General features: G+C 49.7%; 2 protein-coding genes across 3 annotated transcripts; both read right to left on the bottom strand.

The window, feature by feature from the left end:
- Nucleotides 1–16,306: 16,306 nt before the first annotated feature.
- LOC129125109 (EF-hand and coiled-coil domain-containing protein 1-like) lies at nucleotides 16,307–57,115 on the bottom strand. 2 transcript variants are annotated; one of them, XM_077184595.1, is made up of 8 exons: nucleotides 56,339–57,115; nucleotides 54,652–55,058; nucleotides 29,886–30,034; nucleotides 27,642–27,780; nucleotides 25,746–25,905; nucleotides 23,120–23,278; nucleotides 21,633–21,702; nucleotides 16,307–19,558 (listed from the first exon to the last, which is right to left on the bottom strand). In XM_077184595.1, the coding sequence occupies exons 1-8, from the start codon at nucleotides 56,972–56,974 to the stop codon at nucleotides 19,425–19,427; spliced, it is 1,854 nt and encodes a 617-aa protein (XP_077040710.1). In that variant the 5' UTR covers nucleotides 56,975–57,115; the 3' UTR covers nucleotides 16,307–19,424. The 2 variants fall into 2 exon arrangements, with proteins under 2 accessions (XP_077040710.1, XP_054496336.2); XM_054640361.2 differs by having other exon boundaries at nucleotides 27,642–27,783; nucleotides 56,339–57,114.
- Nucleotides 57,116–58,719: 1,604 nt separating this feature from the next.
- Nucleotides 58,720–95,985, bottom strand: LOC143695044 (uncharacterized). Its single transcript, XM_077184778.1, has 7 exons — nucleotides 95,210–95,985; nucleotides 85,393–85,765; nucleotides 85,158–85,265; nucleotides 83,410–83,481; nucleotides 60,310–60,414; nucleotides 59,494–59,668; nucleotides 58,720–58,963 (listed from the first exon to the last, which is right to left on the bottom strand). Exons 1-7 carry the CDS (start codon nucleotides 95,843–95,845, stop codon nucleotides 58,720–58,722), a joined length of 1,713 nt encoding a protein of 570 aa, XP_077040893.1. The 5' UTR covers nucleotides 95,846–95,985.
- Between the last annotated feature and the right edge of the window lie 16,416 nt (nucleotides 95,986–112,401).

Below are 112,401 nucleotides of genomic sequence, written 5' to 3'. Positions count from 1 at the left end.
AAATTATCCTGGCAGCAATCCTTGTTGTCTAATTTTTACTTATTTTTAAAGGACTTTTCTTCATTAGGGTCTAATGAGTTACTGGAACTTCCTTAGGAACTTCCTGAAGAAAATGCTTTACTGTGTATCTCTGCTCTTTAGCATTTGAAAAGGCAATTCAGACAGTGCCAGGGGGAAAAGACAAAAATACTTCAAAGCCCTTTAGAATTCTGATATTTTCAATGAGATGAGGAGAAGATTCCTCCCGTGCTGAAGTGAGCAGTTCATCACTGCCTGTCAGGTGGGGATGGCTGTGAGTGCACTGCTCATGGTGCTCCCATCCTCGGGTGCTTCCCCTGCCTTTGGGGAGCACATCCATGATTCCATGGATGTCTGTGTGCCCTGTGCCTGCACAGTCTGTGCCTCTGTGCCTTCAGGAGTGCTGCCACACGATCAAAACCTTCCTGTCACACAGTGAAATCAAATGCTGTGTCCTTCTGCACTGACAACATCTGGATGGCCAGACTCCACACTCCCATATTGTGCTATCCAGTCCTGGATAGCAAATTGTATTCTATTTACCCTCTGTATGGCAGTTGTCTTCTGTTAAGTGGGCAGTTTTCCTTATCTCTTCCACAACTGGGGAGACATCTGCTGATAACAGCTATTGAATGTCCCTGCATGGCTGATAAGAACTACAGCATCCCAGTGTGAGATGCTCTGCCCAGAGGGAGGAGCCAAGCATTCCTACCCAGATAGAATCTGGAGATTCTGGAACACCAGCACCGCTTCTCCACTGGCTTTCCCAGAGGAACAGCAGCTGCCTCTTCTTCCCCTGGATCTTCAGAGGAGGACTACACCCTTTTCTACAGGATTCCTGCTCCAGCAGAACAACACCTGACACTCCAGGAGGACTGCAGCCACAATTCCAATTGAACTGCTACCAACACCCTGACCCACAGGGTGTCAGGTTGTGTTCTGACTCTGGCAGTGTTGTTTTAGTTTACTGTGTTGTTTATTTTATCCTTTTATTTTCTTCCCTATTAAAGAACTGTTATTTCCTGCTCCCATATTTTTTGTCTGAGAGCCCCTTAATTTAAAATTTATAGCAATTCAGAGGTGGGGGGGGGGGTTACATTCTCCATTTCAGGGGAGGCTCCTGCCTTCCTTAGTAGGCTCCTGTCTCTCCAAACCAAGACATATCCTCAGTTAGTCCTGTGTTCCTCCAGGTGTCCTGGTGTGGCAGAGGTGCCCAGATGTGCCCAGCTGTTCCTGCTGAGTCCCCAGCCCTGTCCCCTGGCCAGGGAGCTCAGGGTGTGCAGGGAGTGGCTGCCAGAAGCACCAGGCATTTGCATTTCTGATTTTAGGGCTTTTTGTAGGCCAAATGAGGATTCTTCATTTAAGAAGATTTATTAAGAGCCATTTTGAAAAAAAAATAGTTATAATCTGCTATAATCTTGTTAGGGTATGAAAGTAATTTTTTTCCACAGAGAGAATCCATGTGAAGTTTTTGTGAATGAGAGAGGCTCTGCCTCCTCTCAGTGGAGAGGGATTTCTGGACACCCTCATGTCCCAAACAACCCCTCTCTCCTCACCTGTCCCCTGAATGCCCTTTTCTCTGGATCAGCTCTCCCTGGAGGCCTTGACTCCTGCAGTGAGCTCTGTGGGGGCTGTGTGTGCTCATTGAGGGAGGAGAAGGGCTGAGGGAGATTACTGCTCTCCTCCTGGTTCAGAATAAAAGCTGCAAGCTGGAGATAAATGAGCAGATCAAACGTGTGACCTGCTGAGAGCAAACTCAGCCACAAGATGCCATTACCTTTTCTAGTCCCTTTAAGGAGTTCCAGGCATTTATTGCTGACAGTGACCTGTTCTTGACCAAGGAAGGCAGAAGTTTTCTCAAGCACTGTTTCCATTCCCAGGGCTGAAAAAAGTGCCCACCTCACACTGCCAGCTCCTCATTTAAAATCTCTCACCTTGATTAATTCTGTTCTTCTGTACTTTCAAATAGGTTTTGGTGAGAGCAGACTAACCAAAATAGATCTTTGTAATTGGATGCGAGTCACTGGTAATTAATGAATTCTACAAATAAGCAAGAAGAAGGATAAAAAAAAATCAATCACAAAATTCATTCTCACATCAAGGAATATTGCTGGCAGAAATGATTTAAAGAAAAACTGTGGTTTCTCTCAAAGCAGGAGCTATTATTGCCTGAAGGCCAAAATTTTCCTCTTAGCTCCTTCACTCTGCAGAACTGGCTGTCAAAGCTTTCTGAGTATTTCCACTTAGGAGGGCTCAGAGTTTCCTCCTGTCCACATTTTTTCCTGCTGCACATTTATTGTGGTTCTGCTAATGGGGTTTTCCCTCTGTCAAATCCAAAATCTCATTTCCTCAGATTATTCCACAGGCAGATAAAGTCTTGTCATTTAGGAAATTCTTCTCCTAAATTGTACTCCAGCTATTTTATCAAGAAATTCTCTCTCTTCGTGCCTGTTTTCATTGAGAACCTCCCTCTTTGCTGTTTTCCCCATTCACAATTTCACCCACTGATTGCTTATTTTCCCACTAGATGTCATCCAAGTTATTTGTTCTCAAATTCTGAGCATCTCCCCAGTCGGTCCTTTAGCTATAATTTCTCAGTTCCAAAGAATTGCCTGAAAGAATGAAATCTTGTGTTCCTTTTTAGGATATTGTTTTCCATTGTCTCCAAGATACAAATAAATCTGAGGTACAAAATGTGTGTATTAAGTGATCTGTCTACATCAGAGGGCTAAAAGCACATGTTTGTGTTTTATGGAACTTGGGGGGTTTTGAGCCCATTAATGAAAATATTCATGGTCAATTTGGACTGGGCAACCTGGAGGCTCTGTGCCCCTCTCTGCCTTGCTTGCTTGGCTCTAATGAAAAGCAGTTTTTTTTCTAGCTCTTTATGCACAGTCACTGTCATTAAAAATGCAATGCAGTGTTCCAGGCAGGCACAACACCACACTGTATTTATGGGAATGTTTTATTTAGGATTGGGATTGAGCTGTCAGAGCAGATCTCCTGCTTTCTATTTTCCATGCATACCTTTATATTGAATTAAATTGCAATATTCCCTCTAGAAATCTCTGGGATTGGTGCTAATGGAGGTTCAGTGCATGAACCACACTAAAGGGAGTCCAAAGCAGCCCCTCCTCTCCTGGAATAAATGGTTGCATGTGGTGTCCTCAGTTCCAGATGATTTCACTGCTCTGTTCCAGCTGTTTGGGCCTTTGGTTGCTGAATTCCCAGTGTGACAGAGAGCTATCCATGAATGTACCTTATTCCCACACTCTGCTAACTCTTCAGGCAAGCCTGATAAAGGTGTTTAAGCATCTTTACCAATTTGTTGCATAACAGCTGGAGTAGGGCTGGGAAATGCATGAGATTGTTCAGCACTCTGAGTGTTGTGGTGTGGTCCTTGTTTAAGGAGAGTGGTGACAAACAAAATCAGCTCAATCATCAGCTAAACTGTCCTGGTTTGAAAGGACAGGTGTCTGCTAAGGAGAGCAGGAACCTCCCATGGAACGGAAAATATAAACCCCATCCCTTTGAATTATTATAATTTTGAAATTAAAAGGCTCTCAGGCAGAGATATGGGAATAGGAATAACAGTTCTTTACCAGGAAAATTAAAATGAAATGCAGTGATACAAACCAGCAGTGCCAGAGTCAGCCCATGCCCTGCCCCCTGTGTGTCAGGGGGTGGCACAGCCCCATCCCATGGGGGCTCAGCCCTCCTGCAGTGCCAGCTGTGGCTCTGCTGGAGCAGGGATCCTGCACAAGGGGGGAGTTTTCCTCTGCAGCTCCAGGGCTGCTGCAGATGGGCCTGGGCTCCCTCTGGCAATGCAGGGCAGCAGAAGCTGCTCCTCTGGCAATGCACTGGGCAAAGGCTGCTGGGCTGTCCCAAAGCTCAGATTGGATCCAGGTAGGAATGCTTGGCTCCTCCCCTGGGCGGAGCTTATCCCCATGGGATGATGGGATTGGATCAGCCATGCAGGGACACTCAGTGGCCATGGACAGAAAATACCTCCTGAAGGAGGATGGGTTTGTGGAAGAGATAAAGAAAACTGCCCATGAACAGCAGATACCTGCCCCACCTCTGACAGATGGTGATAGAATAAACACCCCCAGCACATCTTGCATTTTCCAACTAAACCCTGCTATTTTCTACTTGAAGAGTTGGAAATGTAGAAGGCAGGGCATTGAACTTTATGGCCACACTGAGCAATTGTTCTTGGTGAGATCAATTAGATATTAATTAGTGTCTGATATAAAAGACTACATTGGGAAAGCCCAGGTGATGGGTTTGGGAACTGACTGTGGAATTTCATTCACTGCCCATAACTGATAAAATGGTTATTTTTATAATGTCCTTTACAAAGCTATGGCTTCCTGGGTTTTGAAACAACCCAGTCAGCTCTGGTTTATGAACTACTGATGAATAATTACTTTTCCCCAGTGAGAGCAGCTCCAGTCCCATTGCTGCTGCCCCACACTGACTGTGGGCCCACCCCTGCACATGTGCCCAGCTGTTTGCTGTGCAAAGAACTGCAGGAGAGTTTGCCCAGACTCCTGAGCACTCATGGAGAGCCCCAGAAAGTCACTGCAGACAGATCTGAGCCCGTTCTGCTGAATTCCTGCTGCCAGCAGCTGGGTTGTTGGGAATGTTTCACCCACGAGGATATGTCAGAGTGCAGAGCTGTCCTGGGCTTGGGAGCACAGTCCTGAGCAATCCCCAACTCTGCAACCACAGTGTTTGCTGCAGGATGTGAGATAACTTTATTGCCAGCCCCCATTTCCAGTTCTAGCATTGCATTCTCAAACCCTGATATTTGCATTTCAAAGCCATGTAGAATATTTAATTTTTTTTTTAATGGGTTTGATATTTTGAGCCATAAGAGTGCACATTTTGCAAGTCCTGCTCCTTCAGGTCCTTCAGGCTGTAGGTTGCTAATGAAAGCTGATCAAGTGCCTTGGGTTCTGAAAGAAAACCTTTATATAGTGTGACCTGTGATAAAATCTCAAGAGCTGAAAATGCTGCTGTGCTAATCCTATTATTTCCTATCACAGAATGCTGATATACAAACAATTTGGAGAGTCAGTTTGATCAAGCTGGCAGCTGAATTAATCACATGGTCACTTATAGCAGGGTATAAATAAGCAGCAGATCCTCTGAGGAGAACTGTACATTCATTAAAAGATGCTGCAAGCCTCTTCCTGCATTATGTAATTATCTCTTTGCCCTCATTTGGTGTCTCCAGCCCAGTGTTGATGATGTATCCAGTGAAACTTCCTGCATTTAATGGAGCTGGTTGGAGGTTATTTACAATTTATTTCCTCATCAGTTTTGATAAATGCTGGTGGTTTGATGCCATCCTGCAGTGCCACTCGTGGTGTCATCCTCCCCAGGCTGACCCTAACCCTAACCCTAACCCAGCTCAGCCACAGCCCCTCTGCCTCTCATGGGGAAACAGAGCCTGGAATGGGAGCAGAGCTCCTGTCCTCTCTGATCAGCAGCTCTGAAATCCCTCAGGGTTTGCCTCGTGCCTTGGCTGTTTGTGCACCTGCAGCTGCTCCAGCTAAAGGGCACTGCTCAGGTTCTGTGGCTACAGAAGATCTGCCAGCTTTACTTTACTTTCCTTTTATTTTTTTTGTAATGAGGAGTCATGCCATGAACTGCTCTGAATTATGAGGTGTCTTCAGCTGAAAGGATGAGGAAGGAGAAATCCCTGGGATTCCCATAAGTGCTGCTCACTGCCCCCTTCAGTGGCACTGGATGCTGTTTTAAGGCCCTTTCACTGTGATCTAAGCATGTTTGTGAGAGCAGAGTGCTTGGCCTGGGGTTTTGTTTTTTGCCTTTACTCACCATCTCCATTCTTTTGGAGGTTCCAGTTTGTTTCCTACTGAACACAATTATTTTTCCCTTTCTTGCCCTTCAAACTCTGTGACATTTCTGATTAATCTCTGTGAATAAAGCCAGACGTGGAGCAGGGTATTTCCAGAGCACAGGGCCAGTTCCCTGTGCTGCCTCCAGTTCCAGCACTGCAGCTGAACAGAGTTTTACAAACCTCAGCTTCTGCTCAGCTTGCAGCTCTGGCACATGGGAAAAACACATCCAAATCCCATCAATTCTTCCTTAAGCTCGCTCTGAAATTCAAAAGGATGAAAAAGAGTGTTCCACTGCTGTGAATGCAGCTTTGCTGGAGGGCTTCACTGGCACAGGGACTGTTTGAGATGCTCATTTTGGGGATGTTTCTGCTATTAAACTAAGTGCAGGCAGCACAGCTCTCTGAGCATGAGTGTGTTTGGCACTGGACTTTTGAAGTAGGAATAAATCTTGTGGCCTCTGGTATTTCACTGACCAGACTGCTGAAATAAGTGCACAGAATATGAGCAGGAACAACATCATCTGTCTGAAAAGCAAACAAAATTAACTCTCCCCCACACTTTGATTTTGGCAATACTTCTGCCAAAAAACACCAACAAACCAACTTAAGTTTATCACCCATCTCTTCAGGCAAAAATCCTCTGTGACAAGGGCTCATTCCCTTTTGCTGTTTTAAACCATTGGTGTTGATGTTCCAAGCCTCAAGCAAGTTCCTTTCAACTCCTTAAATATCTCACATACTATTGGTTTCAGGCTAGAGGTGATTCTTCCTTATGTGTAAGCAGCCAGGTAAAAAAATAAAGGAAATAAAGATAAAAATAATTTCCAGGTCCTGGGGTAAAACTGGAGAAAGAGGGAAGAAAATTCAGCCTGGAAGAGAATAATATCAAACCCAGTGACACAATAACTGCAGTGCAGGCAATGGATAAAGAAGGAAAACTCTGTTTAATCAGATTGTGCTAGCAGGGGAAATTTGTTCATCTGAAAATTCTCAGGGATCTTTTTTATGGATCTGTAGTTCTGTGTTATTTTTTTTTTCACTGAAAACCAGATTATTTGGGTGAGAAGACCCTTCCCCTACACCTCTTTTTTCCCCCATTACTTCCTTAGTGACCCAAGACTTTGACAATTTTGGTGTTTCTTGGTGCCTTGCATTGTGCCTGGCTGAGTTTACCTACTTGGCTTTTCCTTTTTGCTCAAGGTATTTAGAATCACATTCCCAAAGAACACCCACATTGTTGATGCTTTTTTCCAAAGCCATTTTCAGTAAAGTAGCAGAGAAAAGGGGAGGTTTTACTGCTTTGGAGCTGTAGAATATAAATTCTCAAATGTTTCATCATAGGGATGCTTGTACTGGCATTGGCTGACATCTCTCTCAAAAATTATTCAGAACACTCTTTTCAAAAAGAAAAACTTTCATGTCTAAAATGAGAAATTTCTACCAGCCCTAATTTGCAGGAAATTCTGCCTGAACCCCCTTTCAACTCAAGGTCAGCTTAAGCTCTCTCTGGGTGAGAATATATTAGAAAAAAATAGAATTATATATACAAGTATATGTAACTATATAACACTGATTGTGCTTCCTTTGGTTAGAAAGGCAAACTAAAGATTTTGAATCTTTCATTAACCCTGTGGAAAGTTCCTTAAGTTGATTTTAAATTACAGCTTCTCTGCTACTTTTTTTTTTTACTATATATATGTTAATATATAAGAATCTATCCAACTTTCTTTGATCAGAACTGCTGGAGATTTGCATTTATTTAATGAGGTGAAGGTCAATGTTCTTACTGGGAGACTGCATTTAAAGCCAAAGGGAAATACTAAATATTAGGAATTTTTAAATTATTGTAGGATTTATTATAATTCTGTAGGTATGGAGTTCTTGATGAGAAGGAAAAACCTGTCTAAATAAATTGCTTTTCTTTATGGATAGGTACTTAAAAGGATGTTTACTGTGCTTTAACCCTGAAGCACCCCATGTAAACCATAGGTAAAAGGAAATCTAAACCAGACTGGCAGTGATGAGTGACAGGTAGAAGTATCTGAAACAATAGAGGGATCATTTTAACCATCTGATTATTTCAGATTTGAGTTGTTTGATCTGATATAGATCACTTATTCTTTATTCAAAAGCAGCTTTAATCTGCTGGCTGCAAAGCTGAGGTGGCCCCATAGGTCAGGGTTTCACCCAGGATGTGGCAGCACTGGCTTTAATTCCATAAAATGCAGTTATTGATGCAGAGTGGAGCAGCTCCAGTGGGGATGACTGAAGAGAGTCAGGAGGTGAGCAGTGCAGGGGAGGGAATTTGGGATGGGGTGGGAGGCCAGAGTCCCTCCTCAGTGCTGCCCAATGTTCCCCTCTGTTGGGGAAGGGGAAACAGGAAAGCCTTACAAATATGATTGGCTGGCAAAAGCTTTTGAGAATATGGAAACTATAAGTGAGATTGAAATGAAAGCAAGCTTTGAGATACTTTAGTTACTGAACACCTGGAAAACAATGGCATGGCCAGCTGAAGTTAATCCCCTTTTGATCAAACAATCCCCTCTGCTTGCAGACAGGCCCAAGGGTCAGAGCAGACCCTACAGCTTGGCAGAAGGGGTCCAAAGAGGAGTTTTTAGGGTTTAAAATGTAACACAGTATGGTAATGTAATGATTCTTATAGGCTGTATGTAAATGCTATAGGATTTGTATCTTGTATTGGACTGGTTAGTGAGAATTAGATTATTCAACAAAGAAGATTTATGGTATTGGAACGGGAACCTCACACTTCTTACCTCCTGTCTCTTAGCTCTTGCCTTTTACACTCTTACCCCTTTTGCTCTCTTACCCTTTTACTCTCTCACCCTCTCATCCTCTCCACCCCTCTCTTCTCTCAGTCCTGCTCCAGCTGTGCCTGGCAGCTCCCAGCAGGGCCCTGCACCCAGGCCCTTTGCAATGAACCCCAAATTCCTGTCCTGGCTGCAGAGATCTCTGCTCTCCATCCATCCCCACCTCCTGCACCCCTCCTGGGTGAGCCCCAGGCCCTGGGGTGCTGCTTGGGCTGCACAGCTCCTGGAGCAATTTACAGCCACAAAACCAACTTCACTTTGATGAATTGCACTTTTTTCTGGCCAAAGGGTTTCACTGCAGGAAAATTCCTGTTCTGCTTGCCAAGTTTGTCCCTGCTCCAGCTGTGAGGAGGGATTGATGCATCACCTGCTCTCCTCTGCCCCCAGGACCTGCCCTGCCAGGTCCCTGGCACTGTCTGGGAGGCAGAGCCACAGCCCAGGCTCTGACAAACCCAGCACTGCTCTTCTTCTCTGTGCTGCTGCTGCTTTCCTTGGTCTCCATTTCTCCTCTCAAATCAACAAAAATAGCTTAAATAGCAAAAAAATAGCAAAAATATCTACCTGTGTTAGTGGGTAAATAGCTACCCCCTGACACAGGTAAATAACTCTTGCTTTTATTCCTCAGAACCACGGCCAGGCTGCATTTTGGGGGTGCCAGGTTTAGGGGACAGGGTGGCTGTGCTGTCCTGCTCCCACCGTGTCCCTGGTGCCTCCTGTGCCCCCTGGTGTCCCCACCCATCCCTTGTTCAAGTTCACTCTGCTGGGATCATTCCTCACCCCAGATTGCACTGATTTCATTGATTTCCCACCTTTCCCAGGCTCCCAGTGTCCATCATGATGTTCTTGGCAATGGCTCCATGTGCAGGACTCATTTCACACTTTGGGAAGGGCACACTCCCCTGCCAGACTGGATTCCTGTTGGTGTCAGCTCTCTTGGAATGGTGACATCATTTTCTCCTCTATTGTCTGGCAACTTTGATTTTTTTTCCTCTTCTTGATTTGTTTCTTTTTTTTTTTCTTTAAACTTTCTGAACAGAAATAAAATTTTCCCCTCCTTATTATTCAAGCCAGATTTTTTTTTTAATTGCAAACAAATCATATCTTTCTTCACACAAGCTGAGGCAATTTTTAGGGTGTCCTGGCTTTCTGCTGGCCGTGGTTTGGGGTGCCCCCAAGGCCCCTGGCCCATGTACACACTGTGCACTCACAACCTCACTGCTCTGAGGTGGGCAGGGATTAATCCCTCTGCACTGAGTAATTTCTCTTCTCATAATTGTGGAAAATACTTCCAAGCCTTTTTTGGGGGTTTATTTGGCACCCTTGCACTGTAACATGGTCATAGTGGGTCATGAAGTGACCAATCAGAATTTCTGTGTCCAAACCTGCTGTAACTTGTGTGGAAATTTTTATTTGGCAGTGGCTGGATAAGGAGTGATGGGGAAGAAAGAAAGAAAAATGTGATTTATATTTGCTGTTTGCTTGTGTGACAATTTATGAGTCAGCCATAGCCTAAACTACAATTCCACTGTCCTTCAGAGATCTCCAACTGTTTATTTTCAGCAGGAGTGAGGACCAGGTCTCCAAAATGTTATCATTCAAAAGCAGATGCAGCTTTAAAACTATTTCTGGTGTTTATTCATCTGTGCAGGGATGAAGTGAATCTGCAGTGAGGAATTGCCAGAGATTCCATCCACATTGCTGGAATTAGTTCTTTCCACTTTTAGTCCCAGTAGTCATGGACTGATGTGCTGATTTTTGTCATTAACTCTGTTTCTGATTATAAGGCAATGTCAAATGTCCTATAGGATTTGAAAAGCTTTCCTACTTTTTAGTTTCAGATTCTTTTTTGCTTCAAAAATAGGAGCAGATTGGCAAGTTTGGAGTTGCTGTTTTCTTGCATGAGCAAAGGAATAAAGGAAACCAAGGTTTTAAAGGCATTATAAACCAGGTTAGCTTCTCATGACATTTGGGGTTTTTTCCATCACACAATGGGATTCAATGGAAGTGGAAGAGTTTAGGTGAACTGAAAGAGATGTTTTGTCAAAGGTGGTGTTTCTGGTGATGCAGGGATTCAGATTTCTCCTACTTATTCTGGAGAGTTTTCCCTCTAACAGTCCTTGTCAGTAGAATCTCCTTTCCTGTAGATTCTGAATTGCCAAGTATGATTTATTTTAGAGTCTCAGCCCTGCTGTTTTCCTCTCTCCTGTCCTTTTCAATGGTTTGTGATCTTGGCCATGCTCAGCTCTCAGGAGATTGGGAATCATTTGTGCAGTCCATGAAATAATGGTACAGTCTGCTGAATGAGACTCACTCCTTAAATGACATTATTTCCCAAAATGTTTCTATTTTCCTGAACTGGAATCATTTCAGACTCTGTCTGGAGAATTGCCTGCTCCTAGACTTGATCCCCAACCATTTCCAGACTGTAGAAAAAAAGAAGAGAAAGAAGAGGCTCAGAGGAATTCTAAAATTCCCAAACTGGCATTTTAGACCCAGTCACCAGCTGGACAGCAAATCCAATTCATGGCCATTTTCACTCCTGCCAATACAACTGTAGTTTTGTCTCATGAAGCTCCCAAAGCTCCATCCAACAGCAGAGTGTCAGAATCAGGAGGAAAAGGTCTCCTTAAATGACTTGCAACAATTTCCTTTGATGAAATGGGAGTTGCTGGGTGCACTCTTTATTCCTGGTTGGGGGAAAAGCACACAGCAAACTCTGGAGTTGCAAAAAAGAAAACAAAGGACAGCAATAAAAAATGACACTTGTGGCTGCTGGGATGGAGGATTGTGCCCTGCACACAAACCAGAAGACCTGCAATGAAAATTCAGACTTTAGCCCTTGAGTGCAACTCATTGTGGTTCAAATTATCACCACAGAATGAAAATTTCCAGGTTTATCAATGCAATATGAAAAATTTCTCTTTCTTCCCTATCCAGAGAGTATCTTTTTAAAACACTTCCTTTGCAGATCTGGACATCTGGATTTCATTCTAAAGGTTTAGTGTTCGCTACCAGGTGCTGTGAAAATTAGATTTCTTCTCCCTGCATCAGTTATTCTTTGGTGTTTTCTGAGCCACCCTTGTAGTTATTTACCTCTTATGTCCTGAAATAATTTTGTATTTCAGGATTTGAAATCCTTCCTGTCCCTTTTCTCTCTCCCCTCAATACATTGCTGTTCAGCTCAGTATCTCCCTCAGTGTGAGTTGCTGCCTTGAATTAGAGGCTCTGTCAGTTTTATTTCTCTGTAGCTCCAGTCAGAGGTGTGAAGGCAGCTCCAGCTGCACTTGGTAGCTGCTCTCCAGAGCTGCTGAACTTCCCCACACAATTAGCCTTCTCCTCATGCAGAGTTAATTCTGGTTTATTTCCTGTTATATATTTCCTATTTTCCTATTATTTATTATTGAACTTAAACCCAAACTGCTGTCTGTGCTCTGTGCTGCAGGTTTTGGCAGAGGTGGGAATTTAAGGAGACCTTTTCCTCCTGATTCTGACACTCTGCTATTGAAGTTTTGGGAGCTTCTAACAAAACTACAGTTGTATTGGCAGGAGTAAAAGTGGCCATGAATTGGATTTGCTGTCCAACTGGTGACTGGGTCTAAAATGCCAGTTTGGGAATTTCAGAATTCCTCTGAGTCTCTTCTTTTTTCCTACAGTCTGGAAATGGGTGGGGGATCAATACCAATTCCAAAGTGTTAATTTCCATTGCAATTGGCTGCAGAGGAGCAGGCAGTGGCTGTGCTTCCCTCCTGGATGACTCCAGGTGGGAGAGCAGAGTCTGAGCCTGCCTGGGCTGCTCCTCCCCATCCCCTGGGGCAGAGGCTCCTGCTCTGTCGGTGTCACCCGAGTGACAGAATGAGTGACAGAATGAGTGACATGCCATTTCTGAGTGACAGAAATGTGGAGCTGTTGCTGCAGCCCTCATGAAGACCCTTCCTCATGAAAAAACCCTCATGAAAACAGAGATTCCCCTGCTCTGGGATGTGTAGGTGACCTGGGAATGCTTTCCATGGCAGTGGGATGTGCTCTGTGCTGCCCATGGCAGGGCAGAAGAAAATGATACTGAAAACCTGAGCCCATCTGTGAATGACTTTCAAATGCTCTGCAAAGCTGGGTGTGGGAACCCAGGACATCCCTCTGGCTGCCCTGGAGGACTTGAGACCCTGGCAGGGGGCTCAGAGACCTTGGCACAGAGTCACAGACACCTGTGCCTTTGATTTTAACCCATGGAAAAGTTACCAACTTTGTGTGAAGATTTACAAGCCACAAGGATTTGAGTAGAATGTTAGTGAATTTATCACAGGGTGAAAAAGTAGAATTGTGGGGATTTAGAATGGGGGTTGAAGAGGCAAGATGGAGGAATCTGGGCATGTCCTGTCCTTCTCCTTCTCCTTCTCCTTCTCCTTCTCCTTCTCCTTCTCCTTCTCCTTCTCCTTCTCCTTCTCCTTCTCCTTCTCCTTCTCCTTCTCCTTCTTCTTTTCCTCCATCTTCTGCTGTGTTGGTGACACTTCTGGATTGGTTTAGAGTAGAGACAGACTGTCTAACATAGGTGATAGGTATTGGAAAATTATTGTAAATAAAGTACATGTAGTTCTTAGCATAAAAAGATAACACTGCCCCGAGGGTGGTCAGTGTGATTCAGCCTGACCTGCTGGACAGATCTCAGCAGGTCAGAAGAAGAATGTTATAGATAAGAGAAAATGAACAACCTTGAAAAGCAGAGCTGAGGAATCTCAACTTCTTCTTCAGTCACAGGGCTGGGAAAAAAGAGACTTTCAACACCTCGGGAGCCATTTCAGCAACAACAAACCTGAGAGCTGGGGACGTTTTTGGGGCCCATCAGTCCCTGGGTGGATGAGTTCTGGTGTGTCTGAGCCCTGGGCATGACAGATGTTGGCTCAGAAGCAATCAGAGCCTGTTGTGGCTCCTGCTGTCCCCTGTGCTGCTGGAGCTGCAGAGTCTGACAGGACAGCAGCTCCTCCTGCTGTGTGCTGGGCTGGCACTGCCTGGGCAATGGATTTAACTCCCACAATCAGCCCAGAAACAAAAAAATCCTCCCATGGGTATTGCAGGTTCTTTATTTCAAAATAATGTTTTTAATCTAAATGGTATTTTAAGTCAAATTGTATCAGCCTCCATATATTTTCTCTCTTTTTTTTCTTGATCTGTTTTTGGCAGTCTTAAGAGGTAGAAAATTCCTCACAAAAGACTGGACCTTGCCTTTGTTAGACACCATTTTTCCACTTGTCATTGTGAAAAAAAACCACCAATGAGAAGCAATCAGCAAAACCAAGGCTATCAAACAATAAAACCTTGAAGTACAGAAATTATCTCAAACTCTAACACCCAAACCCTCAGCTCTCATGACCTTTCTGCTTTGCAGGGTGCACGTGGGTGAAACCACTTGAATACTGATAATTTTTCAATGTCATCCCACAGCCCTTGTTTACTCCCTGGCAGAGATAAGTTACCTCACAGCTCTTTGAGGCAGAATCAGAAACCAGTAATTAAGAATGTAATTTGGTTTGTGCACCCCAGGGAACACAGGGAGCTCCCTGGGGTTTGACTCCTGCCCACTGTGAGCCAGGGGAAGCTGCCTGGAGGGAGGAATTTGGGCTGCCCATCCCTGCAGTGAGGATGTGGAGGAGTTACAGCATGAGGAGGAGCAGGGAGGATGAGGAGGAGTAGGAAGAGTGAGGATGAAGAGGAGTCACACCCTGAGGAGGAGCAGGGAGGATGAGGAGGAGCAGTGAGGGAGCAGGAAGAGCAGTGAGGATGAGGAGGAACAGTGAGGATGAGGAGGAGTAGGAAGAGTGAGGATGAAGAGGAGTTACACCCTGAGTAGGAGCAGTGACGGTGAGGAGGAGTCACACCCTGAGGAGGAGCAGGGAGGGTGAGGAGGAGTAGGAAGAGTGAGGATGAGGAGGAGTTACACCCCGAGTAGGAGCAGTGAGGGTGAGGAGGAGTCACACCCTGAGCAGGAGCAGAGCTCACAGGAGCAGTTCAGGACAATTTGTGGGACATTCATGGCATCCCAGGATGGTTTGGGTTACGGGCCCTTAAAGCTCTCCTCGTTCATTCCAGGCCCTGCCATGGCCGGAGCACCTTCCACTAGGCCAGGCTGCTGCAAGCCCAGCCTGGAACATCCCAGGGGAACCCACAGCCTCTCTGGACACTCTGTCCCAGGGCCCCACCATCTGGGAACCCACAGCCTCTCTGGACACTCTGTCCCAGGGCCCCACCATCTGGGAACCCACAGCCTCTCTGGACACTCTGTCCCAGGGCCCCACCATCTGGGAACCCACAGCCTCTCTGGACACTCTGTCCCAGGGCCCCACCATGTGGGAACCCACAGCCTCTCTGGACACTCTGTCCCAGGGCCCCACCATGCTCAGAGTGAAGGATTTCCTCCCATGGTCCCATCCAGCCCCACTCTCAGCTTAAAGCCAGCCCCTTGCCTCTGACCTTCATGGAAAGCCTCTCCAGCCTCCCTGTGAGCCCCTTCAAGGGCTCTCGGCTCTCCCCAGAGCCTTCTCCTCATGCAGAGTCAATTCTGGTTTATCTCTTATTATTTATTTCCTATTTTCCTATTATTTATTTATTATTGAACTTAAACCAAACAGCTGTCTGTGTTCTGTGATGCAGGTTTTGGCAGAGAGAAATGTTGTAGTTAAAACTTATTTATACAGAGTCTTTGCAGATATTTCAGGTACATTTTGGAGGGAGGGGGGCACAGTTCTTGGATCTGCAATTCAAAGACCATTATTTCACCAGATTATTTTCTTGTTGATTAAAATGAAAGGTATGAGTTTTGCTAAATCTCCTTCCCTTTTTTCCTCATGATCTCTCACCTCTTCTTTCCTCATGAAGAGCTGGATTACTTTTATCAAATAAGTATTCTTAAAAACAATTATATCCATTCTATTTGCAGAGGTGGGAATTTAAGGAGACCTTTTCCTCCTGATTCTGACACTCTGCTGTTGGATGGAGCTTTGGGAGTTTCATGAGACAAAACTACAGTTATATTGGCAGGAGTAAAAATGGCCATGGATTGGATTTGCTGTCCAGCTGGTGACTGGGTCTAAAATGCCAGTTTGGGAATTTTAGAATTCCTCTGAGCCTCTTCTTTCTCTTCTTTTGTTCTACAGTCTGGAAATGGTGCAATATCAAGTCTAGGAGCAGGCAATTCTCCAGACAGAGTCTGAAATGATTCCAGTTCAGAAAAATAGAAACATTTTGGGAAATAATGTCATTTAAGGAACGGGTCTCATTTCAGAGAAGTTTGCTGTAATTCAGACAGCCCTTCTGAGTGAAGAAATTAGTGAGCTGCATAAAACAAGGAGGTTTTGTTCTGCTAAGCTGAGCTCTTCTGTGGGTACCTCAGTCCAGGTTTGGGGTGTGATGATTTCAGCCTCGAGGTAATTTGAAAGAAGTTGGGGAGGCAAAATGCAGTTGAGCTATTTTGGCATGCTGAGGCAAAAAGAAGAGACAGAAAAGCAGAATAGAAACCCAAGACCTCTGAAAATCCCAGTCTTTTGAAAGTAAAGTGTAATTAAGGACATAAGGATGATTTTAATTTAATTTCACACTAGGAAACACACTCTGTATCTTTTGTATTTCGGGGAATTATACATAAAATTATTAAGAAAATAAGACAGTGTAAATACCAAAGAATTGTGTCTTAAAGTCCATGAAATTATAAATCTGAGAGAGGCCCTGTGGCTGGTAATGCCACATGTCACAGGCACCCTGTGAAGGTTTAGAGTCACTCTTAACACTGAGCAATTCCATTTTATTCCATTTTTATTTTAAAAGTGCTTCTTTTTTCCTAGTCCCAGCTCCTCCCATCCCCATGTACAGATTAAGGACAATGTCATGGAAGGGAGGAGTTGGAATTCCAGGGTTTTTTCCTCCCAAAGTGTGCACAGATGCACTGAACCCCTCAGAGCAGCTCTGGCTGGACAAGGCCACTCTGATCTGCTGCAGAAATTCTGTGACTCAGAGTAACATCTGGGATGAGTCCTCCCTGCCAAATACTCCAGAGAGAGCTTCAAAAATAAATGGGACAATTATTAAACAACTTTACAGATCAGGTGGGCTTTACTTTACTAATAGTTAATGCCTCCTATAAACAAAAAAAATAATGGGAGGAGGAAACTCTCCTTGAAAAATGCCATTTGTGCTAGAAGTGTGAACCCCTCAGAGGTTACCCAGGGGCAAATTTACCAAATGGGAAGTGAGGAGGGCGTTGGGAGTGGAAGAGACATTGAGGATGAAGTCAAATCATTTGTGGAAAAAACCCAAAAACTTCATGGTGGAGGTCAGGGGAGAAAATACCCAAGCTTCCTTTTAGGGCCAGTTTGCAGGTTTATTAGAAAATTAATAAACTAAAAGTGAGTTTGTGAGAAATAGACTGCCAGGTTTGGGGACACGGGAATAGGAGAAAAGGTCCAGATGGTGACAAATCCAAATGCTGCAAGAACCCTGCAGTAAATGAGGACCCAGAGCCAGGTGTGTGCCTGCATTAGAATCCTGCTCCTGAACACACAGATCAGGCTCATTTCATCATTTCCTGGCATTTCCCCTCTTTACACCTCTGCCATGTTCCTGGGAAAGTCAGAGAGCTGCACACAACAAAAGCTGATACTTGTTGGGATTTTTAGCAAATGAAGCCAAGCAGGGATCTGATTTCTGCTCATTTAAACTTTTGCCTGTGGCACAGCTAGAGGCTGTTTCTGGAGAATATAATCCTAGCATGTACCTCAGTATATACTCACTAACAGTATATTATGCTCTGGTATTTTGTTAGTAATATATTTAGCATTAGAAGACAGTTTTATTTCTTAGAGCATGAATATTTTCTTAGGTATATATATCCTGTCTAATGTATCTTTAAGAAAAATGTACATTAACAATATATATCTATTCTTACAATTTTCCTCTGCTAAACCACAAAAAAACCCCAAAATACAAAAAACAACGAGGTAAAACACCATTGAACAGAGTTTGTTTCATTGCTTGCATAACACCTTTTGTTCTCTCCTTTAAAATGAAATTAAAATAATACAAATTTTTGTTCCCAGTGTGGCTCAAAGGTGCCACAGTTTTCAATGGAGGTGTGTGTGAGCCACACAGTGTGGAAAGGAATGGAAAGGAATGGAAATTTTATTCCCCAGCTTGCATTGTGGACCTTATTCCTGTATGAAAACCTTTTTCCTGGGAAAAATTCATGCATGTACAGTTGAATGATCTTATTTCATCATTATCTCAGGCAAATCACATTCTTCAAAGATCCACAGTGCATCTTTTCAGTAACATCAATTCAGCTGGCTCTTTTAGGAACTCTGCCCCTGTTTGGCAGGTGAATGACACAGCAAAAGCACCTTGGAAGAAACCTAGTTTTTTTTTTTTTTACTTTTGCCCCAGGAGTTACTTTATTGCTGATTAAAACATTCCATGGCACCACGATTAGGCCCAGCTCTTTATATTAATTGGCCTCCAGGTGGGGCCTAATTTTGTGTCTCTGCAGCTGCACTGAGGGAAATTAAAATTTAGAACTCACTTGTGCACTGCATGAGTTGTTTGCTAACACAGAATGACAGCAAAGTGAATTTTTCAGCCCTTCCTTTCCCTGAGAGCCTGGGAACAAGATTGCTTTGGACCTCCTTCAAGCACTTAAATTTAACTTCTTATGTAAAATCTGACTGTTGTCAGGAAAGGCTGCTGCATATTCCTAAGGCATCTCTATAATTGCAAATATAAAATTCAGCAGAGCAGTAAAAAAGTCTAGCTTCAGAGTTAAATAAAGTGAATAATTGAGTGAGAAACACAGAGCCCTTAAAACCTGCACTGCTGGCACACACTCCTGGGTATGTTTATCATTCAGTTTGTCACCTGTAGGGTAAGGGATAACAAATCCAGGGATAACACAGGCTGCCTTGGCTTTGGAGTGGGGCTTCCACAAAGGCTGCAAACTGTGCCCAGCCCCTGCATAGCCAGGACTGTAAATCAGTGTGGGTCAGGTGAGGGTGGTGGGCACAGTTTGGTGCCAGCCCAGTCCCAGTTTTGCAGGGCTGTAAATCAGTGAGGATCAGGTGAGGGTGATGGGCACAGTTTGGTGCCAGTCCAGTCCCAGTTTTGCAGGGCTGTAAATCAGTGAGGATCAGGTGAGGGTGGTGGGCACAGTCTGGTTTGGTGCCAGTCCAGTCCCAGTTTTGCAGGGCTGTAAATCAGTGAGGATCAGGTGAGGGTGATGGGCACAGTTTGGTGCCAGTCCAGTCCCAGTTTTGCAGAGCTGTAAATCCTTGTGGGTCAGGTGAGGGTGGTGGGCACAGTTTGGTTTGGTGCCAGCCCAGTCCCAGTTTTCCAGAGCTGTAAATCCCTGTGGGTCAGGTGAGGGTGGTGGGCACAGTCTGGTTTGATGCCAGCCCAGTCCCAGTTTTGCAGAGTTGTAAATCCCTGTGGGTCAGGTGAGGGTGGTGGGCACAGTCTGGTTTGGTGCCAGTCCAGTCCCAGGGGCACCCCAGGGCTGGGCTCTGCAGTCCAGGTGAGGCAGGGCTGTGCCCAGCCAGGGCTGCTGCTCCTCCCTTGGGTCACTGCTCGCTCCTGGCCAGTCCACGTGTGGCTGAGCTGGACAAATGTCCCTCATTCCTCCTTCCAGCTGGACAAATGTCCCTCATTCCTCCTTCCAGCTGTGCTGGGGCTGCCTGGGCTCAGCAGGAGATCACCAGGGGGTTGGACAGGGACCGTGGGCTCTGTGCCTGCTCCATGGGCTGCTTGTGCAAGAGTTCACAGGCTGACAGCTCCTGCTGAAGGGTGTCCAGCACTTCCAACAGCTGGGCTTTGCCTTGGGAAAGCAAATTGCAAACATGAGCATTTGAACAAAGTCAGGAAGTTGCAGTTTCACAATCATAACAGGCTCTTTTCTTCATAGGTGCCCTTTCAAGTGGTTATCATTAAATGTCTAAATTTTGTGACCAAATAATGAATTCCTGTCCAAAAAAACCATGAGCAAATCTGGGTTCAACTGTCTTCTCTGGTCTCCTCTTGCTTCATTCCCTGCTCACTGAGGTCTCACATACTTGTGTGCACATAGACAATTTCATATCACCATTGCCAACCCAACCCACTTTGGCTTGTCAGAGAAAAATGTTTGATTACAAAGACTTGGGACAGAAAAATGTTTGATTACAAAGACTGGGAAAGCTGCTGAAGCCTCCCCAGGTGCACAGGCAGACAGTGGGAAGCAGAGAAGGTGAGCTGTGTATGGCAGTGGTGATGCAGAATGCACAGAGAGCAGCACTTGGGAATTCTGGGGAGCTGAGCTGTGCTGCTGTCACAAAGGGAGGAGTTTGAGCAGCATCCCTTGGTTTTATTGCCACTGCTAGTAATGAAGGGATGGGACTTCTTTCAGGCTAAAAATGATTTATTGCTCAGACAAACATCAGTCCAGGGGCTGTGAGATTTTAGAGGAGCAAGCATTCAGCCATAGCTCAGGAGCAGTCACAAGTTCTTTGTTACAAGGCAATACAGAACTTTCTAACCCAATGGACAGTTGCCACAGGGTTTATTTTGCTTTTCTAACCCATCACCTTCACTCACTTCTGCTGCACTGTGGATACTTTTATCCAATGGCTTCTGTCTCACATGCACACAAATGCTTCTGTTCTAATTCTGAGCTCTCAGCTCACTCCACACAACCCCAGCCCTACACCACAAACCCTTCACCATCTCAGCAGTGCAGCTGCTCACTTAAGGCATAATCTTACAACTATAGAACCATAAGTTTATGATTTTTCTGCTTAATATCTGTATATTGTATTTTTACATCAATCCAAGCTTCTCCCAAGGCTGCAGATCAAACCCTTCAGTGTCTGTGGAAGTTTCCATTTCTCCAATTCCCACACCTTGGAGTGCCTGTTCCTGTACAGGATAATTGGCAGCACCTTCTGGACTCTGTGCTGTGGATCCAAACAGGCTCCTCTTCGGTTCTCCCAGGAGAACATCAGAGCCATGGCTCAGCTCTGGTTTCTCTCTGTATTGGTGTCCTGGAGCCTACAAAACTCTGTCTTTGCCCTCTTTTCTCTGCTTCCCCTGCAGCTGAAGAGCACAGCTTGGCTCTGGGCTGCCTGTGCCCTGGATTGCTGGGCACAAGGAAAAACAGCCTTTGAAACTGCAAACCCCAAAGGGTTCCCATGCTGTTCTCCCTAAATCCCTGTAAATAATATTCTCCAAAACCCAGCCCCCAGGCCACATCTGGTCTTTTCTAATCTAGTCTTTGCTGCCTGCCTATTAAAGCCCCTCCAAGCCGTGTTCCTGGGACAGGATGTTCATTCCTTGGAGGGAAGTACAAATGCTCTGCTAATAGGAACAAAGTAATCAAAGCAAAGCCCTGGGGCTGTGATCCCTGCACGGCTCCTGCAAAGGCAGCTCCAGACCACTGGCACGGGACAGGAGCTTGCAGGTTTAATTTCCACACCAGGATCATGAAGTGCTGTTATTAGAGGAGTGCAGGTTTGAGCTGGTTTCTGCACAGAACAGTTCTGATGGGTAAATCTTGTGTTGCAGAGAAGAACCCAACACACGGGGGTAGCAAACCTGAAAACAGCTGCATTATATACTTGGTCATTTCTCCACTTTATCCACTCGTATCAATGAAACCCTAAAAACATTTGTAGGATACTGAATTATCCCTCAAAGGCCAACTTTTAATTAAAATTTGACTAAAAAAGTACCTTGGGTGTGGTTTTGATGCATCACAGACTAGAAAGCATCACTTTCTATTGGTATTCTTCTTGCAAGCTACCTCCCTCTCCCCAGCCTGTACCCCAGGATTTGAAATATCCTTTTCCTACCCAGTGTTTGTCCCCAAAGGACATTTTTCAGGCTTCTTGGTCTTTAGATGTGATTTCTTTTCTTACCAGGCTGGGGGTCACGGCAGGATTCCAAAGTGCTCAGCAGGATTTTCCCCAGGGCTCGCTTTGATATGTTCTGTAAAAAACAAACCAAAATGATGGCACCAATGTGTCCTTCACCAGCTTACAGACTTGCAGCAGAACCTGTGTGCAGGCTATTTGCATTTGGAAACTAAACCAAAATGACACTGAATCCTGATTAACACAAGATTTGATGTTTGCTTTATTTTTAAGCATTTGATCTTAAACCCTGCTCAGACAGTTTGTAGGGGGTTGTAATTCCTTACTATGGTTGTGGATAGAGAAATAACAATTATTCAGCAGGAAATACAGAATTTTCTAGAGCTTGTGCCTAAGCAGCTGTAGGTGGCAAGGAGGGTAAGGAGAGCAAAAGCTCTTTGAGTCCTCTGCCAGGTCTGTGGGAAGGTGAACTGGACCTGGTGGTGTTATTTTAGGAAAGGTCTTCTCAGACCCAGCTGAAGAACAGAGCAAATGTCCTGTGGCAGGGCTGGATCTGAGATGTAATAAACATCAGCCAAAGTGAGAGCACTGTAAAAACTACTCAGGATTTGGATGGTCTCTCTCAGTGGTGGTTTTACATATGAAATCTGGTGGGACATTACATAATGTGCCTGGGAAAGCAAACTGTCCTCATTTGCTGTCAAGACACTGGTGTGCTTTCTGGGAGATGGTCTGGCAATCAGTTTAATTAGCACTTAGAGAGCCCTGAGTATCTGCAGGGCCAGGTTGTTCTTGCTAAAACTTCAAGAAGTGGAAGTGGAAGGGAGCAATTCTGGGAGGAAGATGCTGTTACCTCCAGGCAGAGCTGGCCCTGCTCCCTGCCTGGAGCCCCCAGAGGGGACTGGGGCAGAGTGGGAAGCAGTGTGAGGATTTCACATGGCTTCAGCAGCACTGTGTGAGGTTTTATTAGTCCTCTCAGGATGTGTGTGTGCCTTTGGGCAGTCACTGTCTGGTGGCAGGTCCTGTTGGGAATGAGATATTTCAAACATGAAGGTGAATGTGCTGGGGAAGTGACACTGAAACCCACAGGTTCTGGTGGGTCTCTTTTGTCTTGGGTACATCCCATCAGGGATTATGGGGATTCTTGCTAAACTCCCCTGGCAGTTTTATCTCTTTAATGCTGACTCAGATTTACATTAGCATGCAATTAAACAAAGGTCCTGTTCTAGAAGGAACAATACATATTCTGGAATCTTTCTGATTGCTCACTCCTGTTTTCCTTGTTTGCCCTCAATTTTGGTTTAGAGGGTAATGAGCTTGGACATTCAGCTCCAAGGAGACCTCTAGGCTTTCAGAAAGCCAAAGGGGCCAAAAGCTTTCTGCAACCACCAGGCAGCTCCCAGGGCACACACCTGCAAAATCCTGTCCTGCTGTACAGGATTTTGTACTTCCTAGAAGGGATGAACATATTCTCAGTTTGGAAGGGACTCCACAGCCCAGTTTTCAGTCCCTGGACTGCTTTCTCAGCATACCAGATCTCGGAGCTGTTGGAGAAGCTGCAGCACATCCAGGAGCTTCTCCTCCACCAGGGACAGCCGAACCCTCTCTGTCTCCAGCATCTGCAGCTCCATCTTCAGCACTTCTGTCTCCTCCACCTTCTGCTGCAGCTCCCCGAGCCAGGGGCCCTTCATCTGCACAAAACACAGCAAACTGAAGGCACTGGAGCTTCTCCTTTCTTGCCCAAGGATTGCAAAGCTGAGTTTTCCCCCTTTTGTGGTAAATGGGGCTCATTCCAGAAGATTCCCTTGAAGGGAAGTCCATTTCTTTAATGTGCTACATGAAGTGAGGTATCAGGGGCTGTTAGGAAATCAGAGCTTTGCTCTTGTGCACAATGGGAATTCATTCATCACTGGGTGCAAGCAGCTCATTCAGGAATTTTAAATATTACATTTGTTATATATTTTATACTTAAATACTAACATTGCTATGTCAGCCTTCTCCCCGTTTGCATTCCTGTTGTCCTCTATAGAGCAAAACTAATTTGTGTGCCCTCAGCACAATCATTCTTTGTCTTGCAGCTCCTTCCTAGCAATCACCTGTACACTCAGTGAGACAGGAAGATGTCTCTGTCCCTGGTGCAGTGGGGACCAGGTGAGGAACACCAAGAGCAACAACCTCTCCACTGTTTCTCCTTGCTTTTCTCCAGATGTTGGGATGAACTTCTCCTTTGACCCTGCATGGCAGTTCATAAACTAATTGCCTTTTTAATTAAGCCGGCAGCTTGCATGTGAGCTCATATAGAAAATAATTGGCATTTCTTTGTAACACTACACTTGGCAGCATAACACTTTATTTTTAGACTTTAGAACTCATGTTCTCCCCATCTATCACCCCCCAGGTCACCACCCTGTCTTCAGGAGGAGCTATTTATAAGCGTTTGCCTGATGGAAAGCAGAACTTTCTAGACATGACAAATCTCAGAACTCTCTCAAACTCTGGTTTTACAAGCCTCAGGTGGAGCAATTATTAATCAGTATTTGAGAGTGCTGCCCTTCACTTGCCTGCTGAGGCTCTTGCTTGTTAGCCTTGTTGTTTTTTGTCTGATTTTCCACACTGAGCAGGTACAAACAGAAGCAAATACAGCCATGTGTAAGGCACTTTTGTCAGCCTCAGAGAAGGTGTTGGTGGTTTATTTTTTTGCAAGGTGCTTGAGAGAGAGCATTTCTCAGTCTTCCTATTTTGCTTTCTGTTGATTACAAGGAGAGTCACCTTTTTGACAGGAATTTTTTATTACTTGTCTGTTTTGTAGCAGCAAATTCCTCCCCTATAACTGCTGGCTAATATAAAAGGGCTTAAGAATAAATTTCCTAACAGGCTCAACATGATTCATCCTACTGCTATTTAATTCATGTCACAGTGAGTTGGCACTGTCTCTTCTTCACCTCCCTGCTTGCCTCTAAATCAAGAGCAACAGATTCCATTTTTCTTCTGGAATTTTGTATTAATCTGTTGGTAATGGTGCTTTTCCAGACAAGCTGCACAGAACTAATATCCATCAACAGAGATGAAAAAGAGGACAGTATGATGCTGCAGAAGAAGATGAGCATCTCAGAATGGGGAAAAAGGAGAAGAAAACTGGCACTACCTGCAGGTATTTTTTTTCCTGTGGATTGATGCTAAGCAGTAGAGAAGGAAATTTTGTGTTTCTCTAAAGAATATTGCAAGGATAAATTGCCATTGAAAGGTGCAAATTGTGTAAGGCAGAAACAGGATTTTATTCTGGTTTTTTTTTTTTTTTTCCCTAACAAGTAAACTCTTTCATTTAATTTAGTCAAGAAGAAAATTATATGAAACACTGTTAAAACACAAAGGATGGCAACATGTGAAGAAGCTGAATATTTTACCCTCACTTTAAATATTTCACTGATTCACATAATCCTTCCAAAACTACTGGCAACTTTCTGCTTTGTTTAAAGATGGGGTATAAAATACTGAACAAGCACAGGAGAAAGCAGATCAGGGCAATGCACTATTTTTGTTTCACAGAAAGATTGCTGGCACTTCTGTGCCCATCAGGGGCTGAAGTCTGCAGAATTTAAATAGTGAGCTCACACAGGACTGCTGGGATACAGCACTGGGGCTTTAAATAATGTGGTTATAAGCTCTGCTCAAGGGGAGCTGGACATGCTGCAGAACTAATTTTATTCATATTTTATTATATTAGATTTATATATTATATTTATGACATAAATATGTCAGTCTAAACCCAAGAAAAAGAGTAAATGGGATAATTTACTCCAAAACAGGGAGTCTCAGCCAGCCTGAGGGATTTATTGAAAAGCTATCCTGCTCCCAGAGGTGTTGGATGCCTTAGGATATGGGAGTGCTTCATGCACAGCTGGAGAACCTCAGTAAATCAAGGACAGTATTTGAAGGGCCTGGTGTACCTCTCATCCTCCAAAGGCAGTTTTGGGTAGGAACCAGAGTAGAAATGCAGGTGTTGGAGGAAAGCAGGAGATGTCTGAGCTGACAAACTACAGCACAATGAGAGACATCAACAACAGAGGGCAGAATGGCCAGAATAAAATACAAACACACACAGATGCAGGTCCCCAAAGATGCATAAACAGCTCTCACACTCTGCTTGGCACCTGTTACCTCTTCCATGCTTGTTTCCAGTTTTTTCTCTTGGTGGCCCTTGAGTTCTGGCTGCTCTGTGAGGGGGGAGATTGTCCCCAAGAGCTCCACAGGGTCCTTCCCCTCAGTGCTGCTGGTCTCCAGGTAGGACAGCAGCTTTCTCCACGTCTTTTCATCACATCTACACACATCATTAAGAGAAAAGAGTTAGTGAGACCTCACAACAGAGGTCTGTGTTTGTTAAAACCAGTTTTCCTGTGGAATTCTTGGCAGCACGGGTCACAAATGAGTGTCTGACACTGGCTGAATACCATTGGTTTAGGAGATAATGTTTGGGTTTTTGATGGAGCGGCATAGCGTACAACGTGGACTATCCTATATTTCATGGCCTGTCTGATGGGGCAGAGAGCATGATGCATAGTTATACATACCCTGAAAGCATGAAGAAAACATGCTGGGGGGAAAGGGAAGGGTAGAGTTAGGTGTTCCTGTAGTTAAATTTTGTAACAATGGTTTTTCAGGCCATAGATCTCGGAGAGAGGCCGAATAGGAATTTATGATAGAATTTGTTTTATTTTTAGGGTTGTACTTTGTTTTAGGGGGTTGGCAGTTGCATCTAACCCCTCCCCTTATTATGGGGTGCTGGGGCTGATTGGCTGGTAAGCTTGGGGGTTTCCTTTGCGTCTTTGGTGCTTGTTATGGTTTATTTAGGGGGGGGGGGGCATGTTGGTAGTGTTTGTTTATTCAGTGTCGTTGGCAGCAGATCATTACCCAGAAGCCTGGGCCAGTTGGGTTGTTGTTGGTTATGGCCTTGGGATGGGGTTGGTAGTGGTGGTGGGGCTTGCTAGAGGGGGTGTGTTGGGGTTACTAGCGGACATGGAGACGGTGAATAGTGGGGGTCTGTTGTTGGTCCAATCAAATTTTAGTGGGGTGGCTATGCCTCATTCAGAGGGGGTGGGATTGCTTTTGATTGGAGGGTGGGGATTGTTGTTGACGTTGTTTGTGGTGTTGGAGCTTGTGCGGGGGTTGTCTCGGGGGGCGATTCAGGCTGTTTAGTGGAAGGATCAAGAAGTAGTTTAGTTAAAAATGCCAGCTTTGGGAGTTGGAGATGAGGGTTTGAATCCTTTCTTCCTGAGATAGGGTGGTGGGGTAACTCTAAGAAGGGGTTTAGTCTTCAATCTTTGGCTTACAAGACCAATGTTTTTATAAACTATTAGAGTTCATTAGAGTTTGAGTAGTTTATTTTCTAGGGCGGCCACAAGGGGGAATAAAACCAGGATGATTGTGAAGGAAGTGAATGAGGCTAGTTGGCCAATGATGATGAATGGGTGTTCTACTGGTTGGCTGCCTAGTCAGGTTAGAATGAGGACGTTGGTGACTAGGGTTCAGAACAGGATTTGTGATAGAGGGCGGAAGGTTCTCGATGGCAGTTTTGATGTGTGTAGTAATGAAGTGAGGAATAGGAGAGGATTGAGGCGGCTAGGGCTAGCACGCCTCCTAGTTTGTTTGGGATGGATCGGAGAATGGTGTAGGAGAATAGGAAATATCATTTGGGTTTGATGTGAGGAGGGGTGACTAGTGGGTTAGCTGGTGTAAAGTTTTCTGGGTCTCCTAGGAGGTTGGGGGACAATAGGGCCAGGGAGATGAGTAGGGAAAGTATTAGTGCAAGTCCTAGAATGTCTTTGATAGTGTAGCACGGGTGGAAGGGGATTTTGTTGCAGTCTGAGGGGATGCCTAGTGGGTTGTTTGATCCTGTTTCATGGAGGAAGGGGGCTAAGTAGGGCTCGGGGGCAATCTCCAGCTGGCTGCTCCCCATGTGCCACACAGGATGGGCACAAGGCTCCTGACTGAAGCCACAGGTTGTGAAATGATCTTTGCAAAGGGCTCAAATGGCATTAATTAACAAATTAAACTTACCCACTGCCACAGCAAGGGGGCTTGGCCAGGATCCTCCTCGCGTGGCCCAGCTGGGGAGCGTGGTGCCCTGGCCACTGCTCCTCCTCCTCCTCCTCATCCGAGGCAGCCTGGCCCTCCACGGAGCGGCAGAGCTGCTCCTCTGCTGGGAGACAGGCAGCCCTCAGCAGCACCCCAACAACCCAGCTGTTGCACTGTGATGCCATGGTTTGCCTCAGATACCCTGGTTTCTCTCTGTAGATTTCCCCAGGACTGCCAATCACCTCTCCCTTCCCCACCCTGACCCCTGCTGAGTGCTGTCTGTCAGTCCTGGCATTCCAGAAGGGCTTCGAGTGATTGGCAAAGCTCAAAAGATGCCCTTCAGCCCTGGAGGACATTGGCCATCCAGGTGTCATTTGTCCCCTGAGACTTCCCCCCCCCTTACCTGGTTGGTGGGATCCCTACCCCTTCCCTGCCCCTCTCCCTGGGGTTAAAAGACACAGCAACCACTCTTCTCATTGGTTACAGCTGTGGCCTGTAAAAGTCAGGCCCATTCCCAGTCTTTGATAACTGGCCCAGCTGCAACTCCTTAGGGGTAAGATTACTTTCTACATTATCTTTATTTTCACAGTTGGAGGAGTTCTGTTGGAGCAGTTGCTGCATTCAGAGGCCCGTGTGCCAGGAATAAAGCTCTAGATCAAAACCCTCCAGCAGAACCCGACTCCTTTCCTTCCCCTCGCCTTGAAGTCTCTCTGCCAGAGGTAAACCTGAGCTCCTGCAAGCCTGGACTTGTCCCAAGCACCCAGCTGCAACATCCAGCTTAGCCAAAGGTGTCTGTGAGGTGAAACCACCACACACCCAGCCAGCCAAAGGTGTCTGTGAGGTGAAACCACCACACAACCAGCTTAGCCAAAGGTGTCTCTGAAGTGAAACCACTACAGTTGCCACCTCTGGTCAAGCAGCAAGGGCTGGAGGAGCCCAGGCACAACCCATCTGGCAATATTGGTAAATAATTCCATTACCCAGCTACACCCCCAGCCTGAGCCAGAACAAAGTGTGAGCCTGAAACCCCAGGCAGGTCCCCAGCAGCCCTGGGAAGGGGCTGAGGTGGTGTACAGTGTACTGGCTCTGCATGGCAGGCCTTTACAGAAGTGACACAAAAACACTACAGGCAGATGCAGCCAAGATCCTTATTTTGAACTTGGAGCTGTTTATCTCAACTCTCTTCTTTCCTTGAGGTAAGGTAAGGATAAGTGTGAAGGATCAGTTGTTGTGTGGGACAATTACTGTTCAAGGACACAATTTTTTTTTACTTGTTCATCTCTCTGGGTTAGTTTTTCTACCTAACTGATCCTATTTTGCTTGATGGACCATTTCCCCCTATTTTAGAATCTATGACCCCATGATTTATTAGTATGAAAACATTTTGCTAAAAAGCTGCTTGTTCTTGAAATACAGGTAGTGTAATTTTATGTGGAAACTCTGAGCTGGCAAAGTGTGTGATTTGATAAAAAGATTTGTAAAAGCAGGTTTGGTTTCTAAGTCTAGCCAGGTGAAGAACATGCTACAATGTTAATTGTATTTACTTGTCACTATTTTTAACATTCCCAAGCAGCTGCTTGCCAGCTCCACTCAACATACACCTAAAATCCAATTTTTTGTCACAACAAATAGCTCTCCAGCCTGCAGTAAAGGTGCCTTGTAACTCAGAATTATTGTCCAGATAAGTGCTTTTGTGGTCTTTGAACTGGATGTGCCCAAAAATATAAATCACTGCAGGGAAGCCAAAGCATGCAGTGTTATGGTAGCTGTTAGGGCTACATGTGCTAAACAGTTTGGGTTGTCCAGAGTCACAGGACCAGCCAGGATATTTCCAAGGAACATGGCTCTACAGAATATTAACTGAAAATTGTTCCCTTGGAAATTATTTTCGCTGAGGTTCTGCATTTTTATTTACAAAGAAATGAAATCTTTATACTTTTGAAGCCAGGAAAAAAAGTTTTGGTGGGATGATTCATATGGAAAAAATCAGTTTTAAATCATAGCTCTAAGTGATAAGTTCAGTCTTTCATTTAACACAGAATTATGTGGGGAGTGAGGAGCGGAAATCTGGGCTATGAGGTTTTGCATAGGTCTGGGATTTCACGACTCTCTAGGACTGGTTTGTGGTGTGGTGCTTTGACCTCTCTGGTGGTTTTGCTGCTGCTGGCACCAGAGGTGAGAGAGGCCAGGCAGTGTTTGGGGCTGGCTTTGGGCTGGGGTCGGTACCGTGGTCAGCGGTGCCTGGCGGTGCCACGGACGCTCTGCGGGTGCCCCCGGGCACGGCTGCTCCCTCCTGCTCCTGCTGCTCCTCCTGATGTTGCTGCTGCTGCTTGGAGCTGCTCTGCTGGGCCAGCTGGCATCGCTCCAGTTCCGACCTGCAGAAGAGGCCAGAGGGTTGTAGCTGAGACAGAGACAAAACAAAGCAACACACTCCGTTTCCAGAAGGCTTCAAACCCTGTTTTTATTCTACCATGCATGCTTGTTCTACATTCTTACAAAGCTCCTAAGTTTACACTTTACTCACTGGTCACGAGAGACAAGCAAAGTGCTTCTTGGAATAAGCAGTTACAAGTTTCACTTATTTATCCTTCTTTCTTTCTTGGTTTCTATGTCAATGACCTTGGTAGGAAATTCTTTCAGGGTTAAACATGGATCCTCTTGTCAAACTTCTCAATGGCTCACAAAAGTTGCTGTAAAACTTTTTCCACACCAGAGTGAGGTTGGCGTGCAGGAAATTTGGAAAACCAAGATGTGCCCAGCATGGCTTTGGTAGGATGCAGCCGCTGGGACTGGCTGAAGAACGGGGCCATTGTCCCCAAGGGCTGCCTGAGGTGACTTCCCTGACAGCCAAAGGAAGGTGGATTTCAGCTGTCCTGTGATAAGAAGAGCTGAACAGTGCCTGTAACTTTTAGGTCAGGTCAAAGACCTCTAGGAAACATCTATGGAGTGGTCACTGTGGCCACAGGACCTGCACCCAGTCCCGTGGGCTCAGACATGGCACGGAGCTGGATCCATGTCTTGAGAGTGATGGGATGAAGCAGAGTCAGAGCAGTCAAAAAGAATGATCCAGGAATGGTGGCACACCTGGGAACCAGGGACTTGCAGGTGAGGAGTGTCTTGAATGGGTGTCATTGCTGGGATTGTCTTTGTCTGAGGTCAATGACAGGACATCACACTTCTGTGTTTTAAAGGAATGGCTTTCAAGGGATGGGACACAGATCAACTAATGTATCTGAGGAAAAAAAGGAGTCCTCAAAGGTGCCAAATTCCCTCCAAATTCTTCCGTGGGTTAGTTTTGGTCTTGTGAATATTGAGTATTTCCTTTATTTAACACATTAAATAGCAAAAACGAGAGCTAAACCACTTAGCAGCTAGGTCCTGCTGACACAAGTTGTATCATGTAAGCTTTCTGTACAAATCTTGTGCTTCCTGCCAGGAGCTCCAGCTGCAGCTGGGAGGGGACTTTGGCTGCAGGGACAGAGCAGCTGAGGCCATGACCAGAATTGCAGAGCTTTTGTTTAACTCAGCTGCTCCTGAGGAGCCACACCAATGGTAGCTCCCTTATTGCCTGTGAAACCATAAGGAGTAAACAAAATCATGAATTTAACCACAGAAGTCACTATTTAAAAACATCTGTAGGGGAGAAGCTGAGCTCAGCCTTGCTGAGAAGCCAGCACTTGCTTTACCCCCTTGAGTAGGGCTGACTGCATTAAAAACTGACTTACTTCATTTACAATTTATGCTGTTATTCAGCTCAGCAACAACTGGATTTCCTGTAAAGCCAAGGGAAACAGCAATCCCCATGATCAGTTCTTGAAAAAATAATTATGGAGTGGTGCACAAATAAAATGCACTGTAAAGCCTGGACATTCAGAGTGGGGGCTCTGAGAAGCATCACAGAGCTTCAGAGTTCTGGAGAGCAGCTGGGGGATATTCCCCTTCAAAGGGATACTGCATTTTACTTTCCTGCAATGTGCTGATTTTCTGGTACTCTACAGGAATCCTTTACAATTTCTTGAGCACCATAGTTGGTGTCTGAGCAGATTGTTCTCAGTTTTGAGCTGCAGTATAATTCAGATTGCTTGGGTTTCAGATTCTAGAGTTAGTTCACATAACACAGATGAGAATATTTCAGTGAATATTTATTGCAGTGGTTAAGATTTTAATGTATAAAACATTGAGAATTTTCAAGTATCATGAAAATCTTTTCCAGCAGGTGTGGGTGAAAGGGACTCGAGGAGGAGCTGGAAGCAGGAATCCTCACTGCTTCTCAAACACAGGTTTAATTCTTTCCTCATTGCTATTCATACAGCATCAAATGGGTCTCCATCAATGAGAAGCAGAGTGAATAAACAGCACATTTGTTTGGGGCAAAGATCAGAGGGGGAAGGTTTGTGTGGGGTGAGCGTGGCAAGGCTTCCATGGAGACAGGGAAACAGCCCCCATTCATGGCAGAGCCTTTGTCCCCAGCATAATGGGCAGCAGCACTGCAGAGGGGAGAGTTTGCAAAGTACTGGACCTCAAAGTAATGTCCATGACTAATTGGCTTTTAATTGGCTCTGCTGTATTGTTATGGAAACATGGAGCTGCAGGAAAACCCACCTGCTTCTGGTGCTAAGCAAATCTTGGGCTTGAATAATTCCTGACTGTTCAGAAAATAACTCTGAGGAATTATTAACTCGTCATTCACAGACCTTTAACTGGTCTCTTTTAGAGACTTCCTTGGAGCAGATCAAACAGCTGTGTGTGTACATTGCCCTGAGTGTAGTTATACTCAGAGCCACACTTTATTTTCAAAGTGTAGGACTTGTGGTTTTTAGCCAAAATGAGGTGTGATTTTTATTTTTGTGCTATTTTACCTAAGCTGTCAGAGTTCAGGGAACTCAGAATGATTTCAGATTTGGTTTACTCCCTGTGGGAGTTAGAGACTTCAGGCATGCACATTTTGGAATTATTTATGACTTTTCATTTACAGCTGAGATTTTGTTTTCACGCTGGAGCTGAGCATCTGTGTGAGGTTCTGAATTCACCTCTCTCTGGTTGGAGCTGTGAGCTCCTCCCCAACAGAAATCCAATGAATGAACTTTCTGTGATCAATCCAGATGCTTCATCTCAGCTTTTAAATAGCTTGATCTGTCAGGCATTAAAGATAAATGTTTAAAAGCATTAATTTTTAGTGGCTATAATAAAGATCACTAAATATCCTGGCTTTATATGGGCAGTTCTAAAGCATAGTTATAACTTCAGCTATAACGGTTACAGTTCTGGGAGGTTTCCAGTTTCTTGGCTGACGATTTTAATTTTCTTGCCAAAATCACCAGCCTCTAGAAAAAAAATCACTGATGTTTTCTTGCAAACCTTTCCATCTCCCTGCATGTTGGATATGAGCAGGCAAATCCAGGGATGGTGCTGGCACACACAGCAGGACTGTGCCTTGCTGTCCCTCCTGTGGTGGCTTTGAGCACTTTGGAGGCAGCACCAGCCCTTGTGCACCCATGATGGAATGGCATTGTTTGAGGTCTGCTTTTAGCCCAGCCCACAAGGAACAGCAACAGAGGCATGTGGGAGCAAACACAGCCTCACCCCACACGCCCGTGCCAGAATTGCCTGGATACATTCTGTTTGTCCTTCCTGCTTTTCAAACTCACATTTTGAGAATTCTGTCTTTCCTGACTTGGATTTTACAGAAAGATGCTTGAAAGCCTACAATGAAAAAATGAATAACTAAAATCCTGTGGTGTTCTGAGCACTGACAGTTCTAACCAAGGCACTTGACATTAATCATTGAGGCCAGGGAAAGCAGAGCTGTGCTCCTGTGATCATTTCCTTGTGTAACAGCCCTCACCTCGTGTGTTCCTTCACGTAGACCTGTGCTGTTTAATCCCCAGGAATCCTTCCCTTATCTCCTGGGTGCTGCAGTGTATGGCAGTAAAAATCAAATGTCCAGGGAGCCTTTTAGTGTCCTCAGAAGTGTTCTTCCTAACAGACTATTTAACAGCTGGGTGAAGATCCTGCACAATTCCACTCTGAAAGCTTCAAAATGTGCCAGAGCTCTTTCTGATGTCTGTAAAACTGCAGCTATCCCTGAGTGTGGCACAGACTGAGAGCTCCTGCTTACTGGCATGTGAATTCCTTCAGGATTTATTTCAGCACCTCCCAGATTTAGAGCCTCGTGGATCTGGGGTGACAGGAGAGAAGATGGCCCATTTAACAGCAAACACTGTGCCTTCAGCTGGCTGTGAGTTATTTCTGACAGGGTCTTCCTGAGTCTGGGAAAACACAACGGGAATGTGTGAGGGAGGGGCTGTGAGCAGCCCTGCATCCAAGCTGGGTATTTCTGAGGAGCTGTGCAAAGGGGTTTTGGTGCCTGCAGCTCCCCAGGAGAGCTGAGCTGAGGTGTCTAAGCCAGCAGCTTCCACTCCTCAGATCCTGCATCAGGAAGCAACAATTACCTCACCCTGTTTGTGCTTTGCAAAAACATCCTCAGAGCTTCAGAGTGCTGCTCTCCACCAGAGACTCTGGAATTCTGCATGTTCCTTCAGTCCCAGCTCTGTGCCTGCTAGCTTGATGCCTTTAGAAAGTTTTAAGTTTTCTGAGAGCAGCCTGTCCTTTGCCTTCTTGAAATACTGTACTGGTAGGTGACTGAAAAGTAACTCCTGAATTGATTCACAGAACTCAGAATGTTCTGAGTTGAAAGGAACTCCCAAGGCTCAATCTTAAGTGAATAGCCCATGGTTGGATCAAATCCACAATCTTGGCATTATTAAAACCATGCTCTGAGTAACTGAGCCAATCTCAGGGTCAATTACGTTCCTTTGCAAATATTTATAAGTTATGTGCCAGTTCCTAAAGACCAGAAAAGGTTGTCTAATGATTCTGCATTTATTAGGATTTTGCATTTATTAGGATCCTGTGATTTGGCAGCAGTTATAGCAGCTTCTATTTTGTCTTTTGTTGCTGATAGGGTTGAATAAGAAACATTATTGGGAGGTCAAAAGCCACTGGCAGGAGTGTAAGCCACTGGCAGATGTGACCATCTTAGCTGCTCCCTGGGAGTAAGAACTGATTTCTGCCAGTGTTCAGCACTCTGGCTCATTTCCCTTCTCCATGCTGGACCTCTGCCTGTCTCAGCAGCACCTTGCATTTCTTTGATGAGCCCCAGTCCAAGCAGGTTTGCATTGCATTCATCATCAAAGTCACTTAAACTCAGATCTAAGTTTAAATTTACATAGACTCTTTCCTAGCAGAACACTTAAGTAGGTGCATCATTTTAGCCAATTATGACATCTCATTGACATAAACTCAGTTTAATTAGAGTTTAGCCCTAGTTATGTGGCCACCACAGGCTGCAGTGCAGAGCTACTAAATGAGGTGAAGGAGAGAGATGGTCACAGGTACAGGAAAATTCCTCTTGGGGAAGTTGGGGAAACAGGATTCCTGTTTTCCAATGAAATCAATAATATTTTAACAAATGGCTTTGTTTCTTTGCTTCTCCCTCTTAAAAAACAAAAATTAAAAATTAAGCCAATGCTTAATTGCAGTTTTACCCTCATTATTGGAGCCTCTCCATGGGGGGTTCCAGCAGAGTGTGAGGGGTTGGAGCTTTTTTGGGGGGACACATCATGATCCCCATCACGAGCAGCCCCTGCCATCCCCAGGAGCCCCACAGGGGGCAAAGACCCTTCCTTTGGACACTCTCACAGGTATTTAGAAACAGATACTTCCTCTTGTTTTCAGGGAGCTTCCTCAATAGATTTCCACAGGAAGAGAGGGAAATCTGTATGAAAAACAGGAAGCAGTCCTCAGAAGCTTTCTGTGATCAGCACTAGGAGGAAGACTTAAAATAAATGTGGTTGTTTGAAGCAGTAGGTGATACCAGTGGTGTTATCTTATGTAAAAACAGTGATTAATAACATCACAGGGCTGCAGCAGGATTAAAAACTTCAGGTGTTTATATATTTAGCTTTTCATTGTAGTTGACAGTAGGTGACCAGCACTGAAACTTCTGTAACCTGGTTTTTACACCATATTTTCTATTTTCACTTTACTGCCCTGGGCAACCCTTTTGGAAAACTTCCCATCTCTCTCAATCTTGGATGGCATCCCAAACTTTCTCATGCTGATTCTGTTCCTCTTGCCCCCAATACAAGACTTCATCTTTTCCTTTGGCTTTTTGACCTTCTATAATTCAGCTTCAAATCCTGAGATTTATGCATTAGAAGGGAAGACAGGTCAGGATAAAATCTGACAGAATCTGACATACAGAAATATTTGTTAATTAAGACCTTCTAGAGGTTTTGCAGTGATCCTTTCTGATCCATCTTCAAACTCCCACAAAGTTCTAGATGTTATGGAGTTGTTATAGACTTTACTGTGGGCACTGAAAAGAGAGAGGGAATTTGTAACACTCCACCTTAAAAGCAACTCTAGTCACACTAGGAAAATGTTCAAATTTTCTCCCAAATTTGCCCCAAACCATAACATGGCTGCATTGGGAATCTTGGGCTGTGGAGTGTAAGGTAGGTGACACAGGCCCATCAAAAATGGGGATACAGCATGTGGAATGACAATTCTGAGAGGAGAAACTCTTACATTTGTAAATCCTTCAAAGGAAATTTGACTTACTTTTACTGTCACTTGCTTCATTTCATAAAGCCAAACATCAGAAAGGAGAAGATGGATTTGGCCTTCACAGTGTGTTGTTTGCATTTGAGAACTTAGGGATAATACATTCTGTGTTCACTTCTGATACAGAAAATGGCAAAAAATGAAAGCAGAGGATGTTTGAGTTCCACAGCTAGGCTTTAGTAATTAGACACATTGTATTTCAGGAGATACATGAAATAAAAGCTCAAAATCCTCACAATGCAAAAGCATCTGAAACAAAATCTGTTTTATCCACTCCACTCAGCTGGCAAATGCTGCTGGTTGGATTTTTAAAGGCAACACCCCAGAACAAGGAAACATTTCATGTTGTACTTTTGTACTTTTTGAAGTTTCCATCAGAGTGAGCACAGAAGGCTTTGGAGATGTGAGAGGGTCCCTTTGAGGCCAGAGCACAACCAGCAGGGATGTGCTGCTCAGTTCTGGGCTCCTTTCAGCTCAGTGCCACAAGAAAGCCCTGCAGGCTTTGCTTGGCTGCTCCAGCTAGAACTGCTGGAAGCACTGGTGTTTGCCAAGAGATTGTTTCATCTGAGAGAGACTTAACAAAACAGCAGCAGGGCTTTGGAGTGAATGTAGATATTTCCTGGTTTTGGTTTCTGTAGATACCTTAAACAACTAAATGGGGAAAAAAAATCAATATAGTCCGTGCAAAGTGCAATATTGTTGCAGTGCTCAGCCTGAGATTTATCAGCAGAGCACCCTTCTCCCCCCAAACCATCACTGATGGTTCTTCAAAGTGCTCCTGATTGCTGTGGGTGCACTCAGTGCAATCTTTCACTGCAGGAATGAGTGGTTCCTCCCTGTGATGTGCCCTGGGGTTCAGGAACTGAGAGAGGCCCTGGCAGAGCATTTTCAGAGCTGCAGTGACCAGCCTGGCAAGAACAGCTAAAGGTGGCACTGACCATGCCTGCCTTTTGGGCTGGAAATTCCTCCAGCAGGGCAGAGTACATGAACCATGGTATTTCTGGAGGGTTGTTAAAGCAAGCTGCTGGCAGTAAAGGGAGCCAGCTGTAGGTTTGTGTCCTCCAAGGATTAATGACAGCATCCCTGGAGCATGCACGAGGCTGCTTTGCATTAGCAAAGGCTCATTGAACTGCATTGATCCTGCCCAGAGCTGGGGGAGTCAGGATAAATCCTGCTTGTTTCAGGGCTCTCATCCCCCTGGGAGCAGAAAGAACCTTACTTTCAGATGTGAGAGCCACTATTAATGCTGGGTTGAGAAGTAACAGGCTCCAGATCTGATGAAGGGCCAAAGCCAGGGAAAAAACCCAAGTGGTGCATAAATTTGATTTTCTAGCAGAAACGTTTGTTTAAGATACCAGATCATTCCCAGATCTCCAGTTAAAACCCAAACACATGATTTATAACAGAAATCAAGGCTATTCCACATGCAATCTGTTTGAGATGACTTTTCACCACTCATGCCCCAGTGCCTCAGGCAGCCTCCAGGTGTGAGCACCTCGTGCTGAGAGTGCTGGCACCTGCTTCAGGAATTGTCATTCAAACACATTTATCAGAATCAGGGGAATTCAGCCCTTGGATCCACGGCAGAGCAGGAGAGACACTATGTAAGTTCCCAATATTCCAAAATAGTTCCCTTCAAATCTCTGTTTACTTCAGTTCCTGGAAATGCAGGATCAAAGGTGACTCTGGAGTGTATCACTGATGTTTGGGAGAGGGTTTAACAAAACCCTGGCCTGCAGCAGAGCTTCCAGGCCTGCCTTTATTCCAAAGGAGTTCCTTGTATCCAGCCCTTTTGTCAGGCCCAGACAATGGGATTCTGTGGAGATCTCTCAGTGGCTGTGCTTTCCCACCAAGACTGAGCAAGATTCTAGGAAATGTTTTTTTCTGGCCATGTGCAATTTGCCACGGACAGTCTGCTCTTATTCAGTTGAATATTCTAAATTTCCTGATGCAACTGCTGTTAAACAAGAGCTGCTTCTCTCCTGTGTCTGCTCTGTGCTGCTAACCCAAGGCCACAGATGGAGACAATTGCAGGATTGTTCCCTGAGTCTTCCCTCCCTTGGTAACCCAGCAGAGCAGTCACATCTGGGGCCTGTTACTTCTGCAAGAATTGCATTTGTTTCCAAAACCAGGGAAGAGAGTCCACAGTGCTGGTGCTGATCTCGTTGATTCCTCATGTCACTACATTATTGCAGAAGAAAATGTAGAAAAATCTCAACATCCCTGAGATGCCAGCTCCAAAGATATTTACTGTGAAATCACTGCAAGCCTTCCAAGGATCCAGCACCTGCAACTCTTCACAGCTGTTAGGTTTTGCCTGTTTAGTTTTAAATAATAATTACAGTGATTGTAATCATTGTAATTATTATTTAATTGCCTCTGGCAGGTGCATCTTCCATGGACCCTCTGGATTTCCTCACCTTCCAAGGCTGGTGGAGACCTGAGCCCTCTTTGCTCTTGTGCCCGAGGCTGCAGGGGCCAGCAGGACCTGAGGGTGGTGGACACCTCTCCAAACTACCCCTGCTGTTCCCCAGAGATTCCCTCAACTCTATAAAAGCTGCTGAAATCAGAGTAACATCACTTTGAGGCAACACATTTGACTTTCTTTCTACAAGATGAATAAAACCCAAATGAAATGTTACAGTGCAGACCTCAGCCTGCCTTCAGACCCATCTCAGCTGGTGCAGGGGGTCATTTCCTGAGCAATCACTCTGGAATCCACATTTAGGCTGCTTTAATCAAATTCTTTTTCATTCCCTGTGGGTCTGTGACCACTTGGAAAGTGCTCTAAGGATTGATACAAAAAACCACGTACATTTTACTAGAGCAGCATGTGCAGTTATGTATTTGTACTTATTTGCCAGAATAGCATCAATAACAATGGAAAAAAAGTTCCTTAAATTAAAATCTCAAAACAGCCCATAAAGAAAAATTTCTCCTGTCCCCTGGTGAGGATTAGACCTGCAACTTTGAAATCTAATAGAACATGGTTTATTTTTATAAAATGAATTTCCTGAAGAGGAAAACTACAATGCCATGTTTAAAAACCTGATGAATTCTTGTAGAATAGAACAGTGCAGTGGGAAGGGACTGACAGCCATCAGCTAGTCCAAGTGTAGCTCTTCAAAATCAGTGTTTGCTTTTTAAATTGTCTCTATTTGATATTCATGGTGGAGTTCTCTAGAATTCATAGCACTCAGCCTTCCCCAAGTCATGCATTGATGTGAAGAGATTTTAAATGAGATTTTCCTGAATAATCTAACCAGAAAATTTCATCATGCTCCTTTATCATATAGGCATTTCTCTAGCACTAAAATATTCAGGATACAGCCTGTATTTTATATCTCTGGTTCTGGCAAGGACAGTGTAACCTCTATAAAAACAGATTTCTGAAATAACAATTGTGAACGTCAGATTGAACATATTCCTAAATCTCTGGCCTGGGTAGGACAGTACAAAGTAATAAGATCTATTACACAAAGTTACTTTCTCATTTTGCCACTTAAAGCAGCAGTTATTTTTCTGGTGACATGAAACAATGACTGAAATAATCTGATAATGTAGTTTGAGTGGTGATCAATATGTATCAATAAAAGCCATGCTGCTGAAAATCCAGCTGCTTGTAATCCTCAGCAGTGCTGGTGGGGGAAGTTTGGGATGAGTTAGGGATGATTTGCTCCTGTTGTAGTGAATAATGCAGAGTGTGCCCTGCAGTAATAACTCCTTCTGTGCCATCTGCTTAAGCTTTGTGTTTCACAGCACAGCTCCCTTGTCTGGTTCTTCTCCATTTGTGGAGTCAGATTATTCTTATATCCTCAGAGGGGGTTTAAAGGAAGAGAGGGCTCACCATTAATACTTTATTCCTTTTTTCAATGGGATAAAATGTTGTATTTCTATCTCAGGACTAACTGGACTAGAAATAAGAAAAATCCCTCTTTCCAGGGTTATAAAACACCATTTTCACTCCCTGACAGTCCCAACAGGGTGTGAGAAACCAAGTTAGAGCTGCCTTTATGGGCAGAGAGAGGTGAGGCACTGGGATATGAATGATATCACACAGATTATTGAACAGAAGCTTTAATATTGGTTATACATGCACATACCAAGCAGCTTGGAGTGAAGTGAGCAAATGTGCACAGAGAAATACCAGTGCACATTTCTGACACATGTCTGTGCCAGCCAGCTGCAAACAGCACAAAGGCCAAGTGAATGGAAATTTTAAAAAGATAATAAGATTGCAATAAATGTATTAATATATTATAATAAAATTTAAAATATTATATATTTCTGATAAACACACAGTATTCTGACAATACTCTGCTTGCCCCCAGATCCCAGCCTGTGTTGGGAATCCCTGGGCCAACACTCTTCCAAATGATGTTTTTCAATTATGTGGGGAAATATTTGCTGTGCCAGCATGTCACAAACACTAAGCCTAGCTTTTCAGATTAGATTTTGCTGTTGGCACAAAGGGCTGAAAAGGCTCCGTGCAATATTGGTGTGGCTGTCTCTCACACAAAGGCTGACATCTCCATTGAATGGCCCTTGCTGGTTCCCAGCCCAGCAGGAGCTCCTGGGCTCTGAAAGGAGATTAAATCAGTGATTGCAGCCAGGACAATGCCAGAAAGGGAAAGCCTGACCTAAAGGCAGGGACTTGTGCAGGGTTTTGTCACACCAGATTTGGGCTGGGCTCTTCAGCCACCTAATCCTGTATCCTACTCATTATGTCCCACAAGGAGAAGCTTGTGAAGGGTGTGCAAGAAATCTGAGAGAGATTCCTAACGGGGAAGTTTGGGCTAAAGCTGGGAGTCAGAGATTTTCCCAAATTTGAGCTAATATTTATCACTGTAGCTCAGAAACTCTCCTTGCCAGAGGAACGGTTAATCCATTTTAAATCCTGCTAATCTCCTGCTATCAGAGATATTTGTGCACCTGAATGAGAGGGGGGTGTTACAGAAGAATGAAACAGCATCTCTAAGCTTGGAGGTCATCTTAAAGGTGATGGTAGGAGCAGTGGCTGATGTGGGTAATAGCTGCCTTTTCCTGTGGATTAAAATCACTTTTTAGAAGGGGAAATTGATGTGAAGGGACAAGACCCAAAGCTGTGCTCTGGAGGTGAGTCAGGGCTCAGCTCAGAGCATGGGAGCTCTGAGGTGACAGATGGAGATGAGCTTCACTCTCACAGCTGTGACCTTGGACTCCTGCAGATGAAGCCAAGGTGATGTCAGAAACCCAAACTCTTATTTTGTCATTTCATGTGTATTAAAGGCTCAAAGACAATACCTAGAGATGCACTTCCCCTGCTCTTCATGGATCTGGGGCATCCTTAGGTCTCCCCTGGCCTTTCACTGCAGTATTTCAGTAATTCCCATGGTGAGTCAGGTGGAGTCATCTTTCTGTTTAACAGCTGCCAAGTGGTTGGGTTTTTTAAATTGATATTTTAGTTGCTTGTTTAATCTGTGTAACCTGTCCTCAAGCTCAGCACTGTGCAGGAAGGTGCTCCAAGCTTGTGGCACCCACTGGGTGAGAAGAATTTTGTTTTCTGCCTGCTTTGAACCTGCCTCTGCTTTCATGAGCTGACTCACAGCTCCTGTGCTGAGAGACTGAACAATTCTCCCCTGTTCATCTTCTGGACGAAAATGTTACAGACCCATTTCACATCTCTCCAAAGCAATCTCTTTCCCACATCTGCAAGTGGCTAAAATAATTTCCATGTCTTTTTTTCACATTTGTTGCCTTTTCTAGGCCTCTTCTCTTCCAGTTTAATTGATTTCAGTGGAAGATCATGAATTTCCTTGTTCTGGTCCAGGTGTTCTGTGAATGTGCATAATTATTTTCTTTGTACTGTTCTCTGTTCCCTTTGTAATACATTTTAATATCTTATTTGCTTTCTTTCCTGCAGCTTAATAACTGAACAGACACATTCCTGGAGTTATAAAGCTCAAAGCTGTAATTTTTCAGCATCTGTAATAGACTCTGAGTTCATTACTGTATTTGTTTCACTGAAGCTGAGAGTGTTGCTTGGGGTTGGTTTTGTTTTTTCACCCCCAAAATGAATTTGATTTCATTTATTTGGTACCTGCCACCATCCCCTCACTCAGTGTCCTAGGATCATCCTGCAATTCTTCACAGTTGATCCTGGTTTTTCATATCTTGACTAACTGAGCAATTTAAAAATCTTTATTTCCAGTATTATTTCACTTAAAAATCAAATTATAATCACAATATTGTAGCTTTCCTTACCATGGGATATAAAGCAGATTTTTCCAACTAAAATACAGAAATCTCCAAACTAAACACATTTCCAGACTGCCAGTTGTGGTTGAAATTAGGATAAAGCCAAGGTTAGGTATCCATCTCCCTCCCAGTGGATATTCTGATCTGAATCCAAGCTTTGTGATTCAAATGCACTTTTAGTGGAGACTTGAATCAAGTTACTGAGCTGGAACTTCACTGCTTTTAGCTGCAGAGACTGGCTCAGACTCATCTCTGAAGGATGCTCCCTTCTGCAGGGTTTAATGAGAGAGAAGCAATCTGAAATATCCTGGGGTTCAACATCAGGCAGGGTGCAGCTTTTTAGGCACAAAATAATCTTCTAAAATATAAAATCTAGAATGCATTTACAATGCACAACTTCATCCACTAAGTGCATTACCAGTATGTGCAGACGAATTTGTTTAATCAAGAAAGGAGGGGAAGTCCTTTAAATTTAAGGATACACAATCTAAGCCACATAAGCTTTTTTACACCTGTTTTATAGCACTCACCTCTGACCTGGCACTTTATATATTATATTCTGGACCAGATCATGGGTTTACAGTTTCACTTATAGAGTAATGGAAAAAATAAAGCATTTTTGTAAAGCTTGGCATGGCAGCCTATGTTCCCAGAGTCCTGGGAGCACTTTTGTCACTGAAAACTTCCTTCATTCTAAGCTTGGTTAAAATGCAAACCAAAATCCAAAAGCATTGGTTTGCTTAACTTCACTCAAAATAATAAACCACTGAAAGTGAACTCAGGTCTCTGCATGTTGAGCTGATGGATGGTTCACAAACCTGCCTTAAAAACAATGCAGTGCCTGGTTTTCTACTGTACTTCAGCAGCTCTCCCAGCCCACATTCATCTTGCCCATTGTGAGCTGCTACAACACAGAACTCAATTCAAATGAGCCATTTAAATTTTATTTTGAGCCTTTCTGCAGGCTGCCTGAGGAGATTCAGGTGCCCATGACAAGGACAGCCCGGAGCACAGGGGACATGCACACCTGGCTGGTGGCACTCTCCACGCAGGAGCCTCCCCTCCTGGAAAAAGGGGATTTTCTCCCCCTGGAAAAAGGGGATTTCTCTGCCCACCATGCAGCAGCCTGTGCCCCATGAAGTGGAGGAGCCCAGAGAGGAGCTGTGCTGCCTGCCCTGCCCATCCCCACTCATGGGAACTGGAAAAATGGAAACTTCCACAGTCACTGAAGGGTTTGAGCGGCAGCCTTGGGAGAAGCTTGGATTGATGTAAAGATACAATATACAGATATTAGGCAGAAAAATCATAAACTTATGGTTCTATAGTTGTAAGATTATGCCTTAAGTAAGTGAGCAGCTGCACTGCTGAGATGGTGAAGGGTTTGTAGTGTAGGGCTGGGGTTGTGTGGAGTGAGCTGAGAGCTCAGAATTAGAACAGAAGCATTTGTGTGCATGTGAGACAGAAGCCATTGGATAAAAGTATCCACAGTGCAGCAGAAGTGAGTGAAGGTGGTGGGTTAGAAAAGCAAAATAAACCCTGTGGCAGCTGTCCATTGGGTTAGAAAGTTCTGTATTGCCTTGTAACAAAGAACTTGTGACTGCTCTTGAGCTGTGGCCCAATGCTTGCTCCTCTAAAATCTCACAGCCCCTGAGACTGATGTTTGTCTGAGTAATAAATCATTCTTAGTTTGAAAATAATCCCACTCCTTCACATCTAGGGGTGCCAATGACACCCCAGCCCACTGTGTCCCTGCAGCTCCGTCCCTCACCCCAGGCTTTGATTCCAGCTCCATTCCAGGTCAGAAAAAGGCTGTGGAGGGAGGGAGGATGAAAGAAGGAGATGCTTTGACAGCTCCTTTCTCATGGTAACGAGCAGAGCTGCTCCTTCTCCCCCCTGTGCTCTCTTTTCTTTCTTTAGAGAAGGAAGAATCCAGCTCTGCCTTCCAGGCCCTGAGCAGACAAACTGGAGGGCTCAGGCAGCTTTGTGGGCTCTGCCCATGGAGCCATTGCTCTGTTTAGGGGTTATTTGCTGTTTGTTTCCTGGATATAATGACAGGTAAATGTGGATTAATAGAATTAAAGGCTTGGCTGGAGGACATGAGGTAGCAAAGCATCAATGACTTCCTGGTGATTTCTGCTCTGTGAGTCATGTTCCCTCAGGAAACAGAGATCCATTAATTTAGCTGCTCCATGGGAACCTGCCACAGGAAAGCTCCCTCTGCTTGGAAGGGGAAGCAATGAATGCTGCCTTTCCAGCATTAATAATTTTCTGTTCTAAAAACAACATCATTTGATACAGAGGTAATTTGGATTATAAGCAAGGATTATAAGCAAGCACTGGAAATTAAGCAGAGCCATGTACATTCATTAATGGAAACACAGACCTTTCAAACTAAGGACCAGCTTCCCTCCCAGCTTTTCCTTGTAACAATTTGAATATTTTCCTTTATTTTTTTGGTTTGGTTGGATTAGAAATCTGAGGAAAAAATATTTTGCAACTAAGGAAACTGCCTCTTCAACATGAAACCAAAGTGAAGTAGTCAAGCAAGGTGCACCCTATCTAGGAGAAAACACTTGTTTGATGCAAGATGTTGCTGCTTGAAGAAGCAGGGCCTTAACTGGTAAGGCTGGAGAACTGCAATTTAAGTATAAATGACTTTGAATACTTCAGAACAAGTGCCAAGCCTTAGGGATTGACAGTTCCTCAATTTTATAAACAGTACAGGTCTAAACTCTAAGGATCTTAGATCCTTAATGATAGGACTTTGATGTGAAATCAAAGCTTAGATCATTCAAATCCTGCACAGTATTTACCTCAAAAGCTTTGTGCTTATTTAATTTTCAAGTTTCCTATTTTTAAATACATTTGAAGCATCCTTTGGAAACTGTAAATCATGATGAACAAAAACCCCCAAGCCAAAGAGAGCAAAGCAGGCAGGAACAAGGGGAGAGGGAGGAAAGCAGCACAGTGTAAGATTGACACCACAGGAATAAACCTGGTGTATATTCTGCTGTAGAGAGATTAATCACAGCTTTTCTGAGAGATCACAAGCCCTGGCTACACTGAAAGGTCTTTTGTTCCAAGTCAGTGCATTTACCCAGGAACATCCTGCCAGTGGTGGGAATATTTCACAGCTGGAAGGCTTCTGAAAAACCTGTCACATCCCAGCCAGGGCTCCAGAAGCACAGACACAGTTTTACTGACAAAACAAACAGACAACATCCTTATTCTTGGTTTTCTTATTATTTTTTCCCTGCTGAAGGAATTGTCCCTGGGGAACAGCATTGGAAGTTAAGCAGACCCATGTACATTCATTAATGGAAACACAGACCTTTCAGACTGAGGACCAGCTTCTCTTACAACTTTTGCTTATAACAGTTTGAATATTTTTTTTTAAATTTGGCTGAGTTAGAAATCTGAGGAAAAAGTATTTTGCAGCTAAGGAAACTCTCTCTTTGACATGAAACCAAAGTGAAGTATTTAATTTTATTTCTTCTTTGTATCTTAAAGTGGTCCTTTGAAATTTGATTTATTGTCATTCAGATAATAGTGACAGGGATGCTCATGGGTGACAACAGTGGTGCCCCACAAACCACAGGTGTACCCTGGTTGGAAATGCCACCCTTGCCTGTTTGCTGGCACAGAAATGGGTAGCAAAACCTCTCCTCTGCAATTTTCACAAGCATTGGCTTTGCTCTGACTGCTCCTATTTCTGCCTTGTGTAATTCTGTGCCAAGCAGTGCTCCTTAGGTGCACTCAGAGCTTGGCTTAAGCCTGCAAAGCTGTGCTTTAAGCTTGGCTGAGCTGAGCCTGTGCAGCCCCAGATGCTTTGGTGCTGGGTGAGCTCACACCAAGGACAGGGATGGGCTCAGGACAGGGAGTGAAAGCAGAGCAGATGTGCAGGGAGCACCAGATCTGTCAGTGCTGTGATTAATGGGACACCATGAACCCTCCCTGACACGTTCTGCTGTGAGCAGAGGCTCTGCACTGAACAAAGCACAGGGCCTGATTTTGATTCTGGAGATTTATTGGAAGGTTTGGGGTCTTTCCACTGACATGTGACTCCCAACACTCTGCTCCTGCAAGGGGTGATGGCTGCTGTGATGGCAATTAGCACTCCAGGCTCAGGCAGCCTTCAGGGAATAGTTTTCCCCTCAAACAAGGAGGGACTGCAACCCACAGTCAGTCACAGCCTCTGCACCTTATTTTGCAAGTGGTTAAGGAATGATGCTGTGAAGTTGTTCCACAGAAGTAACTTCCTAATGTGTCACTGTGATATTTTCTGAAAAATCCCTTTGCCAGGATTTCTTTTCCTGGCAAGATGAGAAGCCTCAGCTTCTCCACTTGGAATGTGATTTGGAGAATTGTTTACCCAGCATGTGAATTGTTTTTAATTAATGGCAAATCACAGCCAGCTGTGGCAGACTCTCTGAGTCTATCATGGGTTTTTATTATTCATTCTTTTCCAGCCTTCTGTCTGTATCCTTTATCTTTCTTTAGTATAGTTTTAGTATATAATTTCTTTTAATATAATATAGTATCATAAAATAATAAATCAACCTTCTAAAAACCTCGAGTCAAATTCTCATCTCTCACCTCATCCTGGGGACCCCCCAACAACACTACAACACTAATGCTCAAAGATTACATTTGGCACTTATTGGCCAACCATTTCTTTTTTTATAAAGTACATTCCTCTGTGGAATGGAGCAGAGAACACATGCAAATCCTGGATTACAGATATCTGCAATAATGGTTGAGCTTCAGCCCATGCTTTATCTTTTCAATCTCTGACGTTGAGCTTTATCTTTGTGATCCCTAAAGGCCACACATCCCTATTCATTTTTATCAGAATTTGCCAAATTTTCAGATGGGTATTATAAAAAGCTATAAAAATGTATAAAAATTCCTTTTTTCAGAGACTAGGAATGGTCTCTGAGCTAAAGCCAGTCTCTTGATGTATTTTACAACTTTCAGGTTGCTTGACTTGAGCATACAGATCAGGTTTCACATCTGGAATTGTGAAAATAGCATAGAATTAGAGAGTGCTTTGGGTTGGAAGGGGCCTTAAAGTTAATCTTTAGATCTTTAGGTGGTCTTAAAGATTCCCTGCCATAGGGGAGGTGGAATTAGGTATACCTGGATATCTCTTTTCTGTAATAAAGGACTGAAGCAGATACAATGACCAGCTCCTTCTCACCACCACAACCTCAGTCTTTGAATTTCCAGTCTGGGATTATCTCAGGACATGAATCTGTAAGATCCATTGAACCCAAGTTTTACTTATAGTGCAGGACATTCTTTTCTAGTTTTTTTTTCTTTTTTTTTTTCACTTTCCTTGGGATGTGACTGCAGTTTTCTCTAGGTTTTTTCATGGGCTGCAGTTCTGAATAGCTGAGGTTCAGATTCTCAGGCAGGTCCAGGGAAACGTGCTGAGTACCACAAGGAGGATAACCCCAGCCAGGCATGAGAGAGGCAAATATCAGTCTGGATTTTAATCATGCTGCTAAGCAGGCAGATGAGACACTGACAAAGTTGAAAGGATGCCCAGGAGGATGAAGGGAAGGGGACAGCACAGCAAACATGGGCAGTGATTCAGCAGGAGTCCCAAACAGAACAAATATTTGCAGGGCTGCTGAGTAACTGCCTTGTGTCACTGCAGTGCAGGAGTTGCCTGCCCTGTATTTCCTCACATCAGTGCCATTTATTAGCTCAGCCCCAGCCTCCTGGGAGTCCAGGCAGGTTTAAATGCTGCTTGACAGGCTACCCCTGAGTGCCTCTGCTCCTGGCAGTGGGCTGAGGAACACGAGGGGATTTACAGGGTGCCTGGGGGCTGGTTAGGATCCAGGACCATGGCTGGTGCTGGTTCTTGCTGTAACCCCAAACCAGTGACTCTGGACTGGGAGCTCTGCTTTCTGAGGGTCACAGCCTCTCATGGGGACTCCAGGGTTTGGGTTTGAAAGGGGTAGGGGAGGAAGTATTTTCTTTAAAGCAATGATTGTGTGTGAAATCAGTCCTTTTTTGGCAGGGGATAGGACAAGATGGGTAATCTGTTGATCACCCAGGAAGCTGGTGCTGTGAGTGGAGCACTGGGGGGACTGTACAAAGTCAGGGTGGCAAATGGAGGAGGGATATGCACAGCTGTCACCAAACTCTGCCTGAACTTCCAGGCCTAATTCAGGGAAGAAAAGCTGCAGAAACACTGACTGCTCATCCCCTTGGCAAAAACGAATCCCTCAGGTGTAGGAGGGGTGAGCACGATGTAAATCACGCACAGAAGGCTGGGGGAGGCAGCTGTGCAAGGCAGCTGGGGACGGGTGACAGAACCAGCTGGGCTGTGGCTCTGTCCCCGTGCTGCAGCAGGGCTGGCAGGGCACTGCCACCCCTCCATCCCCAGGAAGGGATGAGCAGGGGGACAGCTCCAGCAGGGCCAGCAAACGCAGCCAGGAGGGGATGTCACAGACATCTTTTATGGAAAATCCTTTCCTTAGGATTTTTCCTCCTGAGAAGCTGAGAGGCCTCAGGAACAAAATGCAAACAATGGTTATCTGCTGCTGTGGAATGCAACAGGTGCATCTGGGGTTGGGCTCAGGGGGTTGTTTCTAATTAATGGCCAATCACAGCCCAGCTGGCTCGGACTCTCTGAGCCACAAGCCTTTGTTATCATTCTTCTTTTTCTATTCTTAGCCAGCCTTCTGATGAAATCCTTTCTTCTATTCTTTTAGTATAGTTTTAATAATATATATATTATAATATATATCATAAATAATATATATCATATATAATATATCATATTTTATGATATATATCATAAATAATATATATCATAAAATAATAAATCAGCCTTCTGAAACATGGAGTCAGATCCTCATCTCTTCCCTCATCCTGGGACCCCTGTGAACACAGTCACAAGGGGACAGGCTGGTGTCCCTGTGTGTGGCACTGCCACTGAGCCGCCACCCATTCACTCCCACACAGCAAACACGGCCAGGCAGATAAAAGGAGGATTTAGGGAGAAGCCAGGGAAAGCCTCCCCAGAATAAACACTGTAAACAAGAACCCAGCATGGAAAAAGGCAGGGAAGTGGCTACACTTCCACTGTTGCAGCACACCAGGGGTTAATGTTGCAGCTCCTTCGGGATAAATCAACTTGCAATTATGTGACTGGATTTGAAGTCAAGGCTTTGCTATTATTATTATGGAAAGCTTTGAAAGACTCTTGCATTTGAAATAAAAGTAGCCCTTCCACTGAAAGAGATGCTAAACATTTTCTACACTGCCAAATTAATCTATTTAAATGGCCCTGCACAGTTCTCTCTACCATAAATAACAATACCTTCCATTATCCCCTTTTGTGAAATCAAAATGCTGCTTTAAAGTGTCCCCAATGAGAGTAATCTGGTTTGCTTACTTAGCTTATGATTCTTTTATGACAAGTAGTCTAAGCTTTGTGTGATGGGAATATATTCACCTGCTACAGCTAACTTCTTCCAAACCTTGAAGCTCTGTGGTTTTTGGCAGACTTCTCTGTAATACAAAACTTCTTACTCTTTAGCAGAAAAGAGTATCAGCTCCAGGCAAAGTTAGAAAATAAAATGAGATGACATCAGTTCATCCAGAAGAATCTGAGTGTTTTCGCAGATGAGGCTCTGCAAATTTAACATTTCATTTCACTCTCTGAGCTCAGTGTTCCTGAGTGCCATCAGTCCCTGCTCCCTGCTCCTGTCCAAGGATTTCTTTCTCACCTGCACATCTGTCCAGCACATGCACACCCACAGCCTCCTCTCAAATTTTGTGCCGCCTGGAAAAAATTGCCAAGATGCCCCTCATCTCACAAGAGCAAGGAGCTGGTATTGATGACAATAGTCAGGCAAAAATTGTCCAAATTTTCTTTACATCTAATTTTTTAACTAGAAGAACAGTTCTAGGCTGCCTAAATATAAACCATTATCATTCTGACTGGAAATAACCTACTATACACACCTTTTATTGTGTATGAGTGCTTCCTTCCTAGGGCTTTTTTTCCCCTACACTTAATTGAGCTGATTCTGTAAGGAATATTTCCAGATTTCTCTCCTGTTCTTGGATTATTGATTTGGACTTGTTTGGTCCATCTTGTTATATTTTACAGAGTGAATGATAACCTGAGAAATTACTGAAAAGATCATGGCACTGCCTCCTGAAAGAGAACAAAAACTGAACTGCTTCCAGGATAAAATAACCTAAAGCATAATTTTTAGAAAAATTGACACTGATGAAATAAATAAATGGAGAAAATTATACTAGAGGCCTCAGTCATCATATTTACAGGAAAATATGAGAGGCTGAAACAATCTTCTCTGCATTCCATGCCAAAAGGATTCCTACTCATTAACACATAGAAATGCTGAAGGATAATTAAGTAATTTGGGAGACAGACCATGCATATGGGAAGCATTTTTGGTATTTTATGACCTCCTTCAGTGACCTATGTAATTACTGTGCTGCTGACTAATGCAGCAACATAAACCCTCTGTCAGCATCTCTATTATGAAGTTTATTTCAATTCTAAATGATCTTTCCTTTTATTCCTTACACTGGGATCAGAACCATGCTTGTTAAATCATTCTAATCCCTCCAGTGCTCTTAAAGAGAAAAAGAATATGGACACTTTATTAGGTAATCAATTTCTAAGCCACCTCCAATCTAGTATAGAAAACAAAGCCAACTCATATTTGGCAAGAACAATTTCATGTCAAACCAATCCAATTTCCTTTTCTGACAGAGCAAATGGCTCAATGGCTGAAAGAAGCAGTAGATGTGACATTTTTACTGTAGTAATATTTTAATGTGCGGTATTTTTAGAAATAATGCTTAGAAATCATGAGATTTTATTAGAATACGTGGATGGTGTCACCTTCTGCTGCATCTGAACTTAGTGGGGGAAAAAAGGGAGTTTAGGGAATAGTGGTTAATGATTTGTCCTCTGGGAATAGCTCCCTGGGCACTGCATACAAATGGGACTTGCCTGACTTCCTAAACTCTCCTGTCATCAGGCACTGGCAATTACACCCTTTTGATACAATACCAATGGTAAGTATACAATTTCTTGTGATGGCTTTTTCCTATGAATTGAACTGAACTCAAGCTTTCCAGGAAAGAATTTATTGAGATTTACCCTTAAAGTTGAGCTGACTCACTAACTTGACGGGGATTCAAAAAGAAAAACTGAAAGATAGTCCAGACAGAAACCTGAGACATTCATCAGAGTAGGAAGATCAGGATGGGCACCTGAAGAAAAGAATTATGAACTATTTGGTCAACTAGGCTGGTTTAGGAAGCCAGTGATGTCACAGGGGCAGTTCAAACCCTGGCACAGGAACCTGTGCACGCAGAAAAAGTTCATGTTCAAGTCATACAGATTGCAGGAATATGAATCTGGAATATGAAATCAGGAATAGGTGATTATAATTACACACTCCAGTTTAGGACAACATTTAATCACTTGCAGGTACTTAAACACTTTCTTGACTAAATACAAACTGTTGTTTCCTGCATTAGGGATCATAACTTAAGGTCATGGTTGGGATTTCAGATCTAAGTGATTGCAAGTAGGTTTTAGATGAAGGTCTAGAAGAGGGATTTAGATGCTAAAAGAGCTTTTAAAATCTGAACCTAAAAGAAGAAAGCATTTCCTTGATAAATATGAAACTATAAACAGGAGCAGTGTGCAAAGCTCATAGATTGGACTCGTTCTTGAACATGATCCTCTCTGGAAGAAACTGGACTTTAGCTGGAGGAAACCTGTGGCTCAGCAAGCCAGTTAGGGTGAATTCTCAGGAGAGATATCTGCAATTGTCAGTGCCTTCTGCAAAACACTCAAATTCTCCCCATTCCTCTCTAGCACTACCTTGCAGCATTAGCTCTTGCCAAATCCAGACCCTGCTGACAAACTCTGGGTGGCAGCTGGCAGGGGAGAAAACTGCTCACTGGAAAGGTGACTGAAACACAGGCAGACTTAAACAGTACAGGTAACAGCAACTGAAACACAGCCAGGCTTAAACCAACAGGGCAAGTGACACAAACTGAAACACAACCTGACTTAAGCCACAGGACAAGTGACGCTCTTGCCAAGTGACAGACAGAACCCTGTGGATTCCCAGCTGTCCCTCCCTCTCCACGCCTCAGCCAACCCATCTCTTCCCCTCGCCAAGCACTCCCAGCAGCTCACCCGAGCCACACCCATGGATGGGGGCTCCTGCACGTCAGGAGAAGGTGATTCTCTCGGAGCAGGAGGCCTTTGGGCTGCCTGAGCACCAGTGTGAGCCAGCAGAGGGAGTGGGACAAGCTGGGACAGCCAAGGCTGTGTGGGGCAGAGCTGCTGCTGAACCCTTTCCCCAGCCTAACACACAGCTCTGCACTGCTTATTCACCACCTCTGTGCCACTCTGGGAACACGTGGAGTGATGGGATTCCATGTGTTATGGAATATGAGCCCAGGCATGCAAGTCCCAATTATCATTATGCACCTCTAAGTTAAACTCTTTACACCGAGAGCTGTTTCACTGGATGGGGAGGTGCAGGTGCTTTGTGGCCAACAGAGAATCTCAAAGGGTGGAAGCTGGCCTGGGCCTCTGCTAAATGTGCTACAGGGCTAAAAAAGGGGTGTAGTTCCCAAATGGTCAGTCCAGCACCATTCCTGAGCTTGACACTCACTTTAAATTAGCATGCAACTTAAAAAGAAGTATTACAAATGAACGTTATCTTACAAGGAACATATAATTTACATTTCTAAGCTCACAGTCTTTGTTTTGATGCAACCCATGAAGTTCCTGCTCTGCAAGGCCAGTGGACATTGTTTATTGCCTTTAACCTGTTTCAAGGTGATCTTTTTTATCCTTCATCATACTTTGGAAAAGCAATTCCATAGGACAAAAATCCATCTTAAATCTTTGGGGCTCATGCCAAGGAGAAGGTGACAGCCCTGACAAGCTGTGCGATCCCTTTTAGCACCAGGAGTTGTGTCATTCATCCAGAGACCCCTGACAGTCACCTTGAACGTTACGTGCCCTCGCAGTGCTTTTTATATCCTATAGATGTTTAGAAATGCTTCTATTTTCTTTGATCTTCTGCAACTATGCATGTGTTAACATACACAATGCTGACAGAAAGACACTGGATAAAATGGTTAATTTTAGAATTTCCTCACTTCATAAAACACTACAATAGCTAGGATGCCTCAAATAACTATGAATTTTTCTTAAAAGCAAACAGAGGAAGTGTGAGTTTAGGAAGAGGCAAGGACTTCAGAAGATGCAATTTATTAAAATACTAGATTTAGTAGTCTAAGCAAAAATATGTCTAGAAATACTGGTTTTGCTTTGGGTCAGTGAAAATATAAACTAGATTTTATTCCATAGGTCAGTCTGAAACTTGGGCAGAAATGACTAACACTTAATACCCACCGGTGAGTCCACGTTTGGTCTGAGATAAGAAGCAACAAAAGCAGTGGACTATTAAATTTGTGACCAACTCTCTGACTTCTGGAGGGATTTGTTTATGCTATTACAAAAGTGGGGTTTAGTTGGCTGATGTTTTTTGTTTGAGATTCCCACTCTGTTATTTTGTGGGTTTAGGAATGTTTCAGCTTTTCTCCTCTATTACCTGTTCTCTCAGTGGAGAAGCAATGAAGTCACAGCAAGTTTCAAACCACTGGCCAGAAGTTGTCCTTATGTGCTTTTCCCCAACTCCTAGGACAGGCTGAAGAGCTTTTATATAGAATGGAGAGTCAGCCATCTGATTACAGCTGGCTTGGGATGGGACCTAAGGACCAGGAAAGGCAGCAAAAAAAGTGTGTTGGAAATGGTTTTTGAAGGACTGTCAGCAATTTGTGCTGGGGCTTTCCTGAAGCATTACTATGCTGAGTTCAGCTGTTGTGTGTCTGAGGAGTATCTTCAGCTCTCTGTAGATCAGCACCCAGACTGGCCTGGAAGACTCCCAGATCTCCTAAAGACCCTACCAAGAAAATGGATGAGCAGCTTCTAATTTCCCTCTGGAGACATCTAATAAGCCCCAACCAGAGATTCTCAAACTCACTTGTGCCCCAAGACTGTGATTTTATAGGCACTTTTTGTCAGACTCCAACCTACCTGTAGTGCTGCAGTTGTGATTCCAGCTGCTGGATGTGTATCTGCAGATGTGGCACCTCCTTAGCTCTCACTTCCAGCTCCTTCACTTTGCCAAGACTGTTCAGGACAGCGTGTCTGGCCTCTTCCACCTTCCTCCTCATCTCTGCCTGCTCCCTCTTCAGGTTACGGTTGCAATCTTCCAGGCTGACCAGAGCTTCCTGAGAGCTCTTCAGCTCCTTCTCCAGCTCCTGGCTGAACCTGATGGCTTCTTCAATCTGCCCATCCCTGGAGCTCCGCATGAGCTCCATTTCCTCCAGGACATCTTGGAGGCACTTGGTCTGGGAGTGCTTCTGAGTTAATGGTCTCTTCCTCCCTATGAAGCAGGGTCCTTCTCCTGTATGGCTGGCATGGCTCTTCCGCAGTCCCACCTGTAATGACCAGGAGCACAAAGCAGGGAGAAATTGATGGGTTTTAATGAAGACTGAAAGTGGTTGGATTGTGCTTTGTTGGTTTGGTTTTTTTTCAATCCCATAGAGTTGATCAGCAACTAAAGCTACTTGACCTTTGCCAAATACAGAGAGAAGGAAACAATCTCTGGAAAGTTGTTTTTAATACCTAGCTATGCATTTAATTTTCAAACTACACCCTTCTTATGTTATTGCACAAGTTTCTGTGTAGCTTTCATGTCATTATTATGGGTCTGTATTCAGGAGTCAGACAGTGTGCTGAAAAAGATATTTCCAATGAAGTTGTGTTCAGGGTAAAGAGCAGGGAGCAGCTGGGGGTGTTCTGGAGCTCTACTCCTAGTCATCTTCATTCTTCCTGGGACCTCTGAGTGGTGACTTTGTGTTTGCTGCTGATTTCCTTTGCCTTTTTTAGATGAAAATGGTAAAAATGTCTCTGACCTACCTTGCTGGACATTGTGAAGGCAACAGTCATCTACTGCAGGTGGAAGTGTCACAGGTGGAGCAGAGTTCTGGGAGTGCTGTGTTAGTATCAAATCACACCTGGTGAGCCCTGCCAGCACAATGGGTCCATGCTGCCCTTCCCTGCTCTGCCTGTTCCAAGCTATTTCATGCCAGAGGAATTGAACTGCTGTTAAGTGTGTATGTGTGTCACTCGAGCCAGTACGGCAGAACCAGCAGAATCCAGCCCTGGAATTAATGGGGCTGTGCAGAGGAGCCCCAGACTATTCATCAGCCTGCCTGCAGAACTGGCTCCAACTCTGAACTCTCGTGACCACACTCTGAGGAAAACATCCTTCTAATATTTCCTATAGGCACTTCTGACTGAGACACTGCTTGTGCTTGTGCAGGTGGCAATCCAAAAGTTCTTTCTCACTTCAGGAAAAACCCTGCACTGGTGCACATCCAGCATGTGGTATCAGCACATGCTGACTGCACATGCAGTAGAAGCAGCAGCATTGTACGCGTGGGTTTGTTAAGGTGAACTCCCCTACACTTTTAACAGGAGTGCTCATCACAGCTATATTTAATGGTAGACCGGTGCCATACATTTCTCCTTAAGGCCTCCCTGTAACTAAGCTTTGCTAAAAAGTTAATGCCGAGGATGAAGGAGCAGCTTCGGTCTCAGTCTGGCAGTGGAGGGGTTACAAACACAGACTCTCCGGGAGCAGCATCTCTCCTGAAGCACTCGGGGCAGCCGAGCCGCCCCCGGGAGGCCGGTGCAGAGGCCGGCCCGGACTCACCTGCAGCGCCAGGCACCGCGCATCGCTGCTCTGCAGGGCGGCGCGCATGTCCTCCACCAGCTCCCGCAGGCTGCCGTTCTCCTCCTCCAGCGTGGCGATGCGGTCCTCGGCCCGCTCCAGCGCCACGATCTCCTCGCAGCACTCTCGGGAGCAGGGCCCCGGCGGCCGCCGCTCGGCGCTGCCCGCGGCTCCGCGGCCGGCGGGGTCGGTGCGGCGGCGGCGTCGGGGGCTGCGCAGGCGGATCTGGGTCTCGATGTGCTCGCTCTCCCGGCCCAGCGGCAGCCGCGGCCCCGCGCGGGTGCTGAAGTGGCCGCAGAGCCGCGCGTGGAACTGGCGGAAGGTGAGCTCGGCCGAGAGCCCGTCCCACAGCCCCGTGCACTCCTCGGGCTCCGCCGCCTCCTCCAGCCCCAGCACCTGGCACAGCGTGCGGAAGTCCTCGCCGGGGATGCGGCCCGAACCGTCGCAGTCCAAGTGGTGGAAGATCTCCTGCAGGTACTGGTCCAGGCCGGTGGCCAGCACGACGATCTCGTTCTCCACGCCGCGGTCCAGCCCGTAGTGGTAGGCGAGGGCGCTGACCAGCCACTGCGTGCGCCGGGCCGGCCGCCCGTAGGGGTCCCAGCCCTCAGCCGGCTCCATCGCGCCCGCCCGGCCCGCGGTGCTGCCCGAGCATCCTGAGCTCCCGCCCGGCCGAGCGCTCGGCCCCGGCCCGCGGCGGGGCGGGACGGGCGGGGCGGGGCCGCCGCCGCTCCAGCGCCGCTCGCCGAGCGCCCGGCTCGCCCCGCAGCGGAGCCGCGTCCGCCTTTGTCCCGCACGAAAAGGGATTCCGGCAAAGCGGCCGGGTGCCACCCTGCTCCGTTGGTCTGCCAAGCCTGCGCCCCAAGTGTGTTTCTCATTTCTTAACTCATTTCTCCCTTCCGCTTTCTCTTTAGCACAAGCAACACAATAACATCGTACAATCCACTTTGACAAGTCAGGCTTGTGAACCGAGTCCGTGCCTCCACTAAATTAAAACCCCAATGTGCGTGAAAGCCGACCTTCTGTTCGCTCAGACCCGCTCACCTCTGCAGATGAGGTGACTTTATGGTCTTGCTGGGTGGTTTTTAAGAGATCTGGGATAGAGGTGAGTAAGCGTTAAACTCGTTCACATGAGCTGCCCAAAGCAGTGACTTTAGTCTCTCTTTGGCTGGGGAGTAGGACTGGCGTTGCTGAACGCAGGCAGCAGCACCGAGCAGGGCTCCTCCACCAGCAGGGACATGCCACGAGCCAGGAGGGGACTGTGGCACCCGACGGGACCGTGGCACCAGCCGTGTCCAAGGGCTGAACAGGGTGGCAAAGTCAGGTGCTGCTAACAGGCTGCTTTGAGAGCCCAGGCAAGGCGTGGTGAGCAGCCACCAGTTTGGGAGCCATCCAAGGAATCCTGTCAAGAGCAAATTGTTCTAATGTTCTCTCTAGGACAAAAAAGGAGCAAATCCAACTGATAGGTGAGGAAAGAGAATTCCAGTTGACTTAAAGCGCTGCTCAGTTCAGGGTTGCCTTTCTTTTGAGTGCACTGATGCTAAGAACTATTTTCTCACATATGGTGGGGTTTCTCTGCAAACAGGCTTTGATGAGAAATTTCTGATGAGCACATTTGCTTTTGCTCTTTAAGAGAAGTCAAGAACATGAGTAGCTTTGTTGAGGAATGGAGAATTGTTTGTAGCTCAGGAGGAGCCTTACATTTTAGCACAGGAGGAAGGTAAGGCATAGGTTTAAAGGCTTTCCCCTCCTAGAGTGACACACTTTCAGAGGAGTCTGTGAGGAAAAGTCCCCTCAGCCACTGCCAGGGCTGTCTGCCTCCTCTACAGGCTCAGTATTCTGGGAGGTCCACGAGCCTCAGCTGCCACTGTATTTTCCTCTGAATCTTTCTTGTTGTGCAGTACACAGGGAGAATATTCTGTGCTAGATTCCCCTCTGGGCTTTGAGGTAAATCTCAGTAATTCTGGTGATTTTTATGTCCAGATGAACTTTTTATGGATAGTGAGGAAAAGGGAAGAAGTACTATGGAAAATTAATTGCTCAAAATGTGAGAGGCCAAGCCACACTAAAAAGGAAATCTAAACTGAAGAATTTTTTTTATTTTTTTTTCCCTGACAGGTAAGCTAAAGCATGCAGTGCTGATAAAGTCTTTAAGAGATGCAACCAGCTCCCAACTGTATGAAAATCAAAGTGGTAAAGGATGAGAAAGGGCATGGGAAGGATCTTCAGCCCTTCCTGTTGAAGGCCCAAGAGTATGAAAACTGACTCTGGCTGTTGCCCATAGGTAACACGTGCTAATTGTAGAGCAGAGCAGGTGCCCAAGCTGTTGGTGGGCCAAGCCCTGCGTGGCTGGCCCAGTTGCAGTCCTAGCTGGACCAGGGTGGCGGGCTCGGGAGGGGAGGAGGTGGGGGGATCTCGGAAGGCTTCCGCTTCACGGCCGGGCTGGGGGGCCGTGGGGGAGGCACGGAGGGCTGGTGCTCTGCTTTCTTGGGCAACAGCTGCTGCCGAGGCCTCGCGTGAGAGCTGTCAAAGCTGACGGTCTCTGGGCTCTCTGGGGGCGAGGGAGAGGCACGCCTTCTCGGCCGGGTTGCTGGAGCGGCAGCAGCGCGACTGTGGAGAGAGGAGGTGGCTGAGGCCCGAGCTGCCAGTGGCACACAGGGAGCCTCGTGCACAGCAGGGCCCAGAGCTGGCAAGGCTCCCCAGCACGGCTGGAGCTGCTGGCGCAGCTTGGCCCAGCTGCACAGCTGTCCCTCAAGGCCCCGGCCAGCAGGGGACAGCTCTGGGCAGGCTCCCTGGCCAGGAGCGGGCCCCAGAGCGCCTCTGCCTTTCAAGGGCAATCTCGTCCCTGCTCTTTCTCCTCCCCACCTTGCTTTGCCTCTGCCCTGTGCCCCTGGGGCTGCTCTGGGCCAGGCAGCCTCAGTGGGAGCCAGCACTGGCTGCAGCCCCAGCGGGGCCCCCAGGACAAGGCCCAGCAATTAAGAGGCCAATGAAAGCACTGGGCAGCAGCAGAACCCTCAACAGAGTTCTCTGGACAACCATGGACTGGCCACAAGTCCACTGCAGCCTCTCTGATTCCTGAATGTTGTCTGACTAAGTGCAGCCTTTAAAGAAGCTGGAGGGTAGAGATAAGTACAACTTACCGTTTCTTTCCCTTCCACCACTGGAACCCAACAAAGCACAGCACCATGGAAATTGGCACAGTGAACAGTGTCACTACCGTGCCTATCATGCAGGACCTGCGCACATCCTGGGGGCAGATAATTCTTGGGGTGTTCCGTGGGTTCTGGGCGTTTGTGTCTGACTTGCCAAGCGCTTCTGTGGGAGCAAAGGGGAGTGTGAGCCCGTGCTGTGCTGCACTGCTGAGCTGGCAGCACGGTGCATGCGGGCAGGACGTTCTCCCTTTCCCCCAGAGCTGGGGCCTGCAGGCACCTTGCCGCCCCTTGGCACAGGCTGTGCCACCCAACAAAGCCCAGCAGGCCGGGAGGGGAGCCCGGGGGCAGCACAGCTGCTTGGGCAGTCGCTGCTTGGAGGGACACGGGCCAAACCCATCCCTGAGCAGCCACTGCCAGCCCTGGCCCTCCCTGCCCCATGACAGCTCCCCCAGCCCCAGGGCACAGAGTCAGGCCCTGTCAGGACCCAGTGCAGCCCCTGCCCAGTCGGGAGCCAAGGCTGGCTCTGGCCCTGGGCTCGCGGCAGGGCTCCCACTCGGGGCTGCTCCTGTGCCTTGGGCCTCTGGGCACTCAGGGCCGGCTCCGGAGCAGCTGCAGCGGGAGGGACGTTGGTGCACGAGTCCCCTTTCCCCGGGGCTGTGAACGAGCTCCAGAGGCCTCCAAGCCTCCAGAGGCACCTCCAGCTTTGGCTGCTGCCGGGCCATGCAAGGGCAGGCCATGGGGGAAGAGCTGCTGCCACACAGCCCCGCCAAGGGATGAGAATGGCACAGCAATTGCCTCCTGTACCTGTGCCCATGTCTGGCATCTCTGGCTTTCCTGCATCAGAGTCTGGCACAAAGCCATTGCTTCCTATAGGATATGGCCCCATCTGCATGGATTTTTGCTCCATCGCTTGAGAAAGGAAAAAGGACAAATGCTTCAAATGGAAACACTCCAGGAGGTGGCAACTTCAGGAGACAATACTTGTCAAGTCATGGATAAGGATAAGGATAAGGCCAGGTTATAGGGGCTGGGCCAGGGCCCTCCCTCACCAAAAAAGCCCCTACACCTGATCTGCCTGGAGACTGGGAAATTGCAGGGGATCTCAGGGTGTGCATGGCCTGTGGTGCAGTTTGGGCTGCCTGTCAGCTGATGCCCAATGCCTTCCTGCAGAGGCTGGGGAGAAGCTGCAGCCAGGCCAGGCTGGGAAACAGCCCCGCAGGGCGTGGAAGCAGCAGCGGGGCAGCCAGGCTGCCATGGATCCCTTCCTGCTGTGCCGGGCACGGCGTGTCCAGATGTGCAGCCAAAGCCCCCGGCTGCTGAGCCCCAGGACAAGGCTGAGGGAAATGCACCCACCACGGCGCCTCTCCAGGTCACTCAGCATCTGGTCCAGATGTTTGGCTGCCTCCAAGGATTTCTTCTGTGATCTGTCTTGGCTGTTCCATCTAAAAGGACCTGAATGGAAAGTTCCATTTCTCCTTCAGGGCTGAGTGGCAGTGAGGGCACCTGGGTGATTGGTGCCCTCCAAGGCACTCCCTCGGCTCTGCCTTCCACCCAGGAGCAGGGCCAGGGGGACCTCGTGCCTGCAGTGGCCCCACACTGGGATGGAAGGGGCCCCTTGTGGGGCAGTTGGGGCAGAAAGGACTCCCTGGAGCTGCCAGCAGCTCTAAACCCAGCCCCAGGCAGGGCCAGGGCTTGGCAGTGTCAACAGGAGCAGCTCAGGCTCCCTGGGGCCGGCAAAGGAGCTGAGAAAGGCTCAGCCTCGGGGCACAGCCCTGGGCCCAGCCCCTTCCCTCTCTGCTCTTCTCCGTGGCCGCACAGAGCGGACGGAAGGAGACACGGCCATTGCCCATGGGAGGAGGATGGACAGCTAAATGCTCCTTCCTCCCACTGACAGTGATGCTGTGGGATCACAGAAGGGAGCAGGGCAAGATTTCCAAACCCTGAGATTATGTTAAGGGACAGGCCTCAAGAGTGAGCCCTTGCCACATGGACACTGATTATTCTGGCAGGAAAAGTACACAGAGAACTTGCCTCCACCATGCCCTGGATTCTTCATACTGTCATTCACCAGCTTTTCCATATAAGCCATGTTCTGGTCCCAGTCTAGAAGAGAGCAAAGATCAGAACTTTTCCATGGTGTGCTGGGATCCCCCTCTGCCTATGGGAACTGGGCACTGCAATTGGGGCGGGTAAGGCCGTGGGAGCCAGATGTCAATGGACAAGGCCAAAGCTGTACAGGGGCCTGGGAAGCTCTGGGCTGGCTCCTGGTCACTCTCCACCCTCTTTGCAGGCCCTGTGACACATCCCTGGAGAGGAAACAGGGGCTGCCCAGGGCCCATGGGGGCTCTCTCCCTCCCCCAGAAGAAACCCTCCCTAAAGGCCTGGGGAAAACCATCCCCAGCGCTTCCCAGGGAGCAGGGAGCGCTGTCCCGGCAAAGGGGAGCCAGGCTGCCGGCTCACCTGCTCGCCGCGCTTGCAGCGGAGCAGCCTGGGCAGCCCTGGCAGGCAGGGCCACGGCCAGGAGGAGCAGGAGGAAGAGGTGCAGAGCAAGGGCCATGGTGCCTTGCCCTCTGCCAGTCCCGCAGCTCTTGCTGTCACCGCTGTCCTGACACCGCTGTCCCAATGCCAGCACCACTGCTGCCACCGCCGCTGCTGCCGCAACAGTTGTGCTCAAGGACTGACTGCTCGCTCCTCCTGCTGCTGTGCAACCATGGGGCTCTGGCACTTCTGTGACCTCAGAGCCTGCAGTGACCTCATGGCCAGGGTGGAGTTGTGTGGGGAGTGGGATCTGCCTTCTTTGGGAGGGAGCTCATCCTGCCCAGCTGCTGTGTCCAAGGGCTGTGACACAGTCCCAGCCCCGCTGATCTCACAGGCTGGGCCATGAAGGGATGGAGAGCAGCCCTGCCAAGAAGGACTTGGGGGTGCTGCTAGATGAGAGGCTGCACATGAGCCAGCCATGTGCATCCAAAGGAGAGTGCCCAGCAGCTTGAAGGAGGTGATTCCAGCCCTCTGCTCTGGTGAGACCCCACCTGGAGTACTGTGGAAGAGGTTTTACAGAGACCTCTGGGAGCCATTGAGAAGTTTGACAAGAGGATCCATGTTTACCCCTGAAAGAATTCCCTACCAAGGTTGTTGACATAGAAACCAAGAAGGAAAGCAGAATAAATAAGTGAAACTTGCAACTGCCTATTCCAAGAAGCATTTTGCTTGTCTCTCGTGACCAGTGAGTAAAGTGTAAATTTAGGAGCTTTGTAAGAATGTAGAACAAGCATGCATGCTAGAATAAAAACAGGGTTTGAAGCCTTCTGGAAACGGAGTGTGTTGCTTTGTTTTGTCTCCGTCTCTACCATGACAGAGTACTGCATCCAGCCCTGGGTTCCCCACACAGGAAGGACATGGTCCTGTTGGATCTGGTCCAGAGGAGGGACAAAATGCTCTGAGGGCTGGAGCCCTTCTGCTTTGGAGACAGGCTGGGAGAGCGGGCGGTGTTCAGCCTGGCAGAGAGCAGACTCCAGGGAGACCTGATTGCTGCCTTTAGTACCTTAAGGGGGCTTGTAAAAGAGATGGGACAGAACTTTAATAGAACCTTCTGTGAGCAGAACGAGGGCGAATGGCTTTAATCTAAAAGACGGTTGATTCACACCAGACAAAAGAAACCCATTTTTTTCACTGGAGGTTTTGAAAGCCTGGCACAGGTTGCCCAGAGAGGTGAATATCCATCCCTGCAGACATTCAAGCTCATGCTCTGAGCAGCCTGATCTACTTAAAGGTCTCCCTGCTCACTGCAGGGCATTGGACTAGATGGCCTTTAAATGTCCCTTCCAAGCCAAGCCATTCTGTGCTCCTGTGCATCATCAAAGCAGTGCTGGATTAGTGCTGGGGTGATGATGTGGCACCTGTATTTTGGTAGTTGTGTCATTTAGCAATTGGCCCTGAGAGGATTCATGGGCTGGGCAGTGAAGTCTGCAAATAACAGACAGTGTGCTCTTGAAGAAAGAGGAGAGGAACACGACTTCCAGTTCAGATAAATGCCAGCATTTGGCTGCCCATTCCTGGTTAAGAAATAAAGGAATGTCCTGAAGATCCCTTCATGTGGGTGCATTTTTGGCTGTATCAGTACTTGTGTTCTGTAAAACAGGTAAGTTGTTAACGCTTCTTGCCCCATTTATCACTGGATGAAACCCAAATACTGCATTGCTCCTTTTCTGCTTGCTTCCAAGTCAAGGCAAATTTTGTTCATGGTTGAGTGGGACATATTCATCTGTTCACAAGCAAATTCTTCTTGCTATTCACACAGTGGCAAGATTGCTTTGTGGATTCGCTCTAATCGGACTGGAATTAAGGCCTACCTCTCACTAGAATTAAACCTGATGCATTGAGAGGCAAAGTTTTGAGTAATTTGTCCTGGTGTCTGGCACTGTAGAGAGTTGTTCTGGAATTAAATGACACTTGAAGAGACACGTGTAGTCTACCATACTTCTGTCATACTAGAAGTGACAAAACAGCCTTTGAAACACGATTTTATCCTTTCTTCCTCCTCCTCCTCCTCCCAGGAATTTCAGTCTCTGAGGTCTTAGCTCTTCAGCTGCCTCACAAACATTGTTTTAATTCAGACAGGCATCCATGCCTTGAGCCACAAATCAGGACTGTGGCTGTGAAGCTTGAAGCAATGTAGGTTTATAGCACTAAAAGTAATAATCCATTCGCAAGGTAAACCAAGCATTTCCCAAGTAACTCTACCTATCGTCAGGGATGTTTCAAAAAGGATCACTGTAAAAGCTGGGAAGGGGGAGAAAGAGTGTCATCAAAATTAAAAAGACAGCTTTCTGAGATCTTTCTATTCCTATAAAAAGAGAGTCAAAATTGTTTGTATATGGAACATTGACTAAGATGTGAACGACAGATTGTCAAATAATTGGGGAACAAAAAAAACATAAATAAAAATAAGTTTTCATGTAGATAATAAGTAAACCATCATGCTAAGAAAAAAAACAGACCTGCCAATACTAAAACAAATAAGGCTGTTTCATCTGTCTCAATACAAAAGAATTGCTGAAAAGAATCAGAGATCCTCAAGACCATTACTATATACAGGAACGTCCAGGTATTGGGAAAAAATGGAGGAAACTGCAGTGTGCAATTCACAGAGGAAACCTGGAATTTACTGGTGGATTTGTTGCAAAATTTCTGAGAGCAGACTGGAAAAGCGTAGGGGCTGCTCAGCCCATGTGTGGGCATTTACAGCAGTGTGAGGGATGTTTCTGGGACCAATTGCAGGGAAGAAGAGCATCACACAATCACTGGGACAATGTCTTTGCTGGCTGTAGACTTTTTGTCAGTCAGTTCCCTGGGGCTCGGGGAGCTGTCATGGGGCAGGGAGGGCCAGGGCTGGCAGTGGCTGCTCAGGGATGGGTTTGGCCCATGTCCCTCCAAGCAGCGACTGCCCAAGCAGCTGCGCTGCCCCCGGGCTCCCCTCCCAGCCTGCTGGGCTTTGTTGGGTGGCACAGCCTGTGCCAAGGGGCGGCAAGGTGCCTGCAGGCCCCAGCTCTGGGGGAAAGGGAGAACGTCCTGCCCGCATGCACCATGCTGCCAGCTCAGCAGTGCAGCACAGCACGGGCTCACGCTGCCCATTGCTCCCACAGGTGCAGCTGGAACCACAGCACATGCTCCTGATTCCCAGAAGGGGTGCGAAAAATGGCAATCACTTGTTTTTCATATTTTAAATATTTAAATAGTGAGACCATGGTTATAAAAATAGCGATATCATTAGAGTGATAAAAATTTTGGACAATTTGGATTAGGACAATAGGAGACAGTAGAAAGAAAGAGTTACGGTCATCTGGGTACCTATTTTCTGGGCAGCATGAGCCCGAAAAAGAACATATGTTAACGGAGGATTAACCCTTAAAAACAATAACCAATTGCATATTCATACATCTCATACATGATGCATAAATTCAATTCAAACACAGGATTCTGTCTGGTCATCGTCAACTTCTCCCTCTTAATCCTAACCGGCTTCGTGAGGGCTGAGCGAGGCAGGAAGAAGTTAGTTTCTTCTGATAGGAGAGCAATAAATTCTTTCTCGGTGAAAGACTTTGATGTCCTGTGGCAACTATATTTACAAAAAGCCAATCATAAAATACGCATTTTTCAGAGGAGCTCAGAATGGGTTGCTGTTGGGGAACACTCTGTTTGCTTGTGTGATAAGGGCAAGTTTGGCCTTCTACTGATGCCAGGAAAGGATTTGGAAGTGCTCAAAAGAGCCCTGACTGCGAGCTTCCCGGTTGCGTTGCCTGTTTTTGACTGTGTTTTGGTCCTAATAGTCAGTTTGATAACTCCCCCTTATTTGGTATTGTTATACTATATTTTATTAGAAATGGGTTGCTCCTATCCCCCCTGCATTGTTGGTTTTGCCCTAGTTGTCCATCTCCCCAAAGACCTGCCCTTTTGTTCCCTGTTCCGCCTCCCATTGAATGTCAATCCCTCCCCAAGCCTGCCCCTTTCTCTAGAAACTTCCCTATACATTTGGTATCCTTTGTAACCCTATTGGATTGTTTAAGTTGTCCTCCTCCCCTGTAATCCTCTATTGGTTTAAACATTGTATTCCCCGCCTTGTGTTCCACCCTCAGTTTGTCCCAATTGGCTAAAGACTGTATCCTCCCCAGGGACCTCTTCAGTTTAGGAATCGGTGTATGCCTTTAATTCAGTGTCTTTGTGTCGCTGACTCTGCAGGGACTAAACCTACAGAATACGTCTCCCTATTCCTTGTCCCTACCCCCAAGGCAGTCCACCCGTGCTGTCAAGCAGCTGTGCCCTACAGCCAAAGCCCAGAGCTGACAGTTTGCTGGGGGCGGCCAACTCTGGGTGTTGGTGTTGGCAGCCAGTCGGGCTGAAGAAATCGGCACTGCAGCACTTCCCGAATCAGCTCTTGTGTTGCAATAAAGAGATGGAGCTGGCAGCCCAGTGTCCGGGTGGTAGCAGCAGCAAAGCGCACCCAGCAGCAGCACAGGCTGAGCTCCATGGCCAGGAGCAGCCGTGGATGGGCACGGTGTGGGCAGCCAGGAGCCAGGCAGGGGCTGCTGTGAGCAGCGGCGGGGCCCCGAGGGCTGGGGGAGCCCATGCTGAGCGTGCCTGGGCTGAGGGCACATTCCCTTCCCTGGCATCATCTGGGCCTGGAGCTCATGAGACACACAGGGATATTTTGGGGTCCCTGCTGAGGGGTGCAGGGATCCCACATGAAGCACAAAGGAGCATTGCTGGCCTCTCCTAAGGTGTGCAGGGATCCCTCATGAGGTGTGCAGCGGGGTTACATTTGAGGGGGTGTTTTACTCTTCTCAGCACAGCAAAGGGTCACTCGGTCGAGGTTTTGCAAAGCTGGCAGAAAGCCTCTTGCAAAGCCTTGGGCCCGGTCTGTGGGCACAGTGGGCAGGCGGAGCCCATCCCCTGGGGCCAGGCCGGGCTGCTCAGGCCGGGCCGGGCTGGGCCAGGCTCGGCCCCGGCAGGGAAGGGCCGCGGCCCTGGGCTCTGATGAGGCTGCTGAGCTCCACCCTGGCCCTGTGCTGCAGCCCAAGACATTTACAGCCAGGGCCGTGCAACGGGGCTGGCTCTTGCATGAAATGGGCCCTCAGCAAGGAGCTGCTGGGCCTCCTGGCTGTGTCCCTTTGTGCTCCCAGTGCTTCTGGTCTGCTTGGGCTGGGAAACTTGTCCATCATGCCTCTGTGTCTGTTTCCTGTCATTCCAATGCACAGCCCTTTCCCGCTGCTTGGCATTTAAATACTTGGATTATTTTATTGGATAACTTACATCTTGCACTTCATGATGATATCGGTAATAAATGAAAAGGCCAAATCAATAATAAAAATGTTAATTTTTTATTTTCGGGACCGAAATATGGTCTCAGCCACAATCAAAGGGACAGCGTCAAGCCCGGTATTGGTGATGGGTGAACCCTGATCCAACCTCTATCGCATGGGATCCCCTCCATTCACGAAGGTCATCTCTGTTGGGCAGGTTTTATACAGTTTTTTCCGCCTGAGGCAGAGGTTCCTCTATCCTTTCCCTTGCTTCACATATGCATGCAGTCTCCTTTTTCTGTGCAGGGCTGGTCAATGCTTTTTCTGGGAAGTGATGAATGCTGATACTGAGTTAGGGGTACCTGGATTGCTGTCATGTTTGAAGATACTTACCAAGTATTCATCGCTTTTTGGTGTTTTCTGGATAGTCCAGGGAATGGCTCATCTCCATACTAGCAACATCCTTTCGCTTGCTAAGTAGGTTCTCTTCCCTTGCTGCCATCTGGAGTTTCGCAACTTTGTGTGGCAGTCTATGCCTTAACTGTCTGTTGTTTCAGGATTTAAACATTTTTGTTACAGACACAATTTTATTCACACCTTTTTTTAAATGTATATTTTACATAAGCATGAATTATCTTATACCACATATTACAATGACATTAAATTGTGCTAATTAGACTCTGTCCTATCATGAGTTTCTGGAACACATTTCCAAGCCTTCCAGCTGCAGCCCAAGGGGAGCTGTCTCTGGCTTTCATGACAAAATTGGCAGGTTTTTTGCCACGCCAGCCCTTTAGAAACCACTTTTTGTGTGCATTAACATTCGAGGGGCTGCTTTCAAAGACAGATAAAAAACCCACAAAGAACCAGCAAACCTACCAAACAACATATTAAAAAAAAGTACTTTTTCTTGCAGCTGGGAAAAACTGCAGCCAGGCCAGGCTGGGAAACAGCCCTGCTGGGCGTGGAAGCAGCAGCGGGGCAGCCAGGCTGCCATGGATCCCTTCCCACTGTTTGGGGCACGGCGTGTCCAGATGTGCAGCCAAAGCCCCCGGCTGCTGAGCCCCAGGACAAGGCTGAGGGAAATGCACCCACCACGCTGGCTGTCCACATTATTCCGTTTTCGTTCCAGATGTTGGGATTCCTTCAGGGACTTATTAGCTCCTAAAGGTTTGTTCTTCTTTCCCAGGGGGCCTTAAGAGAAGTGTTATAAATGATCAAATCGAGAGCCAAACTTCTAAGAAAATTTAGCAATGATTTTTTACTTTGTCAGTGAGACCGATTTTCAATAATCAAAAAACACCACAGCCAAGGGTCAGCGTCGAGCCCTGGTTCGGCGCTGGGTGAACACACAGATCTGACCCCCGAATGTCAGTCTCCCCTGTTCAGAAAAGCTTCCTCGAGCAGCAAGTTCATTCGCTTTCTTGGGTAAAACTGCCCATTGCCGAGTGCCCATTGCTATCCTGAGGGAAAGTTTGGAGGGGACCAGCTACTAGGTGGTTCGATGAGTCTTTCGCCCCCAGACCCGGGTGGGACGACCGATTTGCACGTCAGGGCCGCTACGGACCTCCACCAGAGTTTCCTCTGGCTTTGCCCTGCCCAGGCATAGTTCACCATCTTTCGGGTCCCAGCACGGACGCTCACGCTCCACCTGCCCGGCCCCGCGAGGGGTCGGCGGGCGAGACGGGCCGGTGGTGCGCCCGGGGCTGCCAGGCGTGACCCGCGCCCCGGGATCCCACCTCAGCCGGCGCCGCCAGCCCTCACCTTCATTGCGCTGCAGGCTTTCGACAAGGGCCCGACTGGCACACGTGCTAGACTCCTTGGTCTGTGTTTCAAGACGGGTCGGGTGGGTAGCCGACATTGCAGTGGACCTTTGGGCGCCCGGACCTCTAATATTCTGCCCGAGGCAGAGATGACCTGTTGCTGTTTGTTTTGGGTTTGTTCTGTTCTCCCCCATTGTTATGCTAAAGGGTCCTGTCCCGATTCAGGTAAATGTCAATCTCCGAACCCCTCCCCAGTTTCCATAGTTGCGGTATGTATCCTTTTAGTTCTCCACCCTCGGTTGCCTGTCTTTCACTCGTCACCCCTGCCTCTTTTTCCAGAAACTTCTGGCCAGGTTGTCGGGAGATTGGCTTAGGGACCGGGGCCCCTCCCTTAGTTATGTATGATTGGTTTTGTCATTATGTCAATCTTCAATGTATCCTTCCCTTCTCGCTCCTGATTTGTTAGCACCCTCCCCTCCCACTTTCCTTATAAACCGAGGTTTTCCCCTCCTCGGGGCTCTCAGCCTCGGGACTCGTTGGGGATGTTTGGTCCCTCTGGGGCCTAATAAACCCGATTGCACCTAGAGACTGAGAGACGCCTCTTCTTTCTCCTGCGTGTTGGAGTTTCAGCGGCCAACGTCCACAAGGCAGTTTATTGCCTTAGGCGTGGTACCTGACGTCGAGTTGGGGAAGTGCCCCATCGGCTGGAGACGGGCTGGTCACCTAGCCTGGGCGTGCTCTACTGGCCACACCGCTCCAATGACTGAATGTTCCTTTGTGTCTCTTCACATGCAGAACAGGGGTTTTACATGTGCAGAGGTAGACCAAAGTCCAATCCAGGTGTCTAGATGTTGTCAGGGAACTTCATGGAAGCCGGCATTCACATGTAACAGGGTGGCGCCCGCCAATCATCGTGGTAGATATAATCTTCAAAGTGATAATCAATCTTAGGTGGTCCTGGCGACCCAGGGAAGCCGGTGATTATAACTCTGGAAGTGTCCATTCTTACATTAAAGAACCAGATGTTATCTAAATGTTCTCTGGGAACTAGATGAATATTAATGAGACACTGCTCCCTGCCAAAGGGGTCAAAGACATAGTTTGGATCTTAGAATATTTTATACATTAATAGCCTGAATTATCTCTATCATATACTACAGAAGTATTTCTGTTTCCCAGGAATGGATCCCACAGAAGCAGGGCTCAGCCTGTGGGGTCAGCGGGGACACACTACTCACCACTGCGATGGGAGCTGGGCTTGTGAGCAGCAACCAGGAAAGGAGCCTGAAAAGGCCTTCCTGCAGACACTCCTGTAACCCAACAGCCACAGAAGCTTCTGTCACCTGGTTCCTGCCAGGTTGTCAATGATTATTCTCTGAGGGGAACATTGACAACATACCTGCAGGAGGCTTAAGAGGCTGGAAGTCCTCATGGAGCCAAGCTGCTGGAGAAACCTTCCTAGCATGCTCATTTAGAGGGGAGCAAACATCCAAGCCCATTTCCATGGTGTGCTGGGATCCCCCTCTGCCTTTGGAAACTGGGCCCTGCAGGGGAGTCGGGTAAGGCCATGAGAGCCAGATGTGAATGGACAAGGCCAAAGCTGCACAGGGGCCTGGGGAGCTCTGGGCTGGCTCCTGGTCACTCTTCACCCTCCTTCCCTGCCCTGTGCAACACCCCTGGAGAGAAAACAGGGCCAGCCCCAGGGCCCATGGGAGTTCTCCCCCTCTCTGCACGATGCCCTCACCACTCCTGCGGCTCAGTGATGCCCGTGCAGCTGAGCAGAGATGACAGAAGCTTCTGTGGCTGTTGAGTTACAGGAGTGTCTCCAGAGAGGACTTCTCCAGCTCCTTTCCTGGTTGCTGCACACAAGCCCAGCTCCCATCACAGGGGTGAGCAGTGTGTCCCTGCTGACCCCACAGGCTGAGCCCTGCTTTTGTGGCATCCATTCATGGGAAATGGAACTATGTTGCTCTAAGGTCCTCCAATGGGAAAGAACAAAGCTACAGGACACAAGAAACCCCATGAGCCATGCAAAATCATGCAGCGAATACTGAAGAAAATGCTTCAGGCAGGACAAGGTGCATTCCCTCAGCCTTGTCCTGGGGCTCAGCAGCCGGGGCCTTTGGCTGCACATCTGGACACGCCGTGCCCAGCACAGCGGGAAGGGATCCATGGCAGCCTGGCTGCCCCGCTGCTGCTTCCACGCCCTGCAGGGCTGTTTCCCAGCCTGGCCTGGCTGCAGCTTCTGCCCAGCCTCTGCAGGAAGGCATTGGGCATCAGCTCACAGGCAGCCCAAACTGCACCAAGGGCATGAGATGCCCTGCAATTTCCCAGTCTCCAGGCTGATCAGTAACGGTGGGTGTTTTGATGAAAGTGTGCCCTGGCCTCTCCAGAAATTTTGTATGATTTCCTGATACTAAACCATTTCTTTCACAAGTTCTGGGTGCTGAAGACGCCACCTTCCCATTGTGGAACAGTCCCACCTGATCCAGCTGTGCCTCCTCCTTTCTCCAGAAGCAGATGAAGAGGCTGCACTGAAGGAACTATTTCCCAGAGGAAGCAGTGGCTCATTTTCAGCCTCTGCTGCAGGAAGGGAGGTGATGCCAGGCCCAGTCCCAGGAGGTAATTGCTGTGCCTCTGGGCCTGAGCCCTGCTGAGGCTTGGGCTGCCCTCTCTGCTGCTTGGCACTGCAGGCACAGCCCGGACAAGACGGGCACAGCCCAGAGGAATTATCCCGAGCAGGCTCAGGGCACTCGGGTACTGAGCTGTCCTGCTGGGCTCCCTCTGTGGGAGACACGTCCCGAAACCTGGGAGCGGCTGCACGGGGTGCCCATGGTGGGGAAAGGGCAGAGGGGGAGAACAAGGCTCCAGTGAGTCCTGGGAGCGCCTGGCTATGTCCCCGTGGGCTGGTGGAAGTGTCCCAGAAGAAGGAGGCACAGAGGTTGGGAGGAGTGGAGGGAGGGAGTTTGCGTGGAATATTTGCAGCACTGCCTGCTTCAGGTTTCCCCAGGGATGAAAGGAGGGTTTCCTTTGTACAACTGAGAGAACCAAAACGGGCCCTTGGCTGCTCCAGCCACCACACCAGGGATGTTACAAAGGGCCTGCAAAGAGGGTGGAGAGTGACCAGGAACCAGCCCAGAGCTCCCCAGTCCCCTGTGCACTATGGCCTTGTCCATTCACATCTGGATCCCATGGACTTATCTGACCCCATTGCAGTGGCCAGTTCCCTGAGGCAGAAAGGGATCCCAGCACACCATGGAAATGGGGCTTATCTGTGTTAATTTCTAGACTGGGAGCAGGATATGGATTATGTGGAAGCCCTGCTGGATTATGGCTCGAATCCCTTGGGAAATGCTGAAGGCAAGTTCTCAATGTACTTTCCTGACAGAATTTGCAGAGACCAGGTGGCAAGAGCTCATACCTTTGCCCTTTCGCTTAAGACCATCTCAAGGTTGACGGATTCAGGAAAATATGTCCAGCTGCCTTCTGGAGCCCTGAGGGATCCCACAGGATCGCTGTCAGTCGAGGAAGGAGCATGTAGCTGTCCATCCTCCTCCCGTGTGCAATGGCAGTGTCTCCATCCATGCGCTCTGTGCAGCCATGGAGAGGAGCAGAGAGGGCAGGGGCCAGGCCCAGGGCTGTGCCCCGGGGCTGAGCCTTGCCTGCAGCCTCAGGATCTCCTGCAGTGCCACAGGAGCTGTTCTGTCCTGCCTTTCTTTGCAGCTGAACCTGTTGCTGAAGGTGATCTGGCTTCCCAACACACGTCCAGGACTGAGCCTCTGGGAGATGGTGAGGATAGGTCAAGGCCTTTCCCCAGGGAGAGCTGCCAGCTCAGAGCCCAAAGCTGGGCCAGGGGGGCATGGCTGCAGGTGCCAGGACAGCAGACAAAGCTGGAGGCGCCTCTGGAGGCTTGGAGGCCTCTGGAGCTGGTTCACAGCCCCGGGGAAAGGGGACTCGTGCACCAACGTCCCTCCCGCTGCAGCTGCTCCAGAGCCAGCCCTGAGTGCCCAGAGGCCCAAGGCACAGGAGCAGCCCCGAGCGGGAGCCCTGCCACGAGCCCAGGGCCAGAGCCAGCCTTGGCTCCCGACTGGGCAGGGGCTGCACTGGGTCCTGACAGGGCCTGACTCTGTCCCCTGGGGCTGGGGGAGCTGTCATGGGGCAGGGAGGGCCAGGGCTGGCAGTGGCTGCTCAGAGATGGGTTTGGCCCGTGTCCCTCCAAGCAGCGACTGCCCAAGCAGCTGTGCTGGCCCCGGGCTCCCCTCCTGGCCTGCTGGGCTTTGTTGGGTGGCACAGCCTGTGCCCTGGGGCGTCAAGGTGCCTGCAGGCCCCAGCTCTGGGGGAAAGGGAGAACGTCCTGCCCGTACGCACCGTGCTGCCAGCTCAGCAGTGCAGCACAGCACGGGCTCACGCTCCCCTTTGCTCCCACAGGTGCAGCCGGACCCACCACACGTGTTCCTGATTCCCAGAAGGGGTGTGAAAAATGGCAATCACATGTTTTTATATTTCAAAAGCTTAATAGTAATACAATAGTTATAAAAATAGCGATATCATTAGAGTGATAAAAATTTTGGACAATTTGGATTAGGACAATAGGAGACAGTAGAAAGAAAGAGTTACGGTCATCTGGGTACCTATTTTCTGGGCAGCATGAGCCCGAAAAAGGAAACACGTTAATGGAGGATTAACCCTTAAAAACAATAACCAGTTGCATATTGATCCATCTCATTTATGATGCATAAATTCCGTTCAAACTCAGGATTCTGTCTGGACATCGTCAACTTCTCCCTCTTAATCCTAACCGGCTTCGTGAGGGCTGAGCGAGGCAGGAAGAAGTTAGTTTCTTCTGATAGGTCAGCAATAAATTCTTTCTCTGTGAGAGATTTTGGTGTCCTGTGGCAACTATATTTGCAAAAAGCCAATCATAAAATACGCATTTTTCAGAGGAGCTCAGAATGGGTTGCTGTTGGGGAACACTCTGTTTGCTTGTGTGATAAGGGCAAGTTTGGCCTTCTACTGATGCCAGGAAAGGATTTGGAAGTGCTCAAAAGAGCCCTGACTGCGAGCTTCCCGGTTGCGTTGCCTGTTTTTGACTGTGTTTTGGTCCTAATAGTCAGTTTGATAACTCCCCCTTATTTGGTATTGTTATACTATATTTTATTAGAAATGGGTTGCTCCTATTCCCCCTGCATTGTTGGTTTTGCCCCAGTTGTCCATCTCCCCAAAGACATGCCCTTTTGTTCCCTGTTCCGCCTCCCATTGAATGTCAATCCCTCCCCAAGCCTGCCCCTTTCTCTAGAAACTTCCCTATCCATTCGGTATCCTTTGAAACCCTATTGGTTTGTTTAAGTTGACCTCCTCCCCTGTAATCCTCTATTGGTTTAAACATTGTATTCCCCGCCTTGTGTTCCACCCTCAGTTTGTCCCAATTGGCTAAAGATTGTATCCTCCCCAGGGAGGGACCTCTTCAGTTTAGGAATCGATGTATGCCTTTAATTCAGTGTCTTTGTGTCGCTGACTCTGCAGGGACTAAACCTACAGAATATGTCTCCCTGTTCCTTGTCCCTACCCCCAAGGCAGTCCACCCGTGCTGTCAAGCAGCTGTGCCCTACAGCCAAAGCCCAGAGCTGACAGTTTGCTGGGGGCGGCCAACTCTGGGTGTTGGTGTTGGCAGCCAATCGGGCTGAAGAAATCGGCACTGCAGCACTTCCCGAATCAGCTCTTGTGTTGCAATAAAGAGATGGAGCTGGCAGCCCAGTGTCCGGGTGGTAGCAGCAGCAAAGCCCACCCAGCAGCAGCACAGGCTGAGCTCCGTGGCCAGGAGCAGCCGTGGATGGCCACGGTGTGGGCAGGCAGGAGCCAGGCAGGGGCTGCTGTGAGCAGCGGCGGGGCCCCGAGGGCTGGGGGAGCCCATGCTGAGCGTGCCTGGGCTGAGGGCACATTCCCTTCCCTGGCATCATCTGGGCCTGGAGCTCCTCCAGTGTCATGCCCGGGAAAAGAGGGAAGCCATCAGTACGTGCTTGCCTTGAGAGCAATGGAAAGAGGCTGGACTCTGAAGGAATTCCTTCATAGCCTGAGGGATGAGCTCAGAGCCCGACAGAGACTGGGCCTGTGGCAGCCCAGGATCTCTTATGAGCAGCGTGGGGTTTTCCCCCCAGGCCTCATCTGTTCACCCAGGGACACATGGTGAACTCACACACACAGAAGATAGCTCAGCACTGTTGCTGCTCCCTGAATGTTATGTTTGCATCCCTCTAAAGGCATGCAGGGGCCTTGGGTAACCTCTGTGCTGTGCAGGGGACTGGGGACACCAAGAAGTTGTGCAAGGAATTTAATGGATGTCCAAAGGTGTGCAGGGGCATCTGTAAATTGAGCAGGGCTCGGGGGGTCTCTTGTGAGGCACACAGGGGGATTTTAGGGTGGCTGAGGACACCCATATGATGTGCAGTGGGTTTGGGTGTCCCCTAAACCCTGCAGCTATCCTGATGTCCTGTGTTGCATTATTTTTGTAAGTTTTGGAATCAAGGTCTTCACTTTTTAAAAATGGACCAAGGGGCAGCATAGTGCACAGCGGGGACTTGATGTCAGCGTGGCAGGGCAGCTGCTGCCTGCAATAGTGGGAATCACCAACGTGAGTTGAATTTTTAACTTGACATTGCTGTTCTATGTATTACCACGAAAAGTCTCACTTGTCCAATATCGTATAATTCACTTCTTGTGAATAAAAAATACCAAGATTGCAAAGAGGTACAGGGAGGGACATCCTCTCCTCGCTGGAAGGGCAACTCTTGAGATCCATTCCAAAAAATCCTGCCCCAGCCGTGAGGTCACAGCAGGCTCTGAGGTCACAGAGGTGCCAGAGCCCCACGGTTGCACAGCAGCACGAGGAGCGAGCAGTCAGTCCTTGAGCACAACTGTTGCAGCAGCAGCGGCGGTGGCAGCAGTGGTGCTGGCATTGGGACAGCGGTGGCAGGACAGCAGTGACAGCAAGAGCTGCAGGACTGGCAGAGGGCAAGGCACCATGGCCCTTGCTCTGCGCCTCTTCCTCCTGCTCCTCCTGGCCGTGGCCCTGCCTGCCAGGGCTGCCCAGGCTGCTCCGCTGCAAGCGCGGCGAGCAGGTGAGCCGGCAGCCTGGCTCCCCTTTGCCGGGACAGCGCTCCCTGCTCCCCGGGAAGCGCTGGGGATGGTTTTCCCTGGGCCTTTAGGGAGGGTTTTCCTCTGGGGGAGGGAGAGAGTCCCCTTGGGCCCTGGGCAGCCCCTGTTTCCTCTCCAAGGATGTGTCACAGGGCCTGCAAAGAGGGTGGAGAATGGCCAGGAGCCAGCCCAGAGCTCCCCAGGCCCCTGTGCAGCTTTGGCCTTGTCCATTCACATCTGGCTCCCATGGCCTTACCCGACCCCTTGCAGGGCCCAGTTCCCTGAGTCAGAAGGGGATCCCAGCACACCATGGAAATGGGTTTGAGTGTTTGCTTCCCTCTAGATGATCTTACTTGGAAGGTTTCTCCAGCGGCATGGATCCATGAAGATTTGCAGTCCCATAAGCCTCCTGCAGGTATGTTGTCAATGTTGCCCTCAGAGAATAATCATTGACAACCTGGCAGGAACCAGGTGACAGAAGCTTCTGTGGCTGTTGAGTTACAGGAGTGTCTGCAGGGAGGCCTTTTCAGGCTCCTTTCCTGGTTGCTGCTCACAAGCCCAGCTCCCATCGCAGTGGTGAGTAGTGTGTCCTTGCTGACCCCACAGGCTGAGCCCTGCTTCTGTGGGATCCACTCTTCTGACATGCAAACACTTCTCTTAAGGTCCTCCAAGAGGGAGGAACAAGCCTGGGGGAGACAGTAAGTCTCTAGAGGCGTCCAAACCCATGGACAGGATGCTGAGTGACCTGGAGAGACACCATGGTGGGTGCATTCCCTCAGCCTTGTCCTGGGGCTCAGCAGCCGGGGCCTTTGGCTGCACATCTGGACACGCCGTGCCCGGCACAGCGGGAAGGGATCCATGGCAGCCTGGCTGCCCCGCTGCGGCTTCCACGCCCTGCAGGGCTGTTTCCCAGCCTGGCCTGGCTGCAGCTTCTGCCCAGCCTCTGCAGGAAGGCATTGGGCTTCAGCTGACAGAGAGCCCCAACAGCACCATGGGCCTGAGATCTCCTGCAATTTCCCGGTCTCTTAGCACATCTGGAGGGGCAGCTATTTGGAGGGGGGAAGGCCCTTGAGCAGCCCCAATAACCTGATCTTTGTGCTGCATCTTATCCATTACTATGACAAGTATTGCCTCCTGAAGATGCTACCTTCTCATTGGGAACAGCCCCACCTGATCCAGCTGTCCCTTTTCCTTTCTGCAGAGATGGAAGGACAGGCTGTGCTGAAGCCTCAGTTTCCCAGAAGAAGCAGGGGCTCATTGGCAGCCTCTGCTGCAGGAAGGGAGGCGATGCCAGGCCCAGTGCCAGGAGGTAATTGCTGTGCCTCTGGGCCTGAGCCCTGCTGAGGCTTGAGCTGCCCTCTCTGCTGCTTGGCACTCCTGGCACACAGCATTACCTGAACCCCTCTCAGTGCTGGGTTCCCTATAGAAGGGGATCCCAGCGCAGCATGGAACCGTTCCCATCTGTGCTCCTTTCTAGACTGGGATCGTGACTTGCATCATTTGGAAAGGCTGGTAAAGCAGGGCTTAAGGATATTGGAGCTTGGTGAAGGTAGGCTATCAGCAACCCTTTCCTAACAGAGTAATCACTGTCCAAGTAATATTACTGCATCATTTCCCTTAAGATCCTCTGAAGTTTGATGGATTCTGGAAATCCTGGCCTCCAAATTTCTGCTCTTGTGCCCATCAGTGGGAGGAATCCATCCTCCTCCCATGTGCAATGGCCGTGTGTCCTTCTGTGTGCTCTGTGCAGCCACGGAGAAGAGCAGAGAGGGAAGGGGCTGGGCCCAGGGCTGTGCCCCGGGGCTGAGCCTTTCTCAGCTCCTTTGCCAGCCCCAGGGAGCCTGAGCTACTCCTGCTGCCACTGCCAAGCCCTGGCCCTGCCTGGGGCTGGGTTTAGAGCTGCTGGCAGCTCCAGGGAGTCCTTTCTGCCCCGACTGCCCCACAAGGGGCTCCTTCCATCCCGGTGTGGGGCCACTGCAGGCACGAGGCCCCCCTGGCCCTGCTCCTGAGTGGAAGGCAGAGCTGAGGGAGTGCCTTGGAGGGAACCAATCACCCAGGTGCCCTCACTACCACTCAGGCCTGAAGGAGAATCTTCAGCAGTGTCACAGGAGCTGTTCTGTCCTGCCTTTCTTTGCAGATAATCCTGTTGATGAAGATGATCCTGTTGATGAAGATGATCTGGATTCCCAACCCATACCCATTAGTGTGTATCTCGGAGATGGTGAGGGTAGGTCAAGGCCTTTCCCCTGGGAGAGCTGCCAGCTCAGAGCCCAAAGCTGGGCTAGGGGGGCATGGCTGCAGGTGCCAGGACAGAGCCATGCACGTGTGTGCCCTCGCCCTGTGCGATCCCCTCACTGCTCCTGCGGCTCAGTGGTGCCTGTGCAGCTGAGCAGCGATGGCAGAAGCTTCTGTGGCTGTTGAGTTACAGGAGTGTCTGCAGGCAGGACTTTCCCAGGCCCTTTGGTGGATGTTGCACGCAAGCCCAGCTCCCATCGCAGGGGTGAGTAGTGTGTCCCTGCTGACCCCACAGGCTGAGCCCTGCTTTTGTGGCATCCATTCATGGGAAATGGAAATATTTCTCTTAAGGTCCCCTGAGAAAGAAGGAGAAACCTGGAGGAGCTAGTAAGTCCCTGAAGAAATCCCAACATCTGGAACAAAAACGGAGTGATGTGGACAGCCAGCGTGGTGGGTGCATTTCCCTCAGCCTTGTCCTGGGGCTCAGCAGCCGGGGGCTTTGGCTGCACATCTGGACACGCCGTGCCCGGCACAGCGGGAAGGGATCCATGGCAGCCTGGCTGCCCCACTGCTGCTTCCATGCCCTGCAGGGCTGTTTCCCAGCCTGGCCTGGCTGCAGCTTCTCCCAGCCTCTGCAGGAAGGCATTGGGCATCAGCTCACAGGCAGCCCAAACTGCACCACGGGCCTGAGATCCCCTGGGATTTCCCAGTCTCTGGGTAGATGCAGAGAGGCAGCTGTTTGCAGGAGGGAGGGCCCTGGAGCTGGTCCAAACCCAGGGCATTTTCCTTGTCCTTTTCCATGTCTTTGTCAAGTATTGCCTGGAGGAGAAGGGCACAGCCCAGAGGAATTCTGGCATGCAGGCTCAGGGCTTCGGGTACTGAGCAGTCCTGTGCCAAGGGGCAGCAAGGTGCCTGCAGGCCCCAGCTCAGGGGGAAACGGAGCAAGAACGTCCTGGCCCTATCCACCGTGCTGCCAGCTCAGCAGTGCAGCACAGCACGGGCTCACGCTCCCCATTGCTCCCACAGATGCAGCTGGCACCTCAACACGTACTGATAACATCTGGAGAAGAGTTTTCTGCTGGGAAAGAGCTTGTTTGATTAAGTTGATGGCCATTGTGGCTGGTGCAGCACTTTGCGTGGTGATTTGCTGTGCAGGAATCTGGTATTGCTGGAAGAGAAAATGGTTAGTGTTTTGTGATTCTCTACCTGAAACAGCTTCCTTTAAAGGCTGCTCATAGGCAGGGAACATTCCCAGTGAGTCTGCTGTGGATTTGTGGTCAGTCCATGGTTGTCGAAAGAACTCTGCTAAGGGTTCTGCTGCTGCCCAGTGCTTTCATTGGCCTCTTAATTGCTGGGCCTTGTCCTGGGGGGCCCGCTGGGGCTGCAGCCAGTGCTGGCTCCCACTGAGGCTGCCTGGCCCAGAGCAGCCCCAGGGGCACAGGGCAGAGGCACAGCAAGGTGGGGAGGAGAAAGAGCAGGGACGAGATTGCCCTTGGAAGGCAGAGGCGCTCTGGGGCCCGCTCCTGGCCAGGGAGCCTGCCCAGAGCCATCCCCTGCTGGCCGGGGCCTTGAGGGGCAGCTGTGCAGCTGGGCCAAGCTGTGCCAGCAGCTCCAGCCGTGCTGGGGAGCCTTGCCAGCTCTGGGCCCTGCTGTGCACGAGGCTTCCTGTGTGCCACTGGCAGCTGGGCCCTCAGCCACCTCCTCTCTCCACAGGAGCACCTCTGCAGCTTCAGAAGAGGAGCCTAAAAACTCAGACAAAGTGCTCCCTACCAGTTATTCCAGCTATCCACGTCTGCCCCTATCTGCCCTGCCGTGGCTGCAGCACCGTTACGAGGCCTTCCCAAAACCCACCCCTCCTAAACGAGACCCTCTGCCCCTGAGCCCCCTGGTCCTGTTCCCAGGCCAGGAGTGAAGCTGGGCAGCCCCTGTCTGTGCCAGGGCAGAACTTGGCCCACATTTTATTTTTCAATAAAGAACTGGAGTCGTCAACAGCTGTGTCTGGGTGGTAGCAGCAGCAAAGCCCACCCAGCAGCAGCACAGGCTGAGCTCCATGGCCAGGAGCAGCCGTGGATGGCCACGGTGTGGGCAGGCAGGAGCCAGGCAGGGGCTGCTGTGAGCAGCGGCGGGGCCCCGAGGGCTGGGGGAGCCCATGCTGAGCGTGCCTGGGCTGAGGGCACATTTCTGTGGGATCTCAGCACATCGTTCCCGATGTCCAGAGATGCCAGGAGAACCCTTGGGGGTCTCGAAAACCCTGGAATGTTGCCAAGAGTGCTTGGTGGCTTGATTTTGATCCATCCACAGAAGTAACAAGAGTCTGAGGACAAGAGAATCACTTTAGAGTAAAAGGTGTAAAAGAGACACATTTAGAGGGTGAGATATAGACTTTAAGGTTTTTGGTACAGGGGGGTTATGGAGACAAGATGGAGAGATCGGGGCGTGTCTTGTCCTTCTTCTTTCTTCTTCTTGTCCTCCATCTCCTGTGATGATGTTGGCACTTAGAGATTGGTTTATGGTGAAGGTGCACTTGCTAACATGGGCGAAAAGCATTGGGAAATAAAGGTAAATATTGTATACGTAGGTTTTAGTATAAAAAGACATGACCGCCCCGTGGGTGGTCAGAGAGTGCCTGTGACTGCCTGCAGATCAGACCTCTGTTGGGCAGACAGAAAATTTTTGTAGATAAGAAATAATAAACAACCTGAAGACCGAAAGCTGAAGAGTCCAGACTCGTCCTTTGCATCGCGCCCACCAAAGAACCACTCTACCCGTGTCGGGGCAGAGACAGACAGCCGGACCCGACACATTTCCTTCCCTGGGGTCATCTGGGCCTGGAGCTCATGAGACACACAGGGATATTTTGGGGTCCCTGCTGAGGGGTGCAGGGATCCCTCATGAAGCACAAAGGAGTATTGCTGGCCTCTCCTAAGATGTTCAGGGATCCCTCATGAGCTGTGCAGCAGGGTTACATTTGAGGGGGTGTTTTACTCTTGTCAGCACAGCAAAGGGTCACTCGGTCGAGGTTTTGCAAAGCTGGCAGAAAGCCTCTTGCAAAGCCTTGGGCCCGGTCTGTGGGCACAGTGGGCGGGCGGAGCCCATCCCCTGGGGCCAGGCCGGGCTGCTCAGGCCGGGCCGGGCTGGGCCAGGCTCGGCCCCGGCAGGGAAGGGCCGCGGCCCTGGGCTCTGATGAGGCTGCTGAGCTCCAGCCTGGCCCTGTGCTGCAGCCCAAGACATTTACAGCCAGGGCCGTGCCCTGGCCCACAGGAGGCACCCGGGGCTGCAACTGAGGCCGCGCCCTCTCCCACTCAACGGGGCTGGCTCTTGCATGAAATGGGCCCTCAGCAAGGAGATGCTGGGCCTCCTGGCTGTGTCCCTTTGTGCTCCCAGTGCTTCTGGTCTGCTTGGGCTGGGAAACTTGTCCATCATGCCTCTGTGTCTGTTTCCTGTCATTCCAATGCACAGCCCTTTCCCACTGCTTGGCATTTAAATACTCGGATTATTTTATTGGATAACTTACATCTTGCACTTCATGATGGTATCGGTAATAAATGAAAAGGCCAAATCAATAATAATAATAATGTAATTTTTTATTTTCGGGACTGAAATATGGTCTCAGCCACAATCAAAGGGACAGCGTCAAGCCGGGTATTGGTGATGGGTGAACCCTGATCCAACCTCTATCGCATGGGATCCCCTCCATTCACGAAGGTCATCTCTGTTGGGCAGGTTTTATACAGCTTTTTCCACCTGAGGCAGAGGTTCCTCTATCCTTTCCCTTGCTTCACATATGCATGCAGTCTCCTTTTTCTGTGCAGGGCTGGTCAATGCTTTTTCTGGGAAGTGATGAATGCTGATACTGAGTTAGGGGTACCTGGATTGCTATCATGTTTGAAGATACTTACCAAGTATTCATCGCTTTTTGGTGTTTTCTGGATAGTCCAGGGAATGGCTCATCTCCATACTAGCAACATCCTTTCGCTTGCTAAGTAGGCTCTCTTCCCTTACTGCCATCTGGAGTTTCGCAAATTTGTGTAGCAGTCTATGCCTTAACTCTCTGTGGTTTTAGGCTTTAAACATTTTTGTTACAGACACAATTTTATTCACAACTTTTTTTAAATGTATATTTTATATAAGCATGAATTATCTTATACCACATATTACAATGACATTAAATTGTGCTAATTAGACTGTCCTATCATGAGTTTCTGGAACGCATTTCCAAGCCTTCCAGCTGCAGCCCAAGGGGAGCTGTCTCTGGCTTGCATGACAAAGTTGGCAGGTTTTTTGCAATGCCAGCCCTTTAGAAACAACTTTTTGTGTGCATTAACATTCGAGGGGCTGCTTTCAAAGACAGATAAAAAACCCACAAAGAACCAGCAAACCTACAAAACAACATATTAAAAAAAAAGTACTTTTTCTTGCAGCTGGGAGAAGCTGCAGCCAGGCCAGGCTGGGAAACAGCCCTGCAGGGCGTGTCCAGATGTGCAGCCAAAGCCGCCGGCTGCTGAGCCCCAGGACAAGGCTGAGGGAAATGCACCCACCTTGTCCTGCCTGAGGCATTTCCTTCAGTATTTGCTGCATGATTTTGCATGGCTCATGGGGTTTCTTGTTTCCTGTAGCTTTGTTCTTTCCCATTGGAGGAACTTAGAGCAACATGGTTCCATTTCCCATGAATGGAGCCACAAAAGCAGGGCTCAGCCTGTGGAGTCAGCAGGGACACACTACTCACCCCTGTGATGGGAGCTGGGCCTGTATGCAACATCCAACAACGGGCCTGGGAAAGTCCTCCCTGCAGACACTCCTGTAACACAACAGCCACAGAAGCTTCTGTCATCTCTGCTGATCTGCACGGGCGCCACTGAGCCGCAGGAGCATTGAGGGCATCGCGCAGAGCGAGGGCACACACGTGCATGGCTCTGTCCTGGCACCTGCAGCGATGCCAGGATATTGACACTGTTAGGAAAGGCACAAGGAGAACTTGCCTCCAGCATTCTCCAAGAGTTTCAAGCCATCATCCAGCATGGCATCCAGGAAATGCAATTTGCGATCCCAATCTAGAAGGGAGCACATATCAGACCCAGTTCCATGGTGTGCTGGAGTCCCCCTTTGCCTCTGGGAACTGGGCATTGAAGGGGGTCGGGTAAGGCCAGGGGAGCCAGATGTCAATGGACAAGGCCAAAGCTGCACAGGGGCCTGGGGAGCTCTGGGCTGGCTCCTGGTCCCCCCCATTCTCTTTGCAGATCCTGTACAACAACCCCGGAGAGGTGCCTGAACCAGCCCAGGTTGCACTGGGGCTCTCTCACTGCCAGAGCTGCAACTCTTTCTAAAGCACTAGGGGAAAAATGCAGCAGGCAGTGCCACAATCATCCCTCCCTTCGTCCTGCCCTCTCTTCCTCCCTTCCTGTCATCCTCTCTCTCTCTATACCTTTTTCTTCTGGATTTGCTCTCCCAACAGAAGAGGACATAGCCAAGGCCTCTCAGGATCCACTGGAGCCTTGCTCTCCCCCTCTGCCCTTTCCCCACCATGGGCACCCCGTGCAGCCGCTCCCAGGTTTCGGGACATGTCTCCCACAGAGGGACCCCAGCAGGACAGCTCAGTACCCGAGTGCCCTGAGCCTGCTCGGGATAATTCCTCTGGGCTGTGCCCGTCTTGTCCAGGCTGTGCCCGCAGTGCCAAGCAACAGAGAGGGCAGCTCAAGCCTCAGCAGGGCTCAGGCCCAGAGGCACAGCAATTACCTCCTGGCACTGGGCCTGGCATCGCCTCCCTTCCTGCAGCAGAGGCTGCCAATGAGCCCCTGCTTCCTCTGGGAAATGCTTCCTTCACTGTAGCCTCTACATCCACTTCTGGAGAAAGGAGGAGGCACAGCTGGATCAGGTGGGGCTGTTCCCCAATGGGAAGGCGGCAGCTTCAGGAGGCAATGCTTGACAAAGACACAAACTTGCTGGGTAGGCCAGGGCCCACTTTCATCAAAACACCCGCCCTTACTGATCAGCCTAGAGACTGGGAAATTGCAGGGGATCTCAGGGTGTGCATGGCCTGTGGTGCAGTTTGGGCTGCCTGTGAGCTGATGCCCAATGCCTTCCTGCAGAGGCTGGGCAGAAGCTGCAGCCAGGCCAGGCTGGGAAACAGCCCTGCTGGGCGTGGAAGCAGCAGCGGGGCAGCCAGGCTGCCATGGATCCCTTCCCGCTGTGCCGGGCACGGCGTGTCCAGATGTGCAGCCAAAGGCCCCAGCTGCTGAGCCCCAGGACAAGGCTGAGGGAAATGCACCCACCACGCTGGCTGTCCACATCACTCCGTTTTTGTTCCAGATGTTGGGATTCCTTCAGGAACTTACTAGCTCCTCCAGGTTTCTTCTTCCTTCTCAGGGGACCTTAAGAGAAATATTTCCATTTCCCATGAATGGATGCCACAAGAGCAGGGCTCAGCCTGTGGGGTCAGCAGGGACACACTACTCACCCCTGCGATGGGAGCTCGGCTTGCGTGCAACATCCACCAAAGGGCCTGGGAAAGTCCTGCCTGCAGACACTCCTGTAACTCAACAGCCACAGAAGCTTCTGCCATCTCTGCTGATCTGCACGGGCACCACTGAGCCGCAGGAGCTGTGAGGGGATCACGCAGGCCAAGGGCACACACGTGCATGGCTCTGTCCTGGCACATGCAGCCATGCCCCCCTGGCCGAGTTTTGGGCTCTGAGGTGGCAGCTCTCCCAGGGGAAAGGCCTTGACCTACCCTCACCATCTCCTAGATACCCACTAATGGGTATGGGTTGGGAATCCAGATCATCTTCATCAACAGGATCATCTTCATCAACAGGATTATCTTCATCATCAGGTTCATCTGCAAAGAAAGGCAGGACAGAACAGCTCCTGTGACACTGCTGAAGATTCTCCTTCAGGCCCAAGTGGCAGTGAGGGCACCTGGGTGATTGGTGCCCTCCCAGGCATCCCTCGGCTCTGCCTTCCACTCAGTATCTGCAGATGTGGCACCTCCTTAGCTCTCACTTCCAGCTCCCTCACTTTGCCACGACTGTTCAGGACAGCGTGTCTGGCCTCTTCCACCTTCCTCTTCATCTCTGCCTGCTCCCTCTTCAGGTTACGGTTGCAATCTTCCAGGCTGACCAGAGCTTCCTGAGAGCTCTTCCGCTCCTTCTCCAGCTCCTGGCTGAACCTGATGGCTTCTTCAATCTGCCCATCCCTGGAGCTCCGCATGAGCTCCATTTCCTCCAGGACATCTTGGAGGCACTTGGTCTGGGAGTGCTTCTGAGTTAATGGTCTCTTCCTCCCTATGAAGCAGGGTCCTTCTCCTGTATGGCTGGCATGGCTCTTCCGCAGTCCCACCTGTAATGACCAGGAGCACAAAGCAGGGAGAAATTGATGGGTTTTAATGAAGACTGAAAGTGGTTGGATTGTGCTTTGTTGGTTTGGTTTTTTTTCAATCCCATAGAGTTGATCAGCAACTAAAGCTACTTGACCTTTGCCAAATACAGAGAGAAGGAAACAATCTCTGGAAAGTTGTTTTTAATACCTAGCTATGCATTTAATTTTCAAACTACACCCTTCTCATGTTATTGCACAAGTTTCTGTGTAGCTTTCATGTCATTACTATGGGTCTGTACTCAGGAGTCAGGCAGTGTGCTGAAAAAGATATTTCCAATGAAGTTGTGTTCAGGGGAAGAGAGCAGGGAGCAGCTGGGGGTGTTCTGGAGCTTTCCTCTTAGTCATTTTCATTCTTCCTTGTAGTAGTAAGGGACAGGCGTTGGGAAGATTTCGGGCTGTGACGGAAAATTACAGGAATCCTTCTGCCCCCCTCCCCATAGATAAGGATCACCCTTAGAATGTAGCCAAACAGGTAGCCCCCCTAACCTATGGATGCCAGTAACTTTCCACTCCATACTAACCCTAGAAAGTATAGCCAAACCCCTGTCTGACGTAGAGAAACCCCTTAGGCCATAAATACCCTTGAGACCCCTCAATAAACGCCTTTAACCGTCCACCACATTGGTGTTAGCGTTCGTTTTTGGCCCCGAAGGATCCCAAGGAGGAGATCGCCATGCTGGACTCTGAAACCAGGTCATCGCGGCCTTCACAAGAAGGCAACATAGTGGTGCCGAAACCCGGGACGACGCAAGTCCGGGCAACGGGGGTACTCCTGGCCAGGGGACAGCATTCACAGCGCTGGAACGACTGTAACGAAGCAGGGGGACGCCCCGGGACCCGCGATTCGTATGGAAGCGATAGCGAAGGTCCTAAGTTTGATACATATGCAATGGGGAATCAAATGTGAACTCAGGAATTTTAATCTCGCTTTAACGAGACTCCTAGAACTTGGGGTCATTTCTTGACCCATAGATATATTGCACTGAGGTGTGGCAGAAATGTACTGTCGCGTTAGCAGAGGACACAAAAGCCACAGGCAGCAGCAAAAGCCTGAAAGCGTGGGGGAAGGCAGAATCAGCCCTACGCAAAGCATTAGAAGAACGGGAGACGTGGAACGCTGCGCGTTCCTGTCTGTTAATCACGCCACAGCTGGGGGAGGGGGCGATAACGCGAAACTCCCCCGGTGGCGACCCGATTGAAAGCGGGGAGACGGGGGGGCCGGGCGCATCCCATCCCCCCCCGAGCCCAGAGCCCCCGGAGCCCCCGGGGGACCCCCTGACCTTTTCGGGGGACCTGCCGGGGCCCAAACCCCCTCCGGAACCCCCCGGAATGCCCGCGGGCCCCTCGCCTATCCCCTCCCCGCCGCTAGCCGACTTGGAGCAAGAAGCGGAGGGACTCGCGCGCTCCTTTTGGGAGGGACTGGCGGCAGAAGCCCGAAATATCGAGAAGGCAAGCGCACGGACGGGTGGCGGAGGGGATCTGCCGCCTTTCCCGTTCGAATATGGCGCGGGTGGCCGGGAAGGGGGGTAGAGCCCGTCGGCCCGCGGCGGGAAGAACCCGAACCCAGCAGACACGCATGCGTGGGGGTGCGACAGAGGGCGGGCACTCGCTCGGGAGCCGCGCCCACTGCCGCCACCATATATGGGAGAGATCCCTCCCTGCGGGAGGCAGGGCGAGCCCAGGGGGTGGGAGCGGCACCGCCCCCGAGGGGAGGAGCGGGGCCGTAGCCGAACAAAACGGCAGGGGAGACCGGAAGTTCATTGGCAGTTGACTTCCGACTCTGAAGAGAACAGCACCTCCCCAGACCGCTCTGCGGAGCCGACCGAGTCCAGCAGCGACTCGGAAGCAGAGAAAACAGAATCAATGCGGTTTCGGACGAAACCAAATAAAACTTTTAACACAGTCGGGAACCAGCCCCAATACGAAGGCACCGACTGGGGTAAAATCAAAATCGAATGCGCGGAATGGGCACCCGCAGCATCGGTGCATGCCTTCCCGGTGAGAATTACAGGACCCCAGGGGAACCAGCAAAGAACGTATACTCCCGTTAATTCCAAAGACGTTCAGACAATAGTAAAAGCTATCTCAGAAAAAGGAATTAACTCAGGGGTGGTTTCCACTCTCGTGGATGGTCTTTTTAGCAATGATGATTTACTCCCTTTCGATATAGTGCAAATAAGCCGTATGCTTTTTGATGGGGCGGGTTTGATAATATTTAAACAGGAATGGACGGACCAATGTGCAACCATGCTCGCTCAGACAGCGGGGGAAGGGCAGCCACTCCACGGGTCGAGTTTATCTAGGTTGTTGGGGAAGCACGACGAAGTAGCCGCACCCCAGCAACAAGCTGCGCAGCTTCGGATCGAGGAAGTCAGGGCGACTTCCCGGGCGGCCAGAGAAGCTATACGCGCCGCATCCAGGGTGGTGGACAGACCGACACCATGGTCGACCATCAAACAGGGGGAGAGTGAAGGCTTTACACAATTTGTCGACCGCCTTCAGGCTGCGGTGGACTCTTCTAATTTACCCGCTGTCGCAAAAGGCCCGGTGATAACCGACTGCCTCCGGCAACAATGTAACACCGTAACCAAAGATATATTGCGTTCCCTACCGGCCGGGGCCAGCCTGGCTGACATGATTAAGCATGTTGTGAGGGAAGAGCAGCTGACCCCACTTCAGGCAACCGTACACACCCTAACCAGTGTGATGGCCTGCGTCCAATGTGGTCAGTCAGGTCATGTCGCGGCAAACTGCCCCCAGCCAGCGCAGCTTCCCCACGCAACACCCCTGCCCCAGCAGCACCCCAGAGGGGTCTGCTGGAACTGTGGGAAGAGAGGTCACCTCGTTAGGGACTGTAGATCCCGGCCCCGGGGAAACGGGAGAGGGGGGGTCGTGCGGGCCACATTCAGCCCCCTCCCGCTATGGATGCAAGACGGCCCATCTATGCCAACCCACAGTGGGGCAGGGGATCTTCATACCCTAGGTTCCCACAGGAGGCAGTCAGTATCGCACCCCCGCCAGCGATACAATGGCAGAGCTATGCAGTACCACCAACCGTACCCTCACACCCACCACCATCACAAGCCACGCAAGCGCTACAGGACCAGCAGGGAACACCCCAGACCGGGACCCCTGGGTGGCCCTGGCCATGAAAATAGGGAAGGAACCCCTGAGGGTGTGGGGGACATGCCGCCTCTATGGCAGTCAGGACCCCCACATTGTAGGACTTCAGTTTTGGGTAGACACGGGATCAGACTGCACGATTCTCCCCCAGTCGCATTGGCCCAGGCATTGGCAGTTTAAGGAAGTCCCTCCAGTGAACGGGGTGGGGGGACAAACCTGGGCGTGGAAAAGCACCCAGCTGGTGGCTATAACACTTCACACAAACAAGGGACCAGAACAGACAGTAGCGATTTACCCCTACATTTTGCAAAACTCTCCGCCACTAATAGGAAGGGACATCCTTGCTATGCTAGGAGTCAAGATTACAAATTTATCATAAGGGCCACTGCTGTACACCCTCAGCTGCCGATCAAATTGACTTGGAAATCGTCAGATCCTATTTAGAGGGAGCAGTGGCCTTTGTCAGAGCCTCGAGCGGCAGCTTTGCTGGAACTGGTCAACCGTGAACTGCAAAAGGGTCACATAGAATCCTCCACCAGCCCATGGAACACCCCTGTGTTTGTAATCCCCAAAAGGTCCGGAGAGGGTTATCATCTCGTCCACGACCTGAGAGAAGTGAACAAGACGATTCGACCCATGGGTCCAGTCCAGACACTGCTACCCATCAATTCAGCTATCCCTGAAGGACAGCCATGCGCAGTACTGGACATCAAAGACTGTTTCTTCTCGATACCCCTGCATCCGGACGACAGAGAACGCTTTGCCTTTTCCGTTGCGTTTCCAAACGGTAATCGGCCTAACCTCCGTTTCCAATGGAGGGTGCTTCCACAGGGCCTAGTGGACAGTCCTGTTATCTGCCAGGTCACCGTGGACAGAGCACTGATGCCAGTCCGACATTCCTACCCTGCCGCAACCATCATCCAATACATGGACGACATCCTAGTCGCTGCACCATCGACGAGCCAGGTAGATCACCTGGTGTCTACAATCACAGAAACCCTCCGGGCCAACGGCTTCGAGATTGCAAGCGCAAAGGTCAAGAGAGGGCCCTGCGTGACCTTCCTGGGAGTGGGAATCACAAGCTCCTACGTGACTCCTCCCAAGGTAAGGATCAACCGGGATATCAGGACACTTCACGATGTGCAATGCCTGGTGGGATTGCTGCAGTGGGTCCGCAACGTCGTCCTGATCCCCCCCGAGGTCATGGACCCTTTATATGACCTCCTGAAGGGACAACACCCCTGGGAACCCAAGGAGCTGACACCGCAAGCGGCGAGCTCCCTCGATTTCATCGATCAGCAGATGTCCACTAGCACGCTGGCCAGGTGGAACCCGGCCATGCCCCTGGACTTATACGTCCACTTCACGCCAAAGGGCGGAGTGGGGGCACTGGCACAAGGGCCTTCCGAAAAGTCCCGGCCGATCCAATGGGTGGTCCTCGGGAGACCTGCTCGTGCATTCTCCCCAGGAATCGAATGCGTCGCTAACCTCATCAGGAAAGGCAGGAAACTCGCCTTGAGACACCTAGGAACTGAGCTGACAAGAATACACCTTCCCTTTCGCAAGCAACCGTCTGCGGAGTCACCCGCAATTTCAGAGCACCTAGCCCTTGCTCTCACCGGCTTCGGAGGAGAAATCTCCTACTCTGCAAAACCACCCTGGACTCGGCTGCTGACCATTGTCGACATAGACATACCGCCAAAGGTCAAGGACCGACCGCAACCAGGACCAACGGTCTTCACGGACGCTTCCTCCACGACTTCTACTGCAACGGCAGTGTGGCAGGCAGGAGAGCAATGGCATTGCATCAAAGCATGTGACCCCACATTGTCAGTGCAGCAACTGGAAGCAGCAGCAGTGGTCTTAGCGTGTGGACTTTTCAAAGATGAGCACCTCAATATAGTAACGGACTCTATATTCGTGGCAAGGCTTTGCCTAGCCATGGCAGGACCAGGTGTGTCAACATCTACAGCAGCCCTAATGCTGGAAGAAGCGCTCTCCTCACGACAGGGCACCGTATCCATCATTCATGCCAACAGCCACAACCCAATCAAAGGTTACTTCCAGACAGGCAACGACAAGGCGGACGCCGCAGCAAAAGGCAGGAAGCTCGTCAGCTGCATGAATCACTCCATATTGGGGCCAAGGCCCTGGCGAAGAGATGCGGGATTTCAACAGCGGACGCAAGACATGTGGTGGCCACCTGTCCTCACTGCCAGAAGTCACCCCTGTGGACCAGTGGAATTAACCCGAGAGGTCTCAAGCCTTCACAAATCTGGCAGTCGGACTTCACCTTGTGTCAACTGCTGAAGCCCTGAGCATGGCTTGCCGTGACGGTGGACACTTTCAGCGGAATGATCGTGGCCACACAGCACCCCAAAACTAACTCTAAAGCCACAATTCAGCACTGGCTGACAGCCATGGCGTGGCTTGGCATCCCCAAACAAATCAAGACTGACAACGGTTCCAACTTCACCTCCAAACCAGTGCAAGAATTCGCCTCGAAATGGGGCATCACATTAGTACAGGGTATCCCGTATAACAGTACCAGGCAGGCCATAGTCGAGTGGGCGAATCAGACCCTGAAAACCAGGCTGGAGGTGTTGGCAAAAGCTGAGGGCTTTGCCAATTCTATTCCCCCGGGAGATCAGGCACACATACTAGCAACCGCTTTGCTAGCACTGAATCAATTTCCTAGGGGGGATGAAACAAACAGCCCCGTCCAAAAACACTGGGCCACCAGAGCGCTGGAGGAAGGCCCGCAGGTTGTAATTAGAAATGAGCTAGGCGAATGGGAACAGGGCTGGAGGTTGATGCTCACGGGACGAGGGTACGCAGCTGTCAAAAAGGACGGCAAAATTAGGTGGTGTCCACTTAGGTCGATCAAGCCCGACCTTCACAGTGGGCAAGACAGGGCTGATGAGAATTGTGAGTTTCTATTTATAGGACATGCTTATGGGTCGTCCCCGGGATGCGTACATTCCCCTTCCGGAGGAAAGTGACAGTCCACCAAGCTGCCGGACAGCGCCCGAGAGACCCGCACGGGTGAGACCCAAGCAACAACGGTGTTTCTGCGTGATTATGCTGTTGGGGCTTGTCGCCAGAGGGCAAGCCAGCCCAGACTACTACCCCCATCAGCCCTTCAGGTGGGTCATGCAACATCTTGCTGGAGACAAGATGCTCAGAGACATCACCACGCCAAACGCCCCGTCCTTCGTGCTTCACGTCACCGACCTGTTTCCAGAACAACCAAAGGTAGACCCCCATTCTTCACACGCCTCACACATGTACCTATCCTACTGGTGCCCAGCCTCAAACCCAGGAAAAAGTTATTGCAATCGCCCAGGGTGGGGACACTGTGGGCACTGGGGCTGTGAAACAATAGTTACAGACGCCAGGCCATCAGGACCTGGGTGGGACCCACAAGAGCCCGACAGATTCCTACAGTTCACCTGGGCACCCGCAGGCTGCAAAACACCCGTCTTCCTTCAGGGAAGTTTCTACCGAAACCAACATAAAGTCCCCAATTTCCGGAAATGCACTCACTACAACATGACAGTTTTGCAGCCAAATCACCCTAGCTGGGCCATGGGCAAAGCATGGACAGTAGTCCTTCAAGGGTCAGGAAAGTGGGCGAATGTGCGAATTACCAGACTCCCACCGTCAGCACCCAGAGCAGTTGGGCCCAACAAAGTGATCAAAAGCACACAGAAAGGGAGAAACATGACCTACCCCAAAGCTTTGCCCACAAGGGTCACCGACGTCCCGACTGGCGATGAGGAAGCCTTCCAGATAGGCCGCTCAGCCAGGTCAGGCTCGGACCCAATCCTTCGCATGTTAGAAGCTACCTTTCTATCCCTGAATGAATCTAACCCTAACCTAATCGACTCCTGCTGGCTTTGCTACGATGTTAAACCCCCCTTTTACGAAGGAGTCGCTTTAGATACCCCCTTCAGCTATTCCACAGCCGATGCCCCTCGCCAGTGCAGATGGGACACACCCCGCAAAGGAATTACCCTGAGTCAAGTCACAGGTCAGGGCAGATGCTTCGGCAATGCAACCCTAGCTAAGCGGAAAGGCGACGTCTGCACCGAAGTAGTTGAGCCCGACAGGAAAAATAATAAGTGGGTAGTCCCATCCGCATCTGGGATGTGGGTTTGCCAGAGATCTGGAGTGAGTCCCTGCGTGTTTCTTGCCAAATTCGATAACTCTAACGACTTTTGTGTTCAAGTTCTGATCATCCCTAGAGTCCTGTACCACTCAGACGAAGAGGTGTACCACCTTTTCGAAGAAAACAGCCGGCTCCACAAGAGAGAAATATTAACAGGTATAACTATCGCAATGCTGCTTGGCCTAGGAGCGGCTGGAACGGCAACAGGTGTCTCAGCCCTAGCAACTCAACACCAAGGACTGTCCCAGCTGCAGATGACCATCGATGAGGACCTGCAGAGGATCGAGAAATCCATTTCCTTTCTAGAAAAGTCAGTCTCTTCGCTCTCAGAAGTGGTCCTGCAGAACAGGCGAGGACTGGATCTCCTGTTCATGCAGCAAGGGGGCCTGTGTGCTGCCTTGAAAGAGGAATGCTGTTTCTACGCTGATCACACAGGAGTCGTTAGAGACTCCATGGCAGAACTCCGAAACAGACTGGCTCAGAGACAGAAAGACAAGGAAGCTCAACAGGGCTGGTTCGAATCCTGCTTCAATCAATCACCATGGCTAACCACCCTAATTTCTACCCTAATAGGTCCATTGGCAATGCTGCTTTTAGCTATTACCTTCGGGCCATGCCTGCTGAACAAGCTAGTCTCATTTGTTCAGGCCCGCCTAGAACAGGCTAGCATCCTGTTCGTGGGACAGCAACAATTACTGTGAATTCAACAAGGAACACTGCCAGTCACGAGAGACTTGTCTGGCAGAAGCTTACTCAGGTTTCCCAAGACCCTTTTCCCTAGTCAGATCTCAACCTCCTACCTCATTTCAGTGCCTATGTATAGGATTACCTCGTTCATTTGTGAAAGAGGGGGGGGAAGTGTAGTAGTAAGGGACAGGCGTTGGGAAGATTTCGGGCTGTGACGGAAAATTACAGGAATCCTTCTGCCCCCCTCCCCATAGATAAGGATCACCCTTAAAATGTAGCCAAACAGGTAGCCCCCCTAACCTATGGATGCCAGTAACTTTCCACTCCATACTAACCCTAGAAAGTATAGCCAAACCTCTGTCTGATGTAGAGAAACCCCTTAGGCCATAAATACCCTTGAGACCCCTCAATAAACGCCTTTAACCGTCCACCAAATTGGTGTTAGGGTCCGTTATTGGCCCCGAAGGATCCCAAGGAGGAGATCGCCGTGCTGGACTCTGAAACCAGGTCATCGCGGCCTTCGCAAGAAGGCAACACTTCCTGGGACCTTTGAGTGGTGACTTTGTGTTTGCTGCTGATTTCCTTTGCCTTTTTTAGATGAAAATGGTAAAAGTGTCTCTGACCTGCCTTGCTGGACATTGTGAAGACAACAGTCATCTACTGCAGGTGGAAGTGTCACAGGTGGAGCAGAGTTCTGGGAGTGCTGTGTTAGTATCAAATCACACCTGGTGAGCCCTGCCAGCACAATGGGTCCATGCTGCCCTTCCCTGCTCTGCCTGTTCCAAGCTATTTCATGCCAGAGGAATTGAACTGCTGTTAAGTGTGTATGTGTGTCACTCGAGCCAGTACGGCAGAACCAGCAGAATCCAGCCCTGGAATTAATGGGGCTGTGCAGAGGAGCCCCAGACTATTCATCAGCCTGCCTGCAGAACTGGCTCCAACTCTGAACTCTCGTGACCACACTCTGAGGAAAACATCCTTCTAATATTTCCTATAGGCACTTCTGACTGAGACACTGCTTGTGCTTGTGCAGGTGGCAATCCAAAAGTTCTTTCTCACTTCAGGAAAAACCCTGCACTGGTGCACATCCAGCATATGGTATCAGCACATGCTGACTGCACATGCAGTAGAAGCAGCAGCATTGTACGCGTGGGTTTGTTAAGGTGAACTCCCCTACACTTTTAACAAGAGTGCTCATCACAGCTATATTTAATGGCAGACCGGTGCCATACATTTCTCCTTAAGGCCTCCCTGTAACTAAGGTTTGCTAAAAAGTTAATGCCGAGGATGAAGGAGCAGCTTCGGTCTCAGTCTGGCAGTGGAGGGGTTATAAACAGACTCTCCGGGAGCAGCATCTCTCCTGAAGCACTCGGGGCAGCCGAGCCGCCCCCGGGAGGCCGGTGCAGAGGCCGGCCCGGACTCACCTGCAGCGCCAGGCACCGCGCATCGCTGCTCTGCAGGGCGGCGCGCATGTCCTCCACCAGCTCCCGCAGGCTGCCGTTCTCCTCCTCCAGTGTGGCGATGCGGTCCTCGGCCCGCTCCAGCGCCACGATCTCCTCGCAGCACTCTCGGGAGCAGGGCCCCGGCGGCCGCCGCTCGGCGCTGCCCGCGGCTCCGCGGCCGGCGGGGTCGGTGCGGCGGCGGCGTCGGGGGCTGCGCAGGCGGATCTGGGTCTCGATGTGCTCGCTCTCCCGGCCCAGCGGCAGCCGCGGCCCCGCGCGGGTGCTGAAGTGGCTGCAGAGCCGCGCGTGGAACTGGCGGAAGGTGAGCTCGGCCGAGAGCCCGTCCCACAGCCCCGTGCACTCCTCGGGCTCCGCCGCCTCCTCCAGCCCCAGCACCTGGCACAGCGTGCGGAAGTCCTCGCCGGGGATGCGGCCCGAACCGTCGCAGTCCAAGTGGTGGAAGATCTCCTGCAGGTACTGGTCCAGGCCGGTGGCCAGCACGACGATCTCGTTCTCCACGCCGCGGTCCAGCCCGTAGTGGTAGGCGAGGGCGCTGACCAGCCACTGCGTGCGCCGGGCCGGCCGCCCGTAGGGGTCCCAGCCCTCAGCCGGCTCCATCGCGCCCGCCTGGCCCGCGGCGCTGCCCGAGCATCCTGAGCTCCTGCCCGGCCGAGCGCTCGGCCCCGGCCCGCGGCGGGGCGGGACGGGCGGGGCGGGGCCGCCGCCGCTCCAGCGCCGCTCGCCGAGCGCCCGGCTCGCCCCGCAGCGGAGCCGCGTCCGCCTTTGTCCCGCACGAAAAGGGATTCCGGCAAAGCGGCTGGGTGCCACCCTGCTCCGTTGGTCTGCCAAGCCTGCGCCCCAAGTGTATTTCTCATTTCTTAACTCATTTCTCCCTTCCGCTTTCTCTTTAGCACAAGCAACACAATAACATCGTACAATCCACTTTGACAAGTCAGGCTTGTGAACCGAGTCCGTGCCTCCACTAAATTAAAACCCCAATGTGCGTGAAAGCCGACCTTCTGTTCGCTCAGACCCGCTCACCTCTGCAGATGAGGTGACTTTATGGTCTTGCTGGGTGGGTTTTAAGAGATCTGGGATAGAGGTGAGTAAGCGTTAAACTCGTTCACATGAGCTGCCCAAAGCAGTGACTTTAGTCTCTCTTTGGCTGGGGAGTAGGACTGGCGTTGCTCAACACAGGTAGCAGCACCGAGCAGGGCTCCTCCACCAGCAGGGACATGCCACGAGCCAGGAGGGGACCGTGGCACCCGACGGGACCGTGGCACCAGCCGTGTCCAAGGGCTGAACAGGGTGGCAAAGTCAGGTGCTGCTAACAGGCTGCTTTGAGAGCCCAGGCAAGGCGTGGTGAGCAGCCACCAGTTTGGGAGCCATCCAAGGAGTCCTGTCAAGAGCAAATTGTTCTAATGTTCTCTCTAGGACAAAAAAGGAGCAAATCCAACTGATAGGTGAGGAAAGAGAATTCCAGTTGATTTAAAGCGCTGCTCAGTTCAGGGTTGCCTTTCTTTTGAGTGCACTGATGCTAAGAACTATTTTCTCACATATGGTGGGGTTTCTCTGCAAACAGGCTTTGATGTGAAATTTCTGATGAGCACATTTGCTTTTGCTCTTTAAGAGAAGTCAAGAACATGAGTAGCTTTGTTGAGGAATGGAGAATTGTTTGTAGCTCAGGAGGAGCCTTACATTTTAGCACAGGAGGAAGGTAAGGCACAGGTTTAAAGGCTTTCCCCTCCTGGAGTGACACACTTTCAGAGGAGTCTGTGAGGAAAAGTCCCCTCAGCCACTGCCAGGGCTGTCTGCCTCCTCTACAGGCTCAGTATTCTGGGAGGGCCATGAGCCTCAGTTGCCACTGTATTTTCCTCTGAATCTTTCTTGTTGTGCAGTACACAGGGAGAATATTCTGTGCTAGATTCCCCTCTGGGCTTTGAGGTAAATCTCAGTAATTCTGGTGATTTTTATGTCCAGATGAACTTTTTATGGATAGTGAGGAAAAGGGAAGAAGTACTATGGAAAATTAATTGCTCAAAATGTGAGAGGCCAAGCCACACTAAAAAGGAAATCTAAACTGAAGAATTTTTTTTATTTTTTTTTCCCTGACAGGTAAGCTAAAGCATGCAGTGCTGATAAAGTCTTTAAGAGATGCAACCAGCTCCCAACTGTATGAAAATCAAAGTGGTAAAGGATGAGAAAGGGCATGGGAAGGATCTTCAGCCCTTCCTGTTGAAGGCCCAAGAGTATGAAAACTGACTCTGGCTGTTGCCCATAGGTAACACGTGCTAATTGTAGAGCAGAGCAGGTGCCCAAGCTGTTGGTGGGCCAAGCCCTACGTGGCTGGCCCAGTTGCAGTCCTAGCTGGACCAGGGCGGCGGGCTCGGGAGGGGAGGAGGTGGGGGGATCTCGGAAGGCTTCCGCTTCACGGCCAGGCTGGGGGGCCGTGGGGGAGGCACGGAGGGCTGGTGCTCTGCTTTCTTGGGCAACTGCTGCTGCCGAGGCCTCGCGTGAGAGCTGTCAAAGCTGACGGTCTCTGGGCTCTCTGGGGGCGAGGGAGAGGCACGCCTTCTTGGCCGGGATGCTGGAGCGGCAGCAGCGCGACTGTGGAGAGAGGAGGTGGCTGAGGCCCCAGCTGCCAGTGGCACACAGGGAGCCTCGTGCACAGCAGGGCCCAGAGCTGGCAAGGCTCCCCAGCACGGCTGGAGCTGCTGGCACAGCTTGGCCCAGCTGCACAGCTGCCCCTCAAGGCCCCAGCGAGCAGGGGACGGCTCTGGGCAGGCTCCCTGGCCAGGAGCGGGCCCCAGAGCGCCTCTGCCTTTCAAGGGCAATCTCGTCCCTGCTCTTTCTCCTCCCCACCTTGCTTTGCCTCTGCCCTGTGCCCCTGGGGCTGCTCTGGGCCAGGCAGCCTCATTGGGAGCCAGCACTGGCTGCAGCCCCAGCGGGCCCCCCAGGACAAGGCCCAGCAATTAAGAGGCCAATGAAAGCACTGGGCAGCAGCAGAACCCTCAACAGAGTTCTCTGGACAACCATGGACTGGCCACAAGTCCACTGCAGCCTCTCTGTTTCCTGAATGTTGTCTGACTAAGTGCAGCCTTTAAAGAAGCTGGAGGGTAGAGATAAGTACAACTTACCGTTTCTTTCCCTTCCACCACTGGAACCCAACAAAGCACAGCACCATGGAAATTGGCACAGTGAACAGTGTCACTACCGTGCCTATCATGCAGGACCTGCGCACATCCTGGGGGCAGATAATTCTTGGGGTGTTCCGTGGGTTCTGGGCGTTTGTGTCTGACTTGCCAAGCACTTCTGTGGGAGCAAAGGGGAGTGTGAGCCCGTGCTGTGCTGCACTGCTGAGCTGGCAGCATGGTGCATGCAGGCAGGACGTTCTCCCTTTCCCCCAGAGCTGGGGCCTGCAGGCACCTTGCCGCCCCTTGGCACAGGCTGTGCCACCCAACAAAGCCCAGCAGGCCGGGAGGGGAGCCCGGGGGCAGCGCAGCTGCTTGGGCAGTCGCTGCTTAGAGGGAAACGGGCCAAACCCATCCCTGAGCAGCCAGTGCCAGCCCTGGCCCTCCCTGCCCCATGACAGCTCCCCCAGCCCCAGGGGACAGAGTCAGGCCCTGTCAGGACCCAGTGCAGCCCCTGCCCAGTCGGGAGCCAAGGCTGCCTCTGGCCCTGGGCTCGCGGCAGGGCTCCCGCTCGGGGCTGCTCCTGTGCCTTGGGCCTCTGGGCACTCAGGGCCGGCTCCGGAGCAGCTGCAGCGGGAGGGACATTGGTGCACGAGTCCCCTTTCCCCGGGGCTGTGAACGAGCTCCAGAGGCCTCCAAGCCTCCAGAGGCACCTCCAGCTTTGGCTGCTGCCGGGCCATGCAAGGGCAGGCCCTGGGGGAAGAGCTGCTGCCACAGAGCCCCGGCAAGGGATGAGAATGGCACAGCAATTGCCTCCTGTACCTGTGCCCATGTCTGGCATCTCCAGCTTTCCTGCATCAGAGGCTGGCACAAAGCCATTGCTTCCTATAGGATATGGCCCCATCTGCATGGATTTTTGCTCCATCGCTTGAGAAAGGAAAAAGGACAACTGGATCAAATAGAAACACTCCAGGAGGTGGCAGCTTCAGGAGACAATACTTGTCAAGTCATAGATAAGGATAAGGATAAGGCCAGGTTATAGGGGCTGGGCCAGGGCCCTCCCTCACCAAAAAACCCCCTACACCTGATCTGCCTGGAGACTGGGAAATTGCAGGGGATCTCAGGGTGTGCATGGCCTGTGGTGCAGTTTGGGCTGCCTGTCAGCTGATGCCCAATGCCTTCCTGCAGAGGCTGGGGAGAAGCTGCAGCCAGGCCAGGCTGGGAAACAGCCCCGCAGGGCGTGGAAGCAGCAGCGGGGCAGCCAGGCTGCCATGGATCCCTTCCTGCTGTGCCGGGCACGGCGTGTCCAGATGTGCAGCCAAAGCCCCCGGCTGCTGAGCCCCAGGACAAGGCTGAGGGAAATGCACCCACCACGGCGCCTCTCCAGGTCACTCAGCATCTGGTCCAGATGTTTGGCTGCCTCCAAGGATTTCTTCTGTGATCTGTCTTGGCTGTTCCATCTAAAAGGACCTGAATGGAAAGTTCCATTTCTCCTTCAGGCCCAAGTGGCAGTGAGGGCACCTGGGTGATTGGTGCCCTCCAAGGCACTCCCTCGGCTCTGCCTTCCACCCAGGAGCAGGGCCAGGGGGACCTCGTGCCTGCAGTGGCCCCACACTGGGATGGAAGGAGCCCCTTGCGGGGCAGTCAGGGCAGAAAGGACTCCCTGGAGCTGCCAGCAGCTCTAAACCCAGCCCCAGGCAGGGCCAGGGCTTGGCAGTGTCAACAGGAGCAGCTCAGGCTCCCTGGGGCCGGCAAAGGAGCTGAGAAAGGCTCAGCCTCGGGGCACAGCCTGGGCCCGGCCCCTTCCCTCTCTGCTTTTCTCAGTGGCTGCACAGAGCAGACGGAAGGAGACACTGCCATTGCCCATGGGAGTAGGATGGACAGCTAAATGCTCCTTCCTCCCACTGACAGTGATGCTGTGGGATCACAGAAGGGAGCAGGGCAAGATTTCCAAACCCTGAGATTATGTTAAGGGACAGGCCTCAAGAGTGAGCCCTTGCCACATGGACACTGATTATTCTGGCAGGAAAAGTACACAGAGAACTTGCCTCCACCATGCCCTAGATTCTTCATACTGTCATTCACCAGCTTTTCCATATAAGCCATGTTCTGGTCCCAGTCTAGAAGAGAGCAAAGATCAGAACTTTTCCATGGTGTGCTGGGATCCCCCTCTGCCTATGGGAACTGGGCACTGCAATTGGGGCGGGTAAGGCTGAGGCAGCCAGATGTGAATGGACAAGGCCAAAGCTGTACAGGGGCCTGGGAAGCTCTGGGCTGGCTCCTGGTCACTCTCCACCCTCTTTGCAGGCCCTGTGACACATCCCTGGAGAGGAAACAGGGGCTGCCCAGGGCCCATGGGGGCTCTCTCCCTCCCCCAGAGGAAACTCTCCCTAAAGGCCTGGGGAAAACCATCCCCAGCGCTTCCCGGGGAGCAGGGAGCGCTGTCCCGGCAAAGGGGAGCCAGGCTGCCGGCTCACCTGCTCGCCGCGCTTGCAGCGGAGCAGCCTGGGCAGCCCTGGCAGGCAGGGCCACGGCCAGGAGGAGCAGGAGGAAGAGGCGCAGAGCAAGGGCCATGGTGCCTTGCCCTCTGCCAGTCCTGCAGCTCTTGCTGTCACCGCTGTCCTGCCACCACTGTCCCAATGCCAGCACCACTGCTGCCACCGCCGCTGCTGCTGTAACAGTTGTGCTCAAGGACTGACTGCTCGCTCCTCGTGCTGCTGTGCAACCATGGGGCTCTGGCACCTCTGTGACCTCAGAGCCTGCAGTGACCTCATGGCCAGGGTGTAGTTGTGTGGAGAGTGGGATCTGCCTTCTTTGGGAGGGAGCTCATCCTGCCCAGCTGCTGTGTCCAAGGGCTGTGACACAGTCCCAGCCCTGCTGATCTCACAGGATGGGCCATGAAGGGATGGAGAGCAGCCCTGCCAAGAAGGACTTGGGGGTGCTGCTAGATGAGAGGCTGCACATGAGCCAGCCATGTGCATCCAAAGGAGAGTGCCCAGCAGCTTGAAGGAGGTGATTCCAGCCCTCTGCTCTGGTGAGACCCCACCTGGAGTACTGTGGAAGAGGTTTTACAGAGACCTCTGGGAGCCATTGAGAAGTTTGACAAGAGGATCCATGTTTACCCCTGAAAGAATTCCCTACCAAGGTTGTTGACATAGAAACCAAGAAGGAAAGCAGGATAAATAAGTGAAACTTGCAACTGCCTATTCCAAGAAGCATTTTGCTTGTCTCTCATGACCAGTGAGTAAAGTGTAAACTTAGGAGCTTTGTAAGAATGTAGAACAAGCATGCATGCTAGAATAAAAACAGGGTTTGAAGCCTTCTGGAAATGGAATGTGTTGCTTTGTTTTGTCTCCGTCTCTACCATGACAGAGTACTGCATCCAGCCCTGGGTTCCCCACACAGGAAGGACATGGTCCTGTTGGATCTGGTCCAGAGGAGGGACAAAATGCTCTGAGGGCTGGAGCCCTTCTGCTTTGGAGACAGGCTGGGAGAGCGGGCGGTGTTCAGCCTGGCAGAGAGCAGACTCCAGGGAGACCTGATTGCTGCCTTTAGTACCTTAAGGGGGCTTGTAAAAGAGATGGGACAGAACTTTAATAGAACCTTCTGTGAGCAGACCGAGGGCGAATGGCTTTAATCTAAAAGACGGTTGATTCAGACCAGACAAAAGAAACCCATTTTTTTCACTGGAGGTTTTGAAAGCCTGGCACAGGTTGCCCAGAGAGGTGAATATCCATCCCTGCAGACATTCAAGCTCATGCTCTGAGCAGCCTGATCTACTTAAAGGTGTCCCTGCTCACTGCAGGGCATTGGACTAGATGGCCTTTAAATGTCCCTTCCAAGCCAAGCCATTCTGTGCTCCTGTGCATCATCAAAGCAGTGCTGGATTAGTGCTGGGGTGATGATGTGGCACCTGTATTTTGGTAGTTGTGTCATTTAGCAATTGGCCCTGAGAGGATTCATGGGCTGGGCAGTGAAGTCTGCAAATAACAGACAGTGTGCTCTTGAAGAAAGAGGAGAGGAACACGACTTCCAGTTCAGATAAATGCCAGCATTTGGCTGCCCATTCCTGGTTAAGAAATAAAGGAATGTCCTGAAGATCCCTTCATGTGGGTGCATTTTTGGCTGTATCAGTACTTGTGTTCTGTAAAACAGGTAAGTTGTTAATGCTTCTTTCCACATTTATCACTGGATGAAACCCAAATACTGCATTGCTCCTTTTCTGCTTGCTTCCAAGTCAAGGCAAATTTTGTTCATGGTTGAGTGGGACATATTCATCTGTTCACAAGCAAATTCTTCTTGCTATTCACACAGTGGCAAGATTGCTTTGTGGATTCGCTCTAATCGGACTGGAATTAAGGCCTACCTCTCACTAGAATTAAACCTGATGCATTGAGAGGCAAAGTTTTGAGTAATTTGTCCTGGTGTCTGGCACTGTAGAGAGTTGTTCTGGAATTAAATGACACTTGAAGAGACACGTGTAGTCTACCATACTTCTGTCATACTAGAAGTGACAAAACAGCCTTTGAAACACGATTTTATCCTTTCTTCCTCCTCCTCCTCCTCCCAGGAATTTCAATGTCTGAGGTCTTAGCTCTTCAGCTGCCTCACAAACATTGTTTTAATTCAGACAGGCGTCCATGCCTTGAGCCACAAATCAGGACTGTGGCTGTGAAGCTTGAAGCAATGTAGGTTTATAGCACTAAAAGTAATAATCCATTCCCAGGTTAAGCCAAGCATTTCCCAAGTAACTCTACTTATCCTCAGGTATGTTTCAAAAAGGATCACTGTAAAAGCTGGGAAGGGGGAGAAAGAGTGTCATCAAAATTAAAAAGACAGCTTTCTGAGATCTTTCTATTCCTATAAAAAGAGAGTCAAAATTGTTCGTATATGGAACATTGACTAAGATGTGAACGACAGATTGTCAAATAATTGGGGAACAAAAAAACCATAAATTAAAATAAGTTTCATGTAGATAATAAGTAAACCATCATGCTAAGAAAAAAAACAGACCTGCCAAAACTAAAACCAATAAGGCTGTTTCATCTGTCTCAATACAAAAGAATTACTGAAAAGAATCAGAGATCCTCAAGACCATTACTATATACAGGAACGTCCACGTATTGGGAAAAAATGGAGGAAACTGCAGTGTGCAATTCAAAGAGGAAACCTGGAATTTACTGGTGGATTTGTTGCAAAATTTCTGAGAGCAGACTGGAAAAGCGTAGGGGCTGCTCAGCCCATGTGTGGGTATTTACAACAGTGTGAGGGATGTTTCTGGGACCAACTGCAGGGAAGAAGAGCATCACACAATCACTGGGACAATGTCTTTGCTGGCTGTAGACTTTTTGTCAGTCAGTTCCCTGGGGCTGGGGGAGCTGTCACGGGGCAGGGAGGGCCAGGGCTGGCAGTGGCTGCTCAGGGATGGGTTTGGCCCATGTCCCTCCAAGCAGCGACTGCCCAGGCAGCTGCGCTGCCCCCGGGCTCCCCTCCCGGCCTGCTGGGCTTTGTTGGGTGGCACAGCCTGTGCCAAGGGGCGGCAAGGTGCCTGCAGGCCCCAGCTCTGGGGGAAAGGGAGAACGTCCTGCCCGCATGCACCGTGCTGCCAGCTCAGCAGTGCAGCACAGCACGGGCTCACGCTCCCCTTTGCTCCCACAGGTGCAGCTGGAACCACAGCACATGCTCCTGATTCCCAGAAGGGGTGCGAAAAATGGCAATCACTTGTTTTTCATATTTTAAATATTTAAATAGTGATACCATGGTTATAAAAATAGCAATATCATTAGAGTGATAAAAATTTTGGACAATTTGGATTAGGAGAATAGGAGACAAAAGAAAGAAAGAGTTAGGGTCATCTGGGTACCTATTTTCTGGGCAGCATGAGCCCAAAAAAAAAAAATATGTTAACGGAGGATTAACCCTTAAAAGCAATAACCAGTTGCATATTCATACATCTCATACATGATGCATAAATTCAAACTCAGGATTCTGTCTGGTCATCGTCAACTTCTCCCTCTTAATCCTAACCGGCTTCGTGAGGGCTGAGCGAGGCAGGAAGAAGTTAGTTTCTTCTGATAGGTCAGCAATAAATTCTTTCTCAGTGAAAGACTTCGATGTCCTGTGGCTACTATATTTGCAAAAAGCCAATCATAAAATACGCATTTTTCAGAGGAGCTCAGAATGGGTTGCTGTTGGGGAACACTCTGTTTGCTTGTGATAAGGGCAAGTTTGGCCTTCTACTGATGCCAGGAAAGGATTTGGAAGTGCTCAAAAGAGCCCTGACTGCGAGCTTCCCTGTTGCATTGCATGTTTTTGACTGTGTTTTGGTCCTAATAGTCAGTTTGATAACTCCCCCTTATTTGGTATTGTTATAGCATATTTTATTAGCAATGGGTTGCTCCTATTCCCCCTGTGTTGTTGGTTTTGCCCTAGTTGTCCATCTCCCCAAAGAGCTGCCCATTTGTTCCCTGTTCCGCCTCCCATTGAATGTCAATCCCTCCCCACACCTGCCCCTTTCTCTAGAAACTTCCCTATCCATTGGGTATCCTTTGTAACCCTATTGGATTGTTTAAGTTGACCTCCTCCCCTGTAATCCTCTATTGGTTTAAACATTGTATTCCCCGCCTTGTGTTCCACCCTCAGTTTGTCCCAATTGGCTAAAGATTGTATCCTCCCCAGGGACCTCTTCAGTTTAGGAATCGGTGTATGCCTTTAATTCAGTGTCTGTGTCGCTGACTCTGCAGGGACTAAACCTACAGAATATGTCTCCCTGTTCCTTGTCCCTACCCCCAAGGCAGTCCACCCGTGCTGTCAAGCAGCTGTGCCCTACAGCCAAAGCCCAGAGCTGACAGTTTGCTGGGGGCGGCCAACTCTGGGTGTTGGTGTTGGCAGCCAGTCGGGCTGAAGAAATCGGCACTGCAGCACTTCCCGAATCAGCTCTTCTGTTGCAATAAAGAGATGGAGCTGTCAGCCCAGTGTCCGGGTGGTAGCAGCAGCAAAGCGCACCCAGCAGCAGCACAGGCTGAGCTCCATGGCCAGGAGCAGCCGTGGATGGCCATGGTGTGGGCAGGCAGGGGCCAGGCAGGGGCTGCTGTGAGCAGCGGCGGGGCCCCGAGGGCTGGGGGAGCCCATGTTGAGCGTGCCTGGGCTGAGGGCACATTCCCTTCCCTGGAATCATCTGGGACTGGAGCTCATGAGACACACAGGGATATTTTGAGGTCCCTGCTGAGAGGTGCAGGGATCCCTCATGAAACACAAGGAGTATTGCTGGCCTCTCCTAAGGTGTTCAGGGATCCCTCATGAGCTGTGCAGCGGGGTTATATTTGAGGGGGTGTTTTACTCTTCTCAGCACAGCAAAGGGTCACTCGGTCGAGGTTTTGCAAAGCTGGCAGAAAGCCTCTTGCAAAGCCTTGGGCCTGGTCTGTGGGCACAGTGGGCGGGCGGAGCCCATCCCCTGGGGCCAGGCTGGGCTGCTCAGGCCGGGCCGGGCTGGGCCAGGCTCGGCCCCGGCAGGGAAGGGCCTCGGCCTTGGGCTCTGATGAGGCTGCTGAGCTCCACCCTGGCCCTGTGCTGCAGCCCAAGACATTTACAGCCAGGGCCGTGCCCTGGCCCACAGGAGGCACCCGGGGCTGCAACTGAGGCCGCGCCTTCTCCCACTCAACGGGGCTGGCTCTTGCATGAAATGGGCCCTCAGCAAGGAGCTGCTGGGCCTCCTGGCTGTGTCCCTTTGTGCTCCCAGTGCTTCTGGTCTGCTTGGGCTGGGAAACTTGTCCATCATGCCTCTGTGTCTGTTTCCTGTCATTCCAATGCACAGCCCTTTCCCGCTGCTTGGCATTTATATACTCGGATTATTTTATTGGATAACTTACATCTTGCACTTCATGATGGTATCGGTAATAAATGAAAAGGCCAAATCAATAATAAAAATGTTAATTTTTTATTTTCGGGACCGAAATATGGTCTCAGCCACAATCAAAGGGACAGCGTCAAGCCCGGTATTGGTGATGGGTGAACCCTGATCCAACCTCTATCGCATGGGATCCCCTCCATTCACGAATGTCATCTCTGTTGGGCATGTTTTATACAGTTTTTTCCACCTGAGGCAGAGGTTCCTCTATCCTTTCCCTTGCTTCACATATGCATGCAGTCTCCTTTTTCTGTGCAGGGCTGGTCAATGCTTTTTCTGGGAAGTGATGAATGCTGATACTGAGTTAGGGGTACCTGGATTGCTATCATGTTTGAAGATACTTACCAAGTATTCATCGCTTTTTGGTGTTTTCTGGATAGTCCAGGGAATGGCTCATCTCCATACTAGCAACATCCTTTCGCTTGCTAAGTAGGCTCTCTTCCCTTGCTGCCATCTGGAGTTTCGCAACTTTGTGTGGCAGTCTATGCCTTAACTGTCTGTTGTTTCAGGATTTAAACATTTTTGTTACAGACACAATTTTATTCACAACTTTTTTTAAATGTATATTTTACATAAGCATGAATTATCTTATACCACATATTACAATGACATTAAATTGTGCTAATTAGACTCTGTCCTATCATGAGTTTCTGGAACACATTTCCAAGCCTTCCAGCTGCAGCCCAAGGGGAGCTGTCTCTGGCTTTCATGACAAAATTGGCAGGTTTTTTGCAACGCCAGCCCTTTAGAAACCACTTTTTGTGTGCATTAACATTCGAGGGGCTGCTTTCAAAGACAGATAAAAAACCCACAAAGAACCAGCAAACCTACCAAACAACATATTAAAAAAAAGTACTTTTTCTTGCAGCTGGGAAAAACTGCAGCCAGGCCAGGCTGGGAAACAGCCCTGCTGGGCGTGGAAGCAGCAGCGGGGCAGCCAGGCTGCCATGGATCCCTTCCCACTGTTTGGGGCACGGCGTGTCCAGATGTGCAGCCAAAGCCCCCGGCTGCTGAGCCCCAGGACAAGGCTGAGGGAAATGCACCCACCACGCTGGCTGTCCACATTATTCCGTTTTCGTTCCAGATGTTGGGATTCCTTCAGGGACTTATTAGCTCCTAAAAGTTTGTTCTTCTTTCCCAGGGGGCCTTAAGAGAAGTGTTATAAATGATCAAATCGAGAGCCAAACTTCTAAGAAAATTTAGCAATGATTTTTTACTTTGTCAGTGAGACCGATTTTCAATAATCAAAAAACAACACAGCCAAGGGTCAGCGTCGAGCCCTGGTTCGGCGCTGGGTGAACACACAGATCTGACCCCCGAATGTCAGTCTCCCCTGTTCAGAAAAGCTGCCTCGAGCAGCAAGTTCATTCGCTTTCTTGGGTAAAACTGCCCATTGCCGAGTGCCCATTGCTATCCTGAGGGAAAGTTTGGAGGGGACCAGCTACTAGGTGGTTCGATGAGTCTTTCGCCCCCAGACCCGGGTGGGACGACCGATTTGCACGTCAGGGCCGCTACGGACCTCCACCAGAGTTTCCTCTGGCTTTGCCCTGCCCAGGCATAGTTCACCATCTTTCGGGTCCCAGCACGGACGCTCACGCTCCACCTGCCTGGCCCCGCGAGGGGTCGGCGGGCGAGACGGGCCGGTGGTGCGCCCGGGGCTGCCAGGCGCGACCCGCGCCCCGGGATCCCACCTCAGCCGGCGCCGCCAGCCCTCACCTTCATTGCGCTGCAGGCTTTTGACAAGGGCCCCTGACACAGGGCACAGCGGGAAGGGATCCATGGCAGCCTCGTGGCCCCGCTTCTGCTTCCACGCCCTGCAGGGCTGTTTCCCAGCCTGGCCTGGCTGCAGCTTCTCCCCAGCCTCTGCAGGAAGGCATTGGGCATCAGCTCACAGGGAGCCCAAACTGCACCACAGGCCATGCACACCCTGAGATCCCCTGCAATTTCCCAGTCTCCAGGCAGATCAGGTGTAGCGGCTTTTTCGGTGAGGGAGGGCCCTGGCCCAGCCCCTATAACCTGGCCATTTTCCTGATCCTTATCTATGACTTGACAAGTATTGTCTCCTGAAGCTGCCACCTCCTGGAGTGTTTCCATTTGATCCATTTGTCCTTTTTCCTTTCTCAAGCGATGGAGCAAAAATCCATGCAGATGGGGCCATATCCTATAGGAAGCATTGGCTTTGGGCCAGACTCTGATGCAGAAAAGGAGGAGATGCCAGACATGGGCACAGGTACAGGAGGCAATTGCTGTGCTGGGCTCATCCCTTGGCAGGGCTCTGTGGCAGCAGCTTTTCCCCCAGGGCCTGCCCTTGCACGGCACAGCAGCAGCCAAAGCTGGAGGTGCCTCTGGAGGCTTGGAGGCCTCTGGAGCTTGTTCACAGCCCCGGGGAAAGGGGACTCGTGCACCAACGTCCCTCCCGCTGCAGCTGCTCCGGAGCCGGCCCGGAGTGCCCAGAGGCCCAAGGCACAGGAGCAGCCCCGAGCAGGAGCCCTGCCGCGAGCCCAGGGCCAGAGCCAGCCTTGGCTCCCGACTGGGCAGGGGCTGCACTGGGTCCTGACAGGGCCTGACTCTGTCCCCTGGGGCTGGGGGAGCTGTCATGGGGCAGGGAGGGCCAGGGCTGGCAGTGGCTGCTCAGGGATGGGTTTGGTCCATGTCCCTCCAAGCAGCGACTGCCCAAGCAGCTGCGCTGCCCCCGGGCTCCCCTCCCGGCCTGCTGGGCTTTGTTGGGTGGCACAGCCTGTGCCCAGGGGCGGCAAGGTGCCTGTAGGCCCCAGCTCTGGGGGAAAGGGCGAATGTTCTGCCCGCATGCACCGTGCTGCCAGCTCAGCAGTGCAGCACAGCACGGGCTCACGCTCCCCTTTGCTCCCCCAGACGTTGTCACTGAAGCAGGAATATATGCCCCAGATCCAGTGCGCCTCCCAAGAATTCTCTGCCCCCAGGATGCGTGCAGGAAGTGTATGATAGGCACAGTGGTGATAGTGTTCACTGTGCCACTTGTGCTGATAGGCTGCTATCTTGGCATTCACAAGCTGTATGAGATCAGACGGTCAGTTGCTGATTTTTCTCCACACTTTTCTTATAACTTGATCCATAGCATTGGTAGCCTGACTCGTAATCATGCTGCTGTGGAGTTGTGGCCAGTCCATGGTTGTTCAAAGAACCCTCTGCTGAGGGTTCTGCTGCTGCCCAGAGCTTTCATTGGCCTCTTAATTGCTGGGCCTTGTCCTGGGGGGCCCGCTGGGGCTGCAGCCAGTGCTGGCTCCCAATGAGACTGCCTGGCCCAGAGCAGCGCTGGGGGCACAGGGCAGAGGCACAGCAAGGTTGGGAGGAGAAAGAGCAGGGACGAGATTGCCCTTGAAAGGCAGAGGCGCTCTGGGGCCCGCTCCTGGCCAGGGAGCCTGCCCAGAGCCGTCCCCTGCTCGCTGGGGCCTTGAGGGGCAGCTGGGCAGCTGGGCCAAGCTGTGCCAGCAGCTCCAGCCGTGCTGGGGAGCCTTGCCAGCTCTGTGCTCTGCTGTGCATGAGGATCCCTGTGTGTCACTGGCAGCTGGGGCCTCAGCCACCTCCTCTCTCCACAGTCGCGCTGCTGCACCTCTGTAAAGCAGCTGAAGGACAGTGGCAGGAGCTCACACCCAGATAACTTGAACAGCTCCTCGAGCAGTGATGAGAACCTGGGTAGCTCCATCAGAAGCCCTCAGAGGACAACCACAGAACAGCTGCCATCTAGGAGGAAACAGCCTGTGGAAATCCCAGTGACACCTCCGCTCCCTGCAGGAATCCCTGAGCCTCCTCCGCTCCTCAGTGAGATCTTCAATATGACTCCACCCCCTCCCAGTCCATCCTAACCTGTGCCACGACCCTAAAACCAGTTCAGCACCTTCCATACCCAGCTGAGTCCAACCACGTCCCACACCTCCCAAAATCATCTGACCTGTCCTCCAAATGACACTGAAGGTGCTTCCCTCTGCCACCTCCCGTCTCCATTCCAGAGCTTTGCCCAGGTCTTCTGTTGCAATAAAGAGATGGAGCTGTCAGCCCAGTGTCCTGGTGGTAGCAGCAGCAAAGCCCCCCCGGCAGCAGCACAGGCTGAGCTCCATGGCCAGGAGCAGCCGTGGATGGCCACGGTGTGGGCAGGCAGGAGCCAGGCAGGGGCTGCTGTGAGCAGAGGCGGGGCCCCGAGGGCTGGGGGAGCCCATGCTGAGCGTGCCTGGGCTGAGGGCACATTTCCTTGCCTGGCATGATCTGGGCCTGGAGCTCCTCCAGTGGCATGCCCAGGAAAAGAGGGAAGCCATCAAGAGCATCTCCAGTGACACAGTCTGACCAGCAATGCCAGCAGGCAAAACAAAGTTTTTGCTGAGCAGTGGCCCTTTGATGAAGCAAAATATTTACAATCAGGTCAGTCACATTTGTTAAGATGGGGGTACACTCTTGGGAAACAGCTGAGGCCATGAGGTCACAGCAGGCTCAAGGGTCACAGCAGGCTGAGGTCACAGCAGGCTCTGAGGTCACAGAGGTGCCAGACCCGGTGGTTGCACAGCAGCACGAGGAGCGAGCAGTCAGTCCTTGAGCACAACTGTTACAGCAGCAGTGGCGGTGGCAGCAGTGGTGCTGGCATTGGGACAGCGGTGTCAGGACAGCGGTGGCAGCAAGAGCTGCGGGACTGGCAGAGGGCAAGGCACCATGGCCCTTGCTCTGCGCCTCTTCCTCCTGCTCCTCCTGGCCGTGGCCCTGCCTACCAGGGCTGCCCAGGCTGCTCCACTGCAAGCGCGGCGAGCAGGTGAGCCGGCAGCCTGGCTCCCCTTTGCCGGGACAGTGCTCCCTGCTCCCCGGGAAGCGCTGGGGATGGTTTTCCCCAGGCCTTTAGGGAGGGTTTTCATCTGGGGGAGGGAGAGAGCCTCCATGGGCCTGGGACTGGCCCTGTTTCCTCTCCAGGGATGTGTCACAGGGCCTGCAAAGAGGGTGGAGAGTGACCAGGAGCCAGCCCAGAGCTCTCCAGGCCCCTGTGCAGCTTTGGCCTTCTCCATTGACATCTGGCTCCCATGGCCTTCCCGACCCCCTTGCAGGGCCCATTTCCCAGAGGCAGAAGGGGATGCCAGCACATCATGGAAATAGCTTGGGTCTTTGCTCCCTTCTAGATTTGGATCATGACTTTGATGATTTGGAAGTCTTGTTGAATGATACTTTGAATGTCTTGAAGAATTCTGGAGGCAAGTTCTGAATTTCCCTTTTTACTGACATAATAATCACTGTCCAAGTGGCAAGAGCTCACTCATCTGCCATTTTCCTTAAGGTTAAGTCAGGGCTGAAGAATTCTGAAATCTTGCTCTGCTCCCTTTTGGAGCCCCTAGTGATCCCACAGGGTCGCTGTCAGTGGGAGGAAGGAGCATTTAGCTGTCCATCCTCCTCCCGTGTGCAATGGCAGTGTGTCCTTCCGTGTGCTCTGTGCAGCCATGGAGAGGAGCAGAGAGGGCAGGGGCCAGACCCAGAGCTGTGCCCCGGGGGTGAGCCTTGCCTGCAGCCTGAGGATCTCCCGCAGTGCCACAGGAGCTGTTTTGTCCTGCCTTTCTTTGCAGCTGAACCTGTGGGTGAAGGTGGTGCAGCTTCCCAACCCACGTCCAGGATTGAGCCTCTGGGAGATGGTGAGGGTAGGTCAAGGCCTTTCCCCAGGGAGAGCTGCCAGCTCAGAGCCCAAAGCTGGGCCAGGGGGGCATGGCTGCAGGTGCCAGGAGAGAGCCATGCACGTGTGTGCCCTCGCCCTGCGCGATCCCCTCACGGCTCCTGCGGCTCAGTGGTGCCCGTGCAGATCAGCAGAGATGGCAGAAGCTTCTGTGGCTGTTGAGTTACAGGGGTGTCTGCAGGGAGGACTTTTCCTGCTCCTTTGCTGATTCCGACAGAGAAGCCTGGCTCCCATCGCAGGGGTGAGTAGTGTGTCCCTGTGATGCCACAGGCTGAGCCCTGCTTTTGTGAGATCCATTCATGGGAAATAGGAAATATTTCTCTTAAGGTCCCCTGAGAAGGAAGAACAAACCTGGAGGAGCTAGTAAACCCCTGAAGAAATCCCAACATCTGGAACGAAAATGGAGTGATGTGGACAGCCAGCGTGGTGGGTGCATTTCCCTCAGCCTTGTCCTGGGGCTCAG

The sequence above is a fragment of the Agelaius phoeniceus genome, chromosome 11, assembly GCF_051311805.1.
Source record: "Agelaius phoeniceus isolate bAgePho1 chromosome 11, bAgePho1.hap1, whole genome shotgun sequence".
Classification (NCBI taxonomy): Eukaryota; Metazoa; Chordata; class Aves; order Passeriformes; family Icteridae; genus Agelaius; species Agelaius phoeniceus.
Note: the sequence above shows the minus strand (reverse complement) of the source record. Positions and strands in the feature narration are given on the sequence as shown.

Excerpts from the sequence above, each read along its gene's own strand:
- LOC129125109 (XM_054640361.2), bottom strand. The coding sequence starts at position 56,974 with ATGGAGCCGGCTGAGGGCTGGGACCCCTACGGGCGGCCGGCCCGGCGC. Across the intron at positions 30,035-54,651 it reads TCACAACTGCAGCACTACAG|GTCGGAACTGGAGCGATGCC; the intron begins GTAGGTTGGAGT and ends CCTCTTCTGCAG. Across the intron at positions 23,279-25,745 it reads TGGAAACAAGCATGGAAGAG|ATGAAGGGCCCCTGGCTCGG; the intron begins GTAACAGGTGCC and ends TGTTTTGTGCAG.
- LOC143695044 (XM_077184778.1), bottom strand. The coding sequence starts at position 95,845 with ATGGAGCCGGCTGAGGGCTGGGACCCCTACGGGCGGCCGGCCCGGCGC. Across the intron at positions 85,266-85,392 it reads GCCACATCTGCAGATACTGA|ATGAACCTGATGATGAAGAT; the intron begins GTGGAAGGCAGA and ends CTTTCTTTGCAG. Across the intron at positions 60,415-83,409 it reads ACTCTTGGAGAATGCTGGAG|CGATGGAGCAAAAATCCATG; the intron begins GCAAGTTCTCCT and ends TCCTTTCTCAAG.